Source organism: Rhopilema esculentum, chromosome 11, assembly GCF_057945365.1.
Source record: "Rhopilema esculentum isolate cy_ngs chromosome 11, ASM5794536v1, whole genome shotgun sequence".
Taxonomy (NCBI): domain Eukaryota; kingdom Metazoa; phylum Cnidaria; class Scyphozoa; order Rhizostomeae; family Rhizostomatidae; genus Rhopilema; species Rhopilema esculentum.
The window spans coordinates 1500903-1645081 of NC_142825.1; the positions used below are offsets into that span (position 1 = coordinate 1500903).

The following is a 144179-nucleotide window of genomic DNA, read 5'->3' on the forward strand; positions in this document are numbered from 1 at the left end:
AATCTATCCAACAAGCGAATCATCGGACATAAGATCCAAAGACACTCACGACTTCTATCAATCAACACATTGATGAAAAATCGACTTATCACAAAAACAATGCAGCAAAAGAGAAGACAAACAATTGAGTTATTCATCTATCCAACAAGCGAATCATCGGACATAAGATCCAAAGACACTCAAGACTTCTATCAATCAACAAATTTAAGAAAAAGCTATTAATCACAAAAAACAATCTAGCAAAAGAGAAGACAAACAAGTGAGTTATTCATCTATCCAACAAGCGAATCATCGGACATAAGATCGAAAAATACTCAAGACTTCTATCAATCAACAAATTTAAGAAAAAGCTATTAATCACAAAAAAACAATGCGGCAAAAGAGAAGACAAACAAATGATTAATTGATCTATCCAACAAGCGAATCTTCGGACATAAGATCCAAAGACAACCAAGACTTCTATCAATCAGCACATTTTTGAAAAATCGACTAATCACAAAAAAACAATCCAGCAAAAGAGAAGACAAACAAGTGAGTTATTCATCTATCCAACAAGCGATTCATCGGACATAAGATCGAAAAATACTCAAGACTTCTATCAATCAACACATTCATGAAAAATCGACTAATCACAAAAAAACAATCCAGCAAAAGAGAAGACAAACAATTGAGTTATTCATCTATCCAACAAGCGAATCATCGGACATAAGATCCAAAGACACTCAAGACTTCTATCAATCAACAAATTTGAGAAAAAGCGATTAATCACAAAAAAACAATCCAGCAAAAGAGAAGACAAACAAGTGAGTTATTCATCTATCCAACAAGCGAATCATCGGGCATAAGATCCAAAGACACTCAAGACTTCTATCGATCAGCACATTGATGAAAAAGCGACTAATCACAAAAAAACAATCCAGCAAAAGAGAAGACAAACAAGTGAGTTATTCATCTATCCAACAAGCGAATCATCAGACATAAGATCCAAAGACACTCAAGACTTCTATCGATCAGCACATTGATGAAAAAGCGACTAATCACAAAAAAACAATCCAGCAAAAGAGAAGACAAACAATTGAGTTATTCATCTATCCAACAAGCGAATCATCGGACATAAGATCCAAAGACACTCAAGACTTCTATCGATCAGCACATTTATGAGAAATCGACTAATCACAAAAAAACAATGCAGCAAAAGAGAAGACAAACAAGTGAGTTATTCATCTATGCAACAAGCGAATCATCGGACAGAAGATCCAAAGACACTCAAGACTTCTATCAATCAGCACATTGATGAAAAAGCGACTAATCACAAAAAGACAATGCAGCAAAAGAGAAGACAAACAAGTGAGTTATTCATCTATCCAACAAGCGAATCATCGGACATAAGATCCAAAGACACTCAAGACTTCTATCGATCAGCACATTGATGAAAAAATGACTAATCACAAAAAAACAATCAAGCAAAAGAGAAGACAAACAAGTGAGTTATTCATCTATCCAACAAGCGAATCATCGGACATAAGATCCAAAGAAACTCAAGACTTCTATCGATCAGCACATTGATGAAAAAGCGACTAATCACAAAAAAACAATTCAGCAGAAGAAAGGACAAACAAGTGAGTTATTCATCTATCCAACAAGCGAATCATCGGACATAAGATCCAAAGACACTCAAGACTTCTATCGATCAGCACATTGATGGAAAAGCGACTAATCACAAAAAAACAATCCAGCAAAAGAGAAGACAAACAAGTGAGTTATTCATCTATCCAACAAGCGAATCATCGGGAATAAGATCCAAAGACACTCAAGACTTCTATCGATCAGCACATTTATGAGAAATCGACTAATCACAAAAAAAACAATGCCGCAAAAGAGAAGACAAACAAGTGAGTTATTCATCTATGCAACAAGCGAATCATCGGACAGAAGATCAAAAGACACTTAAGACTTCTATTAATCAGCACATTTATGAGAAATCGACTAATCACAAAAAAACAATGCAGCAAAAGAGAAGACAAACAAGTGAGTTATTCATCTATCCAACAAGCGAATCATCGGACATAAGATCCAAAAACACTCAAGACTTTTATTAATCAGCACATTTATGAAAAATAGACTAATCACAAAAAAACAATCCAGCAAAAGAGAAGACAAACAATTGAGTTATTCATCTATCCAACAAGCGAATCATCGGACATAAGATCCAAAGACACTCAAGACTTCTATCGATCAGCACATTGATGAAAAAATGACTAATCACAAAAAAACAATCCAGCAAAAGAGAAGACAAACAAGTGAGTTATTCATCTATCCAACAAGCGAATCATCGGACATAAGATCCAAAGAAACTCAAGACTTCTATCGATCAGCACATTGATGAAAAAGCGACTAATCACAAAAAAACAATGCAGCAAAAGAGAAGACAAACAATTGAGTTATTCATCTATCCAACAAGCGAATCATCGGACATAAGATCCAAAGACACTCAAGACTTCTTTCAATCAACAAATTTAAGAAAAAGCTATTAATCACAAAAAACAATCTAGCAAAAGAGAAGACAAACAAGTGAGTTATTCATCTATCCAACAAGCGAATCATCGGACATAAGATCGAAAAATACTCAATACTTCTATCAATCAACAAATTTAAGAAAAAGCTATTAATCACCAAAAAACAATCTAGCAAAAGAGAAGACAAACAAGTGAGTTATTCATCTATCCAACAAGCGAATCATCGGACATAAGATCGAAAAATACTCAAGACTTCTATCAATCAACAAATTTAAGAAAAAGCTATTAATCACAAAAAAACAATGCGGCAAAAGAGAAGACAAACAAATGATTAATTGATCTATCCAACAAGCGAATCTTCGGACATAAGATCCAAAGACAACCAAGACTTCTATCAATCAGCACATTTTTGAAAAATCGACTAATCACAAAAAAACAATCCAGCAAAAGAGAAGACAAACAAGTGAGTTATTCATCTATCCAACAAGCGAATCTTCGGACATAAGATCCAAAGACACTCAAGACTTCTATCGATCAGCACATTGATGGAAAAGCGACTAATCACAAAAAAACAATCCAGCAAAAGAGAAGACAAACAAGTGAGTTATTCATCTATCCAACAAGCGAATCATCGGGAATAAGATCCAAAGACACTCAAGACTTCTATCGATCAGCACATTTATGAGAAATCGACTAATCACAAAAAAACAATGCCGCAAAAGAGAAGACAAACAAGTGAGTTATTCATCTATGCAACAAGCGAATCATCGGACAGAAGATCAAAAGACACTCAAGACTTCTATTAATCAGCACATTTATGAGAAATCGACTAATCACAAAAAAACAATGCAGCAAAAGAGAAGACAAACAAGTGAGTTATTCATCTATCCAACAAGCGAATCATCGGACATAAGATCCAAAAACACTCAAGACTTTTATTAATCAGCACATTTATGAAAAATAGACTAATCACAAAAAAACAATCCAGCAAAAGAGAAGACAAACAATTGAGTTATTCATCTATCCAACAAGCGAATCATCGGACATAAGATCCAAAGACACTCAAGACTTCTATCGATCAGCACATTGATGAAAAAATGACTAATCACAAAAAAACAATCCAGCAAAAGAGAAGACAAACAAGTGAGTTATTCATCTATCCAACAAGCGAATCATCGGACATAAGATCCAAAGAAACTCAAGACTTCTATCGATCAGCACATTGATGAAAAAGCGACTAATCACAAAAAAACAATGCAGCAAAAGAGAAGACAAACAATTGAGTTATTCATCTATCCAACAAGCGAATCATCGGACATAAGATCCAAAGACACTCAAGACTTCTATCAATCAACAAATTTAAGAAAAAGCTATTAATCACAAAAAACAATCTAGCAAAAGAGAAGACAAACAAGTGAGTTATTCATCTATCCAACAAGCGAATCATCGGACATAAGATCGAAAAATACTCAAGACTTCTATCAATCAACAAATTTAAGAAAAAGCTATTAATCACCAAAAAACAATCTAGCAAAAGAGAAGACAAACAAGTGAGTTATTCATCTATCCAACAAGCGAATCATCGGACATAAGATCGAAAAATACTCAAGACTTCTATCAATCAACAAATTTAAGAAAAAGCTATTAATCACAAAAAAACAATGCGGCAAAAGAGAAGACAAACAAATGATTAATTGATCTATCCAACAAGCGAATCTTCGGACATAAGATCCAAAGACAACCAAGACTTCTATCAATCAGCACATTTTTGAAAAATCGACTAATCACAAAAAAACAATCCAGCAAAAGAGAAGACAAACAAGTGAGTTATTCATCTATCCAACAAGCGATTCATCGGACATAAGATCGAAAAATACTCAAGACTTCTATCAATCAACACATTCATGAAAAATCGACTAATCACAAAAAAACAATCCAGCAAAAGAGAAGACAAACAATTGAGTTATTCATCTATCCAACAAGCGAATCATCGGACATAAGATCCAAAGACACTCAAGACTTCTATCAATCAACAAATTTGAGAAAAAGCGATTAATCACAAAAAAACAATCCAGCAAAAGAGAAGACAAACAAGTGAGTTATTCATCTATCCAACAAGCGAATCATCGGGCATAAGATCCAAAGACACTCAAGACTTCTATCGATCAGCACATTGATGAAAAAGCGACTAATCACAAAAAAACAATCCAGCAAAAGAGAAGACAAACAAGTGAGTTATTCATCTATCCAACAAGCGAATCATCAGACATAAGATCCAAAGACACTCAAGACTTCTATCGATCAGCACATTGATGAAAAAGCGACTAATCACAAAAAAACAATCCAGCAAAAGAGAAGACAAACAATTGAGTTATTCATCTATCCAACAAGCGAATCATCGGACATAAGATCCAAAGACACTCAAGACTTCTATCGATCAGCACATTTATGAGAAATCGACTAATCACAAAAAAACAATGCAGCAAAAGAGAAGACAAACAAGTGAGTTATTCATCTATGCAACAAGCGAATCATCGGACAGAAGATCCAAAGACACTCAAGACTTCTATCAATCAGCACATTGATGAAAAAGCGACTAATCACAAAAAGACAATGCAGCAAAAGAGAAGACAAACAAGTGAGTTATTCATCTATCCAACAAGCGAATCATCGGACATAAGATCCAAAGACACTCAAGACTTCTATCGATCAGCACATTGATGAAAAAATGACTAATCACAAAAAAACAATCCAGCAAAAGAGAAGACAAACAAGTGAGTTATTCATCTATCCAACAAGCGAATCATCGGACATAAGATCCAAAGAAACTCAAGACTTCTATCGATCAGCACATTGATGAAAAAGCGACTAATCACAAAAAAACAATTCAGCAGAAGAAAGGACAAACAAGTGAGTTATTCATCTATCCAACAAGCGAATCTTCGGACATAAGATCCAAAGACACTCAAGACTTCTATCGATCAGCACATTGATGGAAAAGCGACTAATCACAAAAAAACAATCCAGCAAAAGAGAAGACAAACAAGTGAGTTATTCATCTATCCAACAAGCGAATCATCGGGAATAAGATCCAAAGACACTCAAGACTTCTATCGATCAGCACATTTATGAGAAATCGACTAATCACAAAAAAACAATGCCGCAAAAGAGAAGACAAACAAGTGAGTTATTCATCTATGCAACAAGCGAATCATCGGACAGAAGATCAAAAGACACTCAAGACTTCTATCAATCAACAAATTTAAGAAAAAGCTATTAATCACAAAAAACAATCTAGCAAAAGAGAAGACAAACAAGTGAGTTATTCATCTATCCAACAAGCGAATCATCGGACATAAGATCGAAAAATACTCAAGACTTCTATCAATCAACAAATTTAAGAAAAAGCTATTAATCACCAAAAAACAATCTAGCAAAAGAGAAGACAAACAAGTGAGTTATTCATCTATCCAACAAGCGAATCATCGGACATAAGATCGAAAAATACTCAAGACTTCTATCAATCAACAAATTTAAGAAAAAGCTATTAATCACAAAAAAACAATGCGGCAAAAGAGAAGACAAACAAATGATTAATTGATCTATCCAACAAGCGAATCTTCGGACATAAGATCCAAAGACAACCAAGACTTCTATCAATCAGCACATTTTTGAAAAATCGACTAATCACAAAAAAACAATCCAGCAAAAGAGAAGACAAACAAGTGAGTTATTCATCTATCCAACAAGCGATTCATCGGACATAAGATCGAAAAATACTCAAGACTTCTATCAATCAACACATTCATGAAAAATCGACTAATCACAAAAAAACAATCCAGCAAAAGAGAAGACAAACAATTGAGTTATTCATCTATCCAACAAGCGAATCATCGGACATAAGATCCAAAGACACTCAAGACTTCTATCAATCAACAAATTTGAGAAAAAGCGATTAATCACAAAAAAACAATCCAGCAAAAGAGAAGACAAACAAGTGAGTTATTCATCTATCCAACAAGCGAATCATCGGGCATAAGATCCAAAGACACTCAAGACTTCTATCGATCAGCACATTGATGAAAAAGCGACTAATCACAAAAAAACAATCCAGCAAAAGAGAAGACAAACAAGTGAGTTATTCATCTATCCAACAAGCGAATCATCAGACATAAGATCCAAAGACACTCAAGACTTCTATCGATCAGCACATTGATGAAAAAGCGACTAATCACAAAAAAACAATCCAGCAAAAGAGAAGACAAACAATTGAGTTATTCATCTATCCAACAAGCGAATCATCGGACATAAGATCCAAAGACACTCAAGACTTCTATCGATCAGCACATTTATGAGAAATCGACTAATCACAAAAAAACAATGCAGCAAAAGAGAAGACAAACAAGTGAGTTATTCATCTATGCAACAAGCGAATCATCGGACAGAAGATCCAAAGACACTCAAGACTTCTATCAATCAGCACATTGATGAAAAAGCGACTAATCACAAAAAGACAATGCAGCAAAAGAGAAGACAAACAAGTGAGTTATTCATCTATCCAACAAGCGAATCATCGGACATAAGATCCAAAGACACTCAAGACTTCTATCGATCAGCACATTGATGAAAAAATGACTAATCACAAAAAAACAATCAAGCAAAAGAAAAGACAAACAAGTGAGTTATTCATCTATCCAACAAGCGAATCATCGGACATAAGATCCAAAGAAACTCAAGACTTCTATCGATCAGCACATTGATGAAAAAGCGACTAATCACAAAAAAACAATTCAGCAGAAGAAAGGACAAACAAGTGAGTTATTCATCTATCCAACAAGCGAATCTTCGGACATAAGATCCAAAGACACTCAAGACTTCTATCGATCAGCACATTGATGGAAAAGCGACTAATCACAAAAAAACAATCCAGCAAAAGAGAAGACAAACAAGTGAGTTATTCATCTATCCAACAAGCGAATCATCGGGAATAAGATCCAAAGACACTCAAGACTTCTATCGATCAGCACATTTATGAGAAATCGACTAATCACAAAAAAACAATGCCGCAAAAGAGAAGACAAACAAGTGAGTTATTCATCTATGCAACAAGCGAATCATCGGACAGAAGATCAAAAGACACTCAAGACTTCTATTAATCAGCACATTTATGAGAAATCGACTAATCACAAAAAAACAATGCAGCAAAAGAGAAGACAAACAAGTGAGTTATTCATCTATCCAACAAGCGAATCATCGGACATAAGATCCAAAAACACTCAAGACTTTTATTAATCAGCACATTTATGAAAAATAGACTAATCACAAAAAAACAATCCAGCAAAAGAGAAGACAAACAATTGAGTTATTCATCTATCCAACAAGCGAATCATCGGACATAAGATCCAAAGACACTCAAGACTTCTATCGATCAGCACATTGATGAAAAAATGACTAATCACAAAAAAACAATCCAGCAAAAGAGAAGACAAACAAGTGAGTTATTCATCTATCCAACAAGCGAATCATCGGACATAAGATCCAAAGAAACTCAAGACTTCTATCGATCAGCACATTGATGAAAAAGCGACTAATCACAAAAAAACAATGCAGCAAAAGAGAAGACAAACAATTGAGTTATTCATCTATCCAACAAGCGAATCATCGGACATAAGATCCAAAGACACTCAAGACTTCTATCAATCAACAAATTTAAGAAAAAGCTATTAATCACAAAAAACAATCTAGCAAAAGAGAAGACAAACAAGTGAGTTATTCATCTATCCAACAAGCGAATCATCGGACATAAGATCGAAAAATACTCAAGACTTCTATCAATCAACAAATTTAAGAAAAAGCTATTAATCACCAAAAAACAATCTAGCAAAAGAGAAGACAAACAAGTGAGTTATTCATCTATCCAACAAGCGAATCATCGGACATAAGATCGAAAAATACTCAAGACTTCTATCAATCAACAAATTTAAGAAAAAGCTATTAATCACAAAAAAACAATGCGGCAAAAGAGAAGACAAACAAATGATTAATTGATCTATCCAACAAGCGAATCTTCGGACATAAGATCCAAAGACAACCAAGACTTCTATCAATCAGCACATTTTTGAAAAATCGACTAATCACAAAAAAACAATCCAGCAAAAGAGAAGACAAACAAGTGAGTTATTCATCTATCCAACAAGCGATTCATCGGACATAAGATCGAAAAATACTCAAGACTTCTATCAATCAACACATTCATGAAAAATCGACTAATCACAAAAAAACAATCCAGCAAAAGAGAAGACAAACAATTGAGTTATTCATCTATCCAACAAGCGAATCATCGGACATAAGATCCAAAGACACTCAAGACTTCTATCAATCAACAAATTTGAGAAAAAGCGATTAATCACAAAAAAACAATCCAGCAAAAGAGAAGACAAACAAGTGAGTTATTCATCTATCCAACAAGCGAATCATCGGGCATAAGATCCAAAGACACTCAAGACTTCTATCGATCAGCACATTGATGAAAAAGCGACTAATCACAAAAAAACAATCCAGCAAAAGAGAAGACAAACAAGTGAGTTATTCATCTATCCAACAAGCGAATCATCAGACATAAGATCCAAAGACACTCAAGACTTCTATCGATCAGCACATTGATGAAAAAGCGACTAATCACAAAAAAACAATCCAGCAAAAGAGAAGACAAACAATTGAGTTATTCATCTATCCAACAAGCGAATCATCGGACATAAGATCCAAAGACACTCAAGACTTCTATCGATCAGCACATTTATGAGAAATCGACTAATCACAAAAAAACAATGCAGCAAAAGAGAAGACAAACAAGTGAGTTATTCATCTATGCAACAAGCGAATCATCGGACAGAAGATCCAAAGACACTCAAGACTTCTATCAATCAGCACATTGATGAAAAAGCGACTAATCACAAAAAGACAATGCAGCAAAAGAGAAGACAAACAAGTGAGTTATTCATCTATCCAACAAGCGAATCATCGGACATAAGATCCAAAGACACTCAAGACTTCTATCGATCAGCACATTGATGAAAAAATGACTAATCACAAAAAAACAATCCAGCAAAAGAGAAGACAAACAAGTGAGTTATTCATCTATCCAACAAGCGAATCATCGGACATAAGATCCAAAGAAACTCAAGACTTCTATCGATCAGCACATTGATGAAAAAGCGACTAATCACAAAAAAACAATTCAGCAGAAGAAAGGACAAACAAGTGAGTTATTCATCTATCCAACAAGCGAATCTTCGGACATAAGATCCAAAGACACTCAAGACTTCTATCGATCAGCACATTGATGGAAAAGCGACTAATCACAAAAAAACAATCCAGCAAAAGAGAAGACAAACAAGTGAGTTATTCATCTATCCAACAAGCGAATCATCGGGAATAAGATCCAAAGACACTCAAGACTTCTATCGATCAGCACATTTATGAGAAATCGACTAATCACAAAAAAACAATGCCGCAAAAGAGAAGACAAACAAGTGAGTTATTCATCTATGCAACAAGCGAATCATCGGACAGAAGATCAAAAGACACTCAAGACTTCTATTAATCAGCACATTTATGAGAAATCGACTAATCACAAAAAAACAATGCAGCAAAAGAGAAGACAAACAAGTGAGTTATTCATCTATCCAACAAGCGAATCATCGGACATAAGATCCAAAAACACTCAAGACTTTTATTAATCAGCACATTTATGAAAAATAGACTAATCACAAAAAAACAATCCAGCAAAAGAGAAGACAAACAATTGAGTTATTCATCTATCCAACAAGCGAATCATCGGACATAAGATCCAAAGACACTCAAGACTTCTATCGATCAGCACATTGATGAAAAAATGACTAATCACAAAAAAACAATCCAGCAAAAGAGAAGACAAACAAGTGAGTTATTCATCTATCCAACAAGCGAATCATCGGACATAAGATCCAAAGAAACTCAAGACTTCTATCGATCAGCACATTGATGAAAAAGCGACTAATCACAAAAAAACAATTCAGCAGAAGAAAGGACAAACAAGTGAGTTATTCATCTATCCAACAAGCGAATCTTCGGACATAAGATCCAAAGACACTCAAGACTTCTATCGATCAGCACATTGATGGAAAAGCGACTAATCACAAAAAAACAATCCAGCAAAAGAGAAGACAAACAAGTGAGTTATTCATCTATCCAACAAGCGAATCATCGGGAATAAGATCCAAAGACACTCAAGACTTCTATCGATCAGCACATTTATGAGATATCGACTAATCACAAAAAAACAATGCAGCAAAAGAGAAGACAAACAAGTGAGTTATTCATCTATGCAACAAGCGAATCATCGGACAGAAGATCAAAAGACACTCAAGACTTCTATTAATCAGCACATTTATGAGAAATCGACTAATCACAAAAAAACAATGCAGCAAAAGAGAAGACAAACAAGTGAGTTATTCATCTATCCAACAAGCGAATCATCGGACATAAGATCCAAAAACACTCAAGACTTTTATTAATCAGCACATTTATGAAAAATAGACTAATCACAAAAAAACAATCCAGCAAAAGAGAAGACAAACAATTGAGTTTTTCATCTATCCAACAAGCGGATCATCGCACATAAGATCCAAAGACATCCAAAACTTCTATCAATCAACACATTGATGAAAAAGCGACTAATCACAAAAAAACAATGCAGCAAAAGAGAAGACAAACAAGTGAGTTATTCATCTATCCAACAAGCGAATCATCGGACATAAGATCCAAAGACAACCAAGACTTCCATCAATCAACACATTGATGAAAAAGCGACTAATCACAAAAAAACAATGCAGCAAAAGAGAAGACAAACAAGTGAGTTATTCATCTATCCAACAAGCGAATCATCGGACACAAGATCCAAAGACACTCAAGACTTCTATCAATCAGCACATTTTTGAAAAATCGACTAATCACAAGAAAGCAATCCAGCAAAAGAGAAGACAAACAAGTGAGTTATTTGTCTATCCAACAAGCGAATCATCGGACATAAGATCGAAAAATACTCAAGACTTCTATCAATCAACAAATTTAAGAAAAAGCTATTAATCACAAAAAAACAATGCAGCAAAAGAGAAGACAAACAAGTGAGTTATTCATCTATCCAACAAGCGAATCATCGGACATAAGATCCAAAAACACTCAAGACTTTTATTAATCAGCACATTTATGAAAAATAGACTAATCACAAAAAAACAATCCAGCAAAAGAGAAGACAAACAATTGAGTTTTTCATCTATCCAACAAGCGGATCATCGCACATAAGATCCAAAGACACTCAAGACTTCTATCAATCAACACATTGATGAAAAATCGACTAATCACAAAAAAACAATGCAGCAAAAGAGAAGACAAACAAGTGAGTTATTCATCTATCCAACAAGCGAATCATCGGACATAAGATCCAAAGACAACCAAGACTTCCATCAATCAACACATTGATGAAAAAGCGACTAATCACAAAAAAACAATGCAGCAAAAGAGAAGACAAACAAGTGAGTTATTCATCTATCCAACAAGCGAATCATCGGACATAAGATCCAAAGACAACCAAGACTTCCATCAATCAACACATTGATGAAAAAGCGACTAATCACAAAAAAACAATGCAGCAAAAGAGAAGACAAACAAGTGAGTTATTCATCTATCCAACAAGCGAATCATCGGACACAAGATCCAAAGTCACTCAAGACTTCTATCAATCAGCACATTTTTGAAAAATCGACTAATCACAAGAAAGCAATCCAGCAAAAGAGAAGACAAACAAGTGAGTTATTCATCTATCCAACAAGCGAATCATCGGACATAAGATCCAAAGACACTCAAGACTTCTATCAATCAGCACATTTTTGAAAAATCGACTAATCACAAGAAAGCAATCCAGCAAAAGAGAAGACAAACAAGTGAGTTATTCATCTATCCAACAAGCGAATCATCGGACATAAGATCCAAAGACAACCAAGACTTCCATCAATCAACACATTGATGAAAAAGCGACTAATCACAAAAAAACAATGCAGCAAAAGAGAAGACAAACAAGTGAGTTATTCATCTATCCAACAAGCGAATCATCGGACATAAGATCCAAAGACAACCAAGACTTCCATCAATCAACACATTGATGAAAAAGCGACTAATCACAAAAAAACAATGCAGCAAAAGAGAAGACAAACAAGTGAGTTATTCATCTATCCAACAAGCGAATCATCGGACACAAGATCCAAAGACACTCAAGACTTCTATCAATCAGCACATTTTTGAAAAATCGACTAATCACAAGAAAGCAATCCAGCAAAAGAGAAGACAAACAAGTGAGTTATTCATCTATCCAACAAGCGAATCATCGGACATAAGATCCAAAGACACTCAAGACTTCTATCAATCAGCACATTTTTGAAAAATCGACTAATCACAAGAAAGCAATCCAGCAAAAGAGAAGACAAACAAGTGAGTTATTCATCTATCCAACAAGCGAATCATCGGACATAAGATCCAAAGACAACCAAGACTTCTATCAATCAACACATTGATGAAAAAGCGACTAATCACAAAAAAACAATGCAGCAAAAGAGAAGACAAACAAGTGAGTTATTCATCTATCCAACAAGCGAATCATCGGACATAAGATCCAAAGACAACCAAGACTTCCATCAATCAACACATTGATGAAAAAGCGACTAATCACAAAAAAACAATGCAGCAAAAGAGAAGACAAACAAGTGAGTTATTCATCTATCCAACAAGCGAATCATCGGACACAAGATCCAAAGACACTCAAGACTTCTATCAATCAGCACATTTTTGAAAAATCGACTAATCACAAGAAAGCAATCCAGCAAAAGAGAAGACAAACAAGTGAGTTATTCATCTATCCAACAAGCGAATCATCGGACATAAGATCCAAAGACACTCAAGACTTCTATCAATCAGCACATTTTTGAAAAATCGACTAATCACAATAAAGCAATCCAGCAAAAGAGAAGACAAACAAGTGAGTTATTTGTCTATCCAACAAGCGAATCATCGGACATAAGATCGAAAAATACTCAAGACTTCTATCAATCAACAAATTTAAGAAAAAGCTATTAATCACCAAAAAACAATCCAGCAAAAGAGAAGACAAACAAGTGAGCTATTAATCTATCCAACAAGCGAATCATCGGACATAAGATCCAAAGACACTCACGACTTCTATCAATCAACACATTGATGAAAAATCGACTTATCACAAAAACAATGCAGCAAAAGAGAAGACAAACAATTGAGTTATTCATCTATCCAACAAGCGAATCATCGGACATAAGATCCAAAGACACTCAAGACTTCTATCAATCAACAAATTTAAGAAAAAGCTATTAATCACAAAAAACAATCTAGCAAAAGAGAAGACAAACAAGTGAGTTATTCATCTATCCAACAAGCGAATCATCGGACATAAGATCGAAAAATACTCAAGACTTCTATCAATCAACAAATTTAAGAAAAAGCTATTAATCACCAAAAAACAATCTAGCAAAAGAGAAGACAAACAAGTGAGTTATTCATCTATCCAACAAGCGAATCATCGGGCATAAGATCGAAAAATACTCAAGACTTCTATCAATCAACAAATTTAAGAAAAAGCTATTAATCACAAAAAAACAATGCGGCAAAAGAGAAGACAAACAAATGATTAATTGATCTATCCAACAAGCGAATCTTCGGACATAAGATCCAAAGACAACCAAGACTTCTATCAATCAGCACATTTTTGAAAAATCGACTAATCACAAAAAAACAATCCAGCAAAAGAGAAGACAAACAAGTGAGTTATTCATCTATCCAACAAGCGATTCATCGGACATAAGATCGAAAAATACTCAAGACTTCTATCAATCAACACATTCATGAAAAATCGACTAATCACAAAAAAACAATCCAGCAAAAGAGAAGACAAACAATTGAGTTATTCATCTATCCAACAAGCGAATCATCGGACATAAGATCCAAAGACACTCAAGACTTCTATCAATCAACAAATTTGAGAAAAAGCGATTAATCACAAAAAAACAATCCAGCAAAAGAGAAGACAAACAAGTGAGTTATTCATCTATCCAACAAGCGAATCATCGGACATAAGATCCAAAGACACTCAAGACTTCTATCGATCAGCACATTGATGAAAAAATGACTAATCACATAAAAACAATCCAGCAAAAGAGAAGACAAACAAGTGAGATATTCATCTATCCAACAAGCGAATCATCGGACATAAGATCCAAAGACACTCAAGACTTCTATCGATCAGCACATTGATGAAAAAGCGACTAATCACAAAAAAACAATTCAGCAGAAGAAAGGACAAACAAGTGAGTTATTCATCTATTCAACAAGCGAATCTTCGGACATAAGATCCAAAGACACTCAAGACTTCTATCGATCAGCACATTGATGGAAAATCGACTAATCACAAAAAAACAATGCAGCAAAAGAGAAGACAAACAAGTGAGTTATTCATCTATGCAACAAGCGAATCATCGGACAGAAGATCAAAAGACACTCAAGACTTCTATTAATCAGCACATTTATGAGAAATCGACTAATCACAAAAAAACAATGCAGCAAAAGAGAAGACAAACAAGTGAGTTATTCATCTATCCAACAAGCGAATCATCGGACATAAGATCCAAAAACACTCAAGACTTTTATTAATCAGCACATTTATGAAAAATAGACTAATCACAAAAAAACAATCCAGCAAAAGAGAAGACAAACAATTGAGTTTTTCATCTATCCAACAAGCGGATCATCGCACATAAGATCCAAAGACATCCAAAACTTCTATCAATCAACACATTGATGAAAAAGCGACTAATCACAAAAAAACAATGCAGCAAAAGAGAAGACAAACAAGTGAGTTATTCATCTATCCAACAAGCGAATCATCGGACATAAGATCCAAAGACAACCAAGACTTCCATCGATCAACACATTGATGAAAAAGCGACTAATCACAAAAAAACAATGCAGCAAAAGAGAAGACAAACAAGTGAGTTATTCATCTATCCAACAAGCGAATCATCGGACACAAGATCCAAAGACACTCAAGACTTCTATCAATCAGCACATTTTTGAAAAATCGACTAATCACAAGAAAGCAATCCAGCAAAAGAGAAGACAAACAAGTGAGTTATTTGTCTATCCAACAAGCGAATCATCGGACATAAGATCGAAAAATACTCAAGACTTCTATCAATCAACAAATTTAAGAAAAAGCTATTAATCACAAAAAAACAATGCAGCAAAAGAGAAGACAAACAAGTGAGTTATTCATCTATCCAACAAGCGAATCATCGGACATAAGATCCAAAAACACTCAAGACTTTTATTAATCAGCACATTTATGAAAAATAGACTAATCACAAAAAAACAATCCAGCAAAAGAGAAGACAAACAATTGAGTTTTTCATCTATCCAACAAGCGGATCATCGCACATAAGATCCAAAGACATCCAAAACTTCTATCAATCAACACATTGATGAAAAAGCGACTAATCACAAAAAAACAATGCAGCAAAAGAGAAGACAAACAAGTGAGTTATTCATCTATCCAACAAGCGAATCATCGGACATAAGATCCAAAGACAACCAAGACTTCCATCAATCAACACATTGATGAAAAAGCGACTAATCACAAAAAAACAATGCAGCAAAAGAGAAGACAAACAAGTGAGTTATTCATCTATCCAACAAGCGAATCATCGGACATAAGATCCAAAGACACTCAAGACTTCTATCAATCAGCACATTTTTGAAAAATCGACTAATCACAAGAAAGCAATCCAGCAAAAGAGAAGACAAACAAGTGAGTTATTTGTCTATCCAACAAGCGAATCATCGGACATAAGATCGAAAAATACTCAAGACTTCTATCAATCAACAAATTTAAGAAAAAGCTATTAATCACCAAAAAACAATCCAGCAAAAGAGAAGACAAACAAGTGAGTTATTAATCTATCCAACAAGCGAATCATCGGACATAAGATCCAAAGACACTCACGACTTCTATCAATCAACACATTGATGAAAAAGCTATTAATCACCAAAAAACAATCTAGCAAAAGAGAAGACAAACAAGTGAGTTATTCATCTATCCAACAAGCGAATCATCGGGCATAAGATCGAAAAATACTCAAGACTTCTATCAATCAACAAATTTAAGAAAAAGCTATTAATCACAAAAAAACAATGCGGCAAAAGAGAAGACAAACAAATGATTAATTGATCTATCCAACAAGCGAATCTTCGGACATAAGATCCAAAGACAACCAAGACTTCTATCAATCAGCACATTTTTGAAAAATCGACTAATCACAAAAAAACAATCCAGCAAAAGCGAAGACAAACAAGTGAGTTATTCATCTATCCAACAAGCGATTCATCGGACATAAGATCGAAAAATACTCAAGACTTCTATCAATCAACACATTCATGAAAAATCGACTAATCACAAAAAAACAATCCAGCAAAAGAGAAGACAAACAATTGAGTTATTCATCTATCCAACAAGCGAATCATCGGACATAAGATCCAAAGACACTCAAGACTTCTATCAATCAACAAATTTGAGAAAAAGCGATTAATCACAAAAAAACAATCCAGCAAAAGAGAAGACAAACAAGTGAGTTATTCATCTATCCAACAAGCGAATCATCGGACATAAGATCCAAAGACACTCAAGACTTCTATCAATCAACAAATTTGAGAAAAAGCGATTAATCACAAAAAAACAATCCAGCAAAAGAGAAGACACACAAGTGAGTTATTCATCTATCCAACAAGCGAATCATCGGACATAAGATCCAAAGACACTCAAGACTTCTATTAATCAGCACATTTATGAAAAATCGTTTAATCGCAAAAAAACAATCCAGCAAAATGGAAAGAAAAACAAATGAGTTATTCATCTATCCAACAAGCGAATCATCGGACATAAGATCCAAAGACACTCAAGACTTCTATCAATCAACAAATTTGAGAAAAAGCGATCAATCACAAAAAAACAATCCAGCAAAAGAGAAGAAAAACAATTGAGTTATTCATCTATCCAACAAGCGAATCATCGGACATAAGATCCAAAGACACTCAAGACTTCTATTAATCAGCACATTTATGAAAAATCGTTTAATCACAAAAAACAATGCAGCAAAAGAGAAGACAAACAATTGAGTTATTCATCTATCCTACACTCAAGACTTCTATCATTTAACACGTTGATGAAAAAGCGACTAATCACAAAAAAACAATCCAGCAAAAGAGAAGACAAACAAGTGAGTTATTCATCTATCCAACAAGCGAATCATCGGACATAAGATCCAAAGACACTCAAGACTTCTATCAATCAACAAATTTGAGAAAAAGCGATTAATCACAAAAAAACAATCCAGCAAAAGAGAAGACAAACAACTGAGTTATTCATCTATCCAACAAGCGAATCATCGGACATAAGATCCAAAGACACTCTAGACTTCTATCAATCAACACATTCATGAAAAATCGACTAATCACAAAAAAAAATGCAGCAAAAGAGAAGACAAAAAATTGAGTTTATTCATCTATCCAACAAGCGAATCATCGGACATAAGATCCAAAGACACTCAAGACTTCTATCAATCAGCACATTTTTGAAAAATCAACTAATCACAAGAAAACAATCCAGCAAAAGAGAAGACAAACAATTGAGTTATTCATCTATCCAACAAGCGAATCATCGGACATAAGATCCAAAGACACTCAAGACTTCCATCAATCAACACATTGATGAAAAATCGACTAATCACAAAAAAACAATCCAGCAAAAGAGAAGACAAACAAGTGAGTTATTCATCTATTCAACAAGCGAATCATCGGACATAAGATCCAAAGACACTCAAGACTTCTATCAATCAACAAATTTGAGAAAAAGCGATTAATCACAAAAAAACAATCCAGCAAAAGAGAAGACACACAAGTGAGTTATTCATCTATCCAACAAGCGAATCATCGGACATAAGATCCAAAGACACTCAAGACTTCTATTAATCAGCACATTTATGAAAAATCGTTTAATCGCAAAAAAACAATCCAGCAAAATGGAAAGAAAAACAAATGAGTTATTCATCTATCCAACAAGCGAATCATCGGACATAAGATCCAAAGACACTCAAGACTTCTATCAATCAACAAATTTGAGAAAAAGCGATCAATCACAAAAAAACAATCCAGCAAAAGAGAAGAAAAACAATTGAGTTATTCATCTATCCAACAAGCGAATCATCGGACATAAGATCCAAAGACACTCAAGACTTCTATTAATCAGCACATTTATGAAAAATCGTTTAATCACAAAAAACAATGCAGCAAAAGAGAAGACAAACAATTGAGTTATTCATCTATCCTACACTCAAGACTTCTATCATTTAACACGTTGATGAAAAAGCGACTAATCACAAAAAAACAATCCAGCAAAAGAGAAGACAAACAAGTGAGTTATTCATCTATCCAACAAGCGAATCATCGGACATAAGATCCAAAGACACTCAAGACTTCTATCAATCAACAAATTTGAGAAAAAGCGATTAATCACAAAAAAACAATCCAGCAAAAGAGAAGACAAACAACTGAGTTATTCATCTATCCAACAAGCGAATCATCGGACATAAGATCCAAAGACACTCTAGACTTCTATCAATCAACACATTCATGAAAAATCGACTAATCACAAAAAAAAATGCAGCAAAAGAGAAGACAAAAAATTGAGTTTATTCATCTATCCAACAAGCGAATCATCGGACATAAGATCCAAAGACACTCAAGACTTCTATCAATCAGCACATTTTTGAAAAATCAACTAATCACAAGAAAACAATCCAGCAAAAGAGAAGACAAACAATTGAGTTATTCATCTATCCAACAAGCGAATCATCGGACATAAGATCCAAAGACACTCAAGACTTCCATCAATCAACACATTGATGAAAAATCGACTAATCACAAAAAAACAATCCAGCAAAAGAGAAGACAAACAAGTGAGTTATTCATCTATCCAACAAGCGAATCATCGGACATAAGATCAAAAGACACTCAAGACTTCTATCAATCAACACATTGATGAAAAAGCGACTAATCACAAAAAAACAATCCAGCAAAAGAGAAGACAAACAAGTGAGTTATTCATCTATCCAACAAGCGAATCATCGGACATAAGATCCAAAGACACTCAAGACTTCTATCAATCAACACATTGATGAGAAATCGACTTATCACAAAAAAACAATCCAGCAAAAGAGAAGACAAACAAGTGAGTTATTCATCTATCCAACAAGCGAATCATCGGACATAAGATTGAAAAATACTCAAGAGTTCTATCAATCAACAAATTTAAGAAAAAGCTATTAATCACAAAAAAAAATCTAGCAAAAGAGAAGACAAACAAGTGAGTTATTCATCTATCCAACAAGCGAATCTTCGGACATAAGATCCAAAGACACTCAAGACTTCTATCAATCAACACATTGATGAAAAAGCGACTAATCACAAAAAAACAATCCAGCAAAAGAGAAGACAAACAAATGAATTATTCATCTATCCAACAAGCGAATCATCGGACATAAGATCCAAAGACACCGAAGACTTCTATCAATCAACACATTGATGAAAAAGCTATTAATCACAAAAAAACAATCCAGCAAAAGAGAAGACAAACAAATGAGTTATTCATCTATCCAACAAGCGAATCATCGGACATAAGATCCAAAGACACCCTAGACTTCTATCAATCAACACATTGATGAAAAAGCTATTAATCACCAAAAAACAATCCAGCAAAAGAGAAGACAAACAAGTGAGTTATTCATCTATCCAACAAGCGAATTATCGGACATAAGATCCAAAGACACCCAAGACTTCTATCAATCAACACATTGATGAAAAAGCGACTAATCACAAAAAAACAATCCAGCAAAAGAGAAGACAAACAAATGAGTTATTCATCTATCCAACAAGCGAATCATCGGACATAAGATCCAAAGACACTCAAGACTTCTATCAATCAGCACATTTTTGAAAAATCAACTAATCACAAGAAAACAATCCAGCAAAAGAGAAGACAAACAATTGAGTTATTCATCTATCCAACAAGCGAATCATCGGACATAGGATCCAAAGACACTCAAGACTTCCATCAATCAACACATTGATGAAAAATCGACTAATCACAAAAAAACAATGCAGCAAAAGAGAAGACAAACAATTGAGTTATTCATCTATCCAACAAGCGAATCATCGGACATAAGATCCAAAGACACTCAAGACTTCCATCAATCAACAAATTGATGAAAAAGCGACTAATCACAAAAAACAATCCAGCAAAAGAGAAGACAAACAAGTGAGTTATTCATCTATCCAACAAGCGAATCTTCGGACATAAGATCCAAAGACACTCAAGACTTCTATCAATCAACACATTGATGAAAAATCGACTTATCACAAAAAAACAATCCAGCAAAAGAGAAGACAAACAAGTGAGTTATTCATCTATCCAACAAGCGATTCATCGGACATAAGATCGAAAAATAATCAAGACTTCTATCAATCAACACATTGATGAAAAAGCGACTAATCACAAAAAAACAATCCAGCAAACGAGAAGACAAACAAGTGAGTTATTCATCTATCCAACAAGCGAATCATCGGACATAAGATCGAAAAATACTCAAGAGTTCCATCAATCAACAAATTTAAGAAAAAGCTATTACTCACAAAAAACAATCTAGCAAAAGAGAAGACAAACAAGTGAGTTATTCATCTATCCAACAAGCGATTCATCGGACATAAGATCCAAAGACACTCAAGACTTCCATCAATCAACAAATTGATGAAAAAGCGACTAATCACAAAAAACAATCCAGCAAAAGAGAAGACAAACAAGTGAGTTATTCATCTATCCAACAAGCGATTCATCGGACATAAGATCCAAAGACACCCTAGACTTCCATCAATCAACAAATTGATGAAAAAGCGACTAATCACAAAAAACAATCCAGCAAAAGAGAAGACAAACAAGTGAGTTATTCATCTATCCAACAAGCGATTCATCGGACATAAGATCCAAAGACACTCAAGACTTCCATCAATCAACAAATTGATGAAAAAGCGACTAATCACAAAAAACAATCCAGCAAAAGAGAAGACAAACAAGTGAGTTATTCATCTATCCAACAAGCGAATCTTCGGACATAAGATCCAAAGACACCGAAGACTTCTATCAATCAACACATTGATGAAAAAGCTATTACTCACAAAAAACAATCTAGCAAAAGAGAAGACAAACAAGTGAGTTATTCATCTATCCAACAAGCGATTCATCGGACATAAGATCCAAAGACACTCAAGACTTCCATCAATCAACAAATTTATGAAAAAGCGACTAATCACAAAAAACAATCCAGCAAAAGAGAAGACAAACAAGTGAGTTATTCATCTATCCAACAAGCGATTCATCGGACATAAGATCCAAAGACACTCAAGACTTCCATCAATCAACAAATTGATGAAAAAGCGACTAATCACAAAAAACAATCCAGCAAAAGAGAAGACAAACAAGTGAGTTATTCATCTATCCAACAAGCGAATCTTCGGACATAAGATCCAAAGACACCGAAGACATCTATCAATCAACACATTGATGAAAAAGCTATTAATCACAAAAAAACAATCCAGCAAAAGAGAAGACAAACAAGTGAGTTATTCATCTATCCAACAAGCGAATCTTCGGACATAAGATCCAAAGACACCGAAGACTTCTATCAATCAACACATTGATGAAAAAGCTATTACTCACAAAAAACAATCTAGCAAAAGAGAAGACAAACAAGTGAGTTATTCATCTATCCAACAAGCGATTCATCGGACATAAGATCCAAAGACACTCAAGACTTCCATCAATCAACAAATTGATGAAAAAGCGACTAATCACAAAAAACAATCCAGCAAAAGAGAAGACAAACAAGTGAGTTATTCATCTATCCAACAAGCGATTCATCGGACATAAGATCCAAAGACACTCAAGACTTCCATCAATCAACAAATTGATGAAAAAGCGACTAATCACAAAAAACAATCCAGCAAAAGAGAAGACAAACAAGTGAGTTATTCATCTATCCAACAAGCGAATCTTCGGACATAAGATCCAAAGACACCGAAGACTTCTATCAATCAACACATTGATGAAAAAGCTATTAATCACAAAAAAACAATCCAGCAAAAGAGAAGACAAACAAATGAGTTATTCATCTATCCAACAAGCGAATCATCGGACATAAGATCCAAAGACAACCAAGACTTCTATCAATCAACACATTGATGAAAAAGCGACTAATCACAAAAAAACAATCCAGCAAAAGAGAAGACAAACAAATGAGTTATTCATCTATCCAACAAGCGAATCATCGGACATAAGATCCAAAGACACCCAAGACTTCTATCAATCAACACATTGATGAAAAAGCGACTAATCACAAAAAAACAATCCAGCAAAAGAGAAGACAAACAAATGAGTTATTCATCTTTCCAACAAGCGAATCATCGGACATAAGATCCAAAGACACCCAAGACTTCTATCAATCAACACATTGATGAAAAAGCTATTAATCACCAAAAAACAATCCAGCAAAAGAGAAGACAAACAAATGAGTTATTCATCTATCCAACAAGCGAATCATCGGACATAAGATCGAAAAATACTCAAGAGTTCTATACTTCAACAAATTTAAGAAAAAGCTATTAATCACAAAAAACAATCTAGCAAAAGAGAAGACAAACAATTGAGTTATTCATCTATCCAACAAGCGAATCATCGGACATAAGATCCAAAGACACCCAAGACTTCTATCAATCAACACATTGATGAAAAAGCGACTAATCACAAAAAAACAATCCAGCAAAAGAGAAGACAAACAAGTGAGTTATTCATCTATTCAACAAGCGAATCATCGGACATAAGATCCAAAGACACCCAAGACTTCTATCAATCAACACATTGATGAAAAAGCTATTAATCACCAAAAAACAATCCAGCAAAAGAGAAGACAAACAAGTGAGTTATTCATCTATCCAACAAGCGAATCATCGGACATAAGATCCAAAGACACCCAAGACTTCTATCAATCAACACATTGATGAAAAAGCGACTAATCACAAAAAAACAATCCAGCAAAAGAGAAGACAAACAAATGAGTTATTCATCTATCCAACAAGCGAATCATCGGACATAAGATCCAAAGACACTCAAGACTTCTATCAATCAACACATTGATGAAAAAGCGACTAATCACAAAAAAACAATCCAGCAAAAGAGAAGACAAATAAATGAATTATTCATCTATCCAACAAGCGAATCATCGGACATAAGATCCAAAGACACCCAAGACTTCTATCAATCAACTTATTGATGAAAAAGCTATTAATCACCAAAAAACAATCCAGCAAAAGAGAAGACAAACAAGTGAGTTATTCATCTATCCAACAAGCGAATCATCGGACATAAGATCCAAAGACACCCAAGACTTCTATCAATCAACACATTGATGAAAAAGCTATTAATCACCAAAAAACAATCCAGCAAAAGAGAAGACAAACAAGTGAGTTATTCATCTATCCAACAAGCGAATTATCGGACATAAGATCCAAAGACACCCAAGACTTCTATCAATCAACACATTGATGAAAAAGCGACTAATCACAGAAAAACAATCCAGCAAAAGAGAAGACAAACAAATGAGTTATTCATCTATCCAACAAGCGAATCATCGGACATAAGATCCAAAGACACCCAAGACTTCTATCAATCAACACATTGATGAAAAAGCGACTAATCACAAAAAAACAATCCAGCAAAAGAGAAGACAAAAAAATGAGTTATTCATCTATCCAACAAGCGAATCATCGGACATAAGATCCAAAGACACCCAAGACTTCTATCAATCAACAAATTGATGAAAAAGCGACTAATCACAAAAAACAATCCAGCAAAAGAGAAGACAAACAAGTGAGTTATTCATCTATCCAACAAGCGAATCTTCGGACATAAGATCCAAAGACACCGAAGACTTCTATCAATCAACACATTGATGAAAAAGCTATTAATCACAAAAAAACAATCCAGCAAAAGAGAAGACAAACAAATGAGTTATTCATCTATCCAACAAGCGAATCATCGGACATAAGATCCAAAGACAACCAAGACTTCTATCAATCAACACATTGATGAAAAAGCGACTAATCACAAAAAAACAATCCAGCAAAAGAGAAGACAAACAAATGAGTTATTCATCTATCCAACAAGCGAATCATCGGACATAAGATCCAAAGACACCCAAGACTTCTATCAATCAACACATTGATGAAAAAGCGACTAATCACAAAAAAACAATCCAGCAAAACAGAAGACAAACAAATGAGTTATTCATCTTTCCAACAAGCGAATCATCGGACATAAGATCCAAAGACACCCAAGACTTCTATCAATCAACACATTGATGAAAAAGCTATTAATCACCAAAAAACAATCCAGCAAAAGAGAAGACAAACAAATGAGTTATTCATCTATCCAACAAGCCAATCATCGGACATAAGATCGAAAAATGCTCAAGAGTTCTATAATTCAACAAATTTAAGAAAAAGCTATTAATCACAAAAAACAATCTAGCAAAAGAGAAGACAAACAATTGAGTTATTCATCTATCCAACAAGCGAATCATCGGACATAAGATCCAAAGACACCCAAGACTTCTATCAATCAACACATTGATGAAAAAGCGACTAATCACAAAAAAACAATCCAGCAAAAGAGAAGACAAACAAATGAGTTATTCATCTATCCAACAAGCGAATCATCGGACATAAGATCCAAAGACACCCAAGACTTCTATCAATCAACACATTGATGAAAAAGCTATTAATCACCAAAAAACAATCCAGCAAAAGAGAAGACAAACAAGTGAGTTATTCATCTATCCAACAAGCGAATCATCGGACATAAGATCCAAAGACACCCAAGACTTCTATCAATCAACACATTGATGAAAAAGCGACTAATCACAAAAAAACAATCCAGCAAAAGAGAAGACAAACAAATGAGTTATTCATCTATCCAACAAGCGAATCATCGGACATAAGATCCAAAGACACTCAAGACTTCTATCAATCAACACATTGATGAAAAAGCGACTAATCACAAAAAAACAATCCAGCAAAAGAGAAGACAAATAAATGAATTATTCATCTATCCAACAAGCGAATCATGGGACATAAGATCCAAAGACACCCAAGACTTCTATCAATCAACTTATTGATGAAAAAGCTATTAATCACCAAAAAACAATCCAGCAAAAGAGAAGACAAACAAGTGAGTTATTCATCTATCCAACAAGCGAATCATCGGACATAAGATCCAAAGACACTCAAGACTTCTATCAATCAACACATTGATGAAAAAGCTATTAATCACCAAAAAACAATCCAGCAAAAGAGAAGACAAACAAGTGAGTTATTCATCTATCCAACAAGCGAATCATCGGACATAAGATCCAAAGACACCCAAGACTTCTATCAATCAACACATTGATGAAAAAGCTATTAATCACCAAAAAACAATCCAGCAAAAGAGAAGACAAACAAGTGAGTTATTCATCTATCCAACAAGCGAATTATCGGACATAAGATCCAAAGACACCCAAGACTTCTATCAATCAACACATTGATGAAAAAGCGACTAATCACAGAAAAACAATCCAGCAAAAGAGAAGACAAACAAATGAGTTATTCATCTATCCAACAAGCGAATCATCGGACATAAGATCCAAAGACACCCAAGACTTCTATCAATCAACACATTGATGAAAAAGCGACTAATCACAAAAAAACAATCCAGCAAAAGAGAAGACAAAAAAATGAGTTATTCATCTATCCAACAAGCGAATCATCGGACATAAGATCCAATGACACCCAAGACTTCTATCAATCAACACATTGATGAAAAAGCGACTAATCACAAAAAAACAATCCAGCAAAAGAGAAGACACACAAATGAGTTATTCATCTTTCCAACAAGCGAATCATCGGACATAAGATCCAAAGACACCCAAGACTTCTATCAATTAACACATTGATGAAAAAGCTTTTAATCACCAAAAAACAATCCAGCAAAAGAGAAGACAAACAAATGAGTTATTCATCTATCCAACAAGCGAATCATCGGACATAAGATCGAAAAATACTCAAGAGTTCTATAATTCAACAAATTTAAGAAAAAGCTATTAATCACAAAAAACAATCTAGCAAAAGAGAAGACAAACAATTGAGTTATTCATCTATCCAACAAGCGAATCATCGGACATAAGATCCAAAGACACCCAAGACTTCTATCAATCAACACATTGATGAAAAAGCGACTAATCACAAAAAAACAATCCAGCAAAAGAGAAGACAAACAAATGAGTTATTCATCTATCCAACAAGCGAATCATCGGACATAAGATCCAAAGACACCCAAGACTTCTATCAATCAACACATTGATGAAAAAGCTATTAATCACCAAAAAACAATCCAGCAAAAGAGAAGACAAACAAGTGAGTTATTCATCTATCCAACAAGCGAATCATCGGACATAAGATCCAAAGACACCCAAGACTTCTATCAATCAACACATTGATGAAAAAGCGACTAATCACAGAAAAACAATCCAGCAAAAGAGAAGACAAACAAATGAGTTATTCATCTATCCAACAAGCGAATCATCGGACATAAGATCCAAAGACACTCAAGACTTCTATCAATCAACACATTGATGAAAAAGCGACTAATCACAAAAAACCAATCCAGCAAAAGAGAAGACAAATAAATGATATATTCATCTATCCAACAAGCGAATCATCGGACATAAGATCCAAAGACACCCAAGACTTCTATCAATCAACTTATTGATGAAAAAGCTATTAATCACCAAAAAAACAATCCAGCAAAAGAGAAGACAAACAAGTGAGTTATTCATCTATCCAACAAGCGAATCATCGGACATAAGATCCAAAGTCACCCAAGACTTCTATCAATCAACACATTGATGAAAAAGCTATTAATCACCAAAAAACAATCCAGCAAAAGAGAAGACAAACAAGTGAGTTATTCATCTATCCAACAAGCGAATTATCGGACATAAGATCCAAAGACACCCAAGACTTCTATCAATCAACACATTGATGAAAAAGCGACTAATCACAGAAAAACAATCCAGCAAAAGAGAAGACAAACAAATGAGTTATTCATCTATCCAACAAGCGAATCATCGGACATAAGATCCAAAGACACCCAAGACTTCTATCAATCAACACATTGATGAAAAAGCGACTAATCACAAAAAAACAATCCAGCAAAAGAGAAGACAAACAAATGAGTTATTCATCTATCCAACAAGCGAATAATCGGACATAAGATCCAAAGACACCCAAGACTTCTATCAATCAACACATTGATGAAAAAGCGACTAATCACAAAAAAACAATCCAGCAAAAGAGAAGACAAACAAGTGAGTTATTCATCTATCCAACAAGCGAATCATCGGACATAAGATCCAAAGACACCCAAGACTTCTATCAATCAACACATTGATGAAAAAGCTATTAATCACCAAAAAACAATCCAGCAAAAGAGAAGACAAACAAATGAGTTATTCATCTATCCAACAAGCGAATCATCGGACATAAGATCGAAAAATACTCAAGAGTTCTATCAATCAACAAATTTAAGAAAAAGCGACTAATCACAAAAAACAATCTAGCAAAAGAGAAGACAAACAATTGAGTTATTCATCTATCCAACAAGCGAATCATCGGACATAAGATCCAAAGACACCCAAGACTTCTATCAATCAACACATTGATGAAAAAGCGACTAATCACAAAAAAACAATCCAGCAAAAGAGAAGACAAACAAATGAGTTATTCATCTATCCAACAAGCGAATCATCGGACATAAGATCCAAAGACACCCAAGACTTCTATCAATCAACACATTGATGAAAAAGCTATTAATCACCAAAAAACAATCCAGCAAAAGAGAAGACAAACAAGTGAGTTATTCATCTATCCAACAAGCGAATCATCGGACATAAGATCCAAAGACACCCAAGACTTCTATCAATCAACACATTGATGAAAAAGCGACTAATCACAAAAAAACAATCCAGCAAAAGAGAAGACAAACAAATGAGTTATTCATCTATCCAACAAGCGAATCATCGGACATAAGATCCAAAGACACCCAAGACTTCTATCAATCAACACATTGATGAAAAAGCTATTAATCACAAAAAACAATCTAGCAAAAGAGAAGACAAACAATTGAGTTATTCATCTATCCAACAAGCGAATGATCGGACATAAGATCCAAAGACACTCAAGAATTCTATCAATCAACACATTGATGAAAAAGCGACTAATCACAAAAAAACAATCCAGCAAAAGAGAAGACAAACAAGTGAGTTATTCATCTATCCAACAAGCGAATCACCGGACATAAGATCCAAAGTCACCCAAGACTTCTATCAATCAACACATTGATGAAAAAGCTATTAATCACCAAAAAACAATCCAGCAAAAGAGAAGACAAACAAGTGAGTTATTCATCTATCCAACAAGCGAATTATCGGACATAAGATCCAAAGACACCCAAGACTTCTATCAATCAACACATTGATGAAAAAGCGACTAATCACAGAAAAACAATCCAGCAAAAGAGAAGACAAACAAATGAGTTATTCATCTATCCAACAAGCGAATTATCGGACATAAGATCCAAAGACACCCAAGACTTCTATCAATCAACACATTGATGAAAAAGCGACTAATCACAAAAAAACAATCCAGCAAAAGAGAAGACAAACAAATGAGTTATTCATCTATCCAACAAGCGAATCATCGGACATAAGATCCAAAGACACCCAAGACTTCTATCAATCAACACATTGATGAAAAAGCGACTAATCACAAAAAAACAATCCAGCAAAAGAGAAGACAAACAAGTGAGTTATTCATCTATCCAACAAGCGAATCATCGGACATAAGATCCAAAGACACCCAAGACTTCTATCAATCAACACATTGATGAAAAAGCTATTAATCACCAAAAAACAATCCAGCAAAAGAGAAGACAAACAAATGAGTTATTCATCTATCCAACAAGCGAATCATCGGACATAAGATCGAAAAATACTCAAGAGTTCTATCAATCAACAAATTTAAGAAAAAGCGACTAATCACAAAAAACAATCTAGCAAAAGAGAAGACAAACAATTGAGTTATTCATCTATCCAACAAGCGAATCATCGGACATAAGATCCAAAGACACCCAAGACTTCTATCAATCAACACATTGATGAAAAAGCGACTAATCACAAAAAAACAATCCAGCAAAAGAGAAGACAAACAAATGAGTTATTCATCTATCCAACAAGCGAATCATCGGACATAAGATCCAAAGACACCCAAGACTTCTATCAATCAACACATTGATGAAAAAGCTATTAATCACCAAAAAACAATCCAGCAAAAGAGAAGACAAACAAGTGAGTTATTCATCTATCCAACAAGCGAATCATCCGACATAAGATCCAAAGACACCCAAGACTTCTATCAATCAACACATTGATGAAAAAGCGACTAATCACAAAAAAACAATCCAGCAAAAGAGAAGACAAACAAATGAGTTATTCATCTATCCAACAAGCGAATCATCGGACATAAGATCCAAAGACACCCAAGACTTCTATCAATCAACACATTGATGAAAAAGCTATTAATCACAAAAAACAATCTAGCAAAAGAGAAGACAAACAATTGAGTTATTCATCTATCCAACAAGCGAATGATCGGACATAAGATCCAAAGACAATCAAGAATTCTATCAATCAACACATTGATGAAAAAGCGACTAATCACAAAAAAACAATCCAGCAAAAGAGAAAACAAACAAATGAGTTATTCATCTATCCAACAAGCGAATCATCGGACATAAGATCCAAAGACACCCAAGACTTCTATCAATCAACACATTGATGAGAAAGCTATTAATCACAAAAAACAATCTAGCAAAAGAGAAGACAAACAATTGAGTTATTCATCTATCCAACAAGCGAATGATCGGACATAAGATCCAAAGACACTCAAGAATTCTATCAATCAACACATTGATGAAAAAGCGACTAATCACAAAAAAACAATCCAGCAAAAGAGAAGACAAACAAATGAGTTATTCATCTATCCAACAAGCGAATCATCGCACATAAGATCCAAAGACACTCAAGACTTCTATTAATCAGCACATTTATGAAAAATGGACTAATCACAAAAAAACAATGCAGCAAAAGAGAAGACAAACAAGTGAGTTATTCATCTATCCAACAAGCGAATCTTCGGACATAAGATCCAAAGACACTCAAGACTTCTATCAATCAACACATTGATGAAAAAGCGACTAATCACAAAAAAACAATCCAGCAAAAGAGAAGACAAACAAATGAGTTATTCATCTATCCAACAAGCGAATCATCGGACATAAGATCCAAAGACACTCAAGACTTCTATCAATCAACACATTGATGAAAAAGCGACTAATCACAAAAAAACAATCCAGCAAAAGAGAAGACAAACAAATGAGTTATTCATCTATCCAACAAGCGAATCATCGCACATAAGATCCAAAGACACTCAAGACTTCTATTAATCAGCACATTTATGAAAAATGGACTAATCACAAAAAAACAATGCAGCAAAAGAGAAGACAAACAAGTGAGTTATTCATCTATCCAACAAGCGAATCTTCGGACATAAGATCCAAAGACACTCAAGACTTCTATCAATCAACACATTGATGAAAAAGCGACTAATCACAAAAAAACAATCCAGCAAAAGAGAAGACAAACAAATGAGTTATTCATCTATCCAACAAGCGAATCATCGGACATAAGATCCAAAGACACTCAAGACTTCTATCAATCAACACATTGATGAAAAAGCGACTAATCACAAAAAAACAATCCAGCAAAAGAGAAGACAAACAAATGAGTTATTCATCTATCCAACAAGCGAATCATCGGACATAAGATCCAAAGACACTCAACACTTCTATGAATCAACACATTGATGACAAAGCGACTAATCACAAAAAAACAATCCAGCAAAAGAGAAGACAAACAAGTGAGTTATTCATCTATCCAACAAGCGAATCATCGGACACAAGATCCAAAGACACTCAAGACTTCTATCAATCAACACGTTGATGTAAAAGCGACTAATCACAAAAAAACAATCCAGCAAAAGAGAAGACAAACAATTGAGTTATTCGTTTATCCAACAAGCGAATCATCGGACATAGGATCCAAAGACACCCAAGACTTCTATCAATCAACACATTGATGAAAAAGCGACTAATCACAAAAAAACAATCCAGCAAAAGAGAAGACAAACAAATGAGTTACTCATCTATCCAACAAGCGAATCATCGGACATAAGATCCAAAGACACCCAAGACTTCTATCAATCAACACATTGATGAAAAAGCTATTAATCACCAAAAAACAATCCAGCAAAAGAGAAGACAAACAAGTGAGTTATTCATCTATCCAACAAGCGAATCATCGGACATAAGATCGAAAAATACTCAAGAGTTCTATCAATCAACAAATTTAAGAAAAAGCTATTAATCACAAAAAACAATCTAGCAAAAGAGAAGACAAAGAAGTGAGTTATTCATCTATCCAACAAGCGAATCATTGGACATAAGATCCAAAGACACTCAAGACTTCTATCAATCAACACATTGATGAAAAAGCGACTAATCACCAAAAAACAATGCAGCAAAAGAGAAGACAAACAAGTGAGTTATTCATCTATCCAACAAGCGAATCATCGGACATAAGATCCAAAGACACTCAAGACTTCTATCATTCAGCACATTCATCAAAAATCGACTAATCACAAAAAAACAATCCAGCAAAAGAGAAGAAAAACAATTGAGTTATTCATCTATCCAACAAGCGAATCATCGGACATAAGATCCAAAGACACTCAAGACTTCTATTAATCGGCACATTTATGAAAAAGCGACTAATCACAAAAAAACAATCCAGCAAAAGAGAAAACAAACAATTGAGTTATTCATCTATCCAACAAGCGAATCATCGGACATAAGATCCAAAGACACCCAAGACTTCTATCAATCAACACATTGATGAAAAAGCTATTAATCACCAAAAAACAATCCAGCAAAAGAGAAGACAAACAAGTGAGTTATTCATCTATCCAACAAGCGAATCATCGGACATAAGATCGAAAAATACTCAAGAGTTCTATCAATCAACAAATTTAAGAAAAAGCTATTAATCACAAAAAACAATCTAGCAAAAGAGAAGACAAACAAGTGAGTTATTCATCTATCCAACAAGCGAATCATCGGACATAAGATCCAAAGACACTCAAGAATTCTATCAATCAACACATTGATGAAAAAGCGACTAATCACCAAAAAACAATGCAGCAAAAGAGAAGACAAACAAGTGAGTTATTCATCTATCCAACAAGCGAATCATCGGACATAAGATCCAAAGACACTCAAGACTTCTATCAATCAGCAGATTTATGAAAAAGCGACTAATCACAAAAAAACAATGCAGCAAAAGAGAAGACAAACAATTGAGTTATTCATCTATCCAACAAGCGAATCATCGGACATAAGATCCAAAGACACTCAAGACTTCTATCAATCAGCACATTCATCAAAAATCGACTAATCACAAAAAAACAATCCAGCAAAAGAGAAGAAAAACAATTGAGTTATTCATCTATCCAACAAGCGAATCATCGGACATAAGATCCAAAGACAACCAAGATTTCCATCAATCAACACATTGATGAAAAAGCGACTAATCACAAAAAAACAATGCAGCAAAAGAGAAGACAAACAAGTGAGTTATTCATCTATCCAACAAGCGAATCATCGGACATAAGATCCAAAGACACTCAAGACTTCTATCAATCAGCACATTCATCAAAAATCGACTAATCACAAAAAAACAATCCAGCAAAAGAGAAGAAAAACAATTGAGTTATTCATCTATCCAACAAGCGAATCATCGGACATAAGATCCAAAGACACTCTTGACTTCTATCAATCAGCACATTCATGAAAAATCGACTAATCACAAAAAAACAATCCAGCAAAAGAGAAGAAAAACAATTGAGTTATTCATCTATCCAACAAGCGAATCATCGGACATAAGATCCAAAGACACTCAAGACTTCTATTAATCGGCACATTTATGAAAAAGCGACTAATCACAAAAAAACAATCCAGCAAAAGAGAAAACAAACAATTGAGTTATTCATCTATCCAACAGGCGAATCATCGGACATAAGATCCAAAGACACTCAAGACTTCTATCAATCAGCACATTGATGAAAAATCGACTAATCACAAAAAAACAATGCAGCAGAAGAAAAGACAAACAATTGAGTTATTCATCTATCCAACAAGCGAATCATCGGACATAAGATCCAAAAACAACCAAGACTTCTATTAATTAGCACATTGATGAAAAATCGACTAATCACAAAAAAACAATGCAGCAAAAGAGAAGAGAAACAATTGAGTTATTCATCTATCCAACAAGCGAATCTTCGGACATAAGATCCAAAGACACTCAAGACCTCCATCAATCAACACATTGATGAAAAATCGACTAATCACAAAAAAACAATCCAGCAAAAGAGAAGACAAACAAGTGAGTTATTCATCTATCCAACAAGCGAATCATCGGACATAAGATCCAAAGACACTCAAGACTTCCATCAATCAACACATTGATGAAAAATCGACTAATCACAAAAAAACAATGCAGCAAAAGAGAAGACAAACAAGTGAGTTATTTGTCTATCCAACAAGCGAATCATCGGACATAAGATCCAAAAACACTCTTGACTTCTATCAATCAACACATTCATGAAAAATCGACTAATCACAAAAAAACAATCCAGCAAAAGAGAAGAAAAACAATTGAGTTATTCATCTATCCAACAAGCGAATCATCGGACATAAGATCCAAAGACACTCAAGACTTCTATTAATCGGCACATTTATGAAAAAGCGACTAATCACAAAAAAACAATCCAGCAAAAGAGAAAACAAACAATTGAGTTATTCATCTATGCAACAGGCGAATCATCGGACATAAGATCCAAAGGCACTCAAGACTTCTATCAATCAACACATTGATGAAAAAGCGACTAATCACACAAAAAACAATGCAGGAAAAGAGAAGACAAACAATTGAGTTATTCATCTATCCAACAAGCGAATCATCGGACATAAGATCTAAAGACACTCAAGACTTCTATTAATCAGCACATTTATGAAAAATCGACTAATCACAAAAAAACAATACAGCAAAAGAGAAGACAAACAATTGAGTTATTCATCTATCCAACAAGCGAATCATCGGACATAAGATCCAAAGACACTCTTGACTTCTATCAATCAGCACATTGATGAAAAATCGACTAATCACAAAAAAACAATCCAGCAAAAGAGAAGACAAACAATTGAGTTATTCATCTATCCAACAAGCGAATCATCGGACATAAGATCCAAAGACACTCAAGACTTCTATTAATCGGCACATTTATGAAAAAGCGACTAATCACAAAAAAACAATCCAGCAAAAGAGAAAACAAACAATTGAGTTATTCATCTATCCAACAGGCGAATCATCGGACATAAGATCCAAAGACACTCAAGACTTCTATCAATCAGCACATTGATGAAAAATCGACTAATCACAAAAAAACAATGCAGCAGAAGAAAAGACAAACAATTGAGTTATTCATCTATCCAACAAGCGAATCATCGGACATAAGATCCAAAAACAACCAAGACTTCTATTAATTAGCACATTGATGAAAAATCGACTAATCACAAAAAAAACAATGCAGCAAAAGAGAAGAGAAACAATTGAGTTATTCATCTATCCAACAAGCGAATCTTCGGACATAAGATCCAAAGACACTCAAGACCTCCATCAATCAACACATTGATGAAAAATCGACTAATCACAAAAAAACAATCCAGCAAAAGAGAAGACAAACAAGTGAGTTATTCATCTATCCAACAAGCGAATCATCGGACATAAGATCCAAAGACACTCAAGACTTCTATTAATTAGCACATTGATGAAAAATCGACTAATCACAAAAAAACAATGCAGCAAAAGAGAAGACAAACAAGTGAGTTATTCATCTATCCAACAAACGAATCATCGGACATAAGATCCAAAGACACTCAAGACTTCCATCAATCAACACATTGATGAAAAATCGACTAATCACAAAAAATTAATCCAGCAAAAGAGAAGACAAACAATTGAGTTATTCATCTATCCAACAAGCGAATCATCAGACATAACATCCAAAGACACTCAAGACTTCTATTAATTAGCACATTGATGAAAAATCGACTAATCACAAAAAAACAATGCAGCAAAAGAAAAGACAAACAAGTGAGTTATTCATCTATCCAACAAGCGAATCATCGGACATAAGATCCAAAGACACTCAAGACTTCCATCAATCAACACATTGATGAAAAATCGACTAATCACAAAAAAACAATGCAGCAAAAGAGAAGACAAACAAGTGAGTTATTCATCTATCCAACAAGCGAATCCTCGGACATAAGATCCAAAGACACTCAAGACTTCTATCAATCAGCGCATTTATGAAAAATCGACTAATCACAAAAAAACAATCCAGCAATAGAGAAGACAAACAAGTGAGTTATTTGTCTATCCAACAAGCGAATCCTCGGACATAAGATCCAAAGACACTCAAGACTTCTATCAATCAGCGCATTTATGAAAAATCGACAAATCACAAAAAAACAATCCAGCAAAAGAGAAGATAAACAAGTGAGTTATTTGTCTATCCAACAAGCGAATCATCGGTGATAAGATCCAAAGACACTCAAGACTTCTATCAATCAGCGCATTTATGAAAAATCGACTAATCACAAAAAAACAATCCAGCAATAGAGAAGACAAACAAGTGAGTTATTTGTCTATCCAACAAGCGAATCATCGGACATAAGATCCAAAAACACTCTTGACTTCTATCAATCAACACATTCATGAAAAATCGACTAATCACAAAAAAACAATCCAGCAAAAGAGAAGAAAAACAATTGAGTTATTCATCTATCCAACAAGCGAATCATCGGACATAAGATCCAAAGACACTCAAGACTTCTATTAATCGGCACATTTATGAAAAAGCGACTAATCACAAAAAAACAATCCAGCAAAAGAGAAGAGAAACAATTGAGTTATTCATCTATCCAACAAGCGAATCATCGGACATAAGATCCAAAGACACTCAAGACCTCCATCAATCAACACATTGATGAAAAATCGACTAATCACAAAAAAACAATCCAGCAAAAGAGAAGACAAACAAGTGAGTTATTCATCTATCCAACAAGCGAATCATCGGACATAAGATCCAAAGACACTCAAGACTTCTATTAATTAGCACATTGATGAAAAATCGACTAATCACAAAAAAACAATGCAGCAAAAGAGAAGACAAACAAGTGAGTTATTCATCTATCCAACAAACGAATCATCGGACATAAGATCCAAAGACACTCAAGACTTCCATCAATCAACACATTGATGAAAAATCGACTAATCACAAAAAATTAATCCAGCAAAAGAGAAGACAAACAATTGAGTTATTCATCTATCCAACAAGCGAATCATCGGACATAACATCCAAAGACACTCAAGACTTCTATTAATTAGCACATTGATGAAAAATCGACTAATCACAAAAAAACAATGCAGCAAAAGAAAAGACAAACAAGTGAGTTATTCATCTATCCAACAAGCGAATCATCGGACATAAGATCCAAAGACACTCAAGACTTCTATTAATTAGCACATTGATGAAAAATCGACTAATCACAAAAAAACAATGCAGCAAAAGAAAAGACAAACAATTGAGTTATTCATCTATCCAACAAGCGAATCATCGGACATAACATCCAAAGACACTCAAGACTTCTATTAATTAGCACATTGATGAAAAATCGACTAATCACAAAAAAACAATGCAGCAAAAGAAAAGACAAACAATTGAGTTATTCATCTATCCAACAAGCGAATCATCGGACATAACATCCAAAGACACTCAAGACTTCTATTAATTAGCACATTGATGAAAAATCGACTAATCACAAAAAAACAATGCAGCAAAAGAAAAGACAAACAAGTGAGTTATTCATCTATCCAACAAGCGAATCATCGGACATAAGATCCAAAGACACTCAAGACTTCTATTAATTAGCACATTGATGAAAAATCGACTAATCACAAAAAAACAATGCAGCAAAAGAAAAGACAAACAATTGAGTTATTCATCTATCCAACAAGCGAATCATCGGACATAAGATCCAAAGACACTCAAGACTTCTATTAATTAGCACATTGATGAAAAATCGACTAATCACAAAAAAACAATGCAGCAAAAGAAAAGACAAACAATTGAGTTATTCATCTATCCAACAAGCGAATCATCGGACATAACATCCAAAGACACTCAAGACTTCTATTAATTAGCACATTGATGAAAAATCGACTAATCACAAAAAAACAATGCAGCAAAAGAAAAGACAAACAAGTGAGTTATTCATCTATCCAACAAGCGAATCCTCGGACATAAGATCCAAAGACACTCAAGACTTCTATCAATCAGCGCATTTATGAAAAATCGACTAATCACAAAAAAACAATCCAGCAATAGAGAAGACAAACAAGTGAGTTATTTGTCTATCCAACAAGCGAATCCTCGGACATAAGATCCAAAGACACTCAAGACTTCTATCAATCAGCGCATTTATGAAAAATCGACAAATCACAAAAAAACAATCCAGCAAAAGAGAAGATAAACAAGTGAGTTATTTGTCTATCCAACAAGCGAATCATCGGTGATAAGATCCAAAGACACTCAAGACTTCTATCAATCAGCGCATTTATGAAAAATCGACTAATCACAAAAAAACAATCCAGCAATAGAGAAGACAAACAAGTGAGTTATTTGTCTATCCAACAAGCGAATCATCGGACATAAGATCTAAAAACACTCTTGACTTCTATCAATCAACACATTCATGAAAAATCGACTAATCACAAAAAAACAATCCAGCAAAAGAGAAGAAAAACAATTGAGTTATTCATCTATCCAACAAGCGAATCATCGGACATAAGATCCAAAGACACTCAAGACTTCTATTAATCGGCACATTTATGAAAAAGCGACTAATCACAAAAAAACAATCCAGCAAAAGAGAAGAGAAACAATTGAGTTATTCATCTATCCAACAAGCGAATCATCGGACATAAGATCCAAAGACACTCAAGACCTCCATCAATCAACACATTGATGAAAAATCGACTAATCACAAAAAAACAATCCAGCAAAAGAGAAGACAAACAAGTGAGTTATTCATCTATCCAACAAGCGAATCATCGGACATAAGATCCAAAGACACTCAAGACTTCTATTAATTAGCACATTGATGAAAAATCGACTAATCACAAAAAAACAATGCAGCAAAAGAGAAGACAAACAAGTGAGTTATTCATCTATCCAACAAACGAATCATCGGACATAAGATCCAAAGACACTCAAGACTTCCATCAATCAACACATTGATGAAAAATCGACTAATCACAAAAAATTAATCCAGCAAAAGAGAAGACAAACAATTGAGTTATTCATCTATCCAACAAGCGAATCATCGGACATAACATCCAAAGACACTCAAGACTTCTATTAATTAGCACATTGATGAAAAATCGACTAATCACAAAAAAACAATGCAGCAAAAGAAAAGACAAACAAGTGAGTTATTCATCTATCCAACAAGCGAATCATCGGACATAAGATCCAAAGACACTCAAGACTTCTATTAATTAGCACATTGATGAAAAATCGACTAATCACAAAAAAACAATGCAGCAAAAGAAAAGACAAACAATTGAGTTATTCATCTATCCAACAAGCGAATCATCGGACATAACATCCAAAGACACTCAAGACTTCTATTAATTAGCACATTGATGAAAAATCGACTAATCACAAAAAAACAATGCAGCAAAAGAAAAGACAAACAATTGAGTTATTCATCTATCCAACAAGCGAATCATCGGACATAACATCCAAAGACACTCAAGACTTCTATTAATTAGCACATTGATGAAAAATCGACTAATCACAAAAAAACAATGCAGCAAAAGAAAAGACAAACAAGTGAGTTATTCATCTATCCAACAAGCGAATCATCGGACATAAGATCCAAAGACACTCAAGACTTCTATTAATTAGCACATTGATGAAAAATCGACTAATCACAAAAAAACAATGCAGCAAAAGAAAAGACAAACAATTGAGTTATTCATCTATCCAACAAGCGAATCATCGGACATAAGATCCAAAGACACTCAAGACTTCTATTAATTAGCACATTGATGAAAAATCGACTAATCACAAAAAAACAATGCAGCAAAAGAAAAGACAAACAATTGAGTTATTCATCTATCCAACAAGCGAATCATCGGACATAACATCCAAAGACACTCAAGACTTCTATTAATTAGCACATTGATGAAAAATCGACTAATCACAAAAAAACAATGCAGCAAAAGAAAAGACAAACAAGTGAGTTATTCATCTATCCAACAAGCGAATCATCGGACATAAGATCCAAAGACACTCAAGACTTCTATTAATTAGCACATTGATGAAAAATCGACTAATCACAAAAAAACAATGCAGCAAAAGAAAAGACAAACAATTGAGTTATTCATCTATCCAACAAGCGAATCATCGGACATAACATCCAAAGACACTCAAGACTTCTATTAATTAGCACATTGATGAAAAATCGACTAATCACAAAAAAACAATGCAGCAAAAGAAAAGACAAACAAGTGAGTTATTCATCTATCCAACAAGCGAATCATCGGACATAAGATCCAAAGACACTCAAGACTTCCATCAATCAACACATTGATGAAAAATCGACTAATCACAAAAAAACAATGCAGCAAAAGAGAAGACAAACAAGTGAGTTATTCATCTATCCAACAAGCGAATCCTCGGACATAAGATCCAAAGACACTCAAGACTTCTATCAATCAGCGCATTTATGAAAAATCGACAAATCACAAAAAAACAATCCAGCAAAAGAGAAGACAAACAATAGAGTTATTCATCTATCCAACAAGCGAATCATCGGACATAAGATCCAAAGACACTCAAGACTTCTATTAATCAGCACATTTATGAAAAATCGTTTTATCACAAAAAAACAATGCAGCAAAAGAGAAGACAAACAAGTGAGTTATTTGTCTATCCAACAAGCGAATCATCGGTGATAAGATCCAAAGACACTCAAGACTTCTATCAATCAGCGCATTTATGAAAAATCGACTAATCACAAAAAAACAATCCAGCAATAGAGAAGACAAACAAGTGAGTTATTTGTCTATCCAACAAGCGAATCATCGGACATAAGATCCAAAAACACTCAAGACTTCTATCAATCAACACATTGATGAAAAGTCGACTAATCACAAAAAAACAATCCAGCAAAAGAGAAGATAAACAAGTGAGTTATTTGTCTATCCAACAAGCGAATCATCGGACATAAGATCCAAAGACACTCAAGACTTCTATTAATCAGCACATTTATGAAAAATCGTTTTATCACAAAAAAACAATGCAGCAAAAGAGAAGACAAACAAGTGAGTTATTCATCTATCCAACAAGCGAATCCTCGGACATAAGATCCAAAGACACTCAAGACTTCTATCAATCAGCGCATTTATGAAAAATCGACTAATCACAAAAAAACAATCCAGCAAAAGAGAAGACAAACAAGTGAGTTATTCATCTATCCAACAAACGAATCATCGGACATAAGATCCAAAGACACTCAAGACTTCCATCAATCAACACATTGATGAAAAATCGACTAATCACAAAAAAACAATCCAGCAAAAGAGAAGACAAACAAGTGAGTAATTCATCTATCCAACAAGCGAATCATCGGACATAAGATCCAAAGACACTCAAGACTTCTATTAATTAGCACATTGATGAAAAATCGACTAATCACAAAAAAACAATGCAGCAAAAGAAAAGACAAACAATTGAGTTATTCATCTATCCAACAAGCGAATCATCGGACATAAGATCCAAAGACACTCAAGACTTCTATTAATTAGCACATTGATGAAAAATCGACTAATCACAAAAAAACAATGCAGCAAAAGAAAAGACAAACAATTGAGTTATTCATCTATCCAACAAGCGAATCATCGGACATAACATCCAAAGACACTCAAGACTTCTATTAATTAGCACATTGATGAAAAATCGACTAATCACAAAAAAACAATGCAGCAAAAGAAAAGACAAACAAGTGAGTTATTCATCTATCCAACAAGCGAATCATCGGACATAAGATCCAAAGACACTCAAGACTTCTATTAATTAGCACATTGATGAAAAATCGACTAATCACAAAAAAACAATGCAGCAAAAGAAAAGACAAACAATTGAGTTATTCATCTATCCAACAAGCGAATCATCGGACATAACATCCAAAGACACTCAAGACTTCTATTAATTAGCACATTGATGAAAAATCGACTAATCACAAAAAAACAATGCAGCAAAAGAAAAGACAAACAAGTGAGTTATTCATCTATCCAACAAGCGAATCATCGGACATAAGATCCAAAGACACTCAAGACTTCTATTAATTAGCACATTGATGAAAAATCGACTAATCACAAAAAAACAATGCAGCAAAAGAGAAGACAAACAAGTGAGTTATTCATCTATCCAACAAGCGAATCCTCGGACATAAGATCCAAAGACACTCAAGACTTCTATCAATCAGCGCATTTATGAAAAATCGACAAATCACAAAAAAACAATCCAGCAAAAGAGAAGACAAACTATAGAGTTATTCATCTATCCAACAAGCGAATCATCGGACATAAGATCCAAAGACACTCAAGACTTCTATTAATCAGCACATTTATGAAAAATCGTTTTATCACAAAAAAACAATGCAGCAAAAGAGAAGACAAACAAGTGAGTTATTTGTCTATCCAACAAGCGAATCATCGGTGATAAGATCCAAAGACACTCAAGACTTCTATCAATCAGCGCATTTATGAAAAATCGACTAATCACAAAAAAACAATCCAGCAATAGAGAAGACAAACAAGTGAGTTATTTGTCTATCCAACAAGCGAATCATCGGACATAAGATCCAAAAACACTCAAGACTTCTATCAATCAACACATTGATGAAAAGTCGACTAATCACAAAAAAACAATCCAGCAAAAGAGAAGACAAACAATAGAGTTATTCATCTATCCAACAAGCGAATCATCGGACATAAGATCCAAAGACACTCAAGACTTCTATTAATCAGCACATTTATGAAAAATCGTTTTATCACAAAAAAACAATGCAGCAAAAGAGAAGACAAACAAGTGAGTTATTCATCTATCCAACAAGCGAATCCTCGGACATAAGATCCAAAGACACTCAAGACTTCTATCAATCAGCGCATTTATGAAAAATCGACTAATCACAAAAAAACAATCCAGCAAAAGAGAAGACAAACAAGTGAGTTATTCATCTATCCAACAAACGAATCATCGGACATAAGATCCAAAGACACTCAAGACTTCCATCAATCAACACATTGATGAAAAATCGACTAATCACAAAAAATTAATCCAGCAAAAGAGAAGACAAACAAATGAGTTATTCATCTATCCAACAAGCGAATCATCGGACATAACATCCAAAGACACTCAAGACTTCTATTAATTAGCACATTGATGAAAAATCGACTAATCACAAAAAAACAATGCAGCAAAAGAAAAGACAAACAAGTGAGTTATACATCTATCCAACAAGCGAATCATCGGACATAAGATCCAAAGACACTCAAGACTTCCATCAATCAACACATTGATGAAAAATCAACTAATCACAAAAAAACAATGCAGCAAAAGAGAAGACAAACAAGTGAGTTATTCATCTATCCAACAAGCGAATCCTCGGACATAAGATCCAAAGACACTCAAGACTTCTATCAATCAGCGCATTTATGAAAAATCGACAAATCACAAAAAAACAATCCAGCAATAGAGAAGACAAACAAGTGAGTTATTTGTCTATCCAACAAGCGAATCATCGGACATAAGATCCAAAGACACTCAAGACTTCTATCAATCAACACATTGATGAAAAGTCGACTAATCACAAAAAAACAATCCAGCAAAAGAGAAGACAAACAATAGAGTTATTCATCTATCCAACAAGCCAATCATCGGACATAAGATCCAAAGACACTCAAGACTTCTATCAATCAACACATTGATGAAAAGTCGACTAATCACAAAAAAACAATCCAGCAAAAGAGAAGACAAACAATAGAGTTATTCATCTATCCAACAAGCGAATCATCGGACATAAGATCCAAAGACACTCAAGACTTCTATCAATCAACACATTGATGAAAATTTGACTAATCACAAAAAAACAATCCAGCAAAAGAGAAGACAAACAATAGAGTTATTCATCTATCCAACAAGCGAATCATCGGACATAAGATCCAAAGACACTCAAGACTTCTATCAATCAACACATTGATGAAAAGTCGACTAATCACAAAAAAACAATCCAGCAAAAGAGAAGACAAACAAGTGAGTTATTCATCTATCCAACAAGCGAATCATCGGACATAAGATTCAAAGACACTCAAGACTTCTATCAATCAACACATTGATGAAAAGTCGACTAATCACAAAAAAACAATCCAGCAAAAGAGAAGACAAACAATAGAGTTATTCATCTATCCAACAAGCGAATCATCGGACATAAGATCCAAAGACACTCAAGACTTCTATTAATCAGCACATTTATGAAAAATCGTTTTATCACAAAAAAACAATGCAGCAAAAGAGAAGACAAACAAGTGAGTTATTCATCTATCCAACAAGCGAATCCTCGGACATAAGATCCAAAGACACTCAAGACTTCTATCAATCAGCGCATTTATGAAAAATCGACTAATCACAAAAAAACAATCCAGCAAAAGAGAAGATAAACAAGTGAGTTATTTGTCTATCCAACAAGCGAATCATCGATGATAAGATCCAAAGACACTCAAGACTTCTATCAATCAGCGCATTTATGAAAAATCGACTAATCACAAAAAAACAATCCAGCAAAAGAGAAGACAAACAAGTGAGTTATTTGTCTATCCAACAAGCGAATCATCGGACATAAGATCCAAAGACACTCAAGACTTCTATCAATCAACACATTGATGAAAAGTCGACTAATCACAAAAAAACAATCCAGCAAAAGAGAAGACAAACAATAGAGTTATTCATCTATCCAACAAGCGAATCATCGGACATAAGATCCAAAGACACTCAAGACTTCTATTAATCAGCACATTTATGAGAAATCGACTAATCACAAAAAAACAATGCAGCAAAAGAGAAGACAAACAATAGAGATATTCATCTATCCAACAAGCGAATCATCGGACATAAGATCCAAAGACACTCAAGACTTCTATCAATCAACACATTGATGAAAAGTCGACTAATCACAAAAAAACAATCCAGCAAAAGAGAAGACAAACAATAGAGTTATTCATCTATCCAACAAGCGAATCATCGGACATAAGATCCAAAGACACTCAAGACTTCTATCAATCAACACATTGATGAAAAGTCGACTAATCACAAAAAAACAATCCAGCAAAAGAGAAGATAAACAAGTGAGTTATTTGTCTATCCAACAAGCGAATCATCGGACATAAGATCCAAAGACACTCAAGACTTCTATCAATCAACACATTGATGAAAAGTCGACTAATCACAAAAAAACAATCCAGCAAAAGAGAAGACAAACAATAGAGTTATTCATCTATCCAACAAGCGAATCATCGGACATAAGATCCAAAGACACTCAAGACTTCTATTAATCAGCACATTTATGAAAAATCGTTTTATCACAAAAAAACAATGCAGCAAAAGAGAAGACAAACAAGTGAGTTATTCATCTATCCAACAAGCGAATCCTCGGACATAAGATCCAAAGACACTCAAGACTTCTATCAATCAGCGCATTTATGAAAAATCGACTAATCACAAAAAAACAATCCAGCAAAAGAGAAGATAAACAAGTGAGTTATTTGTCTATCCAACAAGCGAATCATCGATGATAAGATCCAAAGACACTCAAGACTTCTATCAATCAGCGCATTTATGAAAAATCGACTAATCACAAAAAAACAATCCAGCAAAAGAGAAGACAAACAAGTGAGTTATTTGTCTATCCAACAAGCGAATCATCGGACATAAGATCCAAAGACACTCAAGACTTCTATCAATCAACACATTGATGAAAAGTCGACTAATCACAAAAAAACAATTCAGCAAAAGAGAAGACAAACAATAGAGTTATTCATCTATCCAACAAGCGAATCATCGGACATAAGATCCAAAGACACTCAAGACTTCTATTAATCAGCACATTTATGAAAAATCGTTTTATCACAAAAAACAATCCAGCAAAAGAGAAGACAAACAATTGAGTTATTCATCTATCCAACAAGCGAATCACCGGTCATAAGATCCAAAGACACTCAAGACTTCTATCAATCAGTGCATTTATGAAAAATCGACTAATCACAAAAAAACAATCCAGCAAAAGAGAAGACAAACAAGTGAGTTATTTGTCTATCCAACAAGCGAATCATCGGACATAAGATCGAAAGACACTCAAGACTTCTATCAATCAACACATTGATGAAAAGTCGACTAATCACAAAAAAACAATCCAGCAAAAGAGAAGACAGACAAGTGAGTTATTCATCTATCCAACAAGCGAATCATCGGACATAAGATCCAAAGACACTCAAGACTTCTATCAATCAACACATTGATGAAAAGTCGACTAATCACAAAAAAACAATCCAGCAAAAGAGAAGACAAACAATAGAGTTATTCATCTATCCAACAAGCGAATCATCGGACATAAGATCCAAAGACACTCAAGACTTCTATTAATCAGCACATTTATGAGAAATCGACTAATCACAAAAAAACAATGCAGCAAAAGAGAAGACAAACAATTGAGTTATTCATCTATCCAACAAGCGAATCATCGGACATAAGATCCAAAGACACTCAAGACTTCTATCAATCAACACATTGATGAAAAATCGACTAATCACAAAAAAACAATCCAGCAAAAGAGAAGACAAACAATTGAGTTATTCATCTATCCAACAAGCGAATCATCGGACATAAGATCCAAAGACACTCAAGACTTCTATTAATCAGCACATTTATGAAAAATCGTTTAATCACAAAAAACAATCCAGCAAAAGAGAAGACAAACAATTGAGTTATTCATCTATCCAACAAGCGAATCATCGGACATAAGATCCAAAGACTCTAAAGACTTCTATCAATCAACACATTGATGAAAAATCGACTAATCACAAAAAAACAATCCAGCAAAAGAGAAGACATACAATTGAGTTATTCGTTTATCCAACAAGCGAATCATCGGACATAAGATCCAAAGACACCCAAGACTTCTATTGCGAAGGAGACAGAAAACCTCCATTTCGGTCCAGGGCTCCGGGACACATGGTGAGAAGGTCTTACCATATTTGGCATTTCCGGCATCTCTTCGCATTACGCCCTCCCGTCGCCAGTATTGATTAGAATTAGATGCACGAGGCATGAAGAGAGGTTCGCTCTCTTGAGTATAAATAATCACTTATAATCATATATATATATCTTCTTGTTAGAAAGCATGTATCTCTCTGTGGTACACACCTATGTCCCGCCCAAGTCAAAACATATGGCGCCCAACGTGGGGCAGGGGCAGTAGGTATACCATTTTTATTTTCGCAGAATGTCGTCCGAAGAAGACGAGGATCGAAGCCGCCTGGAAAGGTGGAAGGCCTTACGAAGAGGCAATCGCTCAGCAGTTACGAAGTTTTATAGAGAAGCTTTTGCTATTATCGATAGTGCTCAATCATCTCAAGAAAAAATCGCTCGCTTAAACTCGATAAAAGTTTCGTTAAACGAGAAACTTTTGTATCTCAGAGACTTGGACAGTAAGGTCTTGGACTCGTGCAATGTTGAGGAAATCGAAAACGAAGTCGAAGATTCCTCGGAATGGGAAGCAAAAATTCACGAAGCAGTTAGTCGTATCGAAGATTTCCAAAGAGAAAATCGCAGCTCATTCTCGCTACCCACCACTCAAGATGTCATGACGGGCAGAAGTTTCGAAATACCGTCGCCAGCAAGGGTTGGCAGTGAAACACAGCACGAAGCAGTTCCACTCGGGGGGCCTACTCCAGCATCGCCATCTCGAAATTTGAACGGAAGTATTGCCTCAAGTAGTGCTCATGCGACTGTGAAGCTCCCAAAGATAAGTTTACCGAAGTTCAGTGGTGACATAACTCAATTTAATTCATTTTGGGAAAGTTTTGAATGCGCAGTGCACAGTAATCCTGGCTTATCAAGCATCAACAAGCTGAACTATCTATTCAGTCTGTTAGAGGGACCAGCATATCGAGCAGTACAGGGTTTGGCCTTACAAGAAGTAAATTACGAACACGCTATCGAAATTCTTAAATCGCGTTTCGGGAAGAAACACCAGATAATCAATGCGCACATGGAGAAATTACTGAAGCTCCAACACCATCCAAATGAAGGACTGGAAAATCTCAGAAAGATATACGACAATATCGCTGTTCACGTTCGCGGATTACAGTCACTGGGAATACCTTCGGAAAGTTATGGGAACCTTTTGATTCCAATCATCATGTCTCGCCTCCCACAGGAAATTACGATGCAAATCGCAAGAAAGAGGGCAGAAGACTGTTGGAACATTACAGAAATTCTTGATATCGTCGAAAGAGATAATAATAATATAATATATAATAAATAATTTGTTTAAAGTTGGCGTACTAAATGAACGGTTGATAGCTATAAAGAAGCTAATTAAGGCCAACTATCTAATAAGAGTTAGTATGAAATAAAAATATATGATACAATATTAAAAAGGTTTAAGGTATAATGTTCTAAATAAAACCTAACCCAGCAATAAATTTTTTACACAATCTACAGTCGCATTCTATAGGGTGTGCTCTTAATTCTTTTTTAAATGTTGCCAATGATTGGGACTCTCTTATACTGTGAGGTAGTGTTTGTCACAGTTTTTGACCTAAATATCTCACAGTTTCTATACCATAAGAAGTTGTCCTGGCTTTTGGAATGCAAAGATTATTTTTAGTTCGCAAATCATAATGTACATTTCTTGTTTCAAAAATCTCACTCATGAAACTAGGGTTCAGGTTATGTTTGGTTTTGTATATTTCTATCATCAAGTACTGTAGATTGCGTTGGTGAATTGATACTGCATTATCCAAAGTCAGCAATGCTTCGTAGTCAGCATGACTGTCTTTATAAACAATTCTGAGTGCTCTTTCGTGGATTTTATTTACTTTAGCATTCAGACATCTGTCATGGAACATCCAAATTAGGGGGCAGTAACTAAACTGAGCTTTTATGAAGCTGTTCATTAGGAGACGCAGTTTATCAGAACCCATAAATGGCGAAACTCTAGCAAGAGCATGCAGTTTTTGGCTGGCTCTTTTGCATAAATTTGAGACGTGACTTTTGAAATTAAGATTTTTATCTATTATCACCCCTAGCAGTTTTTCTTCAGAGCTTTCTTCAACAATGGCCTCACCGATTTTGATCTTAAAGTCATCTTGATTTGTTCCAAAAGTAAGAAGATGACATTTCCCTGCATTCAATTTCATAAAGTTTTCTGGAAACCATTTTGATAAAATAAGAGCATCAGTTTCTAGCCGTTCTAAAACTTTATCTAATTGACAGTCAGCTGCAAAAATCGTAGTATCATCAGCAAAGTTACATACTGCAGTATCAGTTACCATTAAGAATAAATCATTAATATATAAATTAAAGAGAAGAGGCCCAAGGACTGATCCTTGTGGTACACCTGCAAAGGTTTCTCGCCAAGTGCTGAATGAACCATTTAATTTTACCCTTTGTCTTCTACCGGACAGGTAATTATAAATCAATAATTGAGCATCTTTACAAAAACCATAGGCATTTAATTTCGCAATTAATAGCTCATGGTCTATGCAATCAAACGCTTTTGAGAGATCCATTAGCAAGGCACCAACCACCCCTTTTTTATCTAGGGAATTCTTGCAGATATCCATTAATCTCAACAGCGCATGCTGTGTGTTGAAACCTTTCCGAAAACCACATAAGTAGGGAACTAGGAACGTATCCGCGAAGTCGACCATCTGAGCATATAGAAGCCGTTCAAAGACCTTTGATAATGCGGATAGAACGGTGATAGGTCGATAGTTTCGTTTTTCTGTAGTTTTGTCACTTTTGAATAGTGGAGTTATGTCTCCTAATTTAAGATCTTCAGGAAACGTTTTCTGGAGCAATGAATTATTGAAAATTGTCGTCAGTAATGGTGCAAAAATGTCACATGGTTATTCAGAACTTCTTCGACTACAGAATTAAAATTTTCATATTCAGAGTATGCTTCGCTGCTCTTAGCTAGGCTTAGCTTAGAAATTGAAGCGAGGGAGATCGCGAACAACATAGCGCAGTCGACTAGACGGCATGAAAGCAATCCTCCACAATCCAAGGTGCCATTATCATTACAAGGAACAACTCGATCCTTTATTGCATCGGGTGGAGTTCAATGCTACTATTGTCAAGGAGACCACTATTCCTACGAATGCGGCAATGTGACTAGTGTGAAAGACAGGAAAAGTATTCTCATGAAGGCAAGGAGATGCTTTAATTGCTTGAATTTAGGGCATTTGCTAAAAGACTGCAGAAGCCAAAGGGGATGTCTAAAGTGCAAGGGACGCCATCACCAATCTCTGTGCCAATCACACAACGAGAGGGCAGAAAATAAGCCACCGAAGAATGCAAAAATTCAAGACAGCTTTATCACGGCTACCGCTACGCAACAGGGATGTGTCCTCTTACAAACAGCTACAACGTATGCGTATGGAAAAAACAGGGACAAGAAGATCGAAGTTCAAGTTTTGTTTGACAATGGCAGTCAACGCTCATACATTCGAGAAGAACTAAAGGAGAAACTATTGCTGGACACTGTTAGCAAAGAAAATTTGAAATTGAACACGTTTGGTTCAGATAAGTTTAAACCTTTTGAATGCAGTAAAGTAAAGTTGTATTTAGAAACCGAAGATAACGAGAGTGTAGAAATTACAGCGCTTACTAACCCCGTTATTTGTTCACCCTTAGGTGCAAATTTAGATATCGTAGATTTTTCGCATTTGCATGGTTTAAGGCTCGCAGATCGCAAATTAGGACGTTCTAATCGCATAGATATTCTCATTGGCGCTGACAGTTATTTTGATTTTGTATTGGGAGATGTCTTGAAGGGAGGATCGGGTCCCACTGCAATAAGCAGTAAATTGGGTTGGTTGCTATCAGGACAAATCCCAGGCGAAAGTGAATTTGATTTGTCATCTAATGTTGTTTCTCATCTTACCTTAGAAATGCGATCAAGTTCTCTATTCGTAGCTCAGAATGAGGAAACTAATGAAAACCCTGCAAAAACCGAGGAATTGAAGGAAGCTCTAGCAACGTTTTGGAAACACGAAGCTGGGGGCTTATCACAAAATGACGGTGAATCAGAGAATTCAAGCAAAAAGGTCTTGGATATCGAGTTTACTGGTGAAAGGTATTAGGTAAGCCTTCCTTGGAAGGAAAACTATGATTCTCCATTACCATCTGATTATAAAATGTGTTTAGGTAGACTCGAGTCAGTTTACACACGATTGAAGGGTAAACCAGAATTGCTCAAGGAATATGATTCTATTATTAAGGAGCAGTTAACTAATAATATTATTGAAATTGTGCCAAACGATCAGTTAAGACATGAAAACAGTCATTTCATTAGCCATCATTGTGTCCTTCGTGACGATAAAGTTACCACGAAGGTGAGAGTTGTCTTTGACGGAAGCGCCTGTTCTAATGAAAATTCTCTTTCTTTGAACGATAGGTTGGAGGTAGGTGAGAATTTTATACCACCTTTGTTCGAAACTTTAATTCGCTTCCGAGTACATGCTGTTGCCTTAACTGCAGACATAGAAAAGGCGTTTCTTCAAATAGAAGTTAAGGATTCCGACCGAGACGCCCTTAGGTTTTTATGGTATGATGACGTCAATTCAGAGTCTCCAAATGTTGTTCAATTCAGAATAAAACGCCTTCCGTTCGGTTTAACTTGCTCTCCCGGCATTTTAGGTGCCACGATTCGCTATCATGTCAATTTATTTGCAGATCAACATCCTAAATCGACTAATCGCTTGTATTGTGATGATTTGTCATGCGGGGCGGCTTCTATTGGCGAAGCTTTTGAAATTTATCAAAATTGTCAAGCCATAATGGAGAAGGGTGGTTTCAATCTTCGGAAATGGAACTCTAATAAGGCAGCTCTATTAGATAAGATAAATACAGCTGATAAATCTCTCTGTGATAGTACCCCCTCTAACATCTCTCTACAGGTTCAAGAAGATGATCAATCCTATAGTAAATATAAAGTCGGTATGCCCTCAAACAGCAACAAAATTTTAGGCATAAACTGGGATACAGACAGCGATCTATTGATAATTCCTATAGGCAGTGTCGCTATTTTCGCAAAATCTTTACCGCCCACTAAAAGGTCCGTTCTCAAAATTGCAGCGAAAATCTTTGATCCATTTGGATGTTACAGCTTGTTCGTTATTAACATGAAACTTCTATTTCAGGAATTATGTGAGGCTAAATTACCTTGGGATGAGGAACTGCAGGGTTCTTATAAGACTAAATTCGATTCGCTTCTTAAGCAGCTAAATGAAGTACCTAATGTAAAACTACCTCGTTTTGTTTTTCAAGAGGGAAATACGGTTGAAAAAATTGAAATTCACGCCTTCTCTGATGCCAGTGAGAAAGCATACACTTGCGTTGTCTATCTTCGCATTATGTACACCTCGGGGGAAGTAGATGTAAAATTCATTGCGTCAAAGGCCAAGGTAGCACCTTTGAAAAGGCAGACAATACCTAGGTTAGAACTTCTAGGAGCTTGCTTAATGTCTCAGTTAGTAGAAACGATAAGAACCACACTAGAGGATGAATTAGGTCACTCACGTATTCAATCATTTTATTGGGTCGACTCGGTTGCGGTTCTTTGCTGGATAAAAAACGATCGAGCTTGGAAGCCTTATGTCCATAATAGAGTAAGAAAAATTATTCAGGTCTCGCAAAGGGAAGAATGGCATTATTGTCCAGGTTCACTAAATCCTGCCGACCTACCCTCTAGGGGTAAAAATCTAAGTAAGGTATCCAGTGCTAACTTATGGTTAAAGGGCCCGCCGTTTTTTACATCTTCCTCCCCAGGAATGGCCCGCACAAGCATTTACCGAGTCCTCCTCTTCTGCCGCTGCGGAGGAGAGAGGGTCAAAACAATCAGAAGTCACTCACGTAAATTTAAGTACTGAGGGCCAACAAACGTCAAGTGTTCTCAATATAATAGACATAAACAGGTTTAGCAGTAAAGGTAGGCTGTTGCGTTCTCTAGCTTGGGTGCATAGATTTTTGAACAATTTACGATCGTCCGTTCGCAAGGAAAATTTGGTTCTAGATCAATGGGTTACAGCAGATGAGATCAGTCAAGCAGAAACTGTATTAATAAAGGGAATTCAACAGCAGTCGTTTAACTCGGAGATAGAATTTGTTATAGGAAAATCGAAAAGTAAGCAGGTACCACCCCTGGTAAACCAATTTAATTTGTTCACTGATAAACAAGGATTATTGAGGTGTAAGTCAAGACTTCTGCATGCAAGCGTTGTCAATGAAAGTAAAACGCCAATATTGTTACCGTCGAAAAGTTATTATTCGGAACTTGTCATTGCTGAGGCACACAGTAAGGTGTTCTACGATGGAATATCAGAAACGTTAAACTGCGCTCGTCAGAAATACTGGATACTCAGGGGTCGAGAAATGGCAAAAAAGCATATTAGGAGATGTGGCAAGTGTAAGTGGTTTGAAGGGTCAACTTTTAAATTTAATGTCAACCCCGACTTGCCAAAAATACGGGTAGATGATTCACCCCCGTTTAGCAATGTGGGAGTAGATTTTGCCGGTCCTTTGATGAATAAGGGTATTTATACTAAAGGGAAAACAGATAATAAGAGCTATGTTTGTTTGTTTACGTGTGCTGCAACTCGTGCAGTCCATTTAGAGCTCGTGGAAGCCCTAGATGTCGACTCGTTCATTCGCTCCTTCCGCAGATTCACTGCTCGCAGAGGTTTACCAACAAGGATCATATCCGATAATGCTAAGACATTCAAAACAATGTCCAAAGAAGTTAAACAATTAATTCGAAGTCCTAAGTTGAGCAGCTACTTAGAAACCCGGGGAGTAACATGGGATTTTATCCTAGATCGATCCCCCTGGCAGGGAGGAATGTGGGAGCGGTTGGTAAGAAGTGTTAAGCGCTGCTTGAAGAAGGTTATAGGGCGTGCTAGTTTATGCTTCCAGGAACTAAGCACGTTACTTACAGAAGTAGAAGCCGTTGTTAATGCTAGGCCTATAACATATCTACATGATGACAGTGAAGGTATTTCTTACCCCCTTACTCCATCTCAGCTCATTAATGGACGCAATCTTTTGCAGGGTCCAAACGAGAGGTATTTTGAAATAGTGAATACGTACGCCGCTTTGTCAAAGCGCGCGAAATACCAACGCAAATTACTCGAACAATTTTCAGAACGTTGGCGAAAGGACTATCTGTTAAATCTCATGGAAGCCTATAAACCAAAACAGGTTCACGATAAACCATCAATTGCAGTAGGCGATATAATAATATTAAAGAATGATTTCTGTAAAAGAGCATTTTGGAAATTATGCAGAGTAGTTGAGTTTTTTGTAGGTACTGACGGAAATATTAGAGGAGCAAAGGTTCAAGTGGCATCAACTAATGGTAAGAAAATTCTTAACAGACCTTTGCAACATTTGATTCCATTAGAGGTTAACGCGAATACACAAAGTATAGGTACTGTAGAGGCGCCGCATGCGCAAGCAGACCCTACTAACGAGCCGCTAACAAGTAATGCTAATGGTAGACCTAAGAGAAATGCTGCTATAATAGGTGAATTAATTCGTAGAGACACACACGAACATTAGCTCAAGCTACATTTATCAAAGTATCATTGTTATGTTGTTTTTTGAATCTTCTTATAGTTAATGATTAGAACTCATTCGTATAATCGTATAGTAATGGTTGATCGCTAGTCGATCAACAGGGGGAGTGTATTGTGAAGGAGACAGAAAACCTCCATTTTGGTCCAGGGCTCCGGGACACATGGTGAGAAGGTCTTACCATATTTGGCATTTCCGGCATCTCTTCGCATTACGCCCTCCCGTCGCCAGTATTGATTAGAATTAGATGCACGAGGCATGGAGAAAGGTTCGCTCTCTTGTGTATAAATAATCACTTATAATCATATATATATATCTTCTTGTTAGAAAGCATGTGTCTCTCTGTGGTACACACCTATGTCCCGCCCAAGTCACAACAACTTCTATCAATCAACACATTGATGAAAAAGCGACTAATCACAAAAAAACAATCCAGCAAAAGAGAAGACAAACAATTGAGTTATTCATCTATCCAACAAGCGAATCATCGGACATAAGATCAGAAGACACTCAAGACTTCTATCAATCAACACATTGATGAAAAAGCGACTAATCACAAAAAACAATCCAGCAAAAGAGAAGACAAACAAGTGAGTTATTCATCTATCCAACAAGCGAATCATCGGACATAAGATCAGAAGACACTCAAGACTTCTATCAATCAACACATTGATGAAAAAGCGACTAATCACAAAAAAACAATCCAGCAAAAGAGAAGACAAACAAGTGAGTTATTCATCTATCCAACAAGCGAATCATCGGACATAAGATCCAAAGACACTCAAAACTTCTATCAATCAACACATTGATGAAAAAGCGACTAATCACAAAAAAACAATCCAGCAAAAGAGAAGACAAACAATTGAGTTATTCATCTATCCAACAAGCGAATCATCGGACATAAGATCCATAGACACTCAAGACTTCTATCAATCAGCACATTGATGAAAAAGCGACTAATCACAAAAAAACAATCCAGCAAAAGAGAAGACAAACAATTGAGTTATTCATCTATCCAACAAGCGAATCATCGGACATAAGATCAGAAGACACTCAAGACTTCTATCAATCAGCCCATTGATGAAAAAGCGACTAATCACAAAAAAACAATCCAGCAAAAGAGAAGACAAACAATTGAGTTATTCATCTATCCAACAAGCGAATCATCGGACAAAAGATCCAAAGACACCCAAGACTTCCATCAATCAACACATTGATGAAAAAGCGACTAATCACAAAAAAACAATCCAGCAAAAGAGAAGACAAACAAGTGAGTTATTCATCTATCCAACAAGCGAATCATCGGACATAAAATCCAAAGACACTCAAGACTTCTATCAATCAACACATTGATGAAAAAGCGACTAATCACAAAAAAACAATCCAGCAGAAGAAAAGACAAACAATTGAGTTATTCATCTATCCAACAAGCGAATCATCGGACATAAGATCCAAAGACAACCAAGACTTCCATCAATCAACACATTGATGAAAAAGCGACTAATCACAAAAAAACAAAACAGCAAAAGAGAAGACAAACAATTGAGTTATTCATCTATCCAACAAGCGAATCATCGGACATAAGATCCAAAGACACTCAAGACTTCTATCAATAAACACATTGATGAAAAATCGACTAATTACAAAAAAACAATGCAGCAGAAGAAAAGACAAACAATTGAGTTATTCATCTATCCAACAAGCGAATCATCGGACATAAGATCCAAAGACACTCAAGACTTCTATCAATAAACACATTGATGAAAAATCGACTAATTACAAAAAAACAATGCAGCAGAAGAAAAGACAAACAATTGAGTTATTCATCTATCCAACAAGCGAATCATCGGACATAAGATCCAAAGACAACCAAGACTTCTATCAATCAACACATTGATGAAAAAGCGACTAATCACAAAAAAACAAAACAGCAAAAGAGAAGACAACCAATTGAGTTATTCATCTATCCAACAAGCGAATCATCGGACATAAGATCCAAAGACAACCAAGACTTCCATCAATCAACACATTGATGAAAAAGCGACTAATCACAAAAAAACAAAACAGCAAAAGAGAAGACAACCAATTGAGTTATTCATCTATCCAACAAGCGAATCATCGGACATAAGATCCAAAGACACTCAAGACTTCTATCAATCAGCACATTGATGAAAAATCGACTAATTACAAAAAAACAAGGCAGCAGAAGAAAAGACAAACAATTGAGTTATTCATCTATCCAACAAGCGAATCATCGGACATAAGATCCAAAGACACTCAAGACTTCTATCAATCAGCACATTGATGAAAAAGCGACTAATCACAAAAAAACAATCCAGCAAAAGAGAAGACAAACAATTGAGTTATTCATCTATCCAACAAGCGAATCATCGGACATAAAATCCAAAGACACTCAAGACTTCTATCAATCAACACATTGATGAAAAAGCGACTAATCACAAAAAAACAATCCAGCAGAAGAGAAGACAAACAATTGAGTTATTCATCTATCCAACAAGCGAATCATCGGACATAAGATCCAAAGACACTCAAGACTTCTATTAATCAGCACATTTATGAAAAATCGTTTTATCACAAAAAAACAATGCAGCAAAAGAGAAGACAAACAAGTGAGTTATTCATCTATCCAACAAGCGAATCCTCGGACATAAGATCCAAAGACACTCAAGACTTCTATCAATCAGCGCATTTATGAAAAATCGACTAATCACAAAAAAACAATCCAGCAAAAGAGAAGATAAACAAGTGAGTTATTTGTCTATCCAACAAGCGAATCATCGATGATAAGATCCAAAGACACTCAAGACTTCTATCAATCAGCGCATTTATGAAAAATCGACTAATCACAAAAAAACAATCCAGCAAAAGAGAAGACAAACAAATGAGTTATTAATCTATCCAACAAGCGAATCATCAGACATAAGATCCAAAGACATTCAAGACTTCTATCAATCAACACATTGATGAAAAGTCGACTAATCACAAAAAAACAATCCAGCAAAAGAGAAGACAAACAATAGAGTTATTCATCTATCCAACAAGCGAATCATCGGACATAAGATCAGAAGACACTCAAGACTTCTATCAATCAACACATTGATGAAAAAGCTATTAATCACCAAAAAACAATCCAGCAAAAGAGAAGACAAACAAGTGAGTTATTCATCTATGCAACAAGCGAATCATCGGACAGAAGATCAAAAGACACTGAAGACTTCCATCAATCAACACATTGATGAAAAATCGATCAATCACAAAAAAACAATGCAGCAAAAGAGAAGACAAACAAATGAGTTATTAATCTATCCAACAAGCGAATCATCAGACATAAGATCCAAAGACACTCAAGACTTCTATCAATCAACACATTGATGAAAAGTCGACTAATCACAAAAAAACAATCCAGCAAAAGAGAAGACAAACAATAGAGTTATTCATCTATCCAACAAGCGAATCATCGGACATAAGATCAGAAGACACTCAAGACTTCTATCAATCAACACATTGATGAAAAAGCTATTAATCACCAAAAAACAATCCAGCAAAAGAGAAGACAAACAAGTGAGTTATTCATCTATGCAACAAGCGAATCATCGGACAGAAGATCAAAAGACACTGAAGACTTCCATCAATCAACACATTGATGAAAAATCGATCAATCACAAAAAAACAATGCAGCAAAAGAGAAGACAAACAATTGAGTTATTCATCTATCCAACAAGCGAATCATCGGACATAAGATCCAAAGACAACCAAGACTTCTATCAATCAACACATTGATGAAAAAGCGACTAATCACAAAAAAACAAAACAGCAAAAGAGAAGACAACCAATTGAGTTATTCATCTATCCAACAAGCGAATCATCGGACATAAGATCCAAAGACACTCAAGACTTCTATCAATCAGCACATTGATGAAAAAGCGACTAATCACAAAAAAACAATCCAGCAAAAGAGAAGACAAACAATTGAGTTATTCATCTATCCAACAAGCGAATCATCGGACATAAAATCCAAAGACACTCAAGACTTCTATCAATCAACACATTGATGAAAAAGCGACTAATCACAAAAAAACAATCCAGCAAAAGAGAAGACAAACAATTGAGTTATTCATCTATCCAACAAGCGAATCATCGGACATAAGATCCAAAGACACTCAAGACTTCTATTAATCAGCACATTTATGAAAAATCGTTTTATCACAAAAAAACAATGCAGCAAAAGAGAAGACAAACAAGTGAGTTATTCATCTATCCAACAAGCGAATCCTCGGACATAAGATCCAAAGACACTCAAGACTTCTATCAATCAGCGCATTTATGAAAAATCGACTAATCACAAAAAAACAATCCAGCAAAAGAGAAGACAAACAAGTGAGTTATTTGTCTATCCAACAAGCGAATCATCGGACATAAGATCCAAAGACACTCAAGACTTCTATAAATCAACACATTGATGAAAAGTCGACTAATCACAAAAAAACAATCCAGCAAAAGAGAAGACAAACAATAGAGTTATTCATCTATCCAACAAGCGAATCATCGGACATAAGATCCAAAGACACTCAAGACTTCTATTAATCAGCACATTTATGAAAAATCGTTTTATCACAAAAAACAATCCAGCAAAAGAGAAGACAAACAATTGAGTTATTCATCTATCCAACAAGCGAATCACCGGTCATAAGATCCAAAGACACTCAAGACTTCTATCAATCAGCACATTGATGAAAAAGCGACTAATCACAAAAAAACAATCCAGCAAAAGAGAAGACAAACAATTGAGTTATTCATCTATCCAACAAGCGAATCATCGGACATAAAATCCAAAGACACTCAAGACTTCTATCAATCAACACATTGATGAAAAAGCGACTAATCACAAAAAAACAATCCAGCAGAAGAGAAGACAAACAATTGAGTTATTCATCTATCCAACAAGCGAATCATCGGACATAAAATCCAAAGACACTCAAGACTTCTATCAATCAACACATTTATGAAAAATCGACTTATCACAAAAAAACAATCCAGCAAAAGAGAAGACAAACAATTGAGGTATTCATCTATCCAACAAGCGAATCATCGGACATAAGATCCAAAGACAACCAAGACTTCCATCAATCAACACATTGATGAAAAAGCGACTAATCACGAAAAAACAAAACAGCAAAAGAGAAGACAAACAATTGAGTTATTCATCTATCCAACAAGCGAATCATCGGACATAAGATCCAAAGACACTCAAGACTTCTATCAATAAACACATTGATGAAAAATCGACTAATTGCAAAAAAACAATGCAGCAGAAGAAAAGACAAACAATTGAGTTATTCATCTATCCAACAAGCGAATCATCGGACATAAGATCCAAAGACAACCAAGACTTCCATCAATCAACACATTGATGAAAAAGCGACTAATCACAAAAAAACAATCCAGCAAAAGAGAAGACAAACAATTGAGTTATTCATCTATCCAACAAGCGAATCATCGGACATAAGATCCAAAGACACTCAAGACTTCTATTAATCAGCACATTTATGAAAAAGCGACTAATCACAAAAAACAATCTAGCAAAAGAGAAGACAAACAAGTGAGTTATTTGTCTATCCAACAAGCGAATCATCGGACATAAGATCCAAAGACACTCAAGACTTCTATAAATCAACACATTGATGAAAAGTCGACTAATCACAAAAAAACAATCCAGCAAAAGAGAAGACAAACAATAGAGTTATTCATCTATCCAACAAGCGAATCATCGGACATAAGATCCAAAGACACTCAGGACTTCTATTAATCAGCACATTTATGAAAAATCGTTTTATCACAAAAAACAATCCAGCAAAAGAGAAGACAAACAATTGAGTTATTCATCTATCCAACAAGCGAATCACCGGTCATAAGATCCAAAGACACTCAAGACTTCTATCAATCAGCACATTGATGAAAAAGCGACTAATCACAAAAAAACAATCCAGCAAAAGAGAAGACAAACAATTGAGTTATTCATCTATCCAACAAGCGAATCATCGGACATAAAATCCAAAGACACTCAAGACTTCTATCAATCAACACATTGATGAAAAAGCGACTAATCACAAAAAAACAATCCAGCAGAAGAGAAGACAAACAATTGAGTTATTCATCTATCCAACAAGCGAATCATCGGACATAAAATCCAAAGACACTCAAGACTTCTATCAATCAACACATTTATGAAAAATCGACTTATCACAAAAAAACAATCCAGCAAAAGAGAAGACAAACAATTGAGGTATTCATCTATCCAACAAGCGAATCATCGGACATAAGATCCAAAGACAACCAAGACTTCCATCAATCAACACATTGATGAAAAAGCGACTAATCACGAAAAAACAAAACAGCAAAAGAGAAGACAAACAATTGAGTTATTCATCTATCCAACAAGCGAATCATCGGACATAAGATCCAAAGACACTCAAGACTTCTATCAATAAACACATTGATGAAAAATCGACTAATTGCAAAAAAACAATGCAGCAGAAGAAAAGACAAACAATTGAGTTATTCATCTATCCAACAAGCGAATCATCGGACATAAGATCCAAAGACAACCAAGACTTCCATCAATCAACACATTGATGAAAAAGCGACTAATCACAAAAAAACAATCCAGCAAAAGAGAAGACAAACAATTGAGTTATTCATCTATCCAACAAGCGAATCATCGGACATAAGATCCAAAGACACTCAAGACTTCTATTAATCAGCACATTTATGAAAAAGCGACTAATCACAAAAAACAATCTAGCAAAAGAGAAGACAAACAATTGAGTTATTCATCTATCCAACAAGCGAATCATCGGACATAAGATCCAAAGACACTCAAGACTTCTATTAATCAGCACATTTATGAAAAGCGACTAATCACAAAAAACAATCTAGCAAAAGAGAAGACAAACAATTGAGTTATTCATCTATCCAACAAGCGAATCATCGGACATAAGATCCAAAGACACTCAAGACTTCTATTAATCAGCACATTTATGAAAAAGCGACTAATCACAAAAAACAATCTAGCAAAAGAGAAGACAAACAATTGAGTTATTCATCTATCCAACAAGCGAATCATCGGACATAAGATCCAAAGACACTCAAGACTTCTATTAATCAGCACATTTATGAAAAAGCGACTAAACACAAAAAACAATCTAGCAAAAGAGAAGACAAACAATTGAGTTATTCATCTATCCAACAAGCGAATCATCGGACATAAGATCCAAAGACACTCAAGACTTCTATTAATCAGCACATTTATGAAAAAGCGACTAATCACAAAAAAACAATGCAGCAAAAGAGAGGACAAACAAATGAGTTATTAATCTATCCAACAAGCGAATCATCAGACATAAGATCCAAAAATACTCAAGACTTCTATCAATCGGCACATTTATGAAAAAGCGACTAATCACAAAAAAACAATGCAGCAAAAGAGAAGACAAACAAATGAGTTATTAATCTATCCAACAAGCGAATCATCAGACATAAGATCCAAAAACACTCAAGACTTCTATCAAAAAGCACATTGATAAAAAAGCGACTAATCACAAAAAAAACAATACAGCAAAAGAGAAGACAAACAAGTGAGTTTTTTGTCTATCCAACAAGCGAATCATCGGACATAAGATCCAAAAACACTCAAGACTTCTATCAAAAAGCACATTGATAAAAAAGCGACTAATCACAAAAAAAACAATACAGCAAAAGAGAAGACAAACAAGTGAGTTTTTTGTCTATCCAACAAGCGAATCATCGGACATAAGATCCAAAGACACCCAAGACTTCTATCAATCAACACATTGATGAAAAATCGACTAATCACAAAAAAACAATACAGCAAAAGAGAAGACAAACAATTGAGTTATTCATCTATCCAACAAGCGAATCATCGGACATAAGATCCAAAGACACTCAAGACTTCTATCAATCAACACATTGATGAAAAAGCGACTAATCACAAAAAACAATCCAGCAAAAGAGAAGACAAACAAGTGAGTTATTCATCTATCCAACAAGCGAATCATCGGACATAAGATCAGAAGACACTCAAGACTTCTATCAATCAACACATTGATGATAAAGCGACTAATCACAAAAAAACAATCCAGCAAAAGAGAAGACAAACAAGTGAGTTATTCATCTATCCAACAAGCGAATCATCGGACATAAGATCCAAAGACACTCAAAACTTCTATCAATCAACACATTGATGAAAAAGCGACTAATCACAAAAAAACAATCCAGCAAAAGAGAAGACAAACAATTGAGTTATTCATCTATCCAACAAGCGAATCATCGGACATAAGATCCATAGACACTCAAGACTTCTATCAATCAGCACATTTATGAAAAAGCGACTAATCACAAAAAAACAATCCAGCAAAAGAGAAGACAAACAATTGAGTTATTCATCTATCCAACAAGCGAATCATCGGACATAAGATCAGAAGACACTCAAGACTTCTATCAATCAGCCCATTGATGAAAAAGCGACTAATCACAAAAAAACAATCCAGCAAAAGAGAAGACAAACAATTGAGTTATTCATCTATCCAACAAGCGAATCATCGGACAAAAGATCCAAAGACACCCAAGACTTCCATCAATCAACACATTGATGAAAAAGCGACTAATCACAAAAAAACAATCCAGCAAAAGAGAAGACAAACAAGTGAGTTATTCATCTATCCAACAAGCGAATCATCGGACATAAAATCCAAAGACACTCAAGACTTCTATCAATCAACACATTGATGAAAAAGCGACTAATCACAAAAAAACAATCCAGCAGAAGAAAAGACAAACAATTGAGTTATTCATCTATCCAACAAGCGAATCATCGGACATAAGATCCAAAGACAACCAAGACTTCCATCAATCAACACATTGATGAAAAAGCGACTAATCACAAAAAAACAAAACAGCAAAAGAGAAGACAAACAATTGAGTTATTCATCTATCCAACAAGCGAATCATCGGACATAAGATCCAAAGACACTCAAGACTTCTATCAATAAACACATTGATGAAAAATCGACTAATTACAAAAAAACAATGCAGCAGAAGAAAAGACAAACAATTGAGTTATTCATCTATCCAACAAGCGAATCATCGGACATAAGATCCAAAGACACTCAAGACTTCTATCAATAAACACATTGATGAAAAATCGACTAATTACAAAAAAACAATGCAGCAGAAGAAAAGACAAACAATTGAGTTATTCATCTATCCAACAAGCGAATCATCGGACATAAGATCCAAAGACAACCAAGACTTCTATCAATCAACACATTGATGAAAAAGCGACTAATCACAAAAAAACAAAACAGCAAAAGAGAAGACAACCAATTGAGTTATTCATCTATCCAACAAGCGAATCATCGGACATAAGATCCAAAGACAACCAAGACTTCCATCAATCAACACATTGATGAAAAAGCGACTAATCACAAAAAAACAAAACAGCAAAAGAGAAGACAACCAATTGAGTTATTCATCTATCCAACAAGCGAATCATCGGACATAAGATCCAAAGACACTCAAGACTTCTATCAATCAGCACATTGATGAAAAATCGACTAATTACAAAAAAACAAGGCAGCAGAAGAAAAGACAAACAATTGAGTTATTCATCTATCCAACAAGCGAATCATCGGACATAAGATCCAAAGACACTCAAGACTTCTATCAATCAGCACATTGATGAAAAAGCGACTAATCACAAAAAAACAATCCAGCAAAAGAGAAGACAAACAATTGAGTTATTCATCTATCCAACAAGCGAATCATCGGACATAAAATCCAAAGACACTCAAGACTTCTATCAATCAACACATTGATGAAAAAGCGACTAATCACAAAAAAACAATCCAGCAGAAGAGAAGACAAACAATTGAGTTATTCATCTATCCAACAAGCGAATCATCGGACATAAGATCCAAAGACACTCAAGACTTCTATTAATCAGCACATTTATGAAAAATCGTTTTATCACAAAAAAACAATGCAGCAAAAGAGAAGACAAACAAGTGAGTTATTCATCTATCCAACAAGCGAATCCTCGGACATAAGATCCAAAGACACTCAAGACTTCTATCAATCAGCGCATTTATGAAAAATCGACTAATCACAAAAAAACAATCCAGCAAAAGAGAAGATAAACAAGTGAGTTATTTGTCTATCCAACAAGCGAATCATCGATGATAAGATCCAAAGACACTCAAGACTTCTATCAATCAGCGCATTTATGAAAAATCGACTAATCACAAAAAAACAATCCAGCAAAAGAGAAGACAAACAAATGAGTTATTAATCTATCCAACAAGCGAATCATCAGACATAAGATCCAAAGACATTCAAGACTTCTATCAATCAACACATTGATGAAAAGTCGACTAATCACAAAAAAACAATCCAGCAAAAGAGAAGACAAACAATAGAGTTATTCATCTATCCAACAAGCGAATCATCGGACATAAGATCAGAAGACACTCAAGACTTCTATCAATCAACACATTGATGAAAAAGCTATTAATCACCAAAAAACAATCCAGCAAAAGAGAAGACAAACAAGTGAGTTATTCATCTATGCAACAAGCGAATCATCGGACAGAAGATCAAAAGACACTGAAGACTTCCATCAATCAACACATTGATGAAAAATCGATCAATCACAAAAAAACAATGCAGCAAAAGAGAAGACAAACAAATGAGTTATTAATCTATCCAACAAGCGAATCATCAGACATAAGATCCAAAGACACTCAAGACTTCTATCAATCAACACATTGATGAAAAGTCGACTAATCACAAAAAAACAATCCAGCAAAAGAGAAGACAAACAATAGAGTTATTCATCTATCCAACAAGCGAATCATCGGACATAAGATCAGAAGACACTCAAGACTTCTATCAATCAACACATTGATGAAAAAGCTATTAATCACCAAAAAACAATCCAGCAAAAGAGAAGACAAACAAGTGAGTTATTCATCTATGCAACAAGCGAATCATCGGACAGAAGATCAAAAGACACTGAAGACTTCCATCAATCAACACATTGATGAAAAATCGATCAATCACAAAAAAACAATGCAGCAAAAGAGAAGACAAACAATTGAGTTATTCATCTATCCAACAAGCGAATCATCGGACATAAGATCCAAAGACAACCAAGACTTCTATCAATCAACACATTGATGAAAAAGCGACTAATCACAAAAAAACAAAATAGCAAAAGAGAAGACAACCAATTGAGTTATTCATCTATCCAACAAGCGAATCATCGGACATAAGATCCAAAGACAACCAAGACTTCCATCAATCAACACATTGATGAAAAAGCGACTAATCACAAAAAAACAAAACAGCAAAAGAGAAGACAACCAATTGAGTTATTCATCTATCCAACAAGCGAATCATCGGACATAAGATCTAAAGACACTCAAGACTTCTATCAATAAACACATTGATGAAAAATCGACTAAATACAAAAAAACAATGCAGCAGAAAAAAAGACAAACAATTGAGTTATTCATCTATCCAACAAGCGAATCATCGGACATAAGATCCAAAGACAACCAAGACTTCTATCAATCAACACATTGATGAAAAATCGACTAATCACAAAAAAACAATCCAGCAAAAGAGAAGACAAACAAGTGAGTTATTCATCTATCCAACAAGCGAATCATCGGACATAAGATCCAAAGACACCCAAGACTTCTATCAATCAACACATTGATGAAAAATCGACTAATCACAAAAAAACAATCCAGCAAAAGAGAAGACAAACAAGTGAGTTATTCATCTATCCAACAAGCGAATCATCGGACATAAGATCCAAAGACACTCAAGACTTCTATCAATCAGCACATTGATGAAAAAGCGACTAATCACAAAAAAACAATCCAGCAAAAGAGAAGACAAACAATTGAGTTATTCATCTATCCAACAAGCGAATCATCGGACATAAAATCCAAAGACACTCAAGACTTCTATCAATCAACACATTGATGAAAAAGCGACTAATCACAAAAAAACAATCCAGCAAAAGAGAAGACAAACAATTGAGTTATTCATCTATCCAACAAGCGAATCATCGGACATAAGATCCAAAGACACTCAAGACTTCTATTAATCAGCACATTTATGAAAAATCGTTTTATCACAAAAAAACAATGCAGCAAAAGAGAAGACAAACAAGTGAGTTATTCATCTATCCAACAAGCGAATCCTCGGACATAAGATCCAAAGACACTCAAGACTTCTATCAATCAGCGCATTTATGAAAAATCGACTAATCACAAAAAAACAATCCAGCAAAAGAGAAGACAAACAAGTGAGTTATTCATCTATCCAACAAGCGAATCATCGGACATAAGATCCAAAGACAACCAAGACTTCTATCAATCAACACATTGATGAAAAGTCGACTAATCACAAAAAAACAATGCAGCAAAAGAGAAGACAAACAAGTGAGTTATTCATCTATCCAACAAGCGAATCATCGGACATAAGATCCAAAGACACTCAAGACTTCTATCAATCGGCACATTTATGAAAAAGCGACTAATCACAAAAAACAATCCAGCAAAAGAGAAGACAAACAATTGAGTTATTCATCTATCCAACAAGCGAATCACCGGTCATAAGATCCAAAGACACTCAAGACTTCTATCAATCAGCACATTGATGAAAAAGCGACTAATCACAAAAAAACAATCCAGCAAAAGAGAAGACAAACAATTGAGTTATTCATCTATCCAACAAGCGAATCATCGGACATAAAATCCAAAGACACTCAAGACTTCTATCAATCAACACATTGATGAAAAAGCGACTAATCACAAAAAAACAATCCAGCAGAAGAGAAGACAAACAATTGAGTTATTCATCTATCCAACAAGCGAATCATCGGACATAAAATCCAAAGACACTCAAGACTTCTATCAATCAACACATTTATGAAAAATCGACTTATCACAAAAAAACAATCCAGCAAAAGAGAAGACAAACAATTGAGGTATTCATCTATCCAACAAGCGAATCATCGGACATAAGATCCAAAGACAACCAAGACTTCCATCAATCAACACATTGATGAAAAAGCGACTAATCACGAAAAAACAAAACAGCAAAAGAGAAGACAAACAATTGAGTTATTCATCTATCCAACAAGCGAATCATCGGACATAAGATCCAAAGACACTCAAGACTTCTATCAATAAACACATTGATGAAAAATCGACTAATTGCAAAAAAACAATGCAGCAGAAGAAAAGACAAACAATTGAGTTATTCATCTATCCAACAAGCGAATCATCGGACATAAGATCCAAAGACAACCAAGACTTCCATCAATCAACACATTGATGAAAAAGCGACTAATCACAAAAAAACAATCCAGCAAAAGAGAAGACAAACAATTGAGTTATTCATCTATCCAACAAGCGAATCATCGGACATAAGATCCAAAGACACTCAAGACTTCTATTAATCAGCACATTTATGAAAAAGCGACTAATCACAAAAAACAATCTAGCAAAAGAGAAGACAAACAATTGAGTTATTCATCTATCCAACAAGCGAATCATCGGACATAAGATCCAAAGACACTCAAGACTTCTATTAATCAGCACATTTATGAAAAGCGACTAATCACAAAAAACAATCTAGCAAAAGAGAAGACAAACAATTGAGTTATTCATCTATCCAACAAGCGAATCATCGGACATAAGATCCAAAGACACTCAAGACTTCTATTAATCGGCACATTTATGAAAAAGCGACTAATCACAAAAAACAATCTAGCAAAAGAGAAGACAAACAATTGAGTTATTCATCTATCCAACAAGCGAATCATCGGACATAAGATCCAAAGACACTCAAGACTTCTATTAATCAGCACATTTATGAAAAAGCGACTAAACACAAAAAACAATCTAGCAAAAGAGAAGACAAACAATTGAGTTATTCATCTATCCAACAAGCGAATCATCGGACATAAGATCCAAAGACACTCAAGACTTCTATTAATCAGCACATTTATGAAAAAGCGACTAATCACAAAAAAACAATGCAGCAAAAGAGAGGACAAACAAATGAGTTATTAATCTATCCAACAAGCGAATCATCAGACATAAGATCCAAAAATACTCAAGACTTCTATCAATCGGCACATTTATGAAAAAGCGACTAATCACAAAAAAACAATGCAGCAAAAGAGAAGACAAACAAATGAGTTATTAATCTATCCAACAAGCGAATCATCAGACATAAGATCCAAAAACACTCAAGACTTCTATCAAAAAGCACATTGATAAAAAAGCGACTAATCACAAAAAAAACAATACAGCAAAAGAGAAGACAAACAAGTGAGTTTTTTGTCTATCCAACAAGCGAATCATCGGACATAAGATCCAAAAACACTCAAGACTTCTATCAAAAAGCACATTGATAAAAAAGCGACTAATCACAAAAAAAACAATACAGCAAAAGAGAAGACAAACAAGTGAGTTTTTTGTCTATCCAACAAGCGAATCATCGGACATAAGATCCAAAGACACCCAAGACTTCTATCAATCAACACATTGATGAAAAATCGACTAATCACAAAAAAACAATACAGCAAAAGAGAAGACAAACAAGTGAGTTATTTGTCTATCCAACAAGCGAATCATCGGACAGAAGATCCAAAGACACTCAAGACTTCTATCAATCGGCACATTTATGAAAAAGCGACTAATCACAGAAAAACAATGCAGCAAAAGAGAAGACAAACAAATGAGTTATTAATCGATCCAACAAGCGAATCATCAGACATAAGATCCAAAAACACTCAAGACTTCTATCAAAAAGCACATTGATAAAAAAGCGACTAATCACAAAAAAACAATACAGCAAAAGAGAAGACAAACAAGTGAGTTTTTTGTCTATCCAACAAGCGAATCATCGGACATAAGATCCAAAAACACTCCAGACTTCTATCAAAAAGCACATTGATAAAAAAGCGACTAATCACAAAAAAAACAATACAGCAAAAGAGAAGACAAACAAGTGAGTTTTTTGTCTATCCAACAAGCGAATCATCGGACATAAGATCCAAAGACACCCAAGACTTCTATCAATCAACACATTGATGAAAAATCGACTAATCACAAAAAAACAATACAGCAAAAGAGAAGAAAAACAAGTGAGTTATTCATCTATCCAACAAGCGAATCATCGGACATAAGATCCAAAGACACCCAAGACTTCTATCAATCAACACATTGATGAAAAAGCGACTAATCACAAAAAAACAATCCAGCAAAAGAGAAGACAAACAAATGAGTTATTCATCTATCCAACAAGCAAATCATCGGACATAAGATCCAAAGACACTCAAGACTTCTATCAATCAACACATTGATGAAAAATCGACTAATCACAAAAAAACAATACAGCAAAAGAGAAGACAAACAAGTGAGTTATTTGTCTATCCAACAAGCGAATCATCGGACATAAGATCCAAAGACACCCAAGACTTCTATCAATCAACACATTGATGAAAAATCGACTAATCACAAAAAAACAATACAGCAAAAGAGAAGACAAACAAATGAGTTATTAATCTATCCAACAAGCGAATCATCAGACATAAGATCCAAAGACACTCAAGACTTCTATCAATCGGCACATTTATGAAAAAGCGACTAATCACAAAAAAACAATGCAGCAAAAGAGAAGACAAACAAATAAGTTATTAATCTATCCAACAAGCGAATCATCAGACATAAGATCCAAAAACACTCAAGACTTCTATCAAAAAGCACATTGATAAAAAAGCGACTAATCACAAAAAAAACAATACAGCAAAAGAGAAGACAAACAAGTGAGTTTTTTGTCTATCCAACAAGCGAATCATCGGACATAAGATCCAAAAACACTCAAAACTTCTATCAAAAAGCACATTGATAAAAAAGCGACTAATCACAAAAAAAACAATACAGCAAAAGAGAAGACAAACAAGTGAGTTTTTTGTCTATCCAACAAGCGAATCATCGGACATAAGATCCAAAAACACTCAAGACTTCTATCAAAAAGCACATTGATAAAAAAGCGACTAATCACAAAAAAAACAATACAGCAAAAGAGAAGACAAACAAGTGAGTTTTTTGTCTATCCAACAAGCGAATCATCGGACATAAGATCCAAAAACACTCAAGACTTCTATCAAAAAGCACATTGATAAAAAAGCGACTAATCACAAAAAAAACAATACAGCAAAAGAGAAGACAAACAAGTGAGTTTTTTGTCTATCCAACAAGCGAATCATCGGACATAAGATCCAAAGACACCCAAGACTTCTATCAATCAACACATTGATTAAAAAGCGACTAATCACAAAAAAACAATACAGCAAAAGAGAAGACAAACAAATGAGTTATTAATCTATCCAACAAGCGAATCATCAGACATAAGATCCAAAGACACTCAAGACTTCTATCAATCGGCACATTTATGAAAAAGCGACTAATCACAAAAAAACAATACAGCAAAAGAGAAGACAAACAAGTGAGTTTTTTGTCTATCCAACAAGCGAATCATCGGACATAAGATCCAAAAACACTCAAGACTTCTATCAAAAAGCACATTGATAAAAAAGCGACTAATCACAAAAAAAACAATACAGCAAAAGAGAAGAAAAACAAGTGAGTTATTTGTCTATCCAACAAGCGAATCATCGGACATAAGATCCAAAGACACTCAAGACTTCTATCAATCGGCACATTTATGAAAAAGCGACTAATCACAAAAAAACAATACAGCAAAAGAGAAGAAAAACAAATGAGTTATTAATCTATCCAACAAGCGAATCATCGGACATAACATCCAAAGACACTCAAGACTTCTATCAATCAACAAATTTGAGAAAAATCGACTAATCACAAAAAAACAATGCAGCAAAAGAAAAGACAAACAAGTGAGTTATTCATCTATCCAACAAGCGAATCATCGGACATAAGATCCAAAGACACTCAAGACTTCCATCAATCAACACATTGATGAAAAATCGACTAATCACAAAAAAACAATCCAGCAAAAGAGAAGACAAACAAATGAGTTATTAATCTATCCAACAAGCGAATCATCAGACATAAGATCCAAGGACACTCAAGACTTCTATCAATCGGCACATTTATGAAAAAGCGACAAATCACAAAAAAACAATGCAGCAAAAGAGAAGACAAACAAATGAGTTATTAATCTATCCAACAAGCGAATCATCAGACATAAGATCCAAAGACACTCAAGACTTCTATCAATCGGCACATTTATGAAAAAGCGACTAATCACAAAAAAACAATGCAGCAAAAGAGAAGACAAACAAATGAGTTATTAATCTATCCAACAAGCGAATCATCAGACATAAGATCCAAAGACACTCAAGACTTCTATCAATCGGCACATTTATGAAAAATCGACTAATCACAAAAAAACAATACAGCAAAAGAGAAGACAAACAAATGAGTTATTAATCTATCCAACAAGCGAATCATCGGACATAAGATCCAAAGACACTCAAGACTTCCATCAATCAACACATTGATGAAAAATCGACTAATCACAAAAAAACAATCCAGCAAAAGAGAAGACAAACAAATGAGTTATTAATCTATCCAACAAGCGAATCATCAGACATAAGATCCAAAGACACTCAAGACTTCTATCAATCGGCACATTTATGAAAAAGGGACTAATCACAAAAAACAATCTAGCAAAAGAGAAGACAAACAATTGAGTTATTAATCTATCCAACAAGCGAATCATCAGACATAAGATCCAAAGACACTCAAGACTTCCATCAATCAACACATTGATGAAAAATCGACTAATCACAAAAAAACAATACAGCAAAAGAGAAGACAAACAAATGAGTTATTAATCTATCCAACAAGCGAATCATCGGACAGAAGATCCAAAGACACTCAAGACTTCTATCAATCGGCACATTTATGAAAAAGCGACTAATCACAAGAAAACAATCCAGCAAAAAAGAAGACAAACAAGTGAGTTATTCATCTATCCAACAAGCGAATCATCAGACATAAGATCCAAAGACACTTAAGACTTCTATCAATCGGCACATTTATGAAAAAGCGACTAATCACAAAAAAACAATGCAGCAAAAGAGAAGACAAACAAATGAGTTATTAATCTATCCAACAAGCGAATCATCAGACATAAGATCCAAAAACACTCAAGACTTCTATCAAAAAGCACATTGATAAAAAAGCGACTAATCACAAAAAAAACAATACAGCAAAAGAGAAGACAAACAAGTGAGTTATTTGTCTTTCCAACAAGCGAATCATCGGACATAAGATCCAAAGACACCCAAGACTTCTATCAATCAACACATTGATGAAAAATCGACTAATCACAAAAAAACAATAGAGCAAAAGAGAAGACAAACAAGTGAGTTATTTGTCTATCCAACAAGCGAATCATCGGACATAAGATCCAAAGACACCCAAGACTTCTATCAATCAACACATTGATGAAAAATCGACTAATCACAAAAAAACAATGCAGCAAAAGAGAAGACAAACAAGTGAGTTATTCGTCTATCCAACAAGCGAATCATCGGACATAAGATCCAAAGACACTCAAGACTTCTATTAATCAGCACATTTATGAAAAAGGGACTAATCACAAAAAACAATCTAGCAAAAGAGAAGATAAACAAGTGAGTTATTCATCTATCCAACAAGCGAATCATCGGACATAAGATCCAAAGACACTCAAGACTTCTATTAATCAGCACATTTATGAAAAAGCGACTAAACACAAAAAACAATCTAGCAAAAGAGAAGACAAACAATTGAGTTATTCATCTATCCAACAAGCGAATCATCGGACATAAGATTCAAAGACACTCAAGACTTCTATCAATCAACACATTGATGAAAAAGCGACTAATCACAAAAAAACAATGCAGCAAAAGAGAAGACAAACAAGTGAGTTATTAATCTATCCAACAAGCGAATCATCGGACATAAGATCCAAAGACACTCAAGACTTCTATTAATCAGCACATTTATGAAAAAGCGACTAATCACAAAAAAACAATGCAGCAAAAGAGAAGACAAACAAATGAGTTATTAATCTATCCAACAAGCGAATCATCAGACATAAGATCCAAAAACACTCAAGACTTCTATCAATCGGCACATTTATGAAAAAGCGACTAATCACAAAAAAACAATGCAGCAAAAGAGAAGACAAACAAATGAGTTATTAATCCATCCAACAAGCGATTCATCAGACATAAGATCCAAAAACACTCAAGACTTCTATCAAAAAGCACATTGATAAAAAAGCGACTAATCACAAAAAAAACAATACAGCAAAAGAGAAGACAAACAAGTGAGTTATTTGTCTATCCAACAAGCGAATCATCGGACATAAGATCCAAAGACACCCAAGACTTCTATCAATCAACACATTGATGAAAAATCGACTAATCACAAAAAAACAATACAGCAAAAGAGAAGACAAACAAGTGAGTTATTTGTCTATCCAACAAGCGAATCATCGGACATAAGATCCAAAGACACCCAAGACTTCTATCAATCAACCTATTGATGAAAAATCGACTAATCACAAAAAAACAATACAGCAAAAGAGAAGAAAAACAAGTGAGTTATTTGTCTATCCAACAAGCGAATCATCGGACATAACATCCAAAGACACCCAAGACTTCTATCAATCAACACATTGATGAAAAATCGACTAATCACAAAAAAACAATACAGCAAAAGAGAAGACAAACAAATGAGTTATTAATCTATCCAACAAGCGAATCATCAGACATAAGATCCAAAGACACCCAAGACTTCTATCAATCAACACATTGATGAAAAATCGACTAATCACAAAAAAACAATGCAGCAAAAGAGAAGACAAACAAATGAGTTATTAATCTATCCAACAAGCGAATCATCAGACATAAGATCCAAAGACACTCAAGACTTCTATCAATCGGCACATTTATGAAAAAGCGACTAATCACAAAAAAACAATGCAGCAAAAAAGAAGACAAACAAATGAGTTATTAATCTATCCAACAAGCGAATCATCAGACATAAGATCCAAAAACACTCAAGACTTCTATCAAAAAGCACATTGATAAAAAAGCGACTAATCACAAAAAAAACAATACAGCAAAAGAGAAGACAAACAAGTGAGTTATTTGTCTATCCAACAAGCGAATCATCGGACATAACATCCAAAGACACCCAAGACTTCTATCAATCAACACATTGATGAAAAATCGACTAATCACAAAAAAACAATACAGCAAAAGAGAAGACAAACAAATGAGTTATTAATCTATCCAACAAGCGAATCATCAGACATAAGATCCAAAGACACCCAAGACTTCTATCAATCAACACATTGATGAAAAATCGACTAATCACAAAAAAACAATGCAGCAAAAGAGAAGACAAACAAATGAGTTATTAATCTATCCAACAAGCGAATCATCAGACATAAGATCCAAAGACACTCAAGACTTCTATCAATCGGCACATTTATGAAAAAGCGACTAATCACAAAAAAACAATGCAGCAAAAGAGAAGACAAACAAATGAGTTATTAATCTATCCAACAAGCGAATCATCAGACATAAGATCCAAAGACACCCAAGACTTCTATCAATCAATACATTGATGAAAAATCGACTAATCACAAAAAAACAATACAGCAAAAGAGAAGACAAACAAGTGAGTTATTTGTCTATCCAACAAGCGAATCATCGGACATAAGATCCAAAGACACCCAAGACTTCTATCAATCAACACATTGATGAAAAATCGACTAATCACAAAAAAACAATGCAGCAAAAGAGAAGACAAACAAGTGAGTTATTCGTCTATCCAACAAGCGAATCATCGGACATAAGATCCAAAGACACTCAAGACTTCTATCAATCAACACAGTGATGAAAAAGCGACTAATCACAAAAAAACAATCCAGCAAAAGAGAAGACAAACAATTGAGTTATTCATCTATCCAACAAGCGGATCATCGGACATAAGATTCAAAGACACTCAAGACTTCTATCAATCAACACATTGATGAAAAAGCGACTAATCACAAAAAAACAATCCAGCAAAAGAGAAGACAAACAAGTGAGTTATTCATCTATCCAAGAAGCGAATCATCGGACATAAAATCCAAAGACACTCAAGACTTCTATCAATCAACACATTGATGAAAAAGCGACTAATCACAAAAAAACAATCCAGCAAAAAAGAAGGCAAACAAGTGAGTTATTCATCTATCCAACAAGCGGATCATCGGACATAAGATTCAAAGACACTCAAGACTTCTATCAATCAACACATTGATGAAAAAGCGACTAATCACAAAAAAACAATCCAGCAAAAGAGAAGACAAACAAGTGAGTTATTCACCTATCCAACAAGCGAATCATCGGACATAAGATCCAAAGACACTCAAGACTTCTATCAATAAACACATTGATGAAAAATCGACTAATCACAAAAAAACAATACAGCAAAAGAGAAGACAAACAATTGAGTTATTCATATATCCAACAAGCGAATCATCGGACATAAGATCCAAAGACACTCAAGACTTCTATCAATCAACACATTGATGAAAAAGCGACTAATCACAAAAAAAAAATCCAGCAAAAGAGAAGACAAACAATTGAGTTATTCATCTATCCAACAAGCGAATCATCGGACATAAGATCCAAAGACACCCAAGACTTCTATTAATCAGCACATTTATAAAAAATCGACTAATCACAAAAAAACAATCCAGCAAAAGAGAAGACAAACAATTGAGTTATTCATCTATCCAACAAGCGAATCATCGGACATAAGATCCAAAGACACCCAAGACTTCTATCAATCAACACATTGATGAAAAATCGACTAATCACAAAAAAACAATACAGCAAAAGAGAAGACAAACAAATGAGTTATTAATCTATCCAACAAGCGAATCATCAGACATAAGATCCAAAGACACTCAAGACTTCTATCAATCGGCACATTTATGAAAAAGCGACTAATCACAAAAAAACAATGCAGCAAAAGAGAAGACAAACAAATGAGTTATTAATCTATCCAACAAGCGAATCATCAGACATAAGATCCAAAAACACTCAAGACTTCTATCAAAAAGCACATTGATAAAAAAGCGACTAATCACAAAAAAAACAATACAGCAAAAGAGAAGACAAACAAGTGAGTTTTTTGTCTATCCAACAAGCGAATCATCGGACATAAGATCCAAAAACACTCAAGACTTCTATCAAAAAGCACATTGATAAAAAAGCGACTAATCACAAAAAAAACAATACAGCAAAAGAGAAGACAAACAAGTGAGTTTTTTGTCTATCCAACAAGCGAATCATCGGACATAAGATCCAAAAACACTCAAGACTTCTATCAAAAAGCACATTGATAAAAAAGCGACTAATCACAAAAAAAACAATACAGCAAAAGAGAAGACAAACAAGTGAGTTTTTTGTCTATCCAACAAGCGAATCATCGGACATAAGATCCAAAAACACTCAAGACTTCTATCAAAAAGCACATTGATAAAAAAGCGACTAATCACAAAAAAAACAATACAGCAAAAGAGAAGACAAACAAGTGAGTTTTTTGTCTATCCAACAAGCGAATCATCGGACATAAGATCCAAAGACACCCAAGACTTCTATCAATCAACACATTGATGAAAAATCGACTAATCACAAAAAAACAATACAGCAAAAGAGAAGACAAACAAGTGAGTTATTCATCTATCCAACAAGCGAATCATCGGACATAAGATCCAAAGACACCCAAGACTTCTATCAATCAACACATTGATGAAAAATCGACTCATCACAAAAAAACAATACAGCAAAAGAGAAGACAAACAAATGAGTTATTAATCTATCCAACAAGCGAATCATCAGACATAAGATCCAAAGACACTCAAGACTTCTATCAATCGGCACATTTATGAAAAAGCGACTAATCACAAAAAAACAATACAGCAAAAGAGAAGACAAACAAGTGAGTTTTTTGTCTATCCAACAAGCGAATCATCGGACATAAGATCCAAAAACACTCAAGACTTCTATCAATAAACACATTGATGAAAAATCGACTAATCACAAAAAAACAATACAGCAAAAGAGAAGACAAACAATTGAGTTATTCATATATCCAACAAGCGAATCATCGGACATAAGATCCAAAGACACTCAAGACTTCTATCAATCAACACATTGATGAAAAAGCGACTAATCACAAAAAAAAATCCAGCAAAAGAGAAGACAAACAATTGAGTTATTCATCTATCCAACAAGCGAATCATCGGACATAAGATCCAAAGACACCCAAGACTTCTATTAATCAGCACATTTATAAAAAATCGACTAATCACAAAAAAACAATCCAGCAAAAGAGAAGACAAACAATTGAGTTATTCATCTATCCAACAAGCGAATCATCGGACATAAGATCCAAAGACACCCAAGACTTCTATCAATCAACACATTGATGAAAAATCGACTAATCACAAAAAAACAATACAGCAAAAGAGAAGACAAACAAATGAGTTATTAATCTATCCAACAAGCGAATCATCAGACATAAGATCCAAAGACACTCAAGACTTCTATCAATCGGCACATTTATGAAAAAGCGACTAATCACAAAAAAACAATGCAGCAAAAGAGAAGACAAACAAATGAGTTATTAATCTATCCAACAAGCGAATCATCAGACATAAGATCCAAAAACACTCAAGACTTCTATCAAAAAGCACATTGATAAAAAAGCGACTAATCACAAAAAAAACAATACAGCAAAAGAGAAGACAAACAAGTGAGTTTTTTGTCTATCCAACAAGCGAATCATCGGACATAAGATCCAAAAACACTCAAGACTTCTATCAAAAAGCACATTGATAAAAAAGCGACTAATCACAAAAAAAACAATACAGCAAAAGAGAAGACAAACAAGTGAGTTTTTTGTCTATCCAACAAGCGAATCATCGGACATAAGATCCAAAAACACTCAAGACTTCTATCAAAAAGCACATTGATAAGAAAGCGACTAATCACAAAAAAAACAATACAGCAAAAGAGAAGACAAACAAGTGAGTTTTTTGTCTATCCAACAAGCGAATCATCGGACATAAGATCCAAAAACACTCAAGACTTCTATCAAAAAGCACATTGATAAAAAAGCGACTAATCACAAAAAAAACAATACAGCAAAAGAGAAGACAAACAAGTGAGTTTTTTGTCTATCCAACAAGCGAATCATCGGACATAAGATCCAAAGACACCCAAGACTTCTATCAATCAACACATTGATGAAAAATCGACTAATCACAAAAAAACAATACAGCAAAAGAGAAGACAAACAAGTGAGTTATTCATCTATCCAACAAGCGAATCATCGGACATAAGATCCAAAGACACCCAAGACTTCTATCAATCAACACATTGATGAAAAATCGACTCATCACAAAAAAACAATACAGCAAAAGAGAAGACAAACAAATGAGTTATTAATCTATCCAACAAGCGAATCATCAGACATAAGATCCAAAGACACTCAAGACTTCTATCAATCGGCACATTTATGAAAAAGCGACTAATCACAAAAAAACAATACAGCAAAAGAGAAGACAAACAAGTGAGTTTTTTGTCTATCCAACAAGCGAATCATCGGACATAAGATCCAAAAACACTCAAGACTTCTATCAAAAAGCACATTGATAAAAAAGCGACTAATCACAAAAAAAACAATACAGCAAAAGAGAAGAAAAACAAGTGAGTTATTTGTCTATCCAACAAGCGAATCATCGGACATAAGATCCAAAGACACTCAAGACTTCTATCAATCGGCACATTTATGAAAAAGCGACTAATCACAAAAAAACAATACAGCAAAAGAGAAGAAAAACAAATGAGTTATTAATCTATCCAACAAGCGAATCATCGGACATAACATCCAAAGACACTCAAGACTTCTATCAATCAACAAATTTGAGAAAAATCGACTAATCACAAAAAAACAATGCAGCAAAAGAAAAGACAAACAAGTGAGTTATTCATCTATCCAACAAGCGAATCATCGGACATAAGATCCAAAGACACTCAAGACTTCTATCAATCGGCACATTTATGAAAAAGCGACTAATCACAAAAAAACAATGCAGCAAAAGAGAAGACAAACAAATGAGTTATTAATCTATCCAACAAGCGAATCATCAGACATAAGATCCAAAAACACTCAAGACTTCTATCAAAAAGCACATTGATAAAAAAGCGACTAATCACAAAAAAAACAATACAGCAAAAGAGAAGACAAACAAGTGAGTTTTTTGTCTATCCAACAAGCGAATCATCGGACATAAGATCCAAAAACACTCAAAACTTCTATCAAAAAGCACATTGATAAAAAAGCGACTAATCACAAAAAAAACAATACAGCAAAAGAGAAGACAAACAAGTGAGTTTTTTGTCTATCCAACAAGCGAATCATCGGACATAAGATCCAAAAACACTCAAGACTTCTATCAAAAAGCACATTGATAAAAAAGCGACTAATCACAAAAAAAACAATACAGCAAAAGAGAAGACAAACAAGTGAGTTTTTTGTCTATCCAACAAGCGAATCATCGGACATAAGATCCAAAAACACTCAAGACTTCTATCAAAAAGCACATTGATAAAAAAGCGACTAATCACAAAAAAAACAATACAGCAAAAGAGAAGACAAACAAGTGAGTTTTTTGTCTATCCAACAAGCGAATCATCGGACATAAGATCCAAAGACACCCAAGACTTCTATCAATCAACACATTGATGAAAAATCGACTAATCACAAAAAAACAATACAGCAAAAGAGAAGACAAACAAGTGAGTTATTCATCTATCCAACAAGCGAATCATCGGACATAAGATCCAAAGACACCCAAGACTTCTATCAATCAACACATTGATGAAAAATCGACTAATCACAAAAAAACAATACAGCAAAAGAGAAGACAAACAAATGAGTTATTAATCTATCCAACAAGCGAATCATCAGACATAAGATCCAAAGACACTCAAGACTTCTATCAATCGGCACATTTATGAAAAAGCGACTAATCACAAAAAAACAATACAGCAAAAGAGAAGACAAACAAGTGAGTTTTTTGTCTATCCAACAAGCGAATCATCGGACATAAGATCCAAAAACACTCAAGACTTCTATCAAAAAGCACATTGATAAAAAAGCGACTAATCACAAAAAAAACAATACAGCAAAAGAGAAGAAAAACAAGTGAGTTATTTGTCTATCCAACAAGCGAATCATCGGACATAAGATCCAAAGACACTCAAGACTTCTATCAATCGGCACATTTATGAAAAAGCGACTAATCACAAAAAAACAATCCAGCAAAAGAGAAGACAAACAAGTGAGTTATTCATCTATCCAACAAGCGGAGCATCGGACATAAGATTCAAAGACACTCAAGACTTCTATCAATCAACACATTGATGAAAAAGCGACTAATCACAAAAAAACAATCCAGCAAAAGAAAAGACAAACAAGTGAGTTATTCATCTATCCAACAAGCGAATCATCGGACATAAGATCCAAAGACACTCAAGACTTCTATCAATCAACACATTGATGAAAAAGCGACTAATCACAAAAAAAAAATCCAGCAAAAGAGAAGACAAACAATTGAGTTATTCATCTATCCAACAAGCGAATCATCGGACATAAGATCCAAAGACACCCAAGACTTCTATTAATCAGCACATTTATAAAAAATCGACTAATCACAAAAAAACAATCCAGCAAAAGAGAAGACAAACAATTGAGTTATTCATCTATCCAACAAGCGAATCATCGGACATAAGATTCAAAGACACTCAAGACTTCTATCAATCAACACATTGATGAAAAAGCGACTAATCACAAAAAAACAATCCAGCAAAAGAGAAGACAAACAAGTGAGTTATTCATCTATCCAACAAGCGAATCATCGGACATAAGATTCAAAGACACTCAAGACTTCCATCAATCAACACATTGATGAAAAAGCGACTAATCACAAAAAAACAATCCAGCAAAAGAGAAGACAAACAAGTGAGTAATTCATCTATCCAACAAGCGAATCATCGGACATAAGATCCAAAGACACTCAAGACTTCTATTAATTAGCACATTGATGAAAAATCGACTAATCACAAAAAAACAATGCAGCAAAAGAAAAGACAAACAATTGAGTTATTCATCTATCCAACAAGCGAATCATCGGACATAAGATCCAAAGACACTCAAGACTTCTATTAATTAGCACATTGATGAAAAATCGACTAATCACAAAAAAACAATGCAGCAAAAGAAAAGACAAACAATTGAGTTATTCATCTATCCAACAAGCGAATCATCGGACATAACATCCAAAGACACTCAAGACTTCTATTAATTAGCACATTGATGAAAAATCGACTAATCACAAAAAAACAATGCAGCAAAAGAAAAGACAAACAAGTGAGTTATTCATCTATCCAACAAGCGAATCATCGGACATAAGATCCAAAGACACTCAAGACTTCTATTAATTAGCACATTGATGAAAAATCGACTAATCACAAAAAAACAATGCAGCAAAAGAAAAGACAAACAATTGAGTTATTCATCTATCCAACAAGCGAATCATCGGACATAACATCCAAAGACACTCAAGACTTCTATTAATTAGCACATTGATGAAAAATCGACTAATCACAAAAAAACAATGCAGCAAAAGAAAAGACAAACAAGTGAGTTATTCATCTATCCAACAAGCGAATCATCGGACATAAGATCCAAAGACACTCAAGACTTCTATTAATTAGCACATTGATGAAAAATCGACTAATCACAAAAAAACAATGCAGCAAAAGAGAAGACAAACAAGTGAGTTATTCATCTATCCAACAAGCGAATCCTCGGACATAAGATCCAAAGACACTCAAGACTTCTATCAATCAGCGCATTTATGAAAAATCGACAAATCACAAAAAAACAATCCAGCAAAAGAGAAGACAAACTATAGAGTTATTCATCTATCCAACAAGCGAATCATCGGACATAAGATCCAAAGACACTCAAGACTTCTATTAATCAGCACATTTATGAAAAATCGTTTTATCACAAAAAAACAATGCAGCAAAAGAGAAGACAAACAAGTGAGTTATTTGTCTATCCAACAAGCGAATCATCGGTGATAAGATCCAAAGACACTCAAGACTTCTATCAATCAGCGCATTTATGAAAAATCGACTAATCACAAAAAAACAATCCAGCAATAGAGAAGACAAACAAGTGAGTTATTTGTCTATCCAACAAGCGAATCATCGGACATAAGATCCAAAAACACTTAAGACTTCTATCAATCAACACATTGATGAAAAGTCGACTAATCACAAAAAAACAATCCAGCAAAAGAGAAGACAAACAATAGAGTTATTCATCTATCCAACAAGCGAATCATCGGACATAAGATCCAAAGACACTCAAGACTTCTATTAATCAGCACATTTATGAAAAATCGTTTTATCACAAAAAAACAATGCAGCAAAAGAGAAGACAAACAAGTGAGTTATTCATCTATCCAACAAGCGAATCCTCGGACATAAGATCCAAAGACACTCAAGACTTCTATCAATCAGCGCATTTATGAAAAATCGACTAATCACAAAAAAACAATCCAGCAAAAGAGAAGACAAACAAGTGAGTTATTCATCTATCCAACAAACGAATCATCGGACATAAGATCCAAAGACACTCAAGACTTCCATCAATCAACACATTGATGAAAAATCGACTAATCACAAAAAATTAATCCAGCAAAAGAGAAGACAAACAAATGAGTTATTCATCTATCCAACAAGCGAATCATCGGACATAACATCCAAAGACACTCAAGACTTCTATTAATTAGCACATTGATGAAAAATCGACTAATCACAAAAAAACAATGCAGCAAAAGAAAAGACAAACAAGTGAGTTATACATCTATCCAACAAGCGAATCATCGGACATAAGATCCAAAGACACTCAAGACTTCCATCAATCAACACATTGATGAAAAATCGACTAATCACAAAAAAACAATGCAGCAAAAGAGAAGACAAACAAGTGAGTTATTCATCTATCCAACAAGCGAATCCTCGGACATAAGATCCAAAGACACTCAAGACTTCTATCAATCAGCGCATTTATGAAAAATCGACAAATCACAAAAAAACAATCCAGCAATAGAGAAGACAAACAAGTGAGTTATTTGTCTATCCAACAAGCGAATCATCGGACATAAGATCCAAAGACACTCAAGACTTCTATCAATCAACACATTGATGAAAAGTCGACTAATCACAAAAAAACAATCCAGCAAAAGAGAAGACAAACAATAGAGTTATTCATCTATCCAACAAGCCAATCATCGGACATAAGATCCAAAGACACTCAAGACTTCTATCAATCAACACATTGATGAAAAGTCGACTAATCACAAAAAAACAATCCAGCAAAAGAGAAGACAAACAATAGAGTTATTCATCTATCCAACAAGCGAATCATCGGACATAAGATCCAAAGACACTCAAGACTTCTATCAATCAACACATTGATGAAAAGTCGACTAATCACAAAAAAACAATCCAGCAAAAGAGAAGACAAACAATAGAGTTATTCATCTATCCAACAAGCGAATCATCGGACATAAGATCCAAAGACACTCAAGACTTCTATCAATCAACACATTGATGAAAAGTCGACTAATCACAAAAAAACAATCCAGCAAAAGAGAAGACAAACAAGTGAGTTATTCATCTATCCAACAAGCGAATCATCGGACATAAGATTCAAAGACACTCAAGACTTCTATCAATCAACACATTGATGAAAAGTCGACTAATCACAAAAAAACAATCCAGCAAAAGAGAAGACAAACAATAGAGTTATTCATCTATCCAACAAGCGAATCATCGGACATAAGATCCAAAGACACTCAAGACTTCTATTAATCAGCACATTTATGAAAAATCGTTTTATCACAAAAAAACAATGCAGCAAAAGAGAAGACAAACAAGTGAGTTATTCATCTATCCAACAAGCGAATCCTCGGACATAAGATCCAAAGACACTCAAGACTTCTATCAATCAGCGCATTTATGAAAAATCGACTAATCACAAAAAAACAATCCAGCAAAAGAGAAGATAAACAAGTGAGTTATTTGTCTATCCAACAAGCGAATCATCGATGATAAGATCCAAAGACACTCAAGACTTCTATCAATCAGCGCATTTATGAAAAATCGACTAATCACAAAAAAACAATCCAGCAAAAGAGAAGACAAACAAGTGAGTTATTTGTCTATCCAACAAGCGAATCATCGGACATAAGATCCAAAGACACTCAAGACTTCTATCAATCAACACATTGATGAAAAGTCGACTAATCACAAAAAAACAATCCAGCAAAAGAGAAGACAAACAATAGAGTTATTCATCTATCCAACAAGCGAATCATCGGACATAAGATCCAAAGACACTCAAGACTTCTATTAATCAGCACATTTATGAGAAATCGACTAATCACAAAAAAACAATGCAGCAAAAGAGAAGACAAACAATAGAGATATTCATCTATCCAACAAGCGAATCATCGGACATAAGATCCAAAGACACTCAAGACTTCTATCAATCAACACATTGATGAAAAGTCGACTAATCACAAAAAAACAATCCAGCAAAAGAGAAGACAAACAATAGAGTTATTCATCTATCCAACAAGCGAATCATCGGACATAAGATCCAAAGACACTCAAGACTTCTATCAATCAACACATTGATGAAAAGTCGACTAATCACAAAAAAACAATCCAGCAAAAGAGAAGATAAACAAGTGAGTTATTTGTCTATCCAACAAGCGAATCATCGGACATAAGATCCAAAGACACTCAAGACTTCTATCAATCAACACATTGATGAAAAGTCGACTAATCACAAAAAAACAATCCAGCAAAAGAGAAGACAAACAATAGAGTTATTCATCTATCCAACAAGCGAATCATCGGACATAAGATCCAAAGACACTCAAGACTTCTATTAATCAGCACATTTATGAAAAATCGTTTTATCACAAAAAAACAATGCAGCAAAAGAGAAGACAAACAAGTGAGTTATTCATCTATCCAACAAGCGAATCCTCGGACATAAGATCCAAAGACACTCAAGACTTCTATCAATCAGCGCATTTATGAAAAATCGACTAATCACAAAAAAACAATCCAGCAAAAGAGAAGATAAACAAGTGAGTTATTTGTCTATCCAACAAGCGAATCATCGATGATAAGATCCAAAGACACTCAAGACTTCTATCAATCAGCGCATTTATGAAAAATCGACTAATCACAAAAAAACAATCCAGCAAAAGAGAAGACAAACAAGTGAGTTATTTGTCTATCCAACAAGCGAATCATCGGACATAAGATCCAAAGACACTCAAGACTTCTATCAATCAACACATTGATGAAAAGTCGACTAATCACAAAAAAACAATTCAGCAAAAGAGAAGACAAACAATAGAGTTATTCATCTATCCAACAAGCGAATCATCGGACATAAGATCCAAAGACACTCAAGACTTCTATTAATCAGCACATTTATGAAAAATCGTTTTATCACAAAAAACAATCCAGCAAAAGAGAAGACAAACAATTGAGTTATTCATCTATCCAACAAGCGAATCACCGGTCATAAGATCCAAAGACACTCAAGACTTCTATCAATCAGTGCATTTATGAAAAATCGACTAATCACAAAAAAACAATCCAGCAAAAGAGAAGACAAACAAGTGAGTTATTTGTCTATCCAACAAGCGAATCATCGGACATAAGATCGAAAGACACTCAAGACTTCTATCAATCAACACATTGATGAAAAGTCGACTAATCACAAAAAAACAATCCAGCAAAAGAGAAGACAGACAAGTGAGTTATTCATCTATCCAACAAGCGAATCATCGGACATAAGATCCAAAGACACTCAAGACTTCTATCAATCAACACATTGATGAAAAGTCGACTAATCACAAAAAAACAATCCAGCAAAAGAGAAGACAAACAATAGAGTTATTCATCTATCCAACAAGCGAATCATCGGACATAAGATCCAAAGACACTCAAGACTTCTATTAATCAGCACATTTATGAGAAATCGACTAATCACAAAAAAACAATGCAGCAAAAGAGAAGACAAACAATTGAGTTATTCATCTATCCAACAAGCGAATCATCGGACATAAGATCCAAAGACACTCAAGACTTCTATCAATCAACACATTGATGAAAAATCGACTAATCACAAAAAAACAATCCAGCAAAAGAGAAGACAAACAATTGAGTTATTCATCTATCCAACAAGCGAATCATCGGACATAAGATCCAAAGACACTCAAGACTTCTATTAATCAGCACATTTATGAAAAATCGTTTAATCACAAAAAACAATCCAGCAAAAGAGAAGACAAACAATTGAGTTATTCATCTATCCAACAAGCGAATCATCGGACATAAGATCCAAAGACTCTAAAGACTTCTATCAATCAACACATTGATGAAAAATCGACTAATCACAAAAAAACAATCCAGCAAAAGAGAAGACATACAATTGAGTTATTCGTTTATCCAACAAGCGAATCATCGGACATAAGATCCAAAGACACCCAAGACTTCTATTGCGAAGGAGACAGAAAACCTCCATTTCGGTCCAGGGCTCCGGGACACATGGTGAGAAGGTCTTACCATATTTGGCATTTCCGGCATCTCTTCGCATTACGCCCTCCCGTCGCCAGTATTGATTAGAATTAGATGCACGAGGCATGAAGAGAGGTTCGCTCTCTTGAGTATAAATAATCACTTATAATCATATATATATATCTTCTTGTTAGAAAGCATGTATCTCTCTGTGGTACACACCTATGTCCCGCCCAAGTCAAAACATATGGCGCCCAACGTGGGGCAGGGGCAGTAGGTATACCATTTTTATTTTCGCAGAATGTCGTCCGAAGAAGACGAGGATCGAAGCCGCCTGGAAAGGTGGAAGGCCTTACGAAGAGGCAATCGCTCAGCAGTTACGAAGTTTTATAGAGAAGCTTTTGCTATTATCGATAGTGCTCAATCATCTCAAGAAAAAATCGCTCGCTTAAACTCGATAAAAGTTTCGTTAAACGAGAAACTTTTGTATCTCAGAGACTTGGACAGTAAGGTCTTGGACTCGTGCAATGTTGAGGAAATCGAAAACGAAGTCGAAGATTCCTCGGAATGGGAAGCAAAAATTCACGAAGCAGTTAGTCGTATCGAAGATTTCCAAAGAGAAAATCGCAGCTCATTCTCGCTACCCACCACTCAAGATGTCATGACGGGCAGAAGTTTCGAAATACCGTCGCCAGCAAGGGTTGGCAGTGAAACACAGCACGAAGCAGTTCCACTCGGGGGGCCTACTCCAGCATCGCCATCTCGAAATTTGAACGGAAGTATTGCCTCAAGTAGTGCTCATGCGACTGTGAAGCTCCCAAAGATAAGTTTACCGAAGTTCAGTGGTGACATAACTCAATTTAATTCATTTTGGGAAAGTTTTGAATGCGCAGTGCACAGTAATCCTGGCTTATCAAGCATCAACAAGCTGAACTATCTATTCAGTCTGTTAGAGGGACCAGCATATCGAGCAGTACAGGGTTTGGCCTTACAAGAAGTAAATTACGAACACGCTATCGAAATTCTTAAATCGCGTTTCGGGAAGAAACACCAGATAATCAATGCGCACATGGAGAAATTACTGAAGCTCCAACACCATCCAAATGAAGGACTGGAAAATCTCAGAAAGATATACGACAATATCGCTGTTCACGTTCGCGGATTACAGTCACTGGGAATACCTTCGGAAAGTTATGGGAACCTTTTGATTCCAATCATCATGTCTCGCCTCCCACAGGAAATTACGATGCAAATCGCAAGAAAGAGGGCAGAAGACTGTTGGAACATTACAGAAATTCTTGATATCGTCGAAAGAGATAATAATAATATAATATATAATAAATAATTTGTTTAAAGTTGGCGTACTAAATGAACGGTTGATAGCTATAAAGAAGCTAATTAAGGCCAACTATCTAATAAGAGTTAGTATGAAATAAAAATATATGATACAATATTAAAAAGGTTTAAGGTATAATGTTCTAAATAAAACCTAACCCAGCAATAAATTTTTTACACAATCTACAGTCGCATTCTATAGGGTGTGCTCTTAATTCTTTTTTAAATGTTGCCAATGATTGGGACTCTCTTATACTGTGAGGTAGTGTTTGTCACAGTTTTTGACCTAAATATCTCACAGTTTCTATACCATAAGAAGTTGTCCTGGCTTTTGGAATGCAAAGATTATTTTTAGTTCGCAAATCATAATGTACATTTCTTGTTTCAAAAATCTCACTCATGAAACTAGGGTTCAGGTTATGTTTGGTTTTGTATATTTCTATCATCAAGTACTGTAGATTGCGTTGGTGAATTGATACTGCATTATCCAAAGTCAGCAATGCTTCGTAGTCAGCATGACTGTCTTTATAAACAATTCTGAGTGCTCTTTCGTGGATTTTATTTACTTTAGCATTCAGACATCTGTCATGGAACATCCAAATTAGGGGGCAGTAACTAAACTGAGCTTTTATGAAGCTGTTCATTAGGAGACGCAGTTTATCAGAACCCATAAATGGCGAAACTCTAGCAAGAGCATGCAGTTTTTGGCTGGCTCTTTTGCATAAATTTGAGACGTGACTTTTGAAATTAAGATTTTTATCTATTATCACCCCTAGCAGTTTTTCTTCAGAGCTTTCTTCAACAATGGCCTCACCGATTTTGATCTTAAAGTCATCTTGATTTGTTCCAAAAGTAAGAAGATGACATTTCCCTGCATTCAATTTCATAAAGTTTTCTGGAAACCATTTTGATAAAATAAGAGCATCAGTTTCTAGCCGTTCTAAAACTTTATCTAATTGACAGTCAGCTGCAAAAATCGTAGTATCATCAGCAAAGTTACATACTGCAGTATCAGTTACCATTAAGAATAAATCATTAATATATAAATTAAAGAGAAGAGGCCCAAGGACTGATCCTTGTGGTACACCTGCAAAGGTTTCTCGCCAAGTGCTGAATGAACCATTTAATTTTACCCTTTGTCTTCTACCGGACAGGTAATTATAAATCAATAATTGAGCATCTTTACAAAAACCATAGGCATTTAATTTCGCAATTAATAGCTCATGGTCTATGCAATCAAACGCTTTTGAGAGATCCATTAGCAAGGCACCAACCACCCCTTTTTTATCTAGGGAATTCTTGCAGATATCCATTAATCTCAACAGCGCATGCTGTGTGTTGAAACCTTTCCGAAAACCACATAAGTAGGGAACTAGGAACGTATCCGCGAAGTCGACCATCTGAGCATATAGAAGCCGTTCAAAGACCTTTGATAATGCGGATAGAACGGTGATAGGTCGATAGTTTCGTTTTTCTGTAGTTTTGTCACTTTTGAATAGTGGAGTTATGTCTCCTAATTTAAGATCTTCAGGAAACGTTTTCTGGAGCAATGAATTATTGAAAATTGTCGTCAGTAATGGTGCAAAAATGTCACATGGTTATTCAGAACTTCTTCGACTACAGAATTAAAATTTTCATATTCAGAGTATGCTTCGCTGCTCTTAGCTAGGCTTAGCTTAGAAATTGAAGCGAGGGAGATCGCGAACAACATAGCGCAGTCGACTAGACGGCATGAAAGCAATCCTCCACAATCCAAGGTGCCATTATCATTACAAGGAACAACTCGATCCTTTATTGCATCGGGTGGAGTTCAATGCTACTATTGTCAAGGAGACCACTATTCCTACGAATGCGGCAATGTGACTAGTGTGAAAGACAGGAAAAGTATTCTCATGAAGGCAAGGAGATGCTTTAATTGCTTGAATTTAGGGCATTTGCTAAAAGACTGCAGAAGCCAAAGGGGATGTCTAAAGTGCAAGGGACGCCATCACCAATCTCTGTGCCAATCACACAACGAGAGGGCAGAAAATAAGCCACCGAAGAATGCAAAAATTCAAGACAGCTTTATCACGGCTACCGCTACGCAACAGGGATGTGTCCTCTTACAAACAGCTACAACGTATGCGTATGGAAAAAACAGGGACAAGAAGATCGAAGTTCAAGTTTTGTTTGACAATGGCAGTCAACGCTCATACATTCGAGAAGAACTAAAGGAGAAACTATTGCTGGACACTGTTAGCAAAGAAAATTTGAAATTGAACACGTTTGGTTCAGATAAGTTTAAACCTTTTGAATGCAGTAAAGTAAAGTTGTATTTAGAAACCGAAGATAACGAGAGTGTAGAAATTACAGCGCTTACTAACCCCGTTATTTGTTCACCCTTAGGTGCAAATTTAGATATCGTAGATTTTTCGCATTTGCATGGTTTAAGGCTCGCAGATCGCAAATTAGGACGTTCTAATCGCATAGATATTCTCATTGGCGCTGACAGTTATTTTGATTTTGTATTGGGAGATGTCTTGAAGGGAGGATCGGGTCCCACTGCAATAAGCAGTAAATTGGGTTGGTTGCTATCAGGACAAATCCCAGGCGAAAGTGAATTTGATTTGTCATCTAATGTTGTTTCTCATCTTACCTTAGAAATGCGATCAAGTTCTCTATTCGTAGCTCAGAATGAGGAAACTAATGAAAACCCTGCAAAAACCGAGGAATTGAAGGAAGCTCTAGCAACGTTTTGGAAACACGAAGCTGGGGGCTTATCACAAAATGACGGTGAATCAGAGAATTCAAGCAAAAAGGTCTTGGATATCGAGTTTACTGGTGAAAGGTATTAGGTAAGCCTTCCTTGGAAGGAAAACTATGATTCTCCATTACCATCTGATTATAAAATGTGTTTAGGTAGACTCGAGTCAGTTTACACACGATTGAAGGGTAAACCAGAATTGCTCAAGGAATATGATTCTATTATTAAGGAGCAGTTAACTAATAATATTATTGAAATTGTGCCAAACGATCAGTTAAGACATGAAAACAGTCATTTCATTAGCCATCATTGTGTCCTTCGTGACGATAAAGTTACCACGAAGGTGAGAGTTGTCTTTGACGGAAGCGCCTGTTCTAATGAAAATTCTCTTTCTTTGAACGATAGGTTGGAGGTAGGTGAGAATTTTATACCACCTTTGTTCGAAACTTTAATTCGCTTCCGAGTACATGCTGTTGCCTTAACTGCAGACATAGAAAAGGCGTTTCTTCAAATAGAAGTTAAGGATTCCGACCGAGACGCCCTTAGGTTTTTATGGTATGATGACGTCAATTCAGAGTCTCCAAATGTTGTTCAATTCAGAATAAAACGCCTTCCGTTCGGTTTAACTTGCTCTCCCGGCATTTTAGGTGCCACGATTCGCTATCATGTCAATTTATTTGCAGATCAACATCCTAAATCGACTAATCGCTTGTATTGTGATGATTTGTCATGCGGGGCGGCTTCTATTGGCGAAGCTTTTGAAATTTATCAAAATTGTCAAGCCATAATGGAGAAGGGTGGTTTCAATCTTCGGAAATGGAACTCTAATAAGGCAGCTCTATTAGATAAGATAAATACAGCTGATAAATCTCTCTGTGATAGTACCCCCTCTAACATCTCTCTACAGGTTCAAGAAGATGATCAATCCTATAGTAAATATAAAGTCGGTATGCCCTCAAACAGCAACAAAATTTTAGGCATAAACTGGGATACAGACAGCGATCTATTGATAATTCCTATAGGCAGTGTCGCTATTTTCGCAAAATCTTTACCGCCCACTAAAAGGTCCGTTCTCAAAATTGCAGCGAAAATCTTTGATCCATTTGGATGTTACAGCTTGTTCGTTATTAACATGAAACTTCTATTTCAGGAATTATGTGAGGCTAAATTACCTTGGGATGAGGAACTGCAGGGTTCTTATAAGACTAAATTCGATTCGCTTCTTAAGCAGCTAAATGAAGTACCTAATGTAAAACTACCTCGTTTTGTTTTTCAAGAGGGAAATACGGTTGAAAAAATTGAAATTCACGCCTTCTCTGATGCCAGTGAGAAAGCATACACTTGCGTTGTCTATCTTCGCATTATGTACACCTCGGGGGAAGTAGATGTAAAATTCATTGCGTCAAAGGCCAAGGTAGCACCTTTGAAAAGGCAGACAATACCTAGGTTAGAACTTCTAGGAGCTTGCTTAATGTCTCAGTTAGTAGAAACGATAAGAACCACACTAGAGGATGAATTAGGTCACTCACGTATTCAATCATTTTATTGGGTCGACTCGGTTGCGGTTCTTTGCTGGATAAAAAACGATCGAGCTTGGAAGCCTTATGTCCATAATAGAGTAAGAAAAATTATTCAGGTCTCGCAAAGGGAAGAATGGCATTATTGTCCAGGTTCACTAAATCCTGCCGACCTACCCTCTAGGGGTAAAAATCTAAGTAAGGTATCCAGTGCTAACTTATGGTTAAAGGGCCCGCCGTTTTTTACATCTTCCTCCCCAGGAATGGCCCGCACAAGCATTTACCGAGTCCTCCTCTTCTGCCGCTGCGGAGGAGAGAGGGTCAAAACAATCAGAAGTCACTCACGTAAATTTAAGTACTGAGGGCCAACAAACGTCAAGTGTTCTCAATATAATAGACATAAACAGGTTTAGCAGTAAAGGTAGGCTGTTGCGTTCTCTAGCTTGGGTGCATAGATTTTTGAACAATTTACGATCGTCCGTTCGCAAGGAAAATTTGGTTCTAGATCAATGGGTTACAGCAGATGAGATCAGTCAAGCAGAAACTGTATTAATAAAGGGAATTCAACAGCAGTCGTTTAACTCGGAGATAGAATTTGTTATAGGAAAATCGAAAAGTAAGCAGGTACCACCCCTGGTAAACCAATTTAATTTGTTCACTGATAAACAAGGATTATTGAGGTGTAAGTCAAGACTTCTGCATGCAAGCGTTGTCAATGAAAGTAAAACGCCAATATTGTTACCGTCGAAAAGTTATTATTCGGAACTTGTCATTGCTGAGGCACACAGTAAGGTGTTCTACGATGGAATATCAGAAACGTTAAACTGCGCTCGTCAGAAATACTGGATACTCAGGGGTCGAGAAATGGCAAAAAAGCATATTAGGAGATGTGGCAAGTGTAAGTGGTTTGAAGGGTCAACTTTTAAATTTAATGTCAACCCCGACTTGCCAAAAATACGGGTAGATGATTCACCCCCGTTTAGCAATGTGGGAGTAGATTTTGCCGGTCCTTTGATGAATAAGGGTATTTATACTAAAGGGAAAACAGATAATAAGAGCTATGTTTGTTTGTTTACGTGTGCTGCAACTCGTGCAGTCCATTTAGAGCTCGTGGAAGCCCTAGATGTCGACTCGTTCATTCGCTCCTTCCGCAGATTCACTGCTCGCAGAGGTTTACCAACAAGGATCATATCCGATAATGCTAAGACATTCAAAACAATGTCCAAAGAAGTTAAACAATTAATTCGAAGTCCTAAGTTGAGCAGCTACTTAGAAACCCGGGGAGTAACATGGGATTTTATCCTAGATCGATCCCCCTGGCAGGGAGGAATGTGGGAGCGGTTGGTAAGAAGTGTTAAGCGCTGCTTGAAGAAGGTTATAGGGCGTGCTAGTTTATGCTTCCAGGAACTAAGCACGTTACTTACAGAAGTAGAAGCCGTTGTTAATGCTAGGCCTATAACATATCTACATGATGACAGTGAAGGTATTTCTTACCCCCTTACTCCATCTCAGCTCATTAATGGACGCAATCTTTTGCAGGGTCCAAACGAGAGGTATTTTGAAATAGTGAATACGTACGCCGCTTTGTCAAAGCGCGCGAAATACCAACGCAAATTACTCGAACAATTTTCAGAACGTTGGCGAAAGGACTATCTGTTAAATCTCATGGAAGCCTATAAACCAAAACAGGTTCACGATAAACCATCAATTGCAGTAGGCGATATAATAATATTAAAGAATGATTTCTGTAAAAGAGCATTTTGGAAATTATGCAGAGTAGTTGAGTTTTTTGTAGGTACTGACGGAAATATTAGAGGAGCAAAGGTTCAAGTGGCATCAACTAATGGTAAGAAAATTCTTAACAGACCTTTGCAACATTTGATTCCATTAGAGGTTAACGCGAATACACAAAGTATAGGTACTGTAGAGGCGCCGCATGCGCAAGCAGACCCTACTAACGAGCCGCTAACAAGTAATGCTAATGGTAGACCTAAGAGAAATGCTGCTATAATAGGTGAATTAATTCGTAGAGACACACACGAACATTAGCTCAAGCTACATTTATCAAAGTATCATTGTTATGTTGTTTTTTGAATCTTCTTATAGTTAATGATTAGAACTCATTCGTATAATCGTATAGTAATGGTTGATCGCTAGTCGATCAACAGGGGGAGTGTATTGTGAAGGAGACAGAAAACCTCCATTTTGGTCCAGGGCTCCGGGACACATGGTGAGAAGGTCTTACCATATTTGGCATTTCCGGCATCTCTTCGCATTACGCCCTCCCGTCGCCAGTATTGATTAGAATTAGATGCACGAGGCATGGAGAAAGGTTCGCTCTCTTGTGTATAAATAATCACTTATAATCATATATATATATCTTCTTGTTAGAAAGCATGTGTCTCTCTGTGGTACACACCTATGTCCCGCCCAAGTCACAACAACTTCTATCAATCAACACATTGATGAAAAAGCGACTAATCACAAAAAAACAATCCAGCAAAAGAGAAGACAAACAATTGAGTTATTCATCTATCCAACAAGCGAATCATCGGACATAAGATCAGAAGACACTCAAGACTTCTATCAATCAACACATTGATGAAAAAGCGACTAATCACAAAAAACAATCCAGCAAAAGAGAAGACAAACAAGTGAGTTATTCATCTATCCAACAAGCGAATCATCGGACATAAGATCAGAAGACACTCAAGACTTCTATCAATCAACACATTGATGAAAAAGCGACTAATCACAAAAAAACAATCCAGCAAAAGAGAAGACAAACAAGTGAGTTATTCATCTATCCAACAAGCGAATCATCGGACATAAGATCCAAAGACACTCAAAACTTCTATCAATCAACACATTGATGAAAAAGCGACTAATCACAAAAAAACAATCCAGCAAAAGAGAAGACAAACAATTGAGTTATTCATCTATCCAACAAGCGAATCATCGGACATAAGATCCATAGACACTCAAGACTTCTATCAATCAGCACATTGATGAAAAAGCGACTAATCACAAAAAAACAATCCAGCAAAAGAGAAGACAAACAATTGAGTTATTCATCTATCCAACAAGCGAATCATCGGACATAAGATCAGAAGACACTCAAGACTTCTATCAATCAGCCCATTGATGAAAAAGCGACTAATCACAAAAAAACAATCCAGCAAAAGAGAAGACAAACAATTGAGTTATTCATCTATCCAACAAGCGAATCATCGGACAAAAGATCCAAAGACACCCAAGACTTCCATCAATCAACACATTGATGAAAAAGCGACTAATCACAAAAAAACAATCCAGCAAAAGAGAAGACAAACAAGTGAGTTATTCATCTATCCAACAAGCGAATCATCGGACATAAAATCCAAAGACACTCAAGACTTCTATCAATCAACACATTGATGAAAAAGCGACTAATCACAAAAAAACAATCCAGCAGAAGAAAAGACAAACAATTGAGTTATTCATCTATCCAACAAGCGAATCATCGGACATAAGATCCAAAGACAACCAAGACTTCCATCAATCAACACATTGATGAAAAAGCGACTAATCACAAAAAAACAAAACAGCAAAAGAGAAGACAAACAATTGAGTTATTCATCTATCCAACAAGCGAATCATCGGACATAAGATCCAAAGACACTCAAGACTTCTATCAATAAACACATTGATGAAAAATCGACTAATTACAAAAAAACAATGCAGCAGAAGAAAAGACAAACAATTGAGTTATTCATCTATCCAACAAGCGAATCATCGGACATAAGATCCAAAGACACTCAAGACTTCTATCAATAAACACATTGATGAAAAATCGACTAATTACAAAAAAACAATGCAGCAGAAGAAAAGACAAACAATTGAGTTATTCATCTATCCAACAAGCGAATCATCGGACATAAGATCCAAAGACAACCAAGACTTCTATCAATCAACACATTGATGAAAAAGCGACTAATCACAAAAAAACAAAACAGCAAAAGAGAAGACAACCAATTGAGTTATTCATCTATCCAACAAGCGAATCATCGGACATAAGATCCAAAGACAACCAAGACTTCCATCAATCAACACATTGATGAAAAAGCGACTAATCACAAAAAAACAAAACAGCAAAAGAGAAGACAACCAATTGAGTTATTCATCTATCCAACAAGCGAATCATCGGACATAAGATCCAAAGACACTCAAGACTTCTATCAATCAGCACATTGATGAAAAATCGACTAATTACAAAAAAACAAGGCAGCAGAAGAAAAGACAAACAATTGAGTTATTCATCTATCCAACAAGCGAATCATCGGACATAAGATCCAAAGACACTCAAGACTTCTATCAATCAGCACATTGATGAAAAAGCGACTAATCACAAAAAAACAATCCAGCAAAAGAGAAGACAAACAATTGAGTTATTCATCTATCCAACAAGCGAATCATCGGACATAAAATCCAAAGACACTCAAGACTTCTATCAATCAACACATTGATGAAAAAGCGACTAATCACAAAAAAACAATCCAGCAGAAGAGAAGACAAACAATTGAGTTATTCATCTATCCAACAAGCGAATCATCGGACATAAGATCCAAAGACACTCAAGACTTCTATTAATCAGCACATTTATGAAAAATCGTTTTATCACAAAAAAACAATGCAGCAAAAGAGAAGACAAACAAGTGAGTTATTCATCTATCCAACAAGCGAATCCTCGGACATAAGATCCAAAGACACTCAAGACTTCTATCAATCAGCGCATTTATGAAAAATCGACTAATCACAAAAAAACAATCCAGCAAAAGAGAAGATAAACAAGTGAGTTATTTGTCTATCCAACAAGCGAATCATCGATGATAAGATCCAAAGACACTCAAGACTTCTATCAATCAGCGCATTTATGAAAAATCGACTAATCACAAAAAAACAATCCAGCAAAAGAGAAGACAAACAAATGAGTTATTAATCTATCCAACAAGCGAATCATCAGACATAAGATCCAAAGACATTCAAGACTTCTATCAATCAACACATTGATGAAAAGTCGACTAATCACAAAAAAACAATCCAGCAAAAGAGAAGACAAACAATAGAGTTATTCATCTATCCAACAAGCGAATCATCGGACATAAGATCAGAAGACACTCAAGACTTCTATCAATCAACACATTGATGAAAAAGCTATTAATCACCAAAAAACAATCCAGCAAAAGAGAAGACAAACAAGTGAGTTATTCATCTATGCAACAAGCGAATCATCGGACAGAAGATCAAAAGACACTGAAGACTTCCATCAATCAACACATTGATGAAAAATCGATCAATCACAAAAAAACAATGCAGCAAAAGAGAAGACAAACAAATGAGTTATTAATCTATCCAACAAGCGAATCATCAGACATAAGATCCAAAGACACTCAAGACTTCTATCAATCAACACATTGATGAAAAGTCGACTAATCACAAAAAAACAATCCAGCAAAAGAGAAGACAAACAATAGAGTTATTCATCTATCCAACAAGCGAATCATCGGACATAAGATCAGAAGACACTCAAGACTTCTATCAATCAACACATTGATGAAAAAGCTATTAATCACCAAAAAACAATCCAGCAAAAGAGAAGACAAACAAGTGAGTTATTCATCTATGCAACAAGCGAATCATCGGACAGAAGATCAAAAGACACTGAAGACTTCCATCAATCAACACATTGATGAAAAATCGATCAATCACAAAAAAACAATGCAGCAAAAGAGAAGACAAACAATTGAGTTATTCATCTATCCAACAAGCGAATCATCGGACATAAGATCCAAAGACAACCAAGACTTCTATCAATCAACACATTGATGAAAAAGCGACTAATCACAAAAAAACAAAACAGCAAAAGAGAAGACAACCAATTGAGTTATTCATCTATCCAACAAGCGAATCATCGGACATAAGATCCAAAGACACTCAAGACTTCTATCAATCAGCACATTGATGAAAAAGCGACTAATCACAAAAAAACAATCCAGCAAAAGAGAAGACAAACAATTGAGTTATTCATCTATCCAACAAGCGAATCATCGGACATAAAATCCAAAGACACTCAAGACTTCTATCAATCAACACATTGATGAAAAAGCGACTAATCACAAAAAAACAATCCAGCAAAAGAGAAGACAAACAATTGAGTTATTCATCTATCCAACAAGCGAATCATCGGACATAAGATCCAAAGACACTCAAGACTTCTATTAATCAGCACATTTATGAAAAATCGTTTTATCACAAAAAAACAATGCAGCAAAAGAGAAGACAAACAAGTGAGTTATTCATCTATCCAACAAGCGAATCCTCGGACATAAGATCCAAAGACACTCAAGACTTCTATCAATCAGCGCATTTATGAAAAATCGACTAATCACAAAAAAACAATCCAGCAAAAGAGAAGACAAACAAGTGAGTTATTTGTCTATCCAACAAGCGAATCATCGGACATAAGATCCAAAGACACTCAAGACTTCTATAAATCAACACATTGATGAAAAGTCGACTAATCACAAAAAAACAATCCAGCAAAAGAGAAGACAAACAATAGAGTTATTCATCTATCCAACAAGCGAATCATCGGACATAAGATCCAAAGACACTCAAGACTTCTATTAATCAGCACATTTATGAAAAATCGTTTTATCACAAAAAACAATCCAGCAAAAGAGAAGACAAACAATTGAGTTATTCATCTATCCAACAAGCGAATCACCGGTCATAAGATCCAAAGACACTCAAGACTTCTATCAATCAGCACATTGATGAAAAAGCGACTAATCACAAAAAAACAATCCAGCAAAAGAGAAGACAAACAATTGAGTTATTCATCTATCCAACAAGCGAATCATCGGACATAAAATCCAAAGACACTCAAGACTTCTATCAATCAACACATTGATGAAAAAGCGACTAATCACAAAAAAACAATCCAGCAGAAGAGAAGACAAACAATTGAGTTATTCATCTATCCAACAAGCGAATCATCGGACATAAAATCCAAAGACACTCAAGACTTCTATCAATCAACACATTTATGAAAAATCGACTTATCACAAAAAAACAATCCAGCAAAAGAGAAGACAAACAATTGAGGTATTCATCTATCCAACAAGCGAATCATCGGACATAAGATCCAAAGACAACCAAGACTTCCATCAATCAACACATTGATGAAAAAGCGACTAATCACGAAAAAACAAAACAGCAAAAGAGAAGACAAACAATTGAGTTATTCATCTATCCAACAAGCGAATCATCGGACATAAGATCCAAAGACACTCAAGACTTCTATCAATAAACACATTGATGAAAAATCGACTAATTGCAAAAAAACAATGCAGCAGAAGAAAAGACAAACAATTGAGTTATTCATCTATCCAACAAGCGAATCATCGGACATAAGATCCAAAGACAACCAAGACTTCCATCAATCAACACATTGATGAAAAAGCGACTAATCACAAAAAAACAATCCAGCAAAAGAGAAGACAAACAATTGAGTTATTCATCTATCCAACAAGCGAATCATCGGACATAAGATCCAAAGACACTCAAGACTTCTATTAATCAGCACATTTATGAAAAAGCGACTAATCACAAAAAACAATCTAGCAAAAGAGAAGACAAACAAGTGAGTTATTTGTCTATCCAACAAGCGAATCATCGGACATAAGATCCAAAGACACTCAAGACTTCTATAAATCAACACATTGATGAAAAGTCGACTAATCACAAAAAAACAATCCAGCAAAAGAGAAGACAAACAATAGAGTTATTCATCTATCCAACAAGCGAATCATCGGACATAAGATCCAAAGACACTCAAGACTTCTATTAATCAGCACATTTATGAAAAATCGTTTTATCACAAAAAACAATCCAGCAAAAGAGAAGACAAACAATTGAGTTATTCATCTATCCAACAAGCGAATCACCGGTCATAAGATCCAAAGACACTCAAGACTTCTATCAATCAGCACATTGATGAAAAAGCGACTAATCACAAAAAAACAATCCAGCAAAAGAGAAGACAAACAATTGAGTTATTCATCTATCCAACAAGCGAATCATCGGACATAAAATCCAAAGACACTCAAGACTTCTATCAATCAACACATTGATGAAAAAGCGACTAATCACAAAAAAACAATCCAGCAGAAGAGAAGACAAACAATTGAGTTATTCATCTATCCAACAAGCGAATCATCGGACATAAAATCCAAAGACACTCAAGACTTCTATCAATCAACACATTTATGAAAAATCGACTTATCACAAAAAAACAATCCAGCAAAAGAGAAGACAAACAATTGAGGTATTCATCTATCCAACAAGCGAATCATCGGACATAAGATCCAAAGACAACCAAGACTTCCATCAATCAACACATTGATGAAAAAGCGACTAATCACGAAAAAACAAAACAGCAAAAGAGAAGACAAACAATTGAGTTATTCATCTATCCAACAAGCGAATCATCGGACATAAGATCCAAAGACACTCAAGACTTCTATCAATAAACACATTGATGAAAAATCGACTAATTGCAAAAAAACAATGCAGCAGAAGAAAAGACAAACAATTGAGTTATTCATCTATCCAACAAGCGAATCATCGGACATAAGATCCAAAGACAACCAAGACTTCCATCAATCAACACATTGATGAAAAAGCGACTAATCACAAAAAAACAATCCAGCAAAAGAGAAGACAAACAATTGAGTTATTCATCTATCCAACAAGCGAATCATCGGACATAAGATCCAAAGACACTCAAGACTTCTATTAATCAGCACATTTATGAAAAAGCGACTAATCACAAAAAACAATCTAGCAAAAGAGAAGACAAACAATTGAGTTATTCATCTATCCAACAAGCGAATCATCGGACATAAGATCCAAAGACACTCAAGACTTCTATTAATCAGCACATTTATGAAAAGCGACTAATCACAAAAAACAATCTAGCAAAAGAGAAGACAAACAATTGAGTTATTCATCTATCCAACAAGCGAATCATCGGACATAAGATCCAAAGACACTCAAGACTTCTATTAATCAGCACATTTATGAAAAAGCGACTAATCACAAAAAACAATCTAGCAAAAGAGAAGACAAACAATTGAGTTATTCATCTATCCAACAAGCGAATCATCGGACATAAGATCCAAAGACACTCAAGACTTCTATTAATCAGCACATTTATGAAAAAGCGACTAAACACAAAAAACAATCTAGCAAAAGAGAAGACAAACAATTGAGTTATTCATCTATCCAACAAGCGAACTATCGGACATAAGATCCAAAGACACTCAAGACTTCTATTAATCAGCACATTTATGAAAAAGCGACTAATCACAAAAAAACAATGCAGCAAAAGAGAGGACAAACAAATGAGTTATTAATCTATCCAACAAGCGAATCATCAGACATAAGATCCAAAAATACTCAAGACTTCTATCAATCGGCACATTTATGAAAAAGCGACTAATCACAAAAAAACAATGCAGCAAAAGAGAAGACAAACAAATGAGTTATTAATCTATCCAACAAGCGAATCATCAGACATAAGATCCAAAAACACTCAAGACTTCTATCAAAAAGCACATTGATAAAAAAGCGACTAATCACAAAAAAAACAATACAGCAAAAGAGAAGACAAACAAGTGAGTTTTTTGTCTATCCAACAAGCGAATCATCGGACATAAGATCCAAAAACACTCAAGACTTCTATCAAAAAGCACATTGATAAAAAAGCGACTAATCACAAAAAAAACAATACAGCAAAAGAGAAGACAAACAAGTGAGTTTTTTGTCTATCCAACAAGCGAATCATCGGACATAAGATCCAAAGACACCCAAGACTTCTATCAATCAACACATTGATGAAAAATCGACTAATCACAAAAAAACAATACAGCAAAAGAGAAGACAAACAATTGAGTTATTCATCTATCCAACAAGCGAATCATCGGACATAAGATCCAAAGACACTCAAGACTTCTATCAATCAACACATTGATGAAAAAGCGACTAATCACAAAAAACAATCCAGCAAAAGAGAAGACAAACAAGTGAGTTATTCATCTATCCAACAAGCGAATCATCGGACATAAGATCAGAAGACACTCAAGACTTCTATCAATCAACACATTGATGATAAAGCGACTAATCACAAAAAAACAATCCAGCAAAAGAGAAGACAAACAAGTGAGTTATTCATCTATCCAACAAGCGAATCATCGGACATAAGATCCAAAGACACTCAAAACTTCTATCAATCAACACATTGATGAAAAAGCGACTAATCACAAAAAAACAATCCAGCAAAAGAGAAGACAAACAATTGAGTTATTCATCTATCCAACAAGCGAATCATCGGACATAAGATCCATAGACACTCAAGACTTCTATCAATCAGCACATTTATGAAAAAGCGACTAATCACAAAAAAACAATCCAGCAAAAGAGAAGACAAACAATTGAGTTATTCATCTATCCAACAAGCGAATCATCGGACATAAGATCAGAAGACACTCAAGACTTCTATCAATCAGCCCATTGATGAAAAAGCGACTAATCACAAAAAAACAATCCAGCAAAAGAGAAGACAAACAATTGAGTTATTCATCTATCCAACAAGCGAATCATCGGACAAAAGATCCAAAGACACCCAAGACTTCCATCAATCAACACATTGATGAAAAAGCGACTAATCACAAAAAAACAATCCAGCAAAAGAGAAGACAAACAAGTGAGTTATTCATCTATCCAACAAGCGAATCATCGGACATAAAATCCAAAGACACTCAAGACTTCTATCAATCAACACATTGATGAAAAAGCGACTAATCACAAAAAAACAATCCAGCAGAAGAAAAGACAAACAATTGAGTTATTCATCTATCCAACAAGCGAATCATCGGACATAAGATCCAAAGACAACCAAGACTTCCATCAATCAACACATTGATGAAAAAGCGACTAATCACAAAAAAACAAAACAGCAAAAGAGAAGACAAACAATTGAGTTATTCATCTATCCAACAAGCGAATCATCGGACATAAGATCCAAAGACACTCAAGACTTCTATCAATAAACACATTGATGAAAAATCGACTAATTACAAAAAAACAATGCAGCAGAAGAAAAGACAAACAATTGAGTTATTCATCTATCCAACAAGCGAATCATCGGACATAAGATCCAAAGACACTCAAGACTTCTATCAATAAACACATTGATGAAAAATCGACTAATTACAAAAAAACAATGCAGCAGAAGAAAAGACAAACAATTGAGTTATTCATCTATCCAACAAGCGAATCATCGGACATAAGATCCAAAGACAACCAAGACTTCTATCAATCAACACATTGATGAAAAAGCGACTAATCACAAAAAAACAAAACAGCAAAAGAGAAGACAACCAATTGAGTTATTCATCTATCCAACAAGCGAATCATCGGACATAAGATCCAAAGACAACCAAGACTTCCATCAATCAACACATTGATGAAAAAGCGACTAATCACAAAAAAACAAAACAGCAAAAGAGAAGACAACCAATTGAGTTATTCATCTATCCAACAAGCGAATCATCGGACATAAGATCCAAAGACACTCAAGACTTCTATCAATCAGCACATTGATGAAAAATCGACTAATTACAAAAAAACAAGGCAGCAGAAGAAAAGACAAACAATTGAGTTATTCATCTATCCAACAAGCGAATCATCGGACATAAGATCCAAAGACACTCAAGACTTCTATCAATCAGCACATTGATGAAAAAGCGACTAATCACAAAAAAACAATCCAGCAAAAGAGAAGACAAACAATTGAGTTATTCATCTATCCAACAAGCGAATCATCGGACATAAAATCCAAAGACACTCAAGACTTCTATCAATCAACACATTGATGAAAAAGCGACTAATCACAAAAAAACAATCCAGCAGAAGAGAAGACAAACAATTGAGTTATTCATCTATCCAACAAGCGAATCATCGGACATAAGATCCAAAGACACTCAAGACTTCTATTAATCAGCACATTTATGAAAAATCGTTTTATCACAAAAAAACAATGCAGCAAAAGAGAAGACAAACAAGTGAGTTATTCATCTATCCAACAAGCGAATCCTCGGACATAAGATCCAAAGACACTCAAGACTTCTATCAATCAGCGCATTTATGAAAAATCGACTAATCACAAAAAAACAATCCAGCAAAAGAGAAGATAAACAAGTGAGTTATTTGTCTATCCAACAAGCGAATCATCGATGATAAGATCCAAAGACACTCAAGACTTCTATCAATCAGCGCATTTATGAAAAATCGACTAATCACAAAAAAACAATCCAGCAAAAGAGAAGACAAACAAATGAGTTATTAATCTATCCAACAAGCGAATCATCAGACATAAGATCCAAAGACATTCAAGACTTCTATCAATCAACACATTGATGAAAAGTCGACTAATCACAAAAAAACAATCCAGCAAAAGAGAAGACAAACAATAGAGTTATTCATCTATCCAACAAGCGAATCATCGGACATAAGATCAGAAGACACTCAAGACTTCTATCAATCAACACATTGATGAAAAAGCTATTAATCACCAAAAAACAATCCAGCAAAAGAGAAGACAAACAAGTGAGTTATTCATCTATGCAACAAGCGAATCATCGGACAGAAGATCAAAAGACACTGAAGACTTCCATCAATCAACACATTGATGAAAAATCGATCAATCACAAAAAAACAATGCAGCAAAAGAGAAGACAAACAAATGAGTTATTAATCTATCCAACAAGCGAATCATCAGACATAAGATCCAAAGACACTCAAGACTTCTATCAATCAACACATTGATGAAAAGTCGACTAATCACAAAAAAACAATCCAGCAAAAGAGAAGACAAACAATAGAGTTATTCATCTATCCAACAAGCGAATCATCGGACATAAGATCAGAAGACACTCAAGACTTCTATCAATCAACACATTGATGAAAAAGCTATTAATCACCAAAAAACAATCCAGCAAAAGAGAAGACAAACAAGTGAGTTATTCATCTATGCAACAAGCGAATCATCGGACAGAAGATCAAAAGACACTGAAGACTTCCATCAATCAACACATTGATGAAAAATCGATCAATCACAAAAAAACAATGCAGCAAAAGAGAAGACAAACAATTGAGTTATTCATCTATCCAACAAGCGAATCATCGGACATAAGATCCAAAGACAACCAAGACTTCTATCAATCAACACATTGATGAAAAAGCGACTAATCACAAAAAAACAAAATAGCAAAAGAGAAGACAACCAATTGAGTTATTCATCTATCCAACAAGCGAATCATCGGACATAAGATCCAAAGACAACCAAGACTTCCATCAATCAACACATTGATGAAAAAGCGACTAATCACAAAAAAACAAAAGAGCAAAAGAGAAGACAACCAATTGAGTTATTCATCTATCCAACAAGCGAATCATCGGACATAAGATCTAAAGACACTCAAGACTTCTATCAATAAACACATTGATGAAAAATCGACTAAATACAAAAAAACAATGCAGCAGAAAAAAAGACAAACAATTGAGTTATTCATCTATCCAACAAGCGAATCATCGGACATAAGATCCAAAGACAACCAAGACTTCTATCAATCAACACATTGATGAAAAATCGACTAATCACAAAAAAACAATCCAGCAAAAGAGAAGACAAACAAGTGAGTTATTCATCTATCCAACAAGCGAATCATCGGACATAAGATCCAAAGACACCCAAGACTTCTATCAATCAACACATTGATGAAAAATCGACTAATCACAAAAAAACAATCCAGCAAAAGAGAAGACAAACAAGTGAGTTATTCATCTATCCAACAAGCGAATCATCGGACATAAGATCCAAAGACACTCAAGACTTCTATCAATCAGCACATTGATGAAAAAGCGACTAATCACAAAAAAACAATCCAGCAAAAGAGAAGACAAACAATTGAGTTATTCATCTATCCAACAAGCGAATCATCGGACATAAAATCCAAAGACACTCAAGACTTCTATCAATCAACACATTGATGAAAAAGCGACTAATCACAAAAAAACAATCCAGCAAAAGAGAAGACAAACAATTGAGTTATTCATCTATCCAACAAGCGAATCATCGGACATAAGATCCAAAGACACTCAAGACTTCTATTAATCAGCACATTTATGAAAAATCGTTTTATCACAAAAAAACAATGCAGCAAAAGAGAAGACAAACAAGTGAGTTATTCATCTATCCAACAAGCGAATCCTCGGACATAAGATCCAAAGACACTCAAGACTTCTATCAATCAGCGCATTTATGAAAAATCGACTAATCACAAAAAAACAATCCAGCAAAAGAGAAGACAAACAAGTGAGTTATTCATCTATCCAACAAGCGAATCATCGGACATAAGATCCAAAGACAACCAAGACTTCTATCAATCAACACATTGATGAAAAGTCGACTAATCACAAAAAAACAATGCAGCAAAAGAGAAGACAAACAAGTGAGTTATTCATCTATCCAACAAGCGAATCATCGGACATAAGATCCAAAGACACTCAAGACTTCTATCAATCGGCACATTTATGAAAAAGCGACTAATCACAAAAAACAATCCAGCAAAAGAGAAGACAAACAATTGAGTTATTCATCTATCCAACAAGCGAATCACCGGTCATAAGATCCAAAGACACTCAAGACTTCTATCAATCAGCACATTGATGAAAAAGCGACTAATCACAAAAAAACAATCCAGCAAAAGAGAAGACAAACAATTGAGTTATTCATCTATCCAACAAGCGAATCATCGGACATAAAATCCAAAGACACTCAAGACTTCTATCAATCAACACATTGATGAAAAAGCGACTAATCACAAAAAAACAATCCAGCAGAAGAGAAGACAAACAATTGAGTTATTCATCTATCCAACAAGCGAATCATCGGACATAAAATCCAAAGACACTCAAGACTTCTATCAATCAACACATTTATGAAAAATCGACTTATCACAAAAAAACAATCCAGCAAAAGAGAAGACAAACAATTGAGGTATTCATCTATCCAACAAGCGAATCATCGGACATAAGATCCAAAGACAACCAAGACTTCCATCAATCAACACATTGATGAAAAAGCGACTAATCACGAAAAAACAAAACAGCAAAAGAGAAGACAAACAATTGAGTTATTCATCTATCCAACAAGCGAATCATCGGACATAAGATCCAAAGACACTCAAGACTTCTATCAATAAACACATTGATGAAAAATCGACTAATTGCAAAAAAACAATGCAGCAGAAGAAAAGACAAACAATTGAGTTATTCATCTATCCAACAAGCGAATCATCGGACATAAGATCCAAAGACAACCAAGACTTCCATCAATCAACACATTGATGAAAAAGCGACTAATCACAAAAAAACAATCCAGCAAAAGAGAAGACAAACAATTGAGTTATTCATCTATCCAACAAGCGAATCATCGGACATAAGATCCAAAGACACTCAAGACTTCTATTAATCAGCACATTTATGAAAAAGCGACTAATCACAAAAAACAATCTAGCAAAAGAGAAGACAAACAATTGAGTTATTCATCTATCCAACAAGCGAATCATCGGACATAAGATCCAAAGACACTCAAGACTTCTATTAATCAGCACATTTATGAAAAGCGACTAATCACAAAAAACAATCTAGCAAAAGAGAAGACAAACAATTGAGTTATTCATCTATCCAACAAGCGAATCATCGGACATAAGATCCAAAGACACTCAAGACTTCTATTAATCGGCACATTTATGAAAAAGCGACTAATCACAAAAAACAATCTAGCAAAAGAGAAGACAAACAATTGAGTTATTCATCTATCCAACAAGCGAATCATCGGACATAAGATCCAAAGACACTCAAGACTTCTATTAATCAGCACATTTATGAAAAAGCGACTAAACACAAAAAACAATCTAGCAAAAGAGAAGACAAACAATTGAGTTATTCATCTATCCAACAAGCGAATCATCGGACATAAGATCCAAAGACACTCAAGACTTCTATTAATCAGCACATTTATGAAAAAGCGACTAATCACAAAAAAACAATGCAGCAAAAGAGAGGACAAACAAATGAGTTATTAATCTATCCAACAAGCGAATCATCAGACATAAGATCCAAAAATACTCAAGACTTCTATCAATCGGCACATTTATGAAAAAGCGACTAATCACAAAAAAACAATGCAGCAAAAGAGAAGACAAACAAATGAGTTATTAATCTATCCAACAAGCGAATCATCAGACATAAGATCCAAAAACACTCAAGACTTCTATCAAAAAGCACATTGATAAAAAAGCGACTAATCACAAAAAAAACAATACAGCAAAAGAGAAGACAAACAAGTGAGTTTTTTGTCTATCCAACAAGCGAATCATCGGACATAAGATCCAAAAACACTCAAGACTTCTATCAAAAAGCACATTGATAAAAAAGCGACTAATCACAAAAAAAACAATACAGCAAAAGAGAAGACAAACAAGTGAGTTTTTTGTCTATCCAACAAGCGAATCATCGGACATAAGATCCAAAGACACCCAAGACTTCTATCAATCAACACATTGATGAAAAATCGACTAATCACAAAAAAACAATACAGCAAAAGAGAAGACAAACAAGTGAGTTATTTGTCTATCCAACAAGCGAATCATCGGACAGAAGATCCAAAGACACTCAAGACTTCTATCAATCGGCACATTTATGAAAAAGCGACTAATCACAGAAAAACAATGCAGCAAAAGAGAAGACAAACAAATGAGTTATTAATCGATCCAACAAGCGAATCATCAGACATAAGATCCAAAAACACTCAAGACTTCTATCAAAAAGCACATTGATAAAAAAGCGACTAATCACAAAAAAACAATACAGCAAAAGAGAAGACAAACAAGTGAGTTTTTTGTCTATCCAACAAGCGAATCATCGGACATAAGATCCAAAAACACTCCAGACTTCTATCAAAAAGCACATTGATAAAAAAGCGACTAATCACAAAAAAAACAATACAGCAAAAGAGAAGACAAACAAGTGAGTTTTTTGTCTATCCAACAAGCGAATCATCGGACATAAGATCCAAAGACACCCAAGACTTCTATCAATCAACACATTGATGAAAAATCGACTAATCACAAAAAAACAATACAGCAAAAGAGAAGACAAACAAATTAGTTATTAATCTATCCAACAAGCGAATCATCAGACATAAGATCCAAAGACACTCAAGACTTCTATCAATCAGCACATTTATGAAAAATCGCCTAATCACAAAAAAACAATACAGCAAAAGAGAAGACAAACAAGTGAGTTTTTTGTCTATCCAACAAGCGAATCATCGGACATAAGATCCAAAAACACTCCAGACTTCTATCAAAAAGCACATTGATAAAAAAGCGACTAATCACAAAAAAAACAATACAGCAAAAGAGAAGACAAACAAGTGAGTTTTTTGTCTATCCAACAAGCGAATCATCGGACATAAGATCCAAAGACACCCAAGACTTCTATCAATCAACACATTGATGAAAAATCGACTAATCACAAAAAAATAATACAGCAAAAGAGAAGACAAACAAATGAGTTATTAATCTATCCAACAAGCGAATCATCAGACATAAGATCCAAAGACACTCAAGACTTCTATCAATCGGCACATTTATGAAAAAGCGACTAATCACAAAAAAACAATACAGCAAAAGAGAAGAAAAACAAGTGAGTTATTCATCTATCCAACAAGCGAATCATCGGACATAAGATCCAAAGACACCCAAGACTTCTATCAATCAACACATTGATGAAAAAGCGACTAATCACAAAAAAACAATCCAGCAAAAGAGAAGACAAACAAATGAGTTATTCATCTATCCAACAAGCAAATCATCGGACATAAGATCCAAAGACACTCAAGACTTCTATCAATCAACACATTGATGAAAAATCGACTAATCACAAAAAAACAATACAGCAAAAGAGAAGACAAACAAGTGAGTTATTTGTCTATCCAACAAGCGAATCATCGGACATAAGATCCAAAGACACCCAAGACTTCTATCAATCAACACATTGATGAAAAATCGACTAATCACAAAAAAACAATACAGCAAAAGAGAAGACAAACAAATGAGTTATTAATCTATCCAACAAGCGAATCATCAGACATAAGATCCAAAGACACTCAAGACTTCTATCAATCGGCACATTTATGAAAAAGCGACTAATCACAAAAAAACAATGCAGCAAAAGAGAAGACAAACAAATAAGTTATTAATCTATCCAACAAGCGAATCATCAGACATAAGATCCAAAAACACTCAAGACTTCTATCAAAAAGCACATTGATAAAAAAGCGACTAATCACAAAAAAAACAATACAGCAAAAGAGAAGACAAACAAGTGAGTTTTTTGTCTATCCAACAAGCGAATCATCGGACATAAGATCCAAAAACACTCAAAACTTCTATCAAAAAGCACATTGATAAAAAAGCGACTAATCACAAAAAAAACAATACAGCAAAAGAGAAGACAAACAAGTGAGTTTTTTGTCTATCCAACAAGCGAATCATCGGACATAAGATCCAAAAACACTCAAGACTTCTATCAAAAAGCACATTGATAAAAAAGCGACTAATCACAAAAAAAACAATACAGCAAAAGAGAAGACAAACAAGTGAGTTTTTTGTCTATCCAACAAGCGAATCATCGGACATAAGATCCAAAAACACTCAAGACTTCTATCAAAAAGCACATTGATAAAAAAGCGACTAATCACAAAAAAAACAATACAGCAAAAGAGAAGACAAACAAGTGAGTTTTTTGTCTATCCAACAAGCGAATCATCGGACATAAGATCCAAAGACACCCAAGACTTCTATCAATCAACACATTGATTAAAAAGCGACTAATCACAAAAAAACAATACAGCAAAAGAGAAGACAAACAAATGAGTTATTAATCTATCCAACAAGCGAATCATCAGACATAAGATCCAAAGAAACTCAAGACTTCTATCAATCGGCACATTTATGAAAAAGCGACTAATCACAAAAAAACAATACAGCAAAAGAGAAGACAAACAAGTGAGTTTTTTGTCTATCCAACAAGCGAATCATCGGACATAAGATCCAAAAACACTCAAGACTTCTATCAAAAAGCACATTGATAAAAAAGCGACTAATCACAAAAAAAACAATACAGCAAAAGAGAAGAAAAACAAGTGAGTTATTTGTCTATCCAACAAGCGAATCATCGGACATAAGATCCAAAGACACTCAAGACTTCTATCAATCGGCACATTTATGAAAAAGCGACTAATCACAAAAAAACAATACAGCAAAAGAGAAGAAAAACAAATGAGTTATTAATCTATCCAACAAGCGAATCATCGGACATAACATCCAAAGACACTCAAGACTTCTATCAATCAACAAATTTGAGAAAAATCGACTAATCACAAAAAAACAATGCAGCAAAAGAAAAGACAAACAAGTGAGTTATTCATCTATCCAACAAGCGAATCATCGGACATAAGATCCAAAGACACTCAAGACTTCCATCAATCAACACATTGATGAAAAATCGACTAATCACAAAAAAACAATCCAGCAAAAGAGAAGACAAACAAATGAGTTATTAATCTATCCAACAAGCGAATCATCAGACATAAGATCCAAGGACACTCAAGACTTCTATCAATCGGCACATTTATGAAAAAGCGACAAATCACAAAAAAACAATGCAGCAAAAGAGAAGACAAACAAATGAGTTATTAATCTATCCAACAAGCGAATCATCAGACATAAGATCCAAAGACACTCAAGACTTCTATCAATCGGCACATTTATGAAAAAGCGACTAATCACAAAAAAACAATGCAGCAAAAGAGAAGACAAACAAATGAGTTATTAATCTATCCAACAAGCGAATCATCAGACATAAGATCCAAAGACACTCAAGACTTCTATCAATCGGCACATTTATGAAAAATCGACTAATCACAAAAAAACAATACAGCAAAAGAGAAGACAAACAAATGAGTTATTAATCTATCCAACAAGCGAATCATCGGACATAAGATCCAAAGACACTCAAGACTTCCATCAATCAACACATTGATGAAAAATCGACTAATCACAAAAAAACAATCCAGCAAAAGAGAAGACAAACAAATGAGTTATTAATCTATCCAACAAGCGAATCATCAGACATAAGATCCAAAGACACTCAAGACTTCTATCAATCGGCACATTTATGAAAAAGGGACTAATCACAAAAAACAATCTAGCAAAAGAGAAGACAAACAATTGAGTTATTAATCTATCCAACAAGCGAATCATCAGACATAAGATCCAAAGACACTCAAGACTTCCATCAATCAACACATTGATGAAAAATCGACTAATCACAAAAAAACAATACAGCAAAAGAGAAGACAAACAAATGAGTTATTAATCTATCCAACAAGCGAATCATCGGACAGAAGATCCAAAGACACTCAAGACTTCTATCAATCGGCACATTTATGAAAAAGCGACTAATCACAAGAAAACAATCCAGCAAAAAAGAAGACAAACAAGTGAGTTATTCATCTATCCAACAAGCGAATCATCAGACATAAGATCCAAAGACACTTAAGACTTCTATCAATCGGCACATTTATGAAAAAGCGACTAATCACAAAAAAACAATGCAGCAAAAGAGAAGACAAACAAATGAGTTATTAATCTATCCAACAAGCGAATCATCAGACATAAGATCCAAAAACACTCAAGACTTCTATCAAAAAGCACATTGATAAAAAAGCGACTAATCACAAAAAAAACAATACAGCAAAAGAGAAGACAAACAAGTGAGTTATTTGTCTTTCCAACAAGCGAATCATCGGACATAAGATCCAAAGACACCCAAGACTTCTATCAATCAACACATTGATGAAAAATCGACTAATCACAAAAAAACAATAGAGCAAAAGAGAAGACAAACAAGTGAGTTATTTGTCTATCCAACAAGCGAATCATCGGACATAAGATCCAAAGACACCCAAGACTTCTATCAATCAACACATTGATGAAAAATCGACTAATCACAAAAAAACAATGCAGCAAAAGAGAAGACAAACAAGTGAGTTATTCGTCTATCCAACAAGCGAATCATCGGACATAAGATCCAAAGACACTCAAGACTTCTATTAATCAGCACATTTATGAAAAAGGGACTAATCACAAAAAACAATCTAGCAAAAGAGAAGATAAACAAGTGAGTTATTCATCTATCCAACAAGCGAATCATCGGACATAAGATCCAAAGACACTCAAGACTTCTATTAATCAGCACATTTATGAAAAAGCGACTAAACACAAAAAACAATCTAGCAAAAGAGAAGACAAACAATTGAGTTATTCATCTATCCAACAAGCGAATCATCGGACATAAGATTCAAAGACACTCAAGACTTCTATCAATCAACACATTGATGAAAAAGCGACTAATCACAAAAAAACAATGCAGCAAAAGAGAAGACAAACAAGTGAGTTATTAATCTATCCAACAAGCGAATCATCGGACATAAGATCCAAAGACACTCAAGACTTCTATTAATCAGCACATTTATGAAAAAGCGACTAATCACAAAAAAACAATGCAGCAAAAGAGAAGACAAACAAATGAGTTATTAATCTATCCAACAAGCGAATCATCAGACATAAGATCCAAAAACACTCAAGACTTCTATCAATCGGCACATTTATGAAAAAGCGACTAATCACAAAAAAACAATGCAGCAAAAGAGAAGACAAACAAATGAGTTATTAATCCATCCAACAAGCGATTCATCAGACATAAGATCCAAAAACACTCAAGACTTCTATCAAAAAGCACATTGATAAAAAAGCGACTAATCACAAAAAAAACAATACAGCAAAAGAGAAGACAAACAAGTGAGTTATTTGTCTATCCAACAAGCGAATCATCGGACATAAGATCCAAAGACACCCAAGACTTCTATCAATCAACACATTGATGAAAAATCGACTAATCACAAAAAAACAATACAGCAAAAGAGAAGACAAACAAGTGAGTTATTTGTCTATCCAACAAGCGAATCATCGGACATAAGATCCAAAGACACCCAAGACTTCTATCAATCAACCTATTGATGAAAAATCGACTAATCACAAAAAAACAATACAGCAAAAGAGAAGAAAAACAAGTGAGTTATTTGTCTATCCAACAAGCGAATCATCGGACATAACATCCAAAGACACCCAAGACTTCTATCAATCAACACATTGATGAAAAATCGACTAATCACAAAAAAACAATACAGCAAAAGAGAAGACAAACAAATGAGTTATTAATCTATCCAACAAGCGAATCATCAGACATAAGATCCAAAGACACCCAAGACTTCTATCAATCAACACATTGATGAAAAATCGACTAATCACAAAAAAACAATGCAGCAAAAGAGAAGACAAACAAATGAGTTATTAATCTATCCAACAAGCGAATCATCAGACATAAGATCCAAAGACACTCAAGACTTCTATCAATCGGCACATTTATGAAAAAGCGACTAATCACAAAAAAACAATGCAGCAAAAAAGAAGACAAACAAATGAGTTATTAATCTATCCAACAAGCGAATCATCAGACATAAGATCCAAAAACACTCAAGACTTCTATCAAAAAGCACATTGATAAAAAAGCGACTAATCACAAAAAAAACAATACAGCAAAAGAGAAGACAAACAAGTGAGTTATTTGTCTATCCAACAAGCGAATCATCGGACATAACATCCAAAGACACCCAAGACTTCTATCAATCAACACATTGATGAAAAATCGACTAATCACAAAAAAACAATACAGCAAAAGAGAAGACAAACAAATGAGTTATTAATCTATCCAACAAGCGAATCATCAGACATAAGATCCAAAGACACCCAAGACTTCTATCAATCAACACATTGATGAAAAATCGACTAATCACAAAAAAACAATGCAGCAAAAGAGAAGACAAACAAATGAGTTATTAATCTATCCAACAAGCGAATCATCAGACATAAGATCCAAAGACACTCAAGACTTCTATCAATCGGCACATTTATGAAAAAGCGACTAATCACAAAAAAACAATGCAGCAAAAGAGAAGACAAACAAATGAGTTATTAATCTATCCAACAAGCGAATCATCAGACATAAGATCCAAAGACACCCAAGACTTCTATCAATCAATACATTGATGAAAAATCGACTAATCACAAAAAAACAATACAGCAAAAGAGAAGACAAACAAGTGAGTTATTTGTCTATCCAACAAGCGAATCATCGGACATAAGATCCAAAGACACCCAAGACTTCTATCAATCAACACATTGATGAAAAATCGACTAATCACAAAAAAACAATGCAGCAAAAGAGAAGACAAACAAGTGAGTTATTCGTCTATCCAACAAGCGAATCATCGGACATAAGATCCAAAGACACTCAAGACTTCTATCAATCAACACAGTGATGAAAAAGCGACTAATCACAAAAAAACAATCCAGCAAAAGAGAAGACAAACAATTGAGTTATTCATCTATCCAACAAGCGGATCATCGGACATAAGATTCAAAGACACTCAAGACTTCTATCAATCAACACATTGATGAAAAAGCGACTAATCACAAAAAAACAATCCAGCAAAAGAGAAGACAAACAAGTGAGTTATTCATCTATCCAAGAAGCGAATCATCGGACATAAAATCCAAAGACACTCAAGACTTCTATCAATCAACACATTGATGAAAAAGCGACTAATCACAAAAAAACAATCCAGCAAAAAAGAAGGCAAACAAGTGAGTTATTCATCTATCCAACAAGCGGATCATCGGACATAAGATTCAAAGACACTCAAGACTTCTATCAATCAACACATTGATGAAAAAGCGACTAATCACAAAAAAACAATCCAGCAAAAGAGAAGACAAACAAGTGAGTTATTCACCTATCCAACAAGCGAATCATCGGACATAAGATCCAAAGACACTCAAGACTTCTATCAATAAACACATTGATGAAAAATCGACTAATCACAAAAAAACAATACAGCAAAAGAGAAGACAAACAATTGAGTTATTCATATATCCAACAAGCGAATCATCGGACATAAGATCCAAAGACACTCAAGACTTCTATCAATCAACACATTGATGAAAAAGCGACTAATCACAAAAAAAAAATCCAGCAAAAGAGAAGACAAACAATTGAGTTATTCATCTATCCAACAAGCGAATCATCGGACATAAGATCCAAAGACACCCAAGACTTCTATTAATCAGCACATTTATAAAAAATCGACTAATCACAAAAAAACAATCCAGCAAAAGAGAAGACAAACAATTGAGTTATTCATCTATCCAACAAGCGAATCATCGGACATAAGATCCAAAGACACCCAAGACTTCTATCAATCAACACATTGATGAAAAATCGACTAATCACAAAAAAACAATACAGCAAAAGAGAAGACAAACAAATGAGTTATTAATCTATCCAACAAGCGAATCATCAGACATAAGATCCAAAGACACTCAAGACTTCTATCAATCGGCACATTTATGAAAAAGCGACTAATCACAAAAAAACAATGCAGCAAAAGAGAAGACAAACAAATGAGTTATTAATCTATCCAACAAGCGAATCATCAGACATAAGATCCAAAAACACTCAAGACTTCTATCAAAAAGCACATTGATAAAAAAGCGACTAATCACAAAAAAAACAATACAGCAAAAGAGAAGACAAACAAGTGAGTTTTTTGTCTATCCAACAAGCGAATCATCGGACATAAGATCCAAAAACACTCAAGACTTCTATCAAAAAGCACATTGATAAAAAAGCGACTAATCACAAAAAAAACAATACAGCAAAAGAGAAGACAAACAAGTGAGTTTTTTGTCTATCCAACAAGCGAATCATCGGACATAAGATCCAAAAACACTCAAGACTTCTATCAAAAAGCACATTGATAAAAAAGCGACTAATCACAAAAAAAACAATACAGCAAAAGAGAAGACAAACAAGTGAGTTTTTTGTCTATCCAACAAGCGAATCATCGGACATAAGATCCAAAAACACTCAAGACTTCTATCAAAAAGCACATTGATAAAAAAGCGACTAATCACAAAAAAAACAATACAGCAAAAGAGAAGACAAACAAGTGAGTTTTTTGTCTATCCAACAAGCGAATCATCGGACATAAGATCCAAAGACACCCAAGACTTCTATCAATCAACACATTGATGAAAAATCGACTAATCACAAAAAAACAATACAGCAAAAGAGAAGACAAACAAGTGAGTTATTCATCTATCCAACAAGCGAATCATCGGACATAAGATCCAAAGACACCCAAGACTTCTATCAATCAACACATTGATGAAAAATCGACTCATCACAAAAAAACAATACAGCAAAAGAGAAGACAAACAAATGAGTTATTAATCTATCCAACAAGCGAATCATCAGACATAAGATCCAAAGACACTCAAGACTTCTATCAATCGGCACATTTATGAAAAAGCGACTAATCACAAAAAAACAATACAGCAAAAGAGAAGACAAACAAGTGAGTTTTTTGTCTATCCAACAAGCGAATCATCGGACATAAGATCCAAAAACACTCAAGACTTCTATCAATAAACACATTGATGAAAAATCGACTAATCACAAAAAAACAATACAGCAAAAGAGAAGACAAACAATTGAGTTATTCATCTATCCAACAAGCGAATCATCGGACATAAGATCCAAAGACACTCAAGACTTCTATCAATCAACACATTGATGAAAAAGCGACTAATCACAAAAAAAAATCCAGCAAAAGAGAAGACAAACAATTGAGTTATTCATCTATCCAACAAGCGAATCATCGGACATAAGATCCAAAGACACCCAAGACTTCTATTAATCAGCACATTTATAAAAAATCGACTAATCACAAAAAAACAATCCAGCAAAAGAGAAGACAAACAATTGAGTTATTCATCTATCCAACAAGCGAATCATCGGACATAAGATCCAAAGACACCCAAGACTTCTATCAATCAACACATTGATGAAAAATCGACTAATCACAAAAAAACAATACAGCAAAAGAGAAGACAAACAAATGAGTTATTAATCTATCCAACAAGCGAATCATCAGACATAAGATCCAAAGACACTCAAGACTTCTATCAATCGGCACATTTATGAAAAAGCGACTAATCACAAAAAAACAATGCAGCAAAAGAGAAGACAAACAAATGAGTTATTAATCTATCCAACAAGCGAATCATCAGACATAAGATCCAAAAACACTCAAGACTTCTATCAAAAAGCACATTGATAAAAAAGCGACTAATCACAAAAAAAACAATACAGCAAAAGAGAAGACAAACAAGTGAGTTTTTTGTCTATCCAACAAGCGAATCATCGGACATAAGATCCAAAAACACTCAAGACTTCTATCAAAAAGCACATTGATAAAAAAGCGACTAATCACAAAAAAAACAATACAGCAAAAGAGAAGACAAACAAGTGAGTTTTTTGTCTATCCAACAAGCGAATCATCGGACATAAGATCCAAAAACACTCAAGACTTCTATCAAAAAGCACATTGATAAGAAAGCGACTAATCACAAAAAAAACAATACAGCAAAAGAGAAGACAAACAAGTGAGTTTTTTGTCTATCCAACAAGCGAATCATCGGACATAAGATCCAAAAACACTCAAGACTTCTATCAAAAAGCACATTGATAAAAAAGCGACTAATCACAAAAAAAACAATACAGCAAAAGAGAAGACAAACAAGTGAGTTTTTTGTCTATCCAACAAGCGAATCATCGGACATAAGATCCAAAGACACCCAAGACTTCTATCAATCAACACATTGATGAAAAATCGACTAATCACAAAAAAACAATACAGCAAAAGAGAAGACAAACAAGTGAGTTATTCATCTATCCAACAAGCGAATCATCGGACATAAGATCCAAAGACACCCAAGACTTCTATCAATCAACACATTGATGAAAAATCGACTCATCACAAAAAAACAATACAGCAAAAGAGAAGACAAACAAATGAGTTATTAATCTATCCAACAAGCGAATCATCAGACATAAGATCCAAAGACACTCAAGACTTCTATCAATCGGCACATTTATGAAAAAGCGACTAATCACAAAAAAACAATACAGCAAAAGAGAAGACAAACAAGTGAGTTTTTTGTCTATCCAACAAGCGAATCATCGGACATAAGATCCAAAAACACTCAAGACTTCTATCAAAAAGCACATTGATAAAAAAGCGACTAATCACAAAAAAAACAATACAGCAAAAGAGAAGAAAAACAAGTGAGTTATTTGTCTATCCAACAAGCGAATCATCGGACATAAGATCCAAAGACACTCAAGACTTCTATCAATCGGCACATTTATGAAAAAGCGACTAATCACAAAAAAACAATACAGCAAAAGAGAAGAAAAACAAATGAGTTATTAATCTATCCAACAAGCGAATCATCGGACATAACATCCAAAGACACTCAAGACTTCTATCAATCAACAAATTTGAGAAAAATCGACTAATCACAAAAAAACAATGCAGCAAAAGAAAAGACAAACAAGTGAGTTATTCATCTATCCAACAAGCGAATCATCGGACATAAGATCCAAAGACACTCAAGACTTCTATCAATCGGCACATTTATGAAAAAGCGACTAATCACAAAAAAACAATGCAGCAAAAGAGAAGACAAACAAATGAGTTATTAATCTATCCAACAAGCGAATCATCAGACATAAGATCCAAAAACACTCAAGACTTCTATCAAAAAGCACATTGATAAAAAAGCGACTAATCACAAAAAAAACAATACAGCAAAAGAGAAGACAAACAAGTGAGTTTTTTGTCTATCCAACAAGCGAATCATCGGACATAAGATCCAAAAACACTCAAAACTTCTATCAAAAAGCACATTGATAAAAAAGCGACTAATCACAAAAAAAACAATACAGCAAAAGAGAAGACAAACAAGTGAGTTTTTTGTCTATCCAACAAGCGAATCATCGGACATAAGATCCAAAAACACTCAAGACTTCTATCAAAAAGCACATTGATAAAAAAGCGACTAATCACAAAAAAAACAATACAGCAAAAGAGAAGACAAACAAGTGAGTTTTTTGTCTATCCAACAAGCGAATCATCGGACATAAGATCCAAAAACACTCAAGACTTCTATCAAAAAGCACATTGATAAAAAAGCGACTAATCACAAAAAAAACAATACAGCAAAAGAGAAGACAAACAAGTGAGTTTTTTGTCTATCCAACAAGCGAATCATCGGACATAAGATCCAAAGACACCCAAGACTTCTATCAATCAACACATTGATGAAAAATCGACTAATCACAAAAAAACAATACAGCAAAAGAGAAGACAAACAAGTGAGTTATTCATCTATCCAACAAGCGAATCATCGGACATAAGATCCAAAGACACCCAAGACTTCTATCAATCAACACATTGATGAAAAATCGACTAATCACAAAAAAACAATACAGCAAAAGAGAAGACAAACAAATGAGTTATTAATCTATCCAACAAGCGAATCATCAGACATAAGATCCAAAGACACTCAAGACTTCTATCAATCGGCACATTTATGAAAAAGCGACTAATCACAAAAAAACAATACAGCAAAAGAGAAGACAAACAAGTGAGTTTTTTGTCTATCCAACAAGCGAATCATCGGACATAAGATCCAAAAACACTCAAGACTTCTATCAAAAAGCACATTGATAAAAAAGCGACTAATCACAAAAAAAACAATACAGCAAAAGAGAAGAAAAACAAGTGAGTTATTTGTCTATCCAACAAGCGAATCATCGGACATAAGATCCAAAGACACTCAAGACTTCTATCAATCGGCACATTTATGAAAAAGCGACTAATCACAAAAAAACAATCCAGCAAAAGAGAAGACAAACAAGTGAGTTATTCATCTATCCAACAAGCGGAGCATCGGACATAAGATTCAAAGACACTCAAGACTTCTATCAATCAACACATTGATGAAAAAGCGACTAATCACAAAAAAACAATCCAGCAAAAGAAAAGACAAACAAGTGAGTTATTCATCTATCCAACAAGCGAATCATCGGACATAAGATCCAAAGACACTCAAGACTTCTATCAATCAACACATTGATGAAAAAGCGACTAATCACAAAAAAAAAATCCAGCAAAAGAGAAGACAAACAATTGAGTTATTCATCTATCCAACAAGCGAATCATCGGACATAAGATCCAAAGACACCCAAGACTTCTATTAATCAGCACATTTATAAAAAATCGACTAATCACAAAAAAACAATCCAGCAAAAGAGAAGACAAACAATTGAGTTATTCATCTATCCAACAAGCGAATCATCGGACATAAGATTCAAAGACACTCAAGACTTCTATCAATCAACACATTGATGAAAAAGCGACTAATCACAAAAAAACAATCCAGCAAAAGAGAAGACAAACAAGTGAGTTATTCATCTATCCAACAAGCGAATCATCGGACATAAGATTCAAAGACACTCAAGACTTCCATCAATCAACACATTGATGAAAAAGCGACTAATCACAAAAAAACAAAACAGCAAAAGAGAAGACAACCAATTGAGTTATTCATCTATCCAACAAGCGAATCATCGGACATAAGATCCAAAGACAACCAAGACTTTTATCAATCAATACATTGATGAAAAATCGACTAATCACAAAAAAACAATCCAGCAAAAGAGAAGACAAACAAGTGAGTTATTCATCTATCCAACAAGCGAATCATCGGACATAAGATCCAAAGACACTCAAGACTTCTATCAATCAGCACATTGATGAAAAAGTGACTAATCACAAAAAAACAATCCAGCAAAAGAGAAGACAAACAATTGAGTTATTCATCTATCCAACAAGCGAATCATCGGACATAAAATCCAAAGACACTCAAGACTTCTATCAAAAAGCACATTGATAAAAAAGCGACTAATCACAAAAAAAACAATACAGCAAAAGAAAAGACAAACAAGTGAGTTATTTGTCTTTCCAACAAGCGAATCATCGGACATAAGATCCAAAGACACCCAAGACTTCTATCAATCAACACATTGATGAAAAATCGACTAATCACAAAAAAACAATACAGCAAAAGAGAAGACAAACAATTGAGTTATTCATATATCCAACAAGCGAATCATCGGACATAAGATCCAAAGACACTCAAGACTTCTATCAATCAACACATTGATGAAAAAGCGACTAATCACAAAAAAAAAATCCAGCAAAAGAGAAGACAAACAATTGAGTTATTCATCTATCCAACAAGCGAATCATCGGACATAAGATCCAAAGACACCCAAGACTTCTATTAATCAGCACATTTATAAAAAATCGACTAATCACAAAAAAACAATCCAGCAAAAGAGAAGACAAACAATTGAGTTATTCATCTATCCAACAAGCGAATCATCGGACATAAGATTCAAAGACACTCAAGACTTCTATCAATCAACACATTGATGAAAAAGCGACTAATCACAAAAAAACAATCCAGCAAAAGAGAAGACAAACAAGTGAGTTATTCATCTATCCAACAAGCGAATCATCGGACATAAGATTCAAAGACACTCAAGACTTCAATCAATCAACACATTGATGAAAAAGCGACTAATCACAAAAAAACAAAACAGCAAAAGAGAAGACAAACAATTGAGTTATTCATCTATCCAACAAGCGAATCATCGGACATAAAATCCAAAGACACTCAAGACTTCTATCAAAAAGCACATTGATAAAAAAGCGACTAATCACAAAAAAAACAATACAGCAAAAGAAAAGACAAACAAGTGAGTTATTTGTCTTTCCAACAAGCGAATCATCGGACATAAGATCCAAAGACACCCAAGACTTCTATCAATCAACACATTGATGAAAAAGCGACTAATCACAAAAAACAATCTAGCAAAAGAGAAGACAAACAATTGAGTTATTCATCTATCCAACAAGCGAATCATCGGACATAAGATTCAAAGACACTCAAGACTTCTATCAATCAACACATTGATGAAAAAGCGACTAATCACAAAAAAACAATCCAGCAAAAGAGAAGACAAACAAGTGAGTTATTCATCTATCCAACAAGCGAATCATCGGACATAAGATTCAAAGACACTCAAGACTTCCATCAATCAACACATTGATGAAAAAGCGACTAATCACAAAAAAACAAAACAGCAAAAGAGAAGACAACCAATTGAGTTATTCATCTATCCAACAAGCGAATCATCGGACATAAGATCCAAAGACACTCAAGACTTCTATCAATCAGCACATTGATGAAAAAGTGACTAATCACAAAAAAACAATCCAGCAAAAGAGAAGACAAACAATTGAGTTATTCATCTATCCAACAAGCGAATCATCGGACATAAAATCCAAAGACACTCAAGACTTCTATCAAAAAGCACATTGATAAAAAAGCGACTAATCACAAAAAAAACAATACAGCAAAAGAAAAGACAAACAAGTGAGTTATTTGTCTTTCCAACAAGCGAATCATCGGACATAAGATCCAAAGACACCCAAGACTTCTATCAATCAACACATTGATGAAAAATCGACTAATCACAAAAAAACAATACAGCAAAAGAGAAGACAAACAAGTGAGTTATTTGTCTATCCAACAAGCGAATCATCGGACCTAAGATCCAAAGACACCCAGGACTTCTATCAATAAACACATTGATGAAAAATCGACTAATCACAAAAAAACAATGCAGCAAAAGAGAAGACAAACAAGTGAGTTATTCGTCTATCCAACAAGCGAATCATCGGACATAAGATCCAAAGACACTCAAGACTTCTATCAATCAACACATTGATGAAAAAGCGACTAATCACAAAAAAACAATCCAGCAAAAGAGAAGACAAACAATTGAGTTATTCATCTATCCAACAAGCGGATCATCGGACATAAGATTCAAAGACACTCAAGACTTCTATCAATCAACACATTGATGAAAAAGCGACTAATCACAAAAAAACAATCCAGCAAAAGAGAAGACAAACAAGTGAGTTATTCATCTATCCAAGAAGCGAATCATCGGACATAAAATCCAAAGACACTCAAGACTTTTATCAATAAACACATTGATGAAAAAGCGACTAATCGCAAAAAAACAATCCAGCAAAAGAGAAGAAAAACAATTGAGTTATTTTATATATCCAACAAGCGAATCATCGGACATAAGATCCAAAGACACTCAAGACTTCTATCAATCAACACATTGATGAAAAAGCGACTAATCACAAAAAAAAAATCCAGCAAAAGAGAAGACAAACAATTGAGTAATTCATCTATCCAACAAGCGAATCATCGGACATAAGATCCAAAGACACCCAAGACTCCTATTAATCAGCACATTTATAAAAAATCGTTTAATCACAAAAAAACAATCCAGCAAAAGAGAAGACAAACAATTGAGTTCTTCATCGATCCAACAAGCGAATCATCGGACATAAGATTCAAAGACACTCAAGACTTCTATCAATCAACACATTGATGAAAAAGCGACTAATCACAATGAAACAATCCAGCAAAAGAGAAGAGAAACAAGTGAGTTATTCATCTATCCAACAAGCGAATCATCGGACATAAGATTCAAAGACACTCAAGACTTCTATCAATAAACACATTGATGAAAAATCGACTAATCACAATAAAACAATCCAGCAAAAGAGAAGACAAACAAGTGAGTTATTCATCTATCCAACAAGCGAATCATCGGACATAAGATTCAAAGAAAACTCAAGACTTCCATCAATCAACACATTGATGAAAAAGCGACTAATCACAAAAAAACAAAACAGCAAAAGAGAAGACAACCAATTGAGTTATTCATCTATCCAACAAGCGAATCATCGGACATAAGATCCAAAGACACTCAAGACTTCTATCAATCAACACATTGATGAAAAAGCGACTAATCACAAAAAAACAATCCAGCAAAAGAGAAGACAAACAATTGAGTTATTCATCTATCCAACAAGCGGATCATCGGACATAAGATTCAAAGACACTCAAGACTTCTATCAATCAACACATTGATGAAAAAGCGACTAATCACAAAAAAACAATCCAGCAAAAGAGAAGAAAAACAATTGAGTTATTCATATATCCAACAAGCGAATCATCGGACATAAGATCCAAAGACACTCAAGACTTCTATCAATCAACACATTGATGAAAAATCGACTAATCACAAAAAAAAATCCAGCAAAAGAGAAGACAAACAAATGAGTTATTAATCTATCCAACAAGCGAATCATCGGACATAAAATCCAAAGACACTCAAGACTTCTATCAATCAACACATTGATGAAAAAGCGACTAATCACAAAAAAACAATCCAGCAGAAGAAAAGACAAACAATTGAGTTATTCATCTATCCAACAAGCGAATCATCGGACATAAGATCCAAAGACAACCAAGACTTCCATCAATCAACACATTGATGAAAAAGCGACTAATCACAAAAAAACAAAACAGCAAAAGAGAAGACAAACAATTGAGTTATTCATCTATCCAACAAGCGAATCATCGGACATAAGATCCAAAGACACTCAAGACTTCTATCAATCGGCACATTTATGAAAAAGCGACTAATCACAAAAAAACAATGCAGCAAAAGAGAAGACAAACAAATGAGTTATTAATCTATCCAACAAGCGAATCATCAGACATAAGATCCAAAGACACTCAAGACTTCTATCAATCAACACATTGATGAAAAATCGACTAATCACAAAAAAACAATACAGCAAAAGAGAAGACAAACAAGTGAGTTATTCGTCTATCCAACAAGCGAATCATCGGACATAAGATCCAAAGACACTCAAGACTTCTATTAATCAGCACATTTATGAAAAATCGACTAATCACAAAAAAACAATCCAGCAAAAGAGAAAACAAACAATTGAGTTATTCATATATCCAACAAGCGAATCATCGGACATAAGATCCAAAGACACTCAAGACTTCTATCAATCAACACATTGATGAAAAATCGACTAATCACAAAAAAACAATACAGCAAAAGAGAAGACAAACAAGTGAGTTATTTGTCTATCCAACAAGCGAATCATCGGACATAAGATCCAAAGACACCCAAGACTTCTATCAATCAACACATTGATGAAAAATCGACTAATCACAAAAAAACAATGCAGCAAAAGAGAAGACAAACAAGTGAGTTATTCGTCTATCCAACAAGCGAATCATCGGACATAAGATCCAAAGACACTCAAGACTTCTATCAATCAACACATTGATGAAAAATCGACTAATCACAAAAAAACAATACAGCAAAAGAGAAGACAAACAAGTGAGTTATTTGTCTATCCAACAAGCGAATCATCGGACATAAGATCCAAAGACACCCAAGACTTCTATCAATCAACACATTGATGAAAAATCGACTAATCACAAAAAAACAATGCAGCAAAAGAGAAGACAAACAAGTGAGTTATTCGTCTATCCAACAAGCGAGTCATCGGACATAAAATCCAAAGACACTCAAGACTTCTATCAATAAACACATTGATGAAAAAGCGACTAATCGCAAAAAAACAATCCAGCAAAAGAGAAGAAAAACAATTGAGTTATTTATATATCCAACAAGCGAATCATCGGACATAAGATCCAAAGACACTCAAGACCTCTATCAATCAACACATTGATGAAAAAGCGACTAATCACAAAAAAAAAATCCAGCAAAAGAGAAGACAAACAATTGAGTTATTCATCTATCCAACAAGCGAATCATCGGACATAAGATCCAAAGACACCCAAGACTTCTATTAATCAGCACATTTATAAAAAATCGACTAATCACAAAAAAACAATCCAGCAAAAGAGAAGACAAACAATTGAGTTCTTCATCTATCCAAGAAGCGAATCATCGGACATAAGATTCAAAGACACCCAAGACTTCTATCAATCAACACATTGATGAAAAATCGACTAATCACAAAAAAACAATACAGCAAAAGAGAAGACAAACAAGTGAGTTATTTGTCTATCCAACAAGCGAATCATCGGACATAAGATCCAAAGACACCCAAGACTTCTATCAATCAACACATTGATGAAAAATCGACTAATCACAAAAAACAATACAGCAAAAGAGAAGAAAAACAAGTGAGTTATTTGTCTATCCAACAAGCGAATCATCGGACATAAGATCCAAAGACACTCAAGACTTCTATCAATCAACACATTGATGAAAAATCGACTAATCACAAAAAAACAATACAGCAAAAGAGAAGACAAACAAGTGAGTTATTTGTCTATCCAACAAGCGAATCATCGGACATAAGATCCAAAGACACCCAAGACTTCTATCAATCAACACATTGATGAAAAATCGACTAATCACAAAAAAACAATGCAGCAAAAGAGAAGACAAACAAGTGAGTTATTCGTCTATCCAACAAGCGAGTCATCGGACATAAAATCCAAAGACACTCAAGACTTCTATCAATAAACACATTGATGAAAAAGCGACTAATCGCAAAAAAACAATCCAGCAAAAGAGAAGAAAAACAATTGAGTTATTTATATATCCAACAAGCGAATCATCGGACATAAGATCCAAAGACACTCAAGACCTCTATCAATCAACACATTGATGAAAAAGCGACTAATCACAAAAAAAAAATCCAGCAAAAGAGAAGACAAACAATTGAGTTATTCATCTATCCAACAAGCAAATCATCGGACATAAGATCCAAAGACACCCAAGACTTCTATTAATCAGCACATTTATAAAAAATCGACTAATCACAAAAAAACAATCCAGCAAAAGAGAAGACAAACAATTGAGTTCTTCATCTATCCAAGAAGCGAATCATCGGACATAAGATTCAAAGACACCCAAGACTTCTATCAATCAACACATTGATGAAAAATCGACTAATCACAAAAAAACAATACAGCAAAAGAGAAGACAAACAAGTGAGTTATTTGTCTATCCAACAAGCGAATCATCGGACATAAGATCCAAAGACACCCAAGACTTCTATCAATCAACACATTGATGAAAAATCGACTAATCACAAAAAACAATACAGCAAAAGAGAAGAAAAACAAGTGAGTTATTTGTCTATCCAACAAGCGAATCATCGGACATAAGATCCAAAGACACCCAAGACTTCTATCAATCAACACATTGATGAAAAATCGACTAATCACAAAAAAACAATACAGCAAAAGAGAAGACAAACAAATGAGTTATTAATCTATCCAACAAGCGAATCATCAGACATAAGATCCAAAGACAACCAAGACTTCTATCAATCAACACATTGATGAAAAAGCGACTAATCACAAAAAAACAAAACAGCAAAAGAGAGAATAAACAAGTGAGTTATTCATCTATCCAACAAGCGAATCATCGGACATAAGATCCAAAGACACTCAAGACTTCTATCAATCAACACATTGATGAAAAATCGACTAATCACAAAAAAACAAAACAGCAAAAGAGAAGACAAACAATTGAGTTATTCATCCATCCAACAAGCGAATCATCGGACATAAAATCCAAAGACACTCAAGACTTCTATCAATCAACACATTGATGAAAAAGCGACTAATCACAAAAAAACAATCCAGCAGAAGAAAAGACAAACAATTGAGTTATTCATCTATCCAACAAGCGAATCATCGGACATAAGATCCAAAGACAACCAAGACTTCCATCAATCAACACATTGATGAAAAAGCGACTAATCACAAAAAAACAAAACAGCAAAAGAGAAGACAAACAATTGAGTTATTCATCTATCCAACAAGCGAATCATCGGACAAAAGATCCAAAGACACCCAAGACTTCCATCAATCAACACATTGATGAAAAAGCGACTAATCACAAAAAAACAATCCAGCAAAAGAGAAGACAAACAAGTGAGTTATTCATCTATCCAACAAGCGAATCATCGGACATAAAATCCAAAGACACTCAAGACTTCTATCAATCAACACATTGATGAAAAAGCGACTAATCACAAAAAAACAATCCAGCAGAAGAAAAGACAAACAATTGAGTTATTCATCTATCCAACAAGCGAATCATCGGACATAAGATCCAAAGACAACCAAGACTTCCATCAATCAACACATTGATGAACAAGCGACTAATCACAAAAAAACAAAACAGCAAAAGAGAAGACAAACAATTGAGTTATTCATCTATCCAACAAGCGAATCATCGGACATAAGATCCAAAAACACTCAAGACTTCTATCAAAAAGCACATTGATAAAAAAGCGACTAATCACAAAAAAACAATGCAGCAAAAGAGAAGACAAACAAGTGAGTTATTCGTCTATCCAACAAGCGAATCATCGGACATAAGATCCAAAGACAACCAAGACTTCTATCAATCAACACATTGATGAAAAATCGACTAATCACAAAAAACAATGCAGCAAAAGAGAAGACAAACAAGTGAGTTATTGATCTATCCAACAAGCGAATCATCGGACATAAGATCCAAAGACACTCAAGACTTCTATCAATAAACACATTGATGAAAAATCGACTAATTACAAAAAAACAAGGCAGCAGAAGAAAAGACAAACAATTGAGTTATTCATCTATCCAACAAGCGAATCATCGGACATAAGATCCAAAGACACTCAAGAATTCTATCAATCAACACATTGATGAAAAAGCGACTAATCACAAAAAAACAATCCAGCAAAAGAGAAGACAACCAATTGAGTTATTCATCTATCCAACAAGCGAATCATCGGACAAAAGATCCAAAGACACCCAAGACTTCTATCGATCAGCACATTGATGAAAAAGCGACTAATCACAAAAAAATAATCCAGCAAAAGAGAAGACAAACAAGTGAGTTATTCATCTATCCAACAAGCGAATCATCGGACATAAAATCCAAAGACACTCAAAACTTCTATCAATCAACACATTGATGAAAAAGCGACTAATCACAAAAAAACAATCCAGCAAAAGAGAAGACAACCAATAGAGTTATTCATCTATCCAACAAGCGAATCATCGGACAAAAGATCCAAAGACACCCAAGACTTCTATCGATCAGCACATTGATGAAAAAGCGACTAATCACAAAAAAATAATCCAGCAAAAGAGAAGACAAACAAGTGAGTTATTCATCTATCCAACAAGCGAATCATCGGACATAAAATCCAAAGACACTCAAGACTTCTATCAATCAACACATTGATGAAAAAGCGACTAATCACAAAAAAACAATCCAGCAGAAGAAAAGACAAACAATTGAGTTATTCATCTATCCAACAAGCGAATCATCGGACATAAGATCCAAAGACAACCAAGACTTCCATCAATCAACACATTGATGAAAAAGCGACTAATCACAAAAAAACAAAACAGCAAAAGAGAAGACAAACAATTGAGTTATTCATCTATCCAACAAGCGAATCATCGGACATAAGATCCAAAGACACTCAAGACTTCTATCAATCAACACATTGATGAAAAATCGACTAATTACAAAAAAACAAGGCAGCAGAAGAAAAGACAAACAATTGAGTTATTCATCTATCCAACAAGCGAATCATCGGACATAAGATCCAAAGACAACCAAGACTTCTATCAATCAACACATTGATGAAAAATCGACTAATCACAAAAAAACAAAACAGCAAAAGAGAAGACAAACAATTGAGTTATTCATCTATCCAACAAGCGAATCATCGGACATAAAATCCAAAGACACTCAAGACTTCTATCAATCAACACATTGATGAAAAAGCGACTAATCACAAAAAAACAATCCAGCAGAAGAAAAGACAAACAATTGAGTTATTCATCTATCCAACAAGCGAATCATCGGACATAAGATCCAAAGACAACCAAGACTTCCATCAATCAACACATTGATGAACAAGCGACTAATCACAAAAAAACAAAACAGCAAAAGAGAAGACAAACAATTGAGTTATTCATCTATCCAACAAGCGAATCATCGGACATAAGATCCAAAAACACTCAAGACTTCTATCAAAAAGCACATTGATAAAAAAGCGACTAATCACAAAAAAACAATGCAGCAAAAGAGAAGACAAACAAGTGAGTTATTCGTCTATCCAACAAGCGAATCATCGGACATAAGATCCAAAGACAACCAAGACTTCTATCAATCAACACATTGATGAAAAATCGACTAATCACAAAAAACAATGCAGCAAAAGAGAAGACAAACAAGTGAGTTATTGATCTATCCAACAAGCGAATCATCGGACATAAGATCCAAAGACACTCAAGACTTCTATCAATAAACACATTGATGAAAAATCGACTAATTACAAAAAAACAAGGCAGCAGAAGAAAAGACAAACAATTGAGTTATTCATCTATCCAACAAGCGAATCATCGGACATAAGATCCAAAGACACTCAAGAATTCTATCAATCAACACATTGATGAAAAAGCGACTAATCACAAAAAAACAATCCAGCAAAAGAGAAGACAACCAATTGAGTTATTCATCTATCCAACAAGCGAATCATCGGACAAAAGATCCAAAGACACCCAAGACTTCTATCGATCAGCACATTGATGAAAAAGCGACTAATCACAAAAAAATAATCCAGCAAAAGAGAAGACAAACAAGTGAGTTATTCATCTATCCAACAAGCGAATCATCGGACATAAAATCCAAAGACACTCAAGACTTCTATCAATCAACACATTGATGAAAAAGCGACTAATCACAAAAAAACAATCCAGCAAAAGAGAAGACAACCAATAGAGTTATTCATCTATCCAACAAGCGAATCATCGGACAAAAGATCCAAAGACACCCAAGACTTCTATCGATCAGCACATTGATGAAAAAGCGACTAATCACAAAAAAATAATCCAGCAAAAGAGAAGACAAACAAGTGAGTTATTCATCTATCCAACAAGCGAATCATCGGACATAAAATCCAAAGACACTCAAGACTTCTATCAATCAACACATTGATGAAAAAGCGACTAATCACAAAAAAACAATCCAGCAGAAGAAAAGACAAACAATTGAGTTATTCATCTATCCAACAAGCGAATCATCGGACATAAGATCCAAAGACAACCAAGACTTCCATCAATCAACACATTGATGAAAAAGCGACTAATCACAAAAAAACAAAACAGCAAAAGAGAAGACAAACAATTGAGTTATTCATCTATCCAACAAGCGAATCATCGGACATAAGATCCAAAGACACTCAAGACTTCTATCAATCAACACATTGATGAAAAATCGACTAATTACAAAAAAACAAGGCAGCAGAAGAAAAGACAAACAATTGAGTTATTCATCTATCCAACAAGCGAATCATCGGACATAAGATCCAAAGACAACCAAGACTTCTATCAATCAACACATTGATGAAAAATCGACTAATCACAAAAAAACAAAACAGCAAAAGAGAAGACAAACAATTGAGTTATTCATCTATCCAACAAGCGAATCATCGGACATAAGATCCAAAGACAACCAAGACTTCTATCAATAAACACATTGATGAAAAATCGACTAATTACAAAAAAACAATGCAGCAGAAGAAAAGACAAACAATTGAGTTATTCATCTATCCAACAAGCGAATCATCGGACATAAGATCCAAAGACACTCAAGACTTCTATCAATAAACACATTGATGAAAAATCGACTAATTACAAAAAAACAAGGCAGCAGAAGAAAAGACAAACAATTGAGTTATTCATCTATCCAACAAGCGAATCATCGGACATAAGATCCAAAGACACTCAAGACTTCTATCAATAAACACATTGATGAAAAATCGACTAATCACAAAAAAACAATGCAGCAGAAGAAAAGACAAACAATTTAGTTATTCATCTATCCAACAAGCGAATCATCGGACATAAGATCCAAAGACACTCAAGACTTCTATTAATAAACACATTGATGAAAAATCGACTAATTACAAAAAAACAATGCAGCAGAAGAAAAGACAAACAATTTAGTTATTCATCTATCCAACAAGCGAATCATCGGACATAAGATCCAAAGACACTCAAGACTTCTATCAATAAACACATTGATGAAAAATCGACTAATCACAAAAAAACAATGCAGCAGAAGAAAAGACAAACAATTTAGTTATTCATCTATCCAACAAGCGAATCATCGGACATAAGATCCAAAGACACTCAAGACTTCTATCAATAAACACATTGATGAAAAATCGACTAATCACAAAAAAACAATGCAGCAGAAGAAAAGACAAACAATTTAGTTATTCATCTATCCAACAAGCGAATCATCGGACATAAGATCCAAAGACACTCAAGACTTCTATCAATAAACACATTGATGAAAAATCGACTAATTACAAAAAAACAAGGCAGCAGAAGAAAAGACAAACAATTGAGTTATTCATCTATCCAACAAGCGAATCATCGGACATAAGATCCAAAGACACTCAAGACTTCTATCAATAAACACATTGATGAAAAATCGACTAATTACAAAAAAACAATGCAGCAGAAGAAAAGACAAACAATTTAGTTATTCATCTATCCAACAAGCGAATCATCGGACATAAGATCCAAAGACACTCAAGACTTCTATCAATAAACACATTGATGAAAAATCGACTAATTACAAAAAAACAAGGCAGCAGAAGAAAAGACAAACAATTGAGTTATTCATCTATCCAACAAGCGAATCATCGGACATAAGATCCAAAGACACTCAAGACTTCTATCAATAAACACATTGATGAAAAAGCGACTAATCACAAAAAAACAATCCAGCAAAAGAGAAGACAAACAAGTGAGTTATTCATCTATCCAACAAGTGAATCATCGGACATAAGATCCAAAGACACTCAAGACTTCTATCAATCAGCACATTGATGAAAAAGCGACTAATCACAAAAAAACAATCCAGCAAAAGAGAAGACAAACAATTGAGTTATTCATCTATCCAACAAGCGAATCATCGGACATAAAATCCAAAGACACTCAAGACTTCTATCAATCAACACATTGATAAAAAGCGACTAATCACAAAAAAACAATCCAGCAGAAGAAAAGACAAACAATTGAGTTATTCATCTATCCAACAAGCGAATCATCGGACATAAGATCCAAAGACAACCAAGACTTCCATCAATCAACACATTGATGAAAAAGCGACTAATCACAAAAAAACAAAACAGCAAAAGAGAAGACAAACAAGTGAGTTATTCATCTATCCAACAAGCGAATCATCGGACATAAAATCCAAAGACACTCAAGACTTCTATCAATAAACACATTGATGAAAAATCGACTAATTACAAAAAAACAATGCAGCAGAAGAAAAGACAAACAATTGAGTTATTCATCTATCCAACAAGCGAATCATCGGACATAAGATCCAAAGACAACCAAGACTTCCATCAATCAACACATTGATGAAAAAGCGACTAATCACAAAAAAACAATCCAGCAAAATAGAAGACAAACAATTGAGTTATTCATCTATCCAACAAGCGAATCATCGGACATAAGATCCAAAGACACTCAAGACTTCTATTAATCAGCACATTTATGAAAAAGCGACTAATCACAAAAAACAATCTAGCAAAAGAGAAGACAAACAATTGAGTTATTCATCTATCCAACAAGCGAATCATCGGACATAAGATCCAAAGACACTCAAGACTTCTATTAATCAGCACATTTATGAAAAAGCGACTAATCACAAAAAACAATCTAGCAAAAGAGAAGACAAACAATTAAGTTTTTCATCTATCCAACAAGCGAATCATCGGACATAAGATCCAAAGACACTCAAGACTTCCATCAATCAACACATTGATGAAAAATCGACTAATCACAAAAAAACAATCCAGCAGAAGAAAAGACCAACAATTGAGTTATTCATCTATCCAACAAGCGAATCATCGGACATAAGATCCAAAGACAACCAAGACTTCCATCAATCAACACATTGATGAAAAAGCGACTAATCACAAAAAAACAAAACAGCAAAAGAGAAGACAAACAATTGAGTTATTCATCTATCCAACAAGCGAATCATCGGACATAAGATCCAAAGACACTCAAGACTTCTATCAATAAACACATTGATGAAAAATCGACTAATTACAAAAAAACAAGGCAGCAAAAGAGAAGACAAACAATTGAGTTATTCATCTATCCAACAAGCGAATCATCGGACATAAGATCCAAAGACACTCAAGACTTCTATCAATAAACACATTGATGAAAAATCGACTAATCACAAAAAAACAATGCAGCAGAAGAAAAGACAAACAATTGAGTTATTGATCTATCCAACAAGCGAATCATCGGACATAAGATCCAATGACACCCAAGACTTCTATTAATCAGCACATTTATGAAAAATCGTTTTATCACAAAAAACAATCCAGCAAAAGAGAAGACAAACAAGTGAGTAATTCATCTATCCAACAAGCGAATCATCGGACATAAGATCCAAAGACACTCAAGACTTCTATCAATAAACACATTGATGAAAAAGCGACTAATCACAAAAAAACAATGCAGCAGAAGAAAAGACAAACAATTGAGTTATTCATCTATCCAACAAGCGAATCATCGGACATAAAATCCAAAGACACTCAAGACTTCTATCAATAAACACATTGATGAAAAATCGACTAATCACAAAAAAACAATCCAGCAAAAGAGAAGACAAACAAGTGAGTTATTCATCTATCCAACAAGTGAATCATCGGACATAAGATCCAAAGACACTCAAGACTTCTATCAATCAGCACATTGATGAAAAAGCGACTAATCACAAAAAAACAATCCAGCAAAAGAGAAGACAAACAATTGAGTTATTCATCTATCCAACAAGCGAATCATCGGACATAAAATCCAAAGACACTCAAGACTTCTATCAATAAACACATTGATGAAAAAGCGACTAATCACAAAAAAACAATCCAGCAAAAGAAAAGACAAACAATTGAGTTATTCATCTATCCAACAAGCGAATCATCGGACATAAGATCCAAAGACACTCAAGACTTCTATCAATAAACACATTGATGAAAAATCGACTAATCACAAAAAAACAATCCAGCAAAAGAGAAGACAAACAAGTGAGTTATTCATCTATCCAACAAGTGAATCATCGGACATAAGATCCAAAGACACTCAAGACTTCTATCAATCAACACATTGATGAAAAAGCGACTAATCACAAAAAAACAATCCAGCAGAAGAAAAGACAAACAATTGAGTTATTCATCTATCCAACAAGCGAATCATCGGACATAAGATCCAAAGACACTCAAGACTTCTATCAATAAACACATTGATGAAAAAGCGACTAATCACAAAAAAACAATGCAGCAGAAGAAAAGACAAACAATTGAGTTATTCATCTATCCAACAAGCGAATCATCGGACATAAGATCCAAAGACACTCAAGACTTCTATCAATAAACACATTGATGAAAAATCGACTAATCACAAAAAAACAATCCAGCAAAAGAGAAGACAAACAAGTGAGTTATTCATCTATCCAACAAGTGAATCATCGGACATAAGATCCAAAGACACTCAAGACTTCTATCAATCAGCACATTGATGAAAAAGCGACTAATCACAAAAAAACAATCCAGCAAAAGAGAAGACAAACAATTGAGTTATTCATCTATCCAACAAGCGAATCATCGGACATAAAATCCAAAGACACTCAAGACTTTTATCAATCAACACATTGATGAAAAAGCGACTAATCACAAAAAAACAATCCAGCAGAAGAAAAGACAAACAATTGAGTTATTCATCTATCCAACAAGCGAATCATCGGACATAAGATCCAAAGACACTCAAGACTTCTATTATTCAGCACATTTATGAAAAACCGACTAATCACAAAAAAACAATGCAGCAAAAGAGAAGACAAACAAGTGAGTTATTTGTCTATCCAACAAGCGAATCATCGGACATAAGATCCAAAGACACTCAAGACTTCTATTAATTAGCACATTTATGAAAAATCGACTAATCACAAAAAAACAATGCAGCAAAAGAGACGAGAAACAATTGAGTTATTCATCTATCCAACAAGCGAATCATCGGACATAAGATCCAAAGACACTCAAGACTTCTATCAATCAACACATTGATGAAAAATCGACTAATCACAAAAAAACAATGCAGCAAAAGAGAAGACAAACAAGTGAGTTATTTGTCTATCCAACAAGCGAATCATCGGACATAAGATCCAAAGACAACCAAGACTTCTATCAATCAACACATTGATGAAAAATCGTTTAATCACAAAAAACAATCCAGCAAAAGAGAAGACAAACAATTGAGTTATTCATCTATCCTACACTCAAGACTTCTATCATTTAACACATTGATGAAAAAGCGACTAATCACAAAAAAACAATCCAGCAAAACAGGAGAAAAACAATTGAGTTATTCATCTATCCAACAAGCGAATCATCGGACATAAGATCCAAAGACACTCAAGACTTCTATTAATCAGCACATTTATGAAAAATCGTTTAATCACAAAAAACAATCCAGCAAAAGAGAAGACAAACAATTGAGTTATTCATCTATCCTACACTCAAGACTTCTATCATTTAACACATTGATGAAAAAGCGACTAATCACAAAAAAACAATCCAGCAAAACAGAAGAAAAACAATTGAGTTATTCATCTATCCAACAAGCGAATCATCGGACATAAGATCCAAAGACACTCAAGACTTCTATCAATCAACAAATTTGAGAAAAAGCGATTAATCACAAAAAAACAATCCAGCAAAAGAGAAGACAAACAAATGAGTTATTCATCTATCCAACAAGCGAATCATCGGACATAAGATCCAAAGACACTCAAGACTTCTATCAATCAACAAATTTGAGAAAAAGCGATTAATCACAAAAAAACAATCCAGCAAAAGAGAAGACAAACAAGTGAGCTATTCATCTATCCAACAAGCGAATCATCGGACATAAGATCCAAAGACACTCAAGACTTCTATCAATCAACACATTCATGAAAAATCGACTAATCACAAAAAAACAATGCAGCAAAAGAGAAGAGAAACAATTGAGTTATTCATTTATCCAACAAGCGAATCATCGGACATAAGATCCAAAGACACTCAAGACTTCTATCAATCAACACATTGATGAAAAATCGACTAATCACAAAAAAACAATGCAGCAAAAGAGAAGAGAAACAATTGAGTTATTCATCTATCCAACAAGCGAATCATCGGACATAAGATCCAAAGACACCCAAGACTTCTATCGATCAGCACATTTATGAAAAATCGACTAATCACAAAAAAACAAAACAGCAAAAGAGAAGACAAACAAGTGAGTTATTGATCTATCCAACAAGCGAATCATCGGACATAAGATGCAAAGACACTCAAGACTTCTATCAATCAACACATTGATGAAAAAGCGACTAATCACAAAAAAACAAAACAGCAAAAGAGAAGACAAACAAGTGAGTTATTGATCTATCCAACAAGCGAATCATCGGACATAAGATCCAAAGACACTCAAGATTTCTATTATTCAGCACATTTATGAAAAACCGACTTATCACAAAAAAACAATGCAGCAAAAGAGAAGACAAACAAGTGAGTTATTTGTCTATCCAACAAGCGAATCATCGGACATAAGATCCAAAGACACTCAAGACTTCTATTAATTAGCACATTTATGAAAAATCGACTAATCACAAAAAAACAATGCAGCAAAAGAGACGAGAAACAATTGAGTTATTCATCTATCCAACAAGCGAATCATCGGACATAAGATCCAAAGACACTCAAGACTTCTATCAATCAACACATTGATGAAAAATCGACTAATCACAAAAAAACAATGCAGCAAAAGAGAAGACAAACAAGTGAGTTATTTGTCTATCCAACAAGCGAATCATCGGACATAAGATCCAAAGACACTCAAGACTTCTATCAATCAACACATTGATGAAAAATCGACTAATCACAAAAAACAATGCAGCAAAAGAGAAGAGAAACAATTGAGTTATTCATCTATCCAACAAGCGAATCATCGGACATAAGATCCAAAGACAACCAAGACTTCTATCAATCAACACATTGATGAAAAATCGTTTAATCACAAAAAACAATCCAGCAAAAGAGAAGAGAAACAATTGAGTTATTCATCTATCCAACAAGCGAATCATCGGACATAAGATCCAAAGACAACCAAGACTTCTATCAATCAACACATTGATGAAAAATCGACTAATCACAAAAAACAATGCAGCAAAAGAGAAGACAAACAAGTGAGTTATTTGTCTATCCAACAAGCGAATCATCGGACCTAAGATCCAAAGACACCCAGGACTTCTATCAATAAACACATTGATGAAAAAGCGACTAATCACAAAAAAACAATCCAGCAGAAGAAAAGACAAACAATTGAGTTATTCATCTATCCAACAAGCGAATCATCGGACATAAGATCCAAAGACACTCAAGACTTCTATCAATAAACACATTGATGAAAAAGCGACTAATCACAAAAAAACAATGCAGCAGAAGAAAAGACAAACAATTGAGTTATTCATCTATCCAACAAGCGAATCATCGGACATAAGATCCAAAGACACTCAAGACTTCTATCAATAAACACATTGATGAAAAATCGACTAATCACAAAAAAACAATCCAGCAAAAGAGAAGACAAACAAGTGAGTTATTCATCTATCCAACAAGTGAATCATCGGACATAAGATCCAAAGACACTCAAGACTTCTATCAATCAGCACATTGATGAAAAAGCGACTAATCACAAAAAAACAATCCAGCAAAAGAGAAGACAAACAATTGAGTTATTCATCTATCCAACAAGCGAATCATCGGACATAAAATCCAAAGACACTCAAGACTTTTATCAATCAACACATTGATGAAAAAGCGACTAATCACAAAAAAACAATCCAGCAGAAGAAAAGACAAACAATTGAGTTATTCATCTATCCAACAAGCGAATCATCGGACATAAGATCCAAAGACACTCAAGACTTCTATTATTCAGCACATTTATGAAAAACCGACTAATCACAAAAAAACAATGCAGCAAAAGAGAAGACAAACAAGTGAGTTATTTATCTATCCAACAAGCGAATCATCGGACATAAGATCCAAAGACACTCAAGACTTCTATTAATTAGCACATTTATGAAAAATCGACTAATCACAAAAAAACAATGCAGCAAAAGAGACGAGAAACAATTGAGTTATTCATCTATCCAACAAGCGAATCATCGGACATAAGATCCAAAGACACTCAAGACTTCTATCAATCAACACATTGATGAAAAATCGACTAATCACAAAAAAACAATGCAGCAAAAGAGAAGACAAACAAGTGAGTTATTTGTCTATCCAACAAGCGAATCATCGGACATAAGATCCAAAGACAACCAAGACTTCTATCAATCAACACATTGATGAAAAATCGTTTAATCACAAAAAACAATCCAGCAAAAGAGAAGACAAACAATTGAGTTATTCATCTATCCTACACTCAAGACTTCTATCATTTAACACATTGATGAAAAAGCGACTAATCACAAAAAAACAATCCAGCAAAACAGGAGAAAAACAATTGAGTTATTCATCTATCCAACAAGCGAATCATCGGACATAAGATCCAAAGACACTCAAGACTTCTATTAATCAGCACATTTATGAAAAATCGTTTAATCACAAAAAACAATCCAGCAAAAGAGAAGACAAACAATTGAGTTATTCATCTATCCTACACTCAAGACTTCTATCATTTAACACATTGATGAAAAAGCGACTAATCACAAAAAAACAATCCAGCAAAACAGAAGAAAAACAATTGAGTTATTCATCTATCCAACAAGCGAATCATCGGACATAAGATCCAAAGACACTCAAGACTTCTATCAATCAACAAATTTGAGAAAAAGCGATTAATCACAAAAAAACAATCCAGCAAAAGAGAAGACAAACAAATGAGTTATTCATCTATCCAACAAGCGAATCATCGGACATAAGATCCAAAGACACTCAAGACTTCTATCAATCAACAAATTTGAGAAAAAGCGATTAATCACAAAAAAACAATCCAGCAAAAGAGAAGACAAACAAGTGAGCTATTCATCTATCCAACAAGCGAATCATCGGACATAAGATCCAAAGACACTCAAGACTTCTATCAATCAACACATTCATGAAAAATCGACTAATCACAAAAAAACAATGCAGCAAAAGAGAAGAGAAACAATTGAGTTATTCATTTATCCAACAAGCGAATCATCGGACATAAGATCCAAAGACACTCAAGACTTCTATCAATCAACACATTGATGAAAAATCGACTAATCACAAAAAAACAATGCAGCAAAAGAGAAGAGAAACAATTGAGTTATTCATCTATCCAACAAGCGAATCATCGGACATAAGATCCAAAGACACCCAAGACTTCTATCGATCAGCACATTTATGAAAAATCGACTAATCACAAAAAAACAAAACAGCAAAAGAGAAGACAAACAAGTGAGTTATTGATCTATCCAACAAGCGAATCATCGGACATAAGATGCAAAGACACTCAAGACTTCTATCAATCAACACATTGATGAAAAAGCGACTAATCACAAAAAAACAAAACAGCAAAAGAGAAGACAAACAAGTGAGTTATTGATCTATCCAACAAGCGAATCATCGGACATAAGATCCAAAGACACTCAAGATTTCTATTATTCAGCACATTTATGAAAAACCGACTTATCACAAAAAAACAATGCAGCAAAAGAGAAGACAAACAAGTGAGTTATTTGTCTATCCAACAAGCGAATCATCGGACATAAGATCCAAAGACACTCAAGACTTCTATTAATTAGCACATTTATGAAAAATCGACTAATCACAAAAAAACAATGCAGCAAAAGAGACGAGAAACAATTGAGTTATTCATCTATCCAACAAGCGAATCATCGGACATAAGATCCAAAGACACTCAAGACTTCTATCAATCAACACATTGATGAAAAATCGACTAATCACAAAAAAACAATGCAGCAAAAGAGAAGACAAACAAGTGAGTTATTTGTCTATCCAACAAGCGAATCATCGGACATAAGATCCAAAGACACTCAAGACTTCTATCAATCAACACATTGATGAAAAATCGACTAATCACAAAAAACAATGCAGCAAAAGAGAAGAGAAACAATTGAGTTATTCATCTATCCAACAAGCGAAT

General features: G+C 34.7%; 3 protein-coding genes across 4 annotated transcripts; all 3 read left to right on the top strand.

Annotated features, from left to right (window-relative positions):
* The first annotated feature begins 47748 nt into the window (after positions 1 to 47748).
* On the top strand, positions 47749 to 51616 carry LOC148958826 (uncharacterized). Its single transcript, XM_089111201.1, has 2 exons — positions 47749 to 48724; positions 50448 to 51616. The coding sequence occupies exons 1-2, from the start codon at positions 47749 to 47751 to the stop codon at positions 51614 to 51616; spliced, it is 2145 nt and encodes a 714-aa protein (XP_088967327.1).
* Positions 51617 to 51670: 54 nt separating this feature from the next.
* Positions 51671 to 92794, top strand: LOC148958827 (uncharacterized). Of its 2 annotated transcripts, XM_089111329.1 has the most exons (3): positions 51671 to 51941; positions 54838 to 54888; positions 91996 to 92794. In XM_089111329.1, the coding sequence occupies exons 1-3, from the start codon at positions 51671 to 51673 to the stop codon at positions 92187 to 92189; spliced, it is 516 nt and encodes a 171-aa protein (XP_088967455.1). In that variant the 3' UTR covers positions 92190 to 92794. The 2 variants fall into 2 exon arrangements, with proteins under 2 accessions (XP_088967455.1, XP_088967454.1); XM_089111328.1 differs by lacking the exon at positions 51671 to 51941 and having other exon boundaries at positions 53776 to 54888.
* Positions 92244 to 95664, top strand: LOC135695590 (uncharacterized). Its single transcript, XM_089111203.1, has 3 exons — positions 92244 to 92510; positions 93249 to 93512; positions 93877 to 95664. Exons 1-3 carry the CDS (start codon positions 92244 to 92246, stop codon positions 95662 to 95664), a joined length of 2319 nt encoding a protein of 772 aa, XP_088967329.1.
* Positions 95665 to 144179: the final 48515 nt, after the last annotated feature.

Excerpts from the sequence above, each read along its gene's own strand:
- LOC148958826 (XM_089111201.1), top strand. The coding sequence starts at position 47,749 with ATGTCGTCCGAAGAAGACGAGGATCGAAGCCGCCTGGAAAGGTGGAAG. Across the intron at positions 48,725-50,447 it reads AAGAAAGAGGGCAGAAGACT|CTAGGCTTAGCTTAGAAATT; the intron begins GTTGGAACATTA and ends CGCTGCTCTTAG.
- LOC148958827 (XM_089111328.1), top strand. The coding sequence starts at position 53,907 with ATGGCAAAAAAGCATATTAGGAGATGTGGCAAGTGTAAGTGGTTTGAA. Across the intron at positions 54,889-91,995 it reads TCAAGTGGCATCAACTAATG|AAATGCGATCAAGTTCTCTA; the intron begins GTAAGAAAATTC and ends ATCTTACCTTAG.
- LOC135695590 (XM_089111203.1), top strand. The coding sequence starts at position 92,244 with ATGTGTTTAGGTAGACTCGAGTCAGTTTACACACGATTGAAGGGTAAA. Across the intron at positions 92,511-93,248 it reads CTTTGAACGATAGGTTGGAG|GAATTATGTGAGGCTAAATT; the intron begins GTAGGTGAGAAT and ends CTTCTATTTCAG. Across the intron at positions 93,513-93,876 it reads TCATTGCGTCAAAGGCCAAG|GAATGGCCCGCACAAGCATT; the intron begins GTAGCACCTTTG and ends CTTCCTCCCCAG.